The sequence below is a fragment of the Carcharodon carcharias genome, chromosome 19, assembly GCF_017639515.1.
Source record: "Carcharodon carcharias isolate sCarCar2 chromosome 19, sCarCar2.pri, whole genome shotgun sequence".
NCBI lineage: Eukaryota > Metazoa > Chordata > Chondrichthyes > Lamniformes > Lamnidae > Carcharodon > Carcharodon carcharias.
Window position 1 is genome coordinate 35500400 of NC_054485.1, and position 134376 is coordinate 35634775.

The following is a 134376-nucleotide window of genomic DNA, read 5'->3' on the forward strand; positions in this document are numbered from 1 at the left end:
AAATATTCTTAGTTCATTGCAATGTGCCCTTAATGATTCCAGGGATCTAATCTACTACATTTGCACCTTGGAGTCTAGATGCCAAAGTGTCCTCAGCTGTGATCTCTCTGGATTCAGATCCAGCTCCCAATGGACAGTCTTATAATGACAAGGACATTATTTTTTATGTGACTTTCTTCAGTTTAGTTTTAAATGGAAGTCTTCGGATGGATTGTACATGCACCAACCATGCTTAAAGGTGGCAGAACTTTCAAGCAAGCGTGCTATTTGAATAGAAATAGTACATTTGAAATTTGTACATTAAAAACACTTCAAAGAAAATAAAAAATGCTGAAAGATGGATTTCTGCCCATTTATATGTTCAAGTGGATGAACAAAATGTAAAACAATTTCTGTTGAAACTTTGGTTCATTGCATTTCTAAGTGATGTTCTTAGAAATATTTCTTTGTGAAAACCGTCATTTTGATGTAACATTCCTGTTCAAATACAGGCCACTGGGGATTTTCCTATTCAATCCATATTATAGTGGACTCTTTTGTGCTTGAGGGCCAACAGTGTCTCAGTCACCCATATGACAATCCTGTTTTTTTGCCACTGTGAAAGAGAAAACACAAGTCTTTGGTGTATAACAGAAATGTCACAAAATTGGGTGACACGGAAAGGAGAATGCTGCTTTGTTGTTTGCAATCAGGTCTTTTAAGTATTCCCACACCGCAGCCTGTGACTCATACCCGACTTCACGAAACTTTGGAGCCTGCAGTCAAACAGCTGGGAAGATTGTACAGATTCACAGAACGCATTGTTGGTTTCCAGAGCAACGGGGCACTCAGTGTTCATTTTGTTTCCTTGTTTGTTTTCTTTTTAATGTGGAGAGATATTGTCCTGGTACCTTTTATGAATTCAGAGATGACATTTCAAGCCTCTGGCCACAAAACCTGATTTCAGACCAATCTGTCTCTGTCACATTATTGTGGTTACATTGGCTTACGGAGGAATTCCATTTGGAACCCTGCATCTTATAAAGAACATACAAGTTGTTAAATCTTTCCCACGCTGGGTAAATTTTGTAAATCTGTTTACAATTCTAGCTTAAACCAAAGGGAGTGGATGCATTGTGAACACAAAGTAATGCCACAGAACTGTAGTAACATTACTATTTATAGCTCATATGAAAACAAGGGCCATTTGTTTATGCTTTGATGGTTCGAGACTTGAGTGTTTTCAAAGGCTTGGAGTGATATTACATGTGCCAAACCTCTAACTCATCTTTTGTTCTATAGTTATGTATATACATTTAATTTGATAAAACGTTATAATTTTCCCTATTGGAATTATTAAGGGAACATGAATTTCAAAGTGAAAAATGACAAACTCCTTGGAATGTACTGTGCGTAAGTTTTTTGTAATGACAGATTTGAATTGTACTTTATGGTAAGATTTTTTATTGTGTTCCCAAAACAAGGCCCAGTGAGTATCCCATAATTAGAAGCTTGGTAGGATTTGTGGGTAGCTTTTAAAAAACACAACTTTAGTAAAGGAAAGTTTCGTTGTCCTCTCATTTAGACACTGAGGTATGTATGTGCAAAAATGGAACATTGCATCACCTCATAATGTAATTGTTGATTGTCCATAGGGTGTCAATGCCAAGTGAAGGGCTTGGACTTTGGGGTCAGGAGTGAACAAATAGTGCTCTTCATTCATTACATTTAAAATTGTCCATAGATTTTCATGTCCAGAAAGCAGAGGAAAGAGAGGGAAAGGAAGATGGCATTAAGAGAGAGGAAGACAAAAGGGATAGAAAGAAAAAATGAAATCTTAATGTTTCAAAATAGTTTTGTAGCAGGCTGAATGGCCTCCTTCTGTGCTTCAAGATTATATGATGGTATATATACTGACACACACACACACACAGATAAGATGAAACAAAGAGGGACAGAGATAATCAGCTGTAGGCAGTTACAAAAGCAAAGTGGAAGAAAGAAATAAAGACACATATAGACATAAAACCAGGGAATGGGAAGTAGAGAGAATGGTTAATAGTTGTGAAACCACCTCTCTACAAAAAAGCTGAATGTGTCATTCCACCCTAACTGAATGTACACAGCTGTCACTGAATTTATATTTTATTTTATCAGTTGTTTGCTGATACAACTCTATTTAATGCTAAAATTCGATCTTCTTTTGCCCTTCAAAAGCTGTCCTGACTCTATAAAAATTGTGGAGGACTAGGAGATGCCTATCCATGCAAAGGAGCCAGCTAGGTTGGGAGTACAGGGTGTGGGCTCGTGCCCTGCACCAGCCCACAACCTTAACCCACACTGGTGAAAATTGGGAGCACCAGGAATGGGGTCTTGAGTCCCAGAATCGGGTGTTCGTCGCCATTTTTACACCTCCACGGCATCTCCCCAACTGCATGAAAATCCAGCCCTCTGGCTCTGGGGTAGCAGCAAGGTTAGGAGAGACAGAATCTGTGATTGGAGGAGCAGCTCTGCCTTTCCTATGCTTGCTGCTGCCCCAATCACTTCTCTACATTCAGTTCCCACTCTCAGCAGCTCTCAGTCTAACTGACAGTTAACTTTATTTTTAAAAAAAACCTGACAGTTGCTGGGAGCAGGGAAGACCTGACAGCTCCGATTAATTTTAAAGCCAGCCAGAAAACCATGGAGCTGCCGGAAGGTTAGAAACAGTAGTTCCTACTCACAGCAACTGACAATTCTGACCTTTTTTTTAAAAGCTGGTCTTTTCGGTCTGTAGATCGGAAAGGAAGATGCCAATGGCGGATTTCCAAAACACCAATGTCGGAAATCCACTATTTGGCAGCAATTTCCCATCCCTGAGCTTCATGAATAGTTCATTCAGTTTCTTGTTGCGCCCACCCACCCCCCCCTCCACCCCCCCTCCCCCCACCCCCCACCACCCCCATCCCCCCCCCCCCCCCCCAACCCCCGATCACTATCCAGAAATTTCCTGCCCTAGGTGACCATCTAGTTTGCTTAGCGGTTGTACTGGCTCTGTCAAAGTTAATTAGAAATATGTATATATATTATATATGATATATATTTTAAAAATTTGCTTTCAACAACCAAACTGTGCTAAACAAAAATATTGTGATACACTAAATGAATTCTGATAGAAAATGATGAAGTATTGACTTCAGTGGACCAGTGACTGATGATTGCACCAAAATGAAAAAGATTATCTTCAGTTTAAAAGTATTATCTTTTGTAATTTATGTGTGAGATATATCTTGTGTGATAAGAGGTTTATGTATAGGAGGCAGATGGCCTACACATGATTTTCATTAATATGCGGATGTCACAATTGTTAATCCTTCAGTTTGGGCATCCTCTGAAGAAATGGCATTGCACACCTCGGGGCAGGGGTCTAGGGTGGGGGTGGGGGTGGGGGGGTGTAGTTTTATGCCCTCTTTCGTGATGTGTGTGAAGGCGGGGAGGGCATTTAATTGGCCAGGAGGGTGGTGTGCGAGCACCCTGCCGCCTTTCTACCACCAGTAAAATTAAGTCCAGGCAGGAAGGCCTGAGGTCGGACTTCCCACCCAACCACCAATTGAGGTCCTTAATGGCCAATTAATGACAACTTAAGGGCCTCATCCTGTCACGGCAAGTATTAACCCAGCTGTGGGCGGGCCTGTCGCCACACGATGAGCATGACAATTAAAAGTATGTGGGCTGCTTGTGCTCCCTTGGTGAGGGGGGTGGGGAGTGCCCTCATTCAAAAGCAGTCAGTGCCTCTTGTTATCTGAAGTCTTTTGATATAAAGGTGCTATTACTGGTCCCATTCAGTACTAATTCAACTGAGTACTTGTCACACCAGTACCTGTATGTTTTGCAATTATTTTGATAATTTCCTCCTTTGAGAGCACCTTCCAAACCTGCAAGCTCTATCATCTAGAAGGACAAAGGCAGAAGATGCTTGGGAACCCCGCCATTTGCAAGTTCCCCTCCATCCTGACTTGGAACAATATTGTCGGATCTTCACTGTCGCTGGGTCAAAACCCTGGAGCTCCCTTCCTAACAGCACTGTGGGTATACCTGTACTGGATTAGCTGAAATGGTTCAAGAAGGTTGTGATATCGCTCTAAGAGAAAAAATACTAATTAATAAGTAGCCATGGTGTAAACCAATGTGACCAGCTAGCAGCACGTGGTGTGAAGGAGTTGCAACTGTACTTTCCTGTTAACAATAGTTGTTGAATCTTTGCAGTAAATCTGTCTGCTGAGCAATCTTGTACTAAACCTTCAAATAAACCAAACCTACATTTATATTAACAGTCCTGTGTGAGATTGGTAAGTTTGTATTAAGCAAACACAGAAATACAACATGGTTGTATAATATAGCATGCAGTGGTTCCTCTTAAACAAAATGATGAAGGTTTGAAGATCATAGGAAAAGCCACAGACAAGATTTTGTTCTATGCAAAGGCTGTATATACATTGAAGACCCTGGGAGACAGAGTGCCTCTACAGTCAGTGTTTCCCAGACCAGTGAGTACCTGATTTATGGGGGATCCAGATTGGTGGTAAATCAGGAAGTCCATTTTGAGTCGGACAGTACATCTGCAGGCCATTGCGATATCCCTGGGCACCATTCCTGCATGTGAAACAGAAAAACCCCAAGTTCCATCCAAAAAAGAAGAGGGAGAGAAAAAAAGAAAAACATGCAACTGCTGCATTGCTGAATCTCACCATGGAGTAGAGAAGCTACAAATTCCCTACAGATCAACAGCTTCATAAAAGACAGAAAACATTAGGAGGATGACACTGAATTCTTCAGCATGAATTGGAAGACCATAGATATCCTATCCAAATTTAAGCTTTTTGAGCAAAGGATGGAGCTATGCTTTTTAGATTTATCATCACAGAACTGGTTAAACAAGTGGTGAAAATAAAGATAGCCATTGGAAATGAGGGGTTGCGTAGAGTCAGCACTTTGGGCCTGTCTGAGAAGGGTCAGAAGGCTTCTGCCATGCTGTGGAACATGCAGGAAGATCAGCTTTGTGTAAAGGTGGACCTTAGAATAAATTGTTTAGAGCCGATGGCTTACAGACAACAGCCAAAAGAATCAATTGAACTGTTCATCAGCAGGTGCCATGTTAATGGCAAGGACTGTGAATCCTTGGAAGCTGAGCTGTCTGAATGAATAATGCAGTTGGTTACAGCATCAACGCCAACTGAAGCTTTCCAGAAAGATCTTTTAGAGAAGAAGATAAGTCACGCACATTTTGACACATGGCTAAAAGATGGCAGAAAACATGAAGCTGTTATAGTTGGACAACAACACCTGTGAATTGTGTGGGAAGTATGGCCTGCTGCACCCACTGTGAAGCTGTCCTGTGTTCCAAGATCTTTGTAAGTTATGCGATGTCAGAGGACGTCTGTGGCCTTCCAATTCATGCTGAGCAATTCAATGTCATCTTCCTGACGCTTCCTGTCTTTTACGAAGCTGTCGATGTGTAGGGAATTTGTAGCTTCTCTACTCCATGGTGAGATTCAGCAATGCAGCAGCTGCATGTTTTCCTTTTTTTTTCTCCCTCTTCTTTTTTGGATGGAGCTTGGGTTTTTTTCTGCTTCACGTGTGCGAATGGTGCCCAGGGACATTGCGATGGCCTGCAGCTGTACCGTCTTATGTAGGAAATCTGGTTCTGGAGGTGCAACCGGAGGTAAGATTCAATCAAACAAAAGGTGTGTGCAGCATACTAGCAGCAACAACAGGGAGTGCACCAGTGATACACGTAAACACAAGCACATAGATAAGATTAGCAGCCAGGCAGACCAGGGTGAAGATTCAGAGCGGAAAGATCATCAATCGGAGAGTGAACAGGCTTTCCACATTGTCAATGTGACAGAATGAAGTCAAACAGTTTGAAACTCATAGAGTCATAGAGGTCTACAGCACAGATAAAGGCCCTTCAGCCCCATCGAGTCTGCGCCAGTCAGACAAGTACCTAACTATTCTAATCCCATTTTCCAGCACTAGGCCCATAGACTTGTATGCAATGGCATTGCAAATGCACATCCAAATACTTATTAGATGTTATGAGGTTTTCTGCCTCTACAACCCTTTCAGGCAGTGAAATTCCCACCACTCTCTGGGTGAAAAAATTCTTCCTCACATCCCCTCTAAACCTCCTGCCCCTTACCTTAAATCTATGCCATGCCCCCGGTTATTGATCCTTCCACCATGGGGAAAAGTTCCTTTCTGTCTACCCTATCTATGCCCCTCATAATTTTATACACCTCAATCATGTCCCCGCTCAATCTCCTCTGCTCCAGGGAAAATAACCCCAGTCTATCCAATCTCTCCTCACTAACTAAAAGTCTCCAGCCCAGGCAACATCCTGGTAAATCTCCTCTGCACTCTCTCTAGTGCAATCACATCCTTCCTATAATGTGGATTCCAGAACTGCACGCAATACTCTAGTTGTGGCCCCACCAGCATTTTATACAGTTCCAGCGTAAACTCCCTGCTCTTATATTCTATGCCTCGGCTAATAAAGGCAAGTATCCCATATGCCTTCTTAACCTCCTTATCTACCCATCCCGCTACCTTAAGGGACCAGTGGACATGTACACCAAGGTCCCTCTGTTCCTCGGTACTTCCCAGGGTCCTACCATTCATCGTGTATTCCGTTGCCTTGTTTGTCCTGCCCAAGTGCATCACCTCACACTTATCTGGATTAAATTCCATTTGCCACTGATCAGCTCATCTGACTACCCTGACACTATCCTCCTTTAATCTAAGGCTATCCTCCTCACTATTTACCACCCCACCAATTTCGTGCCATTCGCGAACTTACTGATCAACCCTCCTACATTCAAGTTTAAATCGTTTATATATACCACAAACAGCAAGGAACCCAATACCGATCCTGGTGGAACCCCAATGGACACAGGCATCCAGTCACAAAAACATCCCTTGACCATCACCCTCTGCTTCCTGCCACTCAGACAATTCTGGATCCAATTTTCCAAATTGCCTTGGATCCCATGAGCTCTTACCTTCATTATCAGTCTCCCATGTGGGACCTTATCAAAAGCCTTGCTAAAGTCCAAGTAGACTATGTCAAATGCATTTCCCTCATCCACACACTGAGTCACCTTTTTGAAAAATTCAATCAAACTGGTCAGGCATGACCTCCCCTTCACAAAAACATGCTGACTGTCCTTGACTAATGCCTGTCTCTCCAAGTGTATATTAATTCTGTCCTCAGAATTGCTTCCAATAGTTTCTCCACCACTGAGGTTAGACTGATTGGCCTGTAGTTCCCTTGTTTATCCCTTCTTCCCTTCTTGAATAACGGTACCATATTGGCTGTCCTCCAGTCCTCTGGCACCTCTCCTGTGGCCAGAGAGGTATTGAAAATTATTGCCAGCACCCCTGCTATCTCCTCCCTTGCCTCACTCGACAGCTTGGGATACGTTTTAAACGGGCCTGGAAATTTATCTACTTTTAAGCCTGCCAGACCACTTAGAACCTCCTCCCTTTCTATGCTAATTTCTTTAATTATGTCACAGTCCTTCTGCCTGATTTCCATATCCACATCGTCCCTCTCACTTGTGAACACCAACAAAAAGTATTCATTTAGAACCCTACCTATGTCTTCTGGCTCCACACACAAATTACCACTATGGTCCTTAATGGGCCCTACTCTTTCCCTAGTTATCCTCTTCCTCTTAATGTACTTGTGAAATAACTTTGGATTTTCCTTTATTTTACGTGCCAATGTTTTTTCATGCCCCTTTTTGCTCTCCTAATTTCCTTTTTAAGTCCCGCCCCCTACAGATTCTCTACTCCTCTAGGGTTTCTGCTGTTTTGAGCCCTCGGGATCTGCCATAAGCCTCCCTTTTTCTCTTTATCCAATCCTGTATATCCCTCAACATCCAGGGTTCCCTGGATTTGTTGGTCCCATCCTTTGTCTTTACTGGAACAAGTTGGCCCTGTACTCTCCCTATTTCCTTCTTGAATGAATCCCACTGCTCTGATGCAAATTTACCTAAAGGTAGCTGCTCCCAGTCCACTCTGGCCAAATCATATCTGATCTTATTAAAATTGGCCTTCCCCCAATTTAGAACTCTGATTTCTGGCCTACCTTTGTCCTTTTTGCTGGGAAGAGTGTCTTGCATTCAGTATTGCGGTGAAGCAGTCTGGGAAGAGTGTCCTGCAGTCAGCATTGTGGTGAAGCAGTCTGGGAAGAATGTCCTGCAGTCAGTTCTTGTTAAAAATAACAACAGTGACATCACAAGACAGCGTGAGAGAGCGGTGGAGAGATCAGAACCAGCGCCAGTATGGGGAAGCTTCAAAAAGTGACGTCAGCATAAAGGTGAGAGCTGATTGGTGAGTAGTGGGTAAGTGATTTTTCTCCAGTTTTTTTCTCCAGTTTAAGATAGATTAAGCTAAGGGAAGGTAAGAGTTCTAGTTTTTATTTAAAGTACATACATAATTTAATGTTTTTTACTGTATTTAACTTAAAGTGAGGGTTTTCTTTCAAATAGAGGCATGGCAGAGCAGCTCAGTCGCATGTTATGTACCACCTGCAACATGTGGGAATTCCTAAAAGCTCCTTACGCTCTGGCTGACCATGTGTGCAATAAGTACCACCAGCTGCAGCTACTTGAGCTCCGAGTTTTGGAGATTGAGTAGCAGCTGGAGGCACTGAGGTGCATCTGCAAGGTTGAGAGTTTTTGTGGAAAGCATGTTTTTAGACGCGGTCACCCCATAGCTTATGGAAGTGCAGACAGAGAAGGAATAGGTGACCATCAGTCAGAAGAAAGGTGTCAGGCAGGTAGTCAGGAAATCCCCAGGGTGCATCTCGCTAGAGAACTGTTTTTCTGTGTTGGAAAACGGAGAGAGTGGTGGTTCCTCTGGGGAGTGCAGCCATGCTCATGGCACTGTGAGTGGCTCAGCTGCTTGGGGGCGGGAGGAAAAAGAGAGGAAGAGCAATAGTGATAGGAGACTCGATAGTAAGGGGAACAGGCAGGCGTTTCTGCGGCCATAGACGTGACTCCAGGATGGTATGTTGCCTCCCTGGTGCCAGGGTCAAGGACGTCACTGAACGGCTGCAGGGCATTCTAAAGGGGGAGGGCAAACAGACAGGTTTGTGGTACATATTGGTGCCAATGACATAGGTGGAAAGAGGGATGAGGTCCTGCAAGCAGAATTTAGGGAGCCAGGAAGCAGATTAAAAAACAGGACCTCAAAGTAATCTCTGGATTACTTCCAGTGCCATGCGCCAGTGAGTATAGAAATAGGAGGTTAGCCCAGATGAAAGCGTGGCTGGAGAGATGGTGCAGGAGGGAGGGCTTTAGATTTCTGGGACATAGGGACCGTTTCTGGGGGTGGAGGGATCTGTACAAGGTGGCCGGGTTGCACCTGAACTGGAATGGGACCTACATCCTTGTGGGGAGGTTTGCTTGTGCTGTTGGGGAAGGTTTAAGCTAACTTGGCAGGGGAGTGGGATCCTGAGAGGAGGTTCAGCAAGGGGAGATACACAGCCAAAATTAGAAGAGAGAACAAGTGAATCTGGAAAGCATAGAAATTATAGGCCAGATAAGGCACAAAGGAGTTTGGCAAGGTTGGATGGTATTTATTTTAATGCTTGGAGTCTGACGAATAAGGCAGATGAGTTGAGGGCACAAATTAACAAATGGAAGTATGATGTCATTGCTGTCACAGAGACATGGTTGAGAGAGCAGCAGGATTGGCAGCTCAATATTCCAGGATATAGGGTCTTCAGGTGAGACAGGGAAGCAGGTAAAAGAGGAGGGGGCATTGCAATATTGATCAAGGAATTAATTACAGCAGTAAAGAGGGATGACATTTTAGAAGGCTCCTCAAATGAAGCCATATGGGTAGAACTGAAAAACAAAAAAGGAGCAATCACATTGCTGGGCGTGTACTATAGGCCCCCAAACAGTCAGAGAGAAATAGAAGAGCAAATATGTAGGCAAATTTCAGAGAAGTATAAAAATAATAGGGTAGTAATAGTGGGGGATTTCAACTTCCCCAACATTAACTGGGTTACTCATAGTGTGATAGGTTTAGAGGGAGCGAAATTCTTAAAATGCATCCAGGAGAGCTTTTTAAGTCAGTTTGTAGAAGGTCCTACAAAAGAGGGGGCGGTCCTGGACTTAATTTTAGGGAATGAAGCCGGGCAAGTGGTAGAGATTTCAGTGGGGGAGCATTTTGCAGATAGTGATCATAACTCAAACAAGCTTTTGTCACATTCATCATCGCATGTCCAAAGAAAAGTGGCAAAACCACACTCAGCCAGCCAATTGAAATATTGCCCAAGTGCGCGATGACGCCGGAATGCTCACCCACTGAGCGTAATATCCTGCCCAATGAGTTCAATTTTCAGTTTGTTCAGCACATCTGAAAAGATCATATTAGAGAATTGGCCACAATACACTGGCAGACCTTTTAGGGACATGATAGGTTATGGAATAAGAGCTTCTACTTGCACTGAGAATGATGCTGCAGCATGTTCCGAGCTTCTCTGTACTGTACACACTCAGATTGTGGCACCCTGGGAATCACAATTATATGTCTAGTTGGTAAGTCCCTTCAGCTAACTGTGACAGCTGTGGGAAGAATCCTAATTCCATCCACAGGTTTTTGGAAGAGGCTGAGGCTACCCAATAAAAGACATCAAGAACACAAAGGACAGTTTTATAGGTAGGATTAATTAAGATATACAACTTTTCATGTTTTTTGATGTTAAAAACTCATCTTGACACCTAGATAGTTAAATAATATGAAAGATTTTGTCAAAACACTTTTGAGTTATTAATTCAAAACCTCTGCTTCTATAATTGGTGAATCTTTATAATTTGTCAAAGTTGGGACCTATTATTATTGATTATCGTCTAAAGGATTTTGAATTTATGATTGATTTAATTTATTCAGTTTCAGCTTTTTCTAATTGATCCACTTACATCATTGCATCCAGTTAGCGTTCTGATTTATCATGGTTTTATGAAGATATAATTGAGTGTGCCAGCCATTAACATGCTTTACACTATTATCCACCTCTCTCCCACTGCTTTGTCCTTAACAGGTCAGATAATATGCAATTTTATAAGGACAAGAGCAGACATGTTATTCTGCTGGTAAGGTCGAGTTCTGCCCCTTTATCAAAAATTTTTATTAATATGGCATCTTTAATGCAGAAAAACACCCCAAGATGCTTCACCAGAGTATAATAAGACAAAATTGACACCAAGCCCAGGAAGGAGATATTAGGACAGGTGACTGAAAGTTTGGACAAAGAAGTAAGTTCTGAGAAAAGTCTTCAAAGGGAGAAAGAGAGGTGGAGAAGTGGAGAAGCTTATTGGGTGAATTCCAGAGTTTAGAGCCTAGGCAGCTGAAGGCACAACAGCCAATACTGGGGTGAAGGGATTGGGAGTGCACAAGAGCCCAGTTTTGGAGGATTGTAAGGCTGGAGGAGGTTGAAAAGATGCGGAGAGGTGAGACTATAGAAGGATTTGAACATAAGGATGAGAATTTTCAAATTGAAGTTTGGTGAATCAGGAGCCAATATAGATCAACAAGCACAGGAGTAATAGATAAGAGGAAGTCAGTGTGGGTTAGAAAATAGGCAGCAGAGCCTTGAAAGAGTTCAGGTTTATATGGGGTGGAAGAAGGAAAGGTGGCTAAGGAAGCGGTAAAATAGATGAGAATGGAGGTACCAAAAGAACGGAAGAGGGGTTCAGTAGCAGATAAGCTTAGGCAGAGATGGAAATTGGTGATGTTGCAGTGGAAATGGATGGTCTTGGTGATGGAGAGGATTTGTGGTTGGAAGTTCAGCTCAAGAAGTAAAATGCAGAGGTTTGGTTCTGAAATTGGCTCAGGGGGAGGATGGAATTGGAGGCAAAGGAAAGGGATTTGTGGGGGTGCCAAAGTCAATGGCTCAATTTTTCCCATTATTTAATTGGGAGAAGGTGTGGCTTATCCAAGATTGGATGTAGGACAAGCAATCTGGCAACACAGATGCAGTGAGGGGGTTGAGAGAGGTGGTGGTGAAGTAGACGTGGGTGCTGTCAGTGTAAATTTAGAACCAGATGCCATGCTTTCATATTAATGTTACTGAGGGGCAGCATGGAGATGAGAATTAAGAGGGGCCCAAGGATTGATCCTACAGAGAGAAGTGAATTAATTGTTGGAGATTCTCTGGATTTAGCTAAGTAAGATTGCGACCAGGTGAGTGCTGTCCCACTCAACTGGACAATGGAGGAGAGACATTTGAGGAAGATGATGTGGTTAGTCATGTGACAGGCTGCAGAGAGTTTGAGAGGGATAAGGATAGAGTGACTAGAAGTTCCAGTTCCGCTTTTTCACTAAGCATCCTAGTGTTCCAACAGTTTTCTCCAAATTGCTCAAATGTCCAGATTTTCAGCTATACTGAGGCCCCTCCCCTTTACCCCACCTCTCACGTTCCATTTACTTGCACTTGTCAGAATGCTCTGCTTGGCCAATCAGGGATTCCATGGAGGAGCCAAGCAGGGAAGAGCCGGAGGCCAGTGGGAGAGAGAGGGAGGCCAGTGGGGGAGGGCGGGATGCTTAGCAGGAGAGACGGGGAGGCCAGCAGGGGAGAGGGGAAGGCCAGCAAGGTAGAGGTGGGAGGGCAGTGGGAGGGGTGACAGGGGGGAGAGCAGGAGGCCAAAGCGGGGGAGAGAGGGAGGCCAGTGGGCGAGGCACTTATTTACTGATCCTTAAGACAGAAGTTACTGGAGGTAATTTATTGGAGGTCATGGGTGTAATTTACCCCCATGACTTCCTATAAATTAACCCGATGACCACCTGGGAGCCTCTGGGTAATGACAAAAAATTGACAGCGTTGTCCACCAAACAAAAGCTGCACGTGAAGAGGTAGACAGACAGCATCCATCGGTAAACCACCAGTCAACACTGAAGAAGGAGGCAGGCAAGTTTGGTCGGGTTGTAGCATGTTCAACCAAACTTCTCATTGAAAGATTGCTTGCTTTCTTTCTTGCGATTCTGGGTGCAAACAAAATCTCCCACACTCGATGTATGTTTGCTGGTTTAAAGTCGAGCTTCTAGCTGAAAATGTCTATTGTTAGAATCCAGTGTGCAAATGAAAATAAACAAGGCTATTAAATGGAGATTGGTCTTACCATTGTGCATTGCACAGTGAAGTTAGAGTGGAGTAGAGGATTCTGGGCACTTGTCTTGGTTCAGTTTTTTCAGAAAATGAGGCAGAAATGTCATTGAAACAAAGATCTGTGGTTGATAATTACTATCTTCAGTAATTGGGTATCTTAATAATATTGCCAACTCTAGCTGGACACATTCCGGGAGATGTCATCACGTGACCTCCAACTTCAACTGCCTCTCCCCCAGACTCCTGTCATTGATCACCCAACATGTCAATCATCACGGGGCCCCCGCCTTCCTAAGGCTTTTCAATGTGACCTGGTTTTGACTTTTGAAAATCTGGTCACCATAGCAATAGTATACCAAACTTACAGGCCTTAGATAATGACGTCTAATTTTTACGCAAACTGATCCTTGAGACATTGAATTTAATTCTTGTTTAGGTCAGGGAAATTCATGAATGGGGATATATTTGTCAGTGCCATGCTCCACATGAGGAGTACACATTTTAAGATTATTTTGCATCTGTTACGTGAGATCAGCAGTAGGTTGTCTTTGTGTAATGGTTGACTGCTTTTAAATGTTGCAAGCAGATTTGCAGTGGGTCTGCTCATGGTGGGTTGCAGATGAGTATAAGATAGTATGAGAATGAAGGAGATCTTGGGTTTTTTTTAGAACTGTGCGGAGGGAATGTGAGGAGCGAGGGGAAATGTGGAAGGAGAGATCCTGGGGTTTGACAGAATGACAGCAGTTGTAGAGACACCAAGAAGTTATGCAGATTAACACTACTGGGGATGGGAAGGTGTTGGGCATGGATCACAAGAGGGAATTGTGAAATAGCTAATACATAAAACTTTAGCTAAGCCACTGTAAGAATGGTTACTATATTTAATATTTTTTTTGCTCTTAAATTTAGGAGTGCTCAGTCCCCTTAAACTTCTTATCTGTGTGTTGGAAATCATTAGAGCAGCAAAACAAAATAATTTGGTTAGCTTGTGGTGCCTCCTGGTGGCAAATTCAATTTTCAGTAAATTCTTGTACCACTATTAAAAAAGGATCTGCTTCTCTAAAAATGCCTTTTATTTTCAGTCTACAATTAATATTTATCCATTTCATACTCTATTGATGAATTTACAAAATTTAATATGCATATACAAAAGACACTATTAGGTGACCCTCGATCTTTTACAATGTGATTGCTACAAACTACAGCTGGAAAAGCTGAGCAATATTTAAAATGGTAATGTAATTATAAAAATAGAGAGACAAGTGTCATAATTTTATTCACAATTTTAAACTTATATTCCCGTCCCACTTGCAGGTTTCCGCATGTTTTATAATGAACTGATCAGACCACTCCTGGAGGACAGGAGCACGCTGGTCAGATGACTCTCAACACTTTGAGTGAAGAAATTTCTCCTCATCTCAGTCCTAAATGACTAACCCTCTTATTCTGAGACTGTGTCCCCTAATTCTAGACTCCCCATCCAAGACAGTGATGAAGTCAGAGGAGAAGCTCTGGGGAATTCAGGAGTATGTTGAAGTCAGTGAGGGTAAGAAATTGCTTGCTGCAGAGACAGAGATGAGGGAATAGGAACATTTGAGGATTATCCACATGGGGCTTGGGGCAGCGACACATTTGAGTTAGACGTGGAATAAACGGAAGAGTGTGAGATGCTCAAAGGGGAATGAACTACCAGGGTAATAGGGATAAAGACAATAAGAGCTATGTAATCACCACAGCGATGATTGTAGGATGCGTCACAGAATGCATAGCAAAGCAAGGAGGCTTCAGTGATGGCGAAGGATTCCCTATTGCTTCTGATGTTCTCGCTGGCTAACCCCACTCCCTTGCTGGCCAACCCTCTGGCTTGCCGGCCCTCCCACTGCCTGGCTCCCCCACTTGCCGACCCTCCCATTGCTGAACCTCCTGGTGGCTGGGAACCACTCGCTGACCCTCCTTTTGGCTGACCCTCCCGATCACAGCCAACTCACCCGCTCCTGAATTAGCATATTTATTTTATATTTTTTAATTTATTTTATTTTATAAGTTATTTGTTTACTAATATAGTAATTTAACAATGTACATTATTAAACTGACAGGGTATAACATTTTAATCTTTTTTCTGACAAGAAAGAGCCTACAGAATCTAACTAAAGCTTTTACCTTGGTTGTAATGGGAAAACCTGATTCGTTTAATGTTGTCATTTAAAGTTGCACTTTTCAGGAACGTAACTATAATGTTAAGTGAGTAATTCCTGTATCATGGATAGCAATACAAGGCAGATGATGATTGAAGAACTGACAGCAGAAGAAGGAACAGGTGAAAGGGTCAGCAGGATAGGGTGTGGGTCAGGGAAGTTAACTTTTGAGAAGTGCTGAGACAGTCCACTGGAAATACTGAATGAGTATTTGAGGTTGCCATTCTGGGTCAGCCAACGGTGGGTGCCATGGTGAATCCAGCGAAGAATACCAAGGATTGTGCAGAAGGGGAGACCACCAGCTTGTTTTCAAGGGACTGGTGCCTGGGGAAAGAAAAAGGCTGCAGAATAACGTCAAGTGAGATTGAAGCATAGTGCAAGCATGAATTGGGTTGGGGTGGGGGGAGTGCAAGGCTGAATTTCAGTGTGGGGTTGTGGGGGGTGGGAGAAAGGAGTGCCAGTACAAACTGAAACAGTTGGAGAAATAAGGGTGCTTCTGTAAAAGGCTTGGAAATTGGATGGAGTTAATGAACTGAATCTGAAGGGTTTGGAGTGCATGTGTCTCAGCAGGGTATTGGATATGGGAGGGTCACTGTTGAATTAATTTTAAAAGAGGTCATGGTAGGTTACTCTGCTGAAAATCTAAATATTTACTTTGTTATTCATTTTTGGATTAAAAATCTATCAATGGTGAAATTTAAAACCATTTTCACGTTTTTATGAAATGTATGTTCTTTCTTTTCCCCCCCCCCCTAATTAGTGGAAGACTCAGATGTACATACAGCTTAATTTTTTGTTATTCATTCATAGGATGTGGGCATTGCAATATTGCTCACACCTCATTGTCCTTGAGAAGGTGGTGGCAAACTAGCTTTTTGAACCACTGCAGGGTGGTTGGAATTTGTTGGAATTTCCCCCTTGGCATTCTCATGGCAGCCTAATGGCAGGTTGACTTTCTCACTGATCCATGTCAGGAACACTATTGCATGAATTAGCATGTCATGAATATTCATTAAAATCACAAGTCACCGGAAGCATGTTCATCCTCCTAATCATGTGCCATACCAGCCTGATTCATGACTGGATATCAGTGGCGTGCACCTGGCCACCCTAATTTTACTTGTAACTCCGAGGTGAATGCAACATTCAAAGCCTACCTGCAACAATGCTGCTCTGTGTTGTCACCAATGCCTAAGCAGCTGTGTAAGGCGAGAACAGTGGGAGTCGTGGGCAAGGCCACTCGCAATGGGTGCTGCGGGTCTCAGGCAGGTCCACTCACAGTGGGTGCTGGGAATCTCAGGCAGGGCCATTTGCAATGGGTGCTGTGGGTCTCAGGTAAGGCTGCTCACAGTGGGTGCTGTGGGTCTCAGGCAGGTCCACTCACAGTGGGTGCTGGGAATCTCAGGCAGGGCCATTTGCAATGGGTGCTGCAGGTCTCAGGTAAGGCTGTTCACAGTGTGTGCTGTGGGTCTCAGGCAGGGCTGCTCACAGTGGGTGCTGTGGGTCTCAGGCAGGGCTGCTCACAGTGGGCGTTGCGGGTCTCAAACTGCTCACAATGGGTACTGCAGTTCTCTGGCAGGGCCATTCGACAGCTGTGCTTCGCAGGCAGGGCTGAACCCAACAACAGAGACCAGCATGGGGAGTGGGGAGTGGGGAGTGGGGTTGGGGTTGGGGGAGGGGGATTGAAAGAGGCATGAGGGTGAAGGGAACAGGGGAGGATTGGATGGGGGTAGGGGGAAGATGGCAGGCAGAGGAATGATTGGGTGTGAGGGAGCCCAACATGGCAAGGGTGCAGGCAGAATCGTCGGGGTGTTGGCTGGGGGGGTGGTGCTGGTGGGCTTCGTATGGCACGAGAGGGAAAGGATGCACACAGACTCAAGACTAGGGAAAGTGAGGGGTTAGTGTAGCACAGGAGGGAAGGGTTGCATAAAGACTCATGACTGGGAAGTGAAGCTTGCACAAGAGGGAAGGGTTACACAGAGACTCATGTTGGAGGTGGGGGTTGGTGGGGTGTGGAAGGGTGGTGTGTTCAGTCATGCAGGAAACAGGGAGGTTCTGAATGACAGGCATAGTCCTGAGACTGAGGCCAAAAGGTCGGGGTGAGAGATTAAAGGCAGTACTGGAGCTTTGTGCACCGTGCTGCAGGGTTATGCATGGTATACAGGTTTGGACCAGGCAGGAATAAGGCCTGTGTGCTCAATAGAGGTTGCGCACAGCTTGGTGTTCAAGGTGACGTCAGCGTCTCACATACGGTGGTCCTGGAGTGGCTGGCTCAATACTTGGCTACAGATGGAATGGTCATCGTCAGGCAAGGCATCTGCAGCCTGTAAGTAGGGAAAACGTAATGAAATGAGGGGGGTTACTCAAAGCTATCATGAGGGGCGTGGGTGGGCACTGAATTGCACTGAATTGAATTCCTACCCCTAGAGCTTTACAGTCCTGTCAACTGTTAAGTTTAGTGGTTGCTACAAAATCTTTTAGAATGTCCATTGACTAAGCAGTCCCTTTTACTGTCCTTAGACAAGTGCGGTGGTACTTTTAGGCCTTTAACACATTTGTGAATAGATGTTGATAAAATGTTTCCCTACAATTATTTCTTGTAGTGTGACTGTGCACAATGGTGGGGCACTCAAGATGGGGAGTGGTGAGGTCTATGTGGGGCATGGGGTATCCACAGTGATGGGTTCAGGGGGAGGGCAGGAAAGTTCACAACAATTATTATGGGCTCCAGGTTTACTGGGTTAGGTTGGAGAATTAGCGGAGGGAGATCTACCTGCACATCGTGGAGTTCCAGGAAGATCGGAGGAATGTGAACAGTGACAGGAAGGGTCCAAGTTGGTCTGGATGTAGAGGTGCAGCACCACCATCCTGAGACCCCAAATCAATGACAGTTTAAAAATGAAACTGGAACAAAGTCTTCACTGGAGGGGTCTGAGGCAGTGTTGGGGGAGCCCACTGCTGGACTCCAGGGCCCTTTCAGGGGGCTCCCTCATACTTACTATATTCTCAACATAGAGTTGAAGGCTAAGCTGATAGAACTCATGAGCACTTCATTGGGAAGTTAAAGTTGGAACCAGTTGATGGTGTGCTTTTATGTGAGACTGCAATAATCATTGGGGTCACATTAGAGGTGGTCTCATTGAGCATTTAAATATCAGAGGAACGTGAGAAGGGAAGAGGCAGCCAGCCATTAAGGGGGCATAGCTGCAAGATGCTCTATGAAACACTGTAAAGTGCATTGTTCAGTTGACTTGAGTCACGAGCCACAAGGCATCCAGTCATTCCAAAAGTGCAAGTCCAGGTAATCTCTAATACTAATCAGGCAGTATATGAGTGCCTTCACTGAGGGTCAACATTTCGTGGCAGTGCTGAAGCCTTGTCCATCCTCTGTGGGATTGAGACATTCTGCTCACTGACGTTCAGGTTGGGTTTAGCCAGGACCACTCAGATCCTGACCTCATTACAGCGCTGGTTCAAACATGGACAAAAGAGCTGAACTCCAGATGTGAGGTTAGAATGACTGCCCTTGACATCAAGGTAGCATTTGACTGAGTGTGGCACCAAGGAGCCCTAGCAAAACTGGAGTTAATGGGAATCAGGGGGAAAACTCTCTGCTGGTTGGAGTCAAACCCAGCGCAAAGAAAGATGGTTGTGGTTCTTAGAGGTCAATCATCTCAGTTCCATGACCATGACATCACTGCAGGTGTTCCTCAGGGTAGTCTCCTTGGCCCAGTCATCTCCAGCTGCTTCATCAATGATCTTCCTTCTGTCAGTGGGGATGTTCGCTGGTGTTTGCACAATGTTCAGCACCATTCACGAATCCTCAGTTACTGAAACAGTCCATGTCCAAATGCAGCAAGACCTGAATAATATCCAGGCTTGGGCTGACAAGTGGCAAGTAACATTCGTATCACACAAGTACTAGGCAATGACTATCTCCAACAAGAGAGAATCTAACCATCACCCCTTGACATTCAGTGGCATTACCATCTCTGAATCCGCCACTTTCAACATCCTGGAGATTACCATTGAACAGAAACTGAACTGGACTAGCCATATAAATACTGTGTGGCTAAAAGAGCAGGTCAGAGGCTAGGAATCCTGCAGTGAGTAACTCACTTCCTGACTCCCCAAAGCCTGTGCACCATCTACAAGGCACAGATCAAGAGTGTGATTGAATACTCTCCATTAGCCTGTATGAGTACAGCTCCAACAGCACTTAAGAAGCTTGACACCATCCAGGACAAAGCAGCCCACATGAGCAGCACTCCATCCACAAACATTCACTCCTTCTGGCACCAACATACAGTGGCAGCAGTTTGTACCATCTACAAGATGCTCTGCAGGAACTCACCAAGGCTCCTTGGACAGAACCTTCCAAATCCACAACCACTACCATCTAGAAGGACAAGGACAGCAGACATGTGGGAACAGCACCACTTGGAAGTTCCCCTCCAAGGCGCTCACCATCCTGATTGGAAATATATCACCGTTCCTTCACTGTCACTCAGTCAAAACCTTGGAACTCCCTCCTTAACAGCACTGTGGGTCTACCTATACCACATGGACTGCAGCTGTTCAAGAAGGCAGCTCATCACCATCTTCTCAAGGACAATTAGGGATGGGCAATAAATGCTGGCCTGGCCAGTGACGTCCACATCCCGTAATTTAATTTTAAAAAGATGTCACGTTGTTGGGGTAGCTCGTTGGCACCTATGATCTGTGAGGAGCACCTCAGCTACAAGGCCAGAACAGGGAAAGGCAGGTAGCACAAATGCAGCACAAGAGCTTGCCAGTGGCTTTCTAGCTGGGAGCAGGAGGTCTGCAATAGTTGGACAAGCTACCTTCATCTTTTCTATCTATCTGTCCACAGGAAGGAGGAGGATTTCAGAATGAAGGCTGTGCTTAATGCTGCTTTCTTGATGACAGTGTTCAGTTTGAGGAGGAGAAGAAGGGCCCGGCGCCGTCTAGCACAGCTTTGAGAGGAGGCCCAGCCTCAGTTGCATGGTCCAGGGGGGCCCAGGATGAAGAGGAGGTCAGACCCATCCCACAGAGGCAACTGGCACGACCAAGGGTCTACTGAAGACTCCTCTTCTATTTGGAGATGAGTAAGAGACAGTGCTGCATACATCTATGTTTGTCAAGCGGTGTGGTGGCTTATATCTGCCACATTCTGCAGGTGCATCTGATGCCACATGGACTTGGAGGCCATCCTCCACCAGTGTGCCTAAAGATCACTACCGCACTCAATTTTTTTGCAAGCAGCTCCTTCCTGAAATTCACAGGGGACCCATGTGGCATCTCTCAGGCCTCAACAGTAAGGCTCATCATTACAAAAGTTTCACAATAGATGAAACTAGCCAGGCTGCTAGATTTCTGGGATTTTCCACGATCTCCAGCTTCCCGAGAGAGCAGGGTGTGATTGATTGCACACATGTGGCTTTGCGAGCTCCCTGGCAACAGCCCCTGATCTTCATTAACAGGAAACAGTTCCACTCCATCAACGTTCAGCTGGTCTGTGATTATCAGAAGCAGATCATGCACGTTTGTGTCAGTACCCTGGGAATTCTCATGACTCCTACATCCTGAGTCATTCCCAGGTGCCACAGATATTCAAGCGGCCGTGGTGTTTACAGGGTTGGCTGCTGGGTGACAAGGGGTACCCGCTAAAGAGGTGGCTTATGACACCCATGCGTCACCCTTGAAGTGCCTCTGAGGAGAGGTACAACACGAACGCTCTGTGACAAGATCCATCATCGAGCAGACCATTGGCAGCCTGAAGATGCATTTCCAATGTTTGGACAGCTCAGTTGGGGCTCTGCAGTACTCTCCAGAGAGATTATCCCACATCATGAAATAAAAACAGAAAATGCTGGAAAAACTCAGCAGGCCTGACAGCATCTGTGGAGGGAGAAACAGACTCAAGTCCGTATGACCCTTCTTCAGAGCGGACCCTCCTTCATACAAGCTCGAAACATTAACTCTGTTTCTCTCTGCATAGATACCATCAGACCTGCTGAGGTTTACAGCATCTTCTGTTTTTATTTCAGATTTCTATCATCCGCAGTATTTTGCTTTTGTCCCACATCATCGTGGTCTGTTCCCCCTGAACAACCTGGCGCTTCAAAGGGGAGATCAATTGCTACAGGGAGACATGGAGGAAGCTGAGAACTCCTTGGACGATTAAGACTTGGAACGACAAGAACCTGATAACGCAAAAATGGTCAGCTTCCATGTGAGGATGCCCTCGCAGCAGCACGATGTGGAAGATGAGAATGTCCACGCAGCAGCACGATGTGGAAGATGAGAATGTCCATGCAGCAGCACAATGTGGAAGATGAGAATGTCCACACAGCGGCACGATGTGGAAGATGAGAATGTCCACGCAGCGGCACAATGTGGAAGATGAGAATGTCCACGCAGCGGCACGATGTGGAAGATGAGAATGTCCACGCAGCGGCACGATGTGGAAGATGAGAATGTCCACGCAGCGGCACGATGTGGAAGATGAGAATGTCCACGCAGCGGTGCGACATGGAAGATGAGAATGTCCACGCAGCAGCACAATGTGGAAGATGAGAATGTCCACGCAGCGGCACGATGTGGAAGATGAGAATGTCCACGCAGCGACACAATGTGGAAGATGAGAATGTCCACGCAGCGGCACGATGTGGAAGATGAGAATGTCCACGTAGCGGCACGATGTGGAAGATGAGCTGTAACACACTGATAGCCACAAGGTCCCAGGAGGAGTAAGGTCCAGCCAAGGGCACTTGAGCCCATTTCTCCTGTCCCTCAGCGCCATGCCAGTGATTGGAAAGACCTTTACTAGCAGTGACATCTCAAGCAAGGTCAGCATTTAGCCTTGGACCTGCAAGCCTCAATTATCACGAGGCCCTAATTTTTGGAAAGGTCAGCAGCCAAAGCGAAATGCAGCACACCAGCACAAACCCTGGGTCAACTGCACATTGTGCAATTGTTGTCATCTGAAGGAGACACTGCGAGGGAAACAGAAATTTGCACATGGCTGTTGAGACCATGATGGGTGCAGGTCATGTGCTTTCCCACTGTTATCAACACTGAGCTGTCTTTATTGTAACAACATAACTTTTAACCCTCCAAGACACATAAGTACCAATAATTCTATGGGGTGTTGCAAGGCTTAAAGGTTCAAAACTCAACGTACGGTCACTTTCAGGAAAGAGCTTCACACATCTCCCTTACATTACACAAAGGGCAAATGACTAACATCACATGAATGTGAGGCTCATGAAGAGAGACAATCACGTTGTGGGAGCTTGGGTCACCCTCTCAATAAGAGGGCACATGGATGCATATGCACAATGCATACAGTTGATGAGACCATTTTCATGAACAGGAAATATTTTTACAAAGGTGCATGATAACTACAGTGAGTGAACACCCATGTCACCAAAAGTGATCTCAGAATTTCTCAATTTTTCTTATCCTACCACTACATCTAGGTGCATCCCCGGCATCTGCAGCAGAAGTGGAGGCAGCCTGTTGAATACTACACCCTGTTCTCTGTGATGACCTTGGCGGGTGTCCTCTGGAGGCCTGAGGCCTGGAGGTCTCCGGCTTGCTTTGGCTCTCCTGCTGTGAGGCAGATGTACCTTCCTCGGCCTGTGGAGCTGGAGCTGATGGGATCATAGGCAGATGGGATTGGGATCGGCTGAACACTCTCAGAGTCACCTGGGTGGATGGCCTGGGACGTCCGGTTGATCGTCCTCCTCCCTCTGGGTACCTGAGGGCCTCTACCTGACCCCTTGAGGAGAAAAGGCACCTAGAGGAAGGTCAAGCTGCTCCGCCCCTCCCCTCTCGCCTAACCACTGATGGATTCCACCTGTGCTAGATTGACGGAGTGCATGTCTGAGCATAAATCTGGCAGAACCTTCTGGACCAAGGTCTCCAAGGTGGCCGCCACCCTTCCCATGGTGGCTTTGAGCAACTTGCATGTCAGAGCCATGACATCAGAAAGAACGTGGATGGACTCCTCCATCCTTCATTCTAGTCTGTTGACTGCTTCTCACAACACTGCCTGATGTCCTTCTGCCTGTCTTTGCATCCCCAGGATGTTAGCGACAACTGTTTTCAGAGGCTTATCATCCGACTGGGATTCAGTGGGTGCCTGATCTCCAGCAGCCATGAGAGTGCCAGAAACCTGGGTTGTCACTGCCTCCGACTTCTGTGGTGAAGTGTCTGTGAGGTGTTCTTCAGAAAGTGACCTCAAGCCTAATCTAGATCTACGACCCAACAAGTTGTGTGTCTCTGTGCTGGTGGAGGGTGCAGGTGAACACAGTGACGGGTCTTCATCAGAAATTTCCTCAGAATCCTCCTCTGAGGTGGTCTCGGGGCTGGGGCTAATGGTCTGTCGCAGGCCAGTTTGGGCCTGCTGCTGCCTGTAACAGATGGAAGATCAATTTAGTTCATGAGCAGCCAGAATACAACATTGCATGTCACTCATTGTGAATGTCAGGATGTGAACAACTCTTGGAGTGCTCATCCGTACTGGCTTGCTGGGAGAGGCCGATCTCTCCATCACCACAGATTAATTTCTGTCCTCCCCTGTCAACTTGGCGGCATCCTCCTCAAATTAGATGAGCTCCTTGATGTCGGCTGTCTTTCCTCCCACCTGGGATTTCTCTCTCCTGTTGTGGCCTGCATGAGGACAAATCACAGAATCACAGAGCGCAGAAGAGGCCCTTTGGCCCATCGAGTCTGCACTGATACATGAGAAACACCTGACCTACCTACATAATCCCATTTACCAGCACTTGGCCCATAGCCTTGAATGTTATGACATGCCAAATGCCAAAAGTCATCCAGGTACTTTTTAAAGGATGTCAGGCAACCCACCTCCACCACCCTCCCAGGCAGTGTATTCCAGACCGTCAACACTTTCTAGGTAAAAAAGTTTTTCCTCACATCCCCCCTAAACCTCCTGCCCCTCACCTTGAACTTATGTCCCCTTGTGACTGACCCTTCAACTAAGGGGAACAGCTGCTTCCCATCCACCCTGTCCATGCCCCTCATAATCTTGTACACCTCGATCAGGTCGCCCCTCAGTCTTCTCTGTTCCAATGAAAACAACTCAAGTCTATCCAACCTCTCTTCATAATTTAAATGTTTCATCCCAGGCAATGTCCTGATGAATCTCCTCTGCACCCCCTCCAGTGCAATCACATCCTTCCTATAATGTGGCGACCAGAACTGCACACCGTACTCCAGCTGTGGCCTCACCAAGGTTCTATACAACTCCAACATGACCTCCCTACTTTTGTAATCTATGCCTGGATTGGTAAATGCCTCTTTCACCACCCCACTAACATGCCCTTCCGCCTTCAGAGATCTATGGACACACACGCCAAGCTCCCTTTGTTCCTCAGAACTTCCTAGTGTCATGCCGTTCATTGAATACTTCCTTGTCAAATTACTCCTTCCAAAGTATATCGCCTCACACTTTTCAGGGTTAAATTCCATCTGCTGCTTATCTGCCCATTTGAGCATCCGGTCTATATCTACCTATAGCCCAAGACACTCAACCTCACTGTTAACCACCCGGCCAATCTTTGTGTCACCCGCAAACTTACTAAACCTACCCCCAACATAGTCATCTATGTCGTTTATATAAATGATAAATAATAGGGGATCCAGCACAGATCCCTGTGGTACGCCACTGGACACTGGCTTCTAGTCACTAAAGCAGCCTTCTGTCATTCCCTCTGTCTCCTACAACTCAGCCAAATGGATGGAATGTGATGAGAATGGAGGTTGGGAAGTATGCATGTCTGCTGTGTGTGCTGAACCCTCCCCAGTCAGGGCTGAAAATGCTGTTTGTACCTCATGGTAGTTGAGTTGTTGATGATGTTAAAGTGTCCATGAGACAATCAGAGCTGATGTCTTCCCCCCCTAAAATTGTGTGAGAGCCCTGAGTAGTGTAACCCTTTGAGTGCATGTGCCATTATGAGAGAGTGAGCAGAAGGATCACTCACCCTAGTAGAGTGGATGAGATCATTTATCCTCATCCTGCACTATAGGGCATTTTGTTGCTAGTTGCTCATGGCACAGACCTCCTCTGCAACTGCATCCCAGGCCAGCAAGGTGAGGTTGGTGGACCTTCTGTTTCCAATCCTTGGGAAGAGGACACCCTGGTGTTGGCAGATGCCTCAGATAAGAGCCTCAAGAGAGTTGTGGCTGATCCTCAGGTCTACTGTCTTCTTTCTCCTAGGAGCCATCTCAGGAACTAGCGATAACACAGCTGGGCTGCAGAGAGTGAATGTGTGTGCTCGAGTGACGTTTAAATATGGTGCCAGGACCTTTGACCCCATTAGGTCATGGCGAGGCGGACAAATCAGTGCCCACCCCACCACGTGATTCAGAAAGATGTTCACTGATGCATAATTAATGGGCTTCCAAGTGCGAAATTGGGTGCGATAACCCACCACACTGTTCAGAGGGAAACAAGCCACTTATCCTGCTCACCACCACACTTAGGCTGGAATCTTCCAGCCCATCTGTGGCAGGTTTCCCCACAGCGGGCTGACAAGCCACTGTACTCACCGATCGCATCGGCGGAATTGGAAGATCCCGCTGGCATAAGGGGCTGGAAAATTCTTGCCTTAGTCTTTCAAAGTCACTTTTGGAAAGATAATGTGAAAGTTTCTCATCATTTGATGAACAGGATCCATAAAAGAAACCGACTAAAAATAATTATTGGAATTTTGCCAGAGGAAGCTAATGTCAAGGGGAACTTTTTAATCATGTTTTTCTTGGATGTGAGCAAGACTGGCAGGGATACGATTATTGCCCATCTTGGCAACTCGTTATTCAGATAGAGATTCTTAGGGAGAATCTCAACAACCAAAAGACCATAAGACGTAGGAGCAGCAGTAGGCCACTTGGCCATTTGAGTCTGCTCTGCCATTCAACGAGACCATGACTGATCTGATAATCCTCAACTCCACTTTCCTGCCTTTCCCCCATAACCCTTGATTCCCTTACTGATTAAAAATTTGTCTATCTCAGCCTTGAATATATTTAACCACCCAGCCTCTACAGCCCTCTGTGGCAAAGAATTCCACAGATTCACTACCCTCTGAGAGAAGAAATTCCTCCTCATCTCTGATTAAATGGGCGACCCCTTACTCCGAGATTATGCCCTCTGGTCCTAGACTCACCCACAAGGGGAAACAACCTCTCAGCATCTACCCTGTCAAGCCCCTTAGAATCTTATATGTTTCAATAGGGTCACCTCTCATTCTTTTAAACTCCAATGAGTACAGGCCCAACATACTCAACCTCTCCTCATAAGAAAATCCCTCCAGACCAGGGATCAATCTAGTGAACCTTCTCTGGATTGCCTTCAATGTCAGTGTTCCTTTCCTTAGGTAAGGAGACCAAAACTGTTCACAGTATTCTAGGTGTGGTCTAACTAGTGCCTTGTATAGTTTTAGCAAGACCTCCCTATTTTTATACTCCAATCCTTTTGAAATAAAGGCCAACATTCCATTCCAGAATAACCATCATTTCTCTGATGCAGGGACTGCAGCTAGTGCCAATTGAAGCACCAATATGGTTGTAGCAAATCCAGAATTTCGAAAGGAACTGACTGAAGAACAAGACACAAAATAGCTAACGAAGCAAAGAAAAATAAAACAGCAAAGTGGCAGAGAATCAGAGCAAAATACAAGCAGCAACCCACAAATATCTTTACTTTGTGCCTTTCCTAGAAACAGGCTTTGGATTAAAATACCTTAACAGGTTGACTGGGAAAATTAAAAAGCTTTTTGGACATTACAATACTGGTTCATTACATATTACCTAAGAGCTTATATAATTGTCCAATTGGGCAGGCGAATCCATTCATACTCCTATATCTCCTGAATCATTAGTATCATTCCAACTTGAGGACCACAAATGAACACGACAATGGTTTGAGGCAGGGTGAGGGCAAGTAGGAAGCAAGGAATGAGTGTGAGTCATTCAGCCTGCTTATTGAATTGGACATTTCATTTTCGAAGTGGAACAGAAAGTCTACTCTGTGTTTTGGACAATATTACTCCCTGAACCAACAACACTATACAGATCAACTGTCATTCATTTCACTGCTGATTGGGGTCCTCACTGTGTTCAAATTGGTTGTCATGTTTCCCTACTAAAGAGGAATGACAATGCTTCAAAATAGCTTGCAAAATAACGTGGGGCATCCTAGGGGGACGGAAAGCACTGCATTTGTAAGATTTTTTGCATACATATTTCAGCTTGATTTTCTTAAAAACTCTAAAGTATCATTTGACTTAGTAGATCAGTCAGGGAAATCAATTGTGATTGATTGAATTCAGGCATCGATGCTGGAGCTTATGTTTCCTGCATCCTGGTTTACAGAACAACCCCACTGTGTGAAACCACTGATGTGATATATTCTCATGCTCAGTTCCAACCAGGGTACTTGATCTTGGCATAAGTAAGGGCAACTTTCACAAATCATGGAAGAATAAACAGGTATGACTTATATCTATGCAAGAAGGTAAAACATCAAACAAAAATAAAACAATGACAGACTGAAAAAAAACGTACAACTTGAACCAGGGCTGCTTTATATTTTTTTTCACACCATCTGCACTGTCTGAACATTTTGTATGTCAACACCTTTATTGCAACCTTGTAAGGCCGCTGAAGTTATAAAATCACAGAAGGAGGCTGTTCAGCCCATCTTATCTATGCTGGCTCTCTGCAAGTGCAGCTCTGCTAGTTCCACAACCCTTCCCTTTCCCCATTGCCTTGCAAATACTTTTCTCTTCAGATTCATTTCCAATTCCTTTTGATAGCTATGACTGAATCTGCCTCCATAACACACTCTCAGTGCATTCCAGATCCTAACCTGGAGTCAGCAGGATGGAGTGAGGGTCAGGGATGTTAACTGCTGAGAAGTGCAAAGACATTTGACTGGAAATACTAAATGAGGTAGTTGAGCTTTCCACTCCAGTTCTCACAGCAATGGGTGCCATGCTGAATCCAGTGAAGAATACCAAGTATTGCGGCAGAAGGAAAGGTCATTGGCTTGTTTGAAAGGGACCAGCGGCTGGGAAAAAATTTGTCTGAGGATTAATGTCAAGTGAGGCTGAAGCAAAACACAAGCATGAACTGGGTTGAGGCGGGGGTGGGGGGAGAAAGTGCCAGGTGGAATTTGAGTGGGGGGCATGGGGGTGGGAGAAAGAAGGAATGCCAGAGCAAATTGTAAAGGTTGGAGAAATAAGGGTGCTTCTGTAACAGGCTTGGCAATTGGATGGAGTTTATGAAGTGGATCTGAAGAGTGCCTGTGTCTCAGCAGGGGTTTTGGATATGAGAGAGTGACTGTTGAGTTAATTTTTGGAGAAGTGATGGTGAAAATCTAAATATTTACTTTATTATTTATTTTTAGATTAAAAATCTATCCATAGTGAAATATAAAACTGCTTTCACGTTTCTACGAGATGTCTTTTCTTTTCCCCTCATTAGTGAAGGATTGTCGGATATACGTACAACTTAATTTTTTGTTATTCATTCACAGCATGTGAGCATTGCAGTATTGCCCATCCTTAAGTGTCCTTGAGAAGGTGATGGTGAACCACATTTTTGAACCACTGAAGTTCACATACTGTTCGGGAGGGAGTTTGAGGATTTTGAAGGAACGACAATATCTTTCCAAGTTAGGATGGTGCGTGACTTGGAGAGAAACTTTTTTTTTATTCATTCACAGGATGTGGGCATCGCTGGCTTGGCCAGCATTTATTACGCACCCCTAGTTGTCCTTGAGAAGGTGGCGGTGAGCTGCCTTCTTGGACCGCTGCAGTCCATGTGGTGTAGGTATACACACAGTGCTGTTAGGAATGGAGATCCAGGATGCTATGTGAAAAAGATTTTCATGAAGTCACCATTAGTTCTTTTGCTCTTCACCTTATATCTTCTGCCTCAGTTTCCCTCCTTCTACTCTGTCTAGATCCCTCATGATTTTGAACACTACTATCAAATCTCCTCTCAGCCTTTTCTTCTATAAGGAGAAAAGCCCCAGATTCTCCAATGTAACTGAAGTCCCTCATCCCTGGAACCATTCTCGTAAATCTTTTCTGCACCCTGTCTATAACCTTCACATCTTCCTAAAGCGTGTTGCCCAGAATTGTGCACAATACTCCAATTGAGGCTGAACCAATGTTTTACAAAAGTTCATCCTAACTTTCTTGCTTTTGTACTCTATGTCTATTTATAAAGCCCAGGATCCCATGTTCCTAGTTAACTGCTTTCTCAAGCTGCCTTGCCATGTTTAATGATTTATGCGCATATACCCCAGTTCTTTTTGTTCCTGCACCTTCTTTAGAATTACACCCTTTGTTTTATATTGCCTCTCCTCATTCTTCCTCCCAAAATATATCACTTCATATGTCCCTGCGTTAAATTTTACCTCCCATCTGTCGCCCATTCTACCGGCCTTACTATGACCTCTTGAATATTATGCCCATAATCTCTGATCAGAGTTGGAACTCCTTTGTCTAATGCTGATCAGGCAGAAACTACCCACTTACTTGGAAGTGTTGGATGGGCTCTGACTTCCAATCCACGGTGCAGAAGAACTCCCTCAATGCAGAAATCCTCACAGATATCAGTAAAGAGAATCTGCGCAGGAGCCATGCCCCCTTTTTATAGCACTGGCTGCCATATTCTGGTAAGTATTTAAAGGTCCCCAAGCATCTCAGTGCATTAGTGAATGAATGGGTGAAATGTGTAGGTATGTAAGTAAGTATGTGGGTGAGGTAAGTGGCTGGGGTGGTAGCTGGGTTGGATAGCAGGTGGGTAGGGTGGCAGCTATATAGAGTGGCATCTGGGTTGGATGGCAGATTGGCTGGTGGGGAGGGTAGGTGAGGTGGCTGAGTGGGTAGATGGCTTGGGAGTAGTCAGGTCAGGTCAAGAGGGCTGGTCAGGTCAGGGTAGTAAGGTTGGGTTGGGAAGAAAATAAAAGCTCATGGTATGAGGGGGTAACATTGGCATGGATAGAAGATTGGCTAGCTAACAGAAAGCAGAGAGTTGGCATAAATGCGTCTTTTTCTGGTTGGCAGAATGTGATGTGCGGTGTGCCACAGGGATCAGTGCTGGGGACTCAACTTTTTACAGTTTATATAAGGTATAGTTGCTAAATTTGCTGATGACACAAAAATAGATAGGAAAGTAAATGGCAAGCAGGCTATGAAGTGACATAGATAGGTTAAGTGAGTGGGCAAAGATCTGGCAAATGGAGTACAACGCGGGCAAATGTGAAATCATTCATTTTGGCAGGAAGAATAAAAAAGATGCTTATTATCTAAATGATGAGAGATTGCAGAACTCTGGAATTCAGGGAGATCTTGGTGTCTTAGTGCATGAATCACAAAAGGTCTAGTAAGTAATTAGGAAAGTAAATAGAATGTTATCATTTATTGTGAGGGGAATTGATTACAAAAGTATGGAGGTTATGCTTCAGTTGTACAGGAAACTGGTGACACCACATCTGGAGTATTGTGTACAGTATTGGTCTCCTTACTTAAAGAAAGATGTAAATGCATTAGAAGCAGTTCCGAGAAGGTTTACTGGACTAATACCAGGAATGAGCAGGTTATCTTCTGAGGAAAGCTGGACAAGTTAGGCTCGTATCCACTGGAGTTTAGAAGAGTAAGAGGCAGCTTAATTGAAACTTTTCAGATCCCGAGAGGTCTTGACAGGTTGGTGTGGAGAGGATGTTTCCTCTTGAAAGAATATAGAACTAGGGGACACGGTTTGAAAATAAGATTTAAGATAGAAATGAGGACATTTTTCTCTGAGGGTTGTGAGTCTTGGGAACTTCCTTCCTCTAAAGGCGGTGGAAGCAGAGTAAATATTTTTAAGACAGAGCTAGATAGATTCTTGATCAACAAGGGGGTGAAAGGTTATCAGGGGTAGGCAGGAATGTGGGGTTGAGGTTACATTCAGATCAGCCATGATATTATTGAATGGTGCAGCAGGCTCGAGTAGCCTACTCCTGCTCCTAATTCATATGTACGTATGTGGGGAGACAAGTGTCAGAGGGGTGAGATGGGGAGGTCACAGGGTTAGTCAGGTGGTGGGGGAAATCATGTCAAGTTGACGGTGGGGGGGTACTGTTGGGTTGGGGTAGTTGGTGGTCGAGCCCAATTGATGGGTTGGGGGGATCAAGGGGGAAATTTGGGGGGGGGGGGGGCGAGGTGTGGGGGTGGTAGTGTCGGGGGGGAGTTGGGAGTGGGGGTGGGGGTGGGGGGTCAGTTGTATAGCTACCCAGGAGTTAGACTAGGATTTTTCTGTCTGGGTAACTACCCAGGTAAGTACGTCGGAACTGTCTGAAGTCTCCAACTTTAACCTAGAGTTGGAGGCTTTTTAGGAGGGGAATTGCCCTTGGGAAATTCAGACTTTGCGGGCAATTCCCATGGAACCAGTACATTGGTACATCCGTGGGGGTCTTGAACCACTTCTTGGGGAGTAAGTCTGGTCTCCTATGATCCGGAGACAGGGAGCTCTGGGCCTATAACTATCCTGTTTATATTTCACATTATTGACAAGTTTTGTGTCATCTGCAAATTTTGAAATTGTGTCCTATACACCCAAATCTAGGTCATTAATAGATATCAAGAAAAGCAATGATCCTCATTACCAATCCCTGTGGAATCCCACTGTTTACCTTTCTCCTGAAAAATACCCATTCACCATCAATCTGCTTCATGACACTCGGCAAACTTCATATCTATGCTACCATTGTCCTGCTTATTCCTTGGGCTTCAACTTTTTTAAAAATTCATTCACGGGATGTGGGCTTTGCTGGCTGGGCCGGCATTTATTGCCCATCCCTAGTTGCCCTTGAGAAGGTGGTGGTGAGTTGCCTTCTTGAACCGCTGCAGTCCATGAAGTGTAGGTACACCCACATTGCTGTTAGGAAGGGAATTCCAGTATTTTGACCCAGCGACAGTGAAGGAACGGCGATATATTTCCAAGTCAGTGTGGTGAGTGACTTGGAGGGGAACTTCCAGGTGGTGGTGTTCCCACCTGTCTGCTGGCCTTGTCCTTCTGGATGGTAGTGGTCATGGGTTTGAAAGGTGCTGTCTAAGGAGCCTTGGTGAATTCCTGCAGTGCAACTTGAAGATGGTACACACTGCTGCTACTGTGTGTCAGTGGTGGAGCTGACATGCTTATTATGTGGCATTTTACTAAATGTCTTTGGGAAGTCGATGTACACCAAATCAACTGCATTACTCTTGTCAACCCTTTGTTACTTCATCAAAAATAACTCAGTCAGCTCAGTTAAATGCGATATACCTTTAACAAATCTGTACTGGCTTTCCTTAATTACCCATACTTGTCCAAATGACTGTTAGTTTTGACATGGGTTATCGTTTCGAAAAGCTTTCCTACTACTGAGGTTAAACTGACTTGTTGCTGAGTTCCTTACACCCTTTTTTGAGCAAGGGTGTAAACATTTGCAATTCTCAAGTTGTCTGGCACCACCCCTGTATCTCAGGAGAATTGGAAGATTATGGCCTGTGCTTCCACAATTTCCTTCCCGACTTCCCTCAGTATCCTTGGATGCATCCCATCCAGATCAGTAACTTATCAACTTTAAGTAGAAACAACCTCTTTATTAATTTGTAGCGTTTTTACAATCTTAGCCCCTTATTTTGGAGCTAATGAAATCAGATGTACATCCCGATTAATTTCCCTCACCTTTGGCCAGAGGAAGCTAGGCTCACAAACACATTCTCGGGTCCAGTGAATCTAACCTGCCAGTTAGCCAAAGGAAGAAAATCATCCAAGAGTTTGACATTTCTCCCAATACTCTAAATTTCAATAATATTGTAGCTAGATTGTAATTTTCCCAAATATTAACAGGGTGTGGGTTAACTCCTCAGTAAACATTCACCCACCATTAAGGGAAAAGGAAAACAAAAACAGAATTACCTGGAAAAACTCAGCAGGTCTGGCAGCATCGGCGGAGAAGAAAAGAGTTGACGTTTCGAGTCCTCATGACCCTTCGACAGAACTTGAGTTCGAATCCAAGAAAGAGCTGAAATATAAGATGGTTTAAGGTGTGTGTGTGGGGGGTGGAGAGATAGAGAGACAGAGAGGTGGAGGGGGGGGGTGTGGTTGTAGGGACAAACAAGCAGTGATAGAAGCAGATCATCAAAAGATGTCAACGACAATAGTACAATAGAACACATAGGTGTTAAAGTTAAAGTTGGTGCTATTATCTAAACGAATGTGCTAATTAAGAATGGATGGTAGGGCACTCAAGGTATAGCTCTAGTGTGGTTTTTTTTATCATGGAAATAGGTGGGAAAAGGAAAATCTTTATAATTTATTGGAAAAAAAAGGGAAGGGGGAAACAAAAAGGGGGTGGGGATGGGGGAGGGAGCTCACGACCTAAAGTTGTTGAATTCAATATTCAGTCTGGAAGGCTGTAAAGTCCCTAGTCGGAAGATGAGGTGTTGTTCCTCCAGTTTGCGTTGGGCTTCACTGGAACAATGCAGCAAGCCAAGGACAGACATGTGGGCAAGAGAGCAGGGTGGAGTGTTAAAATGGCAAGCGACAGGGAGGTTTGGGTCATTCTTGCGGACAGACCGCAGGTGTTCTGCAAAGCGGTCGCCCAGTTTACGTTTGGTCTCTCCAATGTAGAGGAGAGCACATTGGGAGCAACGAATGCAGTAGACTATGTTGGGGGAAATGCAAGTGAAATGCTGCTTCACTTGAAAGGAGTGTTTGGGTCCTTGGACGGTGAGGAGAGAGGAAGTGAAGGGGCAGGTGTTGTATCTTTTGCGTGGGCATGGGGTTGTGCCATAGGAGGGGGTTGAGGAGTAGGGGGTGATGGAGGAGTGGACCAGGGTGTCCCGGAGGGAGCGATCCCTACGGAATGCCGATAAGGGGGGTGAAGGGAAGATGTGTTTGGTGGTGGCATTATGCTGGAGTTGGCGGAAATGGCGGAGGATGATCCTTTGAATGCGGAGGCTGGTGGGGTGATAAGTGAGGACAAGGGGGACCCTATCATGTTTCTGGGAGGGAGGAGCAGGGGTGAGGGCGGATGCGCGGGAGATGGGCCGGACACGGTTGAGGGCCCTGTCAACCACCGTGGGTGGAAAACCTCGGTTAAGGAAGAAGGAGGACATGTCAGAGGAACTGTTTTTGAATGTAGCATCATCGGAACAGATGCGACGGAGGCGAAGGAACTGAGAGAATGGGATGGAGTCCTTACAGGAAGCGGGGTGTGAGGAGCTGTAGTCGAGATAGCTGTGGGAGTCGGTGGGTTTGTAATGGATATTGGGGGACAGTCTATCACCAGAGATTGAGACAGAGAGGTCAAGGAAGGGAAGGGAAGTGTCAGAGATGGACCACGTGAAAATGATGGAGGGGTGGAGATTGGATGCAAAATTAATAAATTTTTCCAAGTCCTGACGAGAGCATGAAGCGGCACCGAAGTAATCATCGATGTACCGGAGAAAGAGTTGTGGAAGGGGGCCGGAGTAGGACTGCAACAAGGAATGTTCCACATACCCCATAAAGAGACAGGCGTAGCTGGGGCCCATGCGGGTACCCATAGCCACACCTTTTATTTGGAGGAAGTGAGAGGAGTTGAAGGAGAAATTGTTCAGCGTGAGAACAAGTTCAGCCAGACGGAGGAGAGTAGCGGTGGATGGGGATTGTTTGGGCCTCTGTTCGAGGAAGAAGCTAAGGGCCCTCAGACCGTCCTGGTGGAGGATGGAGGTGTAGAGGGATTGGACGTCCATGGTGAAGAGGAAGCGGTAGGGGCCAGGGAACTGGAAATTGTTGATGTGACGTAAGGTGTCAGAGGAATCACGGATGTAGGTGGGAAGGGACTGGACAAGGGGAGAGAGAAGAGAGTCAAGATAACGAGAAATGAGTTCTGTGGGGCAGGAGCAAGCTGAGACGATCAGTCTACCGGGGCAGTTCTGTTTGTGGATTTTGGGTAGGAGATAGAAGCGGGCCGTCCGAGGTTGGGCGACTATCAGGTTGGAAGCTGTGGGAGGGAGATCCCCAGAGGAGATGAGGTCAGTGACAGTCCTGGAAACAGTGGCTTGATGTTCAGTGGTGGGGTCATGGTCCAGGGAGAGGTAGGAGGAAGTGTCTGCGAGTTGACGCTCAGCCTCCGCGAGGTAGAGGTCAGTGCGCCAGACAACAACAGCACCACCCTTGTCAGCGGGTTTGATGACAATGTCAGGGTTGGACCTGAGAGAATGGAGTGCAGTAAGTTCAGAGAGAGACAGGTTAGAATGGGTGAGAGGAGCAGAGAAATTGAGACGACTAATGTCGCGCCGACAGTTCTCAATGAAAAGATCGAGAGAAGGTAAGAATCCAGAGGGAGGGGTCCAGGTGGAGGGAGAATATTGGAGATGGGTAAAAGGATCCGTTGAACTGGGAGAGGACTCCTGCCCAAAGAAGTGAGCCCGGAGACGAAGACGGCGGAAGAAGAGTTCAGTATCATGCCGAGCCCGAAATTCATTGAGGTGAGGGCGTAAGGGTATGAAACTAAGTCCTTTGCTGTGCACTGAACGTTCAGCATCGGAGAGGGGAAGGTCAGGGGGTATAGTGAATACACGGCTGGGGTTGGGATTGGAAGAAAGGGTGGGGACGGAGGGACAGGCAGGGGTGGAGGGTCCTAGATGGGTGTTGGTGTCGCTGAGTTGTTGGAGCTTGCGTTCCTTAGCACTTGAGAGAAAGAGAAAAAGTTTCTTGTTGAGGCGTCGGATGAGCCGAAGGTTAAAATGAAACTGGGGGCACGCGCAGCTTTGAAAAAGGGTACGGCGGAGCTGCTGGAGGGAGAGGTCGAGTGTGTTCATATGGCGGCGCATGGCACTGAGTGTGGATTTCAGAATGTGACGGGAACAGCAGTCCGAGAAACGTTTTATGTCCCGGAGATACCTGTAATCCTGGGTGGGTTCGAAACATGAGGGGTGGAATTTCAGTTGAAATCCACGTAGGGTAAGTCGGAGACGGAGACTGTCTCCGTCTCCGACTTACCCCACGTGGATTTCAACTGAAATTCCACCCCTCATGTTTCGAACCCACCCAGGATTACAGGTATCTCCGGGACATAAAACGTTTCTCGGACTGCTGTTCCCGTCACATTCTGAAATCCACACTCAGTGCCATGCGCCGCCATATGAACACACTCGACCTCTCCCTCCAGCAGCTCCGCCGTACCCTTTTTCAAAGCTGCGCGTGCCCCCAGTTTCATTTTATCCTTCGGCTCATCTGACGCCTCAACAAGAAACTGTTTCTCTTTCTCTCAAGTGCTAAGGAACGCAAGCTCCAACAACTCAGCGACACCAACACCCATCTAGGACCCTCCACCCCTGCCTGTCCCTCCGTCCCCACCCTTTCTTCCAATCCCAACCCCAGCCGTGTATTCACTATACCCCCTGACCTTCCCCTCTCCGATGCTGAACGTTCAGTGCTCAGCAAAGGACTTAGTTTCATACCCTTACGCCCTCACCTCAATGAATTTTGGGCTCGGCACGATACTGAACTCTTCTTCCGCCGTCTTCGTCTCCGGGCTCACTTCTTTGGGCAGGAGTCCTCTCCCAGTTCCACGGATCCTTTTACCCATCTCCAATATTCTCCCTTCACCTGGACCCCTCCCTCTGGATTCTTACCTTCTCTTGATCTTTTCATTGAGAACTGTCGGCGCGACATTAGTCGTCTCAATTTCTCTGCTCCGCTCACCCATTCTAACCTGTCTCTCTCTGAACTTACTGCACTCCATTCTCTCAGGTCCAACCCTGACATTGTCATCAAACCCGCTGACAAGGGTGGTGCTGTTGTTGTCTGGCGCACTGACCTCTACCTCGCGGAGGCTGAGCGTCAACTCGCAGACACTTCCTCCTACCTCTCCCTGGACCATGACCCCTCCACTGAACATCAAGCCACTGTTTCCAGGACTGTCACTGACCTCATCTCCTCTGGGGATCTCCCTCCCACAGCTTCCAACCTGATAGTCGCCCAACCTCGGACGGCCCGCTTCTATCTCCTACCCAAAATCCACAAACAGAACTGCCCCGGTAGACCGATCGTCTCAGCTTGCTCCTGCCCCACAGAACTCATTTCTCGTTATCTTGACTCTCTTCTCTCTCCCCTTGTCCAGTCCCTTCCCACCTACATCCATGATTCCTCTGACACCTTACGTCACATCAACAATTTCCAGTTCCCTGGCCCCTACCGCTTCCTCTTCACCATGGACGTCCAATCCCTCTACACCTCCATCCCCCACCAGGATGGTCTGAGGGCCCTTAGCTTCTTCCTCGAACAGAGGCCCGAACAATCCCCATCCACCACTACTCTCCTCCGTCTGGCTGAACTTGTTCTCACGCTGAACAATTTCTCCTTCAACTCCTCTCACTTCCTCCAAATAAAAGGTGTGGCTATGGGTACCCGCATGGGCCCCAGCTATGCCTGTCTCTTTATGGGGTATGTGGAACATTCCTTGTTGCAGTCCTACTCCGGCCCCCTTCCACAACTCTTTCTCCGGTACATCGATGATTACTTCGGTGCCGCTTCATGCTCTCGTCAGGACTTGGAAAAATTTATTAATTTTGCATCCAATCTCCACCCCTCCATCATTTTCACGTGGTCCATCTCTGACACTTCCCTTCCCTTCCTTGACCTCTCTGTCTCAATCTCTGGTGATAGACTGTCCACCAATATCCATTACAAACCCACCGACTCCCACAGCTATCTCGACTACAGCTCCTCACACCCCACTTCCTGTAAGGACTCCATCCCATTCTCTCAGATCCTTCGCCTCCGTCGCATCTGTTCCGATGATGCTACATTCAAAAACAGTTCCTCTGACATGTCCTCCTTCTTCCTTAACCGAGGTTTTCCACCCACAGTGGTTGACAGGGCCCTCAACCGTGTCCGGCCCATCTCTCGCGCATCTGCCCTCACGCTTTCTCCTCCCTCCCAGAAACATGATAGGGTCCCCCTTGTCCTCACTTATCACCCCACCAGCCTCCGCATTCAAAGGATCATCCTCCGCCATTTCCGCCAACTCCAGCATGATGCCACCACCAAACACATCCTCCCTTCACCCCCCTTATCGGCATTCCGTAGGGATCGCTCCCTCCGGGACACCCTGGTCCACTCCTCCATCACCCCCTACTCCTCAACCCCCTCCTATGGCACAACCCCATGCCCACGCAAAAGATGCAACACCTGCCCCTTCACTTCCTCTCTCCTCACCGTCCAAGGACCCAAACACTCCTTTCAAGTGAAGCAGCATTTCACTTGCATTTCCCCCAACTTAGTCTACTGCATTCGTTGCTCCCAATGTGTTCTCCTCTACATTGGAGAGACCAAACGTAAACTGGGCGACCGCTTTGCAGAACATCTGCGGTCTGTCCGCAAGAATGACCCAAACCTCCCTGTCGCTTGCCATTTTAACACTCCACCCTGCTCTCTTGCCCACATGTCTGTCCTTGGCTTGCTGCATTGTTGCAGTGAAGCCCAACGCAAACTGGAGGAACAACACCTCATCTTCCGACTAGGGACTTTACAGCCTTCCGGACTGAATATTGAATTCAACAACTTTAGGTCGTGAGCTCCCTCCCCCATCCCCACCCCCTTTCTGTTTCCCCCTTCCCTTTTTTTTCCAATAAATTATAAAGATTTTCCTTTTCCCACCTATTTCCATTATAAAAAAAAACCCACTAGAGCTATACCTTGAGTGCCCTACCATCCATTCTTAATTAGCACATTCGTTTAGATAATATCACCAACTTTAACTTTAACACCTATGTGTTCTATTGTACTATTGTAGTTGACATCTTTTGATGATCTGCTTCTATCACTGCTTGTTTGTCCCTACAACCAAACCCCCCCCTCCACCTCTCTGTCTCTCTATCTCTCCGCCCCCCACACACACACCTTAAACCAGCTTATATTTCAGCTCTTTCTTGGACTCGAACTCAAGTTCTGTCGAAGCGTCGTGAGGACTCGAAACGTCAACTCTTTTCTTCTCCGCCGATGCTGCCAGACCTGCTGAGTTTTTCCAGGTAATTCTGTTTTTGTTTTGGATTTCCAGCATCCGCAGTTTTTTTGTTTTTATAATTAAGGGAAAAGGAGTTGGGTTCACTGAGTGTTTGATACAGAAGATTAGGTGAGGCAATTTAAGTTTTAAGAATACACAAAAATTAATTTTAATAAGAAAGCATGTAAGGTAGTGGTTATACGAAGAGTACAATTCGCAAAGCAAAATAAATCCTGAAAACAATAGCTAACAGTTTCTTATTTCTATAAGAGAATCCAACTTCACTTGTTACACTCCCAAGTGAGGTTTGCTAGGCTCAGAACAGGTCTGAAGTTAATCTAACAGGCCTCTCCAATGAGTCTGAAGATTCAAACTTGGGGTTGACATATTTATAGTGAATTTTGGTTATGTGGAAGATCTTTATTTGATCAATAATAGACCGCTCAATTTCTAGGAAATGTTCTTTTGAATTTATCTCTGAAAACTGGACTTTACATTAACAATGATGTTGGTCAATGTTGCTTAGTCAAGGTATTGCATCCATTAAGGTGATAAAACTTGGGCTTAGTGATTGTTTACCTGTTTTGCAGTTTTATTTATCAGAGCTAGTATTGTAGCTTATTGCTACTGTCATAGCAAGAACAATTGAATACATTTATTAGGTATGTGTATTTCTTATCAGTAAGTCGACCATGTCGTGCATGCAAGCTAGCATAATTCTTTGGTTAAAAATGCAGCTTGCTGTAAGTTTTCCTGAAGAGTAGTTTTTAACCTAATATTCCTGTATTAATCCCATATTATTTGACCATTATTCCTTCAAAAATCAACAACATCTTTATCAATTATAAGTTGATCCAGTGTCTCAACTACTTCCTCTTTTACTATGACTTGGGCAACATGTTCTTTCATAAAGACAGATGCAAATTTATTACCCCTCTCTGCCTCCATGCGTAGATCTGTTTTTTGGTCCATAATCAGTTCATCTCTCCTCTTTCTCCCCTTTTACTATTTATATGCCTGTAGACTTTGGAATTTGCATTTAATTTAGCTGCCAATCTTTTTTCCTGCTCTCTCTTTGCCTCTTATTTCCTTTCTCACTTCTCTTTTGAACATTCTATTTTCTGCCCGTGGAAAGAAGTTCTCACTTGTACTATCAACCTGACATCTGTCATATGTACGCCTTTTCTGGTTCATCTTACTCTCTATCTTTCTTGTCATCTAGGAAGCTCTGGCTTTAGTTGCCCTTCCTTTACCCCTCTTGGGAATGTATCTGGACTGTATCCAAGTCATTTCCTTTTAAAAGCAACCCATTGTTCTGTTACACTTTGACCCACTAATCTTTGATTTCAATTTACCCAGCCAGATTTGTTCCCACCCTATTAAAATTGACCCTCCTCCAAATAAGTATTTTTTCTTCAGATTGCTCATTAAAACCTTAACTCTTTCTCTCTCCACAGAGGCCAGCCCAACAGAGCATTTCCAACATTTTCTGTTTTTACTGCATGTTTAACTAACTTGATTGAGCTTTTTAATGAGGTGACAGAGTGTTGATGAGCGTAATATGGTTGACGTGGTGTACATGGACTTGTAAGGGTATTTGATAAAATGTCACATAATGGGCTTGCCAGCAAAGTTGAAGTCCATGGACTAGATACAAAATTGGCTGAGTGGCAGCAAGTAGTGAGTAGTGGTGAACAGTTGTAGTTTTGGACTGGAGGAATGTATATAGTGGGGTTCCCTAGGGATCAGTGTTAGGACCACTGCTTTGCTTGATCTATACAATTACCTAGACCTGTGTGTGGATGATACAAAAATTGCAAGTATAGTGAACTGTGAGGAGGATAGAGATAGACTTCAAGAGGTCATAGACAAGTTGGTGGAATAGGCAGACATGAGGCAGAACTTTAATTCAGGGAGGTGTGGAGTGAAGAATTTTGGGAGGAAGAACGAAAAGAGTCAATATAAAATAAAGAATACAATTCTAAAGGGGATGCAGGTGTATTGGAACCTGGGTTATCTGTGCACAAATCATTGAAGTTGGCAGGTCAGGTTGAGAAAGCAGGTGAAAAGGTTCCTGGGCTTTATCATTAGAATTATAGAAAAGCAAGGAGGATACAACGAACCTTCAGTAAAACACTGGTTCAGCCTCAGCTGGAATATTGAATCCAATTTGGGCACCACAGCTTAAGAAGGGTGTGAATGCATTAGATAGGGTGCAAAAAAGATTTATGAGAATGGTTCCGGGGTAAGAAGCTTTCGTTAAGTAGTTAGATTGGAGAAGCTGGGGCTATTCTTTTTGTAGAAGCAAAGGCTGAGAAGAAAGTTGTTAGCGTGCAAAATCATGAAGGATCTGGACAGATAGAGAACTGTTCTCATTGGCAGAATGGTTGAGAACCAGATGAAGGTGAATGGCAAAAGAACCAAAGATGACAAGAGGAAAATCTTTTATATGAAGGGAGTGATTAGGGTCTGGAACGCACAATCTAAAATGTGGGTGGAGGCAGATTCAATCTTGGCTTTCAAGATTGCAGCATTATGGGGAAAAGGCCTGGGAGAGGCACGAGGTGATTTGCTCTTGCAGAATGTCAGCGTTATCACGATAGACCCAATTGCTTCCTTCTGTGCTGTGACCATTCGATGTTTCTATGTTTGTCAGCAGTGAAATGAATAATTTCATTTTAGTGGGAAAAATTATATAAAAATATAATGCACGACATCACATCTAAGCATAACATAGGGCACAGTTCAGGGACAATCAGGCGATTTGGAGCAATTGCTGTGGGAGTGTGAGAAGCAGCCTGCAGACAGTGTTAATAATAACAATCTTGGCCTGAGCACCAGGGTCAATTGAGGCTTTCAGAAGGGAATTGGATCATTATCTGAAAGGAAAAATTTGCAAGGCTACAGGGGGAAGACAGGGGAGTGGCACTAGGCGAATTGCTCCTTCAGAGGGCCAGCAGAGACACGGCGGGCCGAACGACCTCCTTCTGTGCTGTGAGCATTCTATGGGTCAATATCCTGGCCAGCCCCCTTTCAACATCCAGCACATTAGCCGGCGGTTTCTATGTGAGAATTGGGTCCATTCTTCAAAGGTTCCATTGGATTGTCACTGAATTAAGCGGAAACCATCACTGGACCGGGGCCACTCACCGTCACTGACGTGGACCAGATGTGCCCCCTGCGCGCTGCACGCTGGGAGTTGTAGTTCCTTCCGGCCAAGCTGCCGCAGCGACCAACGAAGTAGAAAACTATAACTCCCGACAGCAAACCGATGCGCATGCGCACTAGCCCACCAGACCCTGTAACCGAACCTGCTAGCCAAATAGGCCCGCCCGTTAACCTCCTCCTCCCATTGGCTGAAATGCTCATCCTTTCGCCAGTTGGCTTTTTCTATTGGTGTGCACTGTTGTCAATAAATGAGCGCCGCAGCGAGTTCCGGTGTGAGGCCAGGTTAGGTTGGTGAGGCGTGTGGGTGAGGGGGGCATCGGTGAGATATTTTCCTCTGGCCAAAGGCAAGAAAAGGTAAATATGGAGTCAGTGGGTGATTGTGGCCTTAAACAAGTCGATGAGCTATCAATTGAAGTGAGAAGGATGTTTGTTGAAGGGAATGAAAGTGTGTAATCCTAAACTCTGACCTATTGTAATCTTCATTAGCAACTGTTAAGTGCTGTATTGCAGCTGAATAGTTGGACGGCTGACATGGTCTAATCTTTCATCCTTAGCTTCAGAATTGAATTTGTTGGGCCTGTTATTTGGTAGGGAGTTTATTTCCTAAAGATTTCTTGTTACGGGTCAAATAAAGTCCCTGTGACGTCATAAAGAGTGTCAAGAACCAAATATTTTTTAAAAATTAGCCCATTAGAACAGGTCAAAGAATAGCAGAATTGATCTTCCCTAAGTACAGGTTTGTTTCTGTTAATTAACAAATATTCAGAATTTAGAAATTTGGATGCCAAAGTTATCCTACTATTTGCTACTCGATATCCAGTTTTCATAAACAAGTTTAGTACTTTAAACTGTTCAAAAGTGAGTCAGAGGAGTTTTATTTTAAAATTTATTAAGGACAGCAAAATGAAATTGAACCTAATGGTTGTATGAAAAACTGGCACTTCCCTCAAAGCAGTGTGCAGCATTTTGGGAAATTTTGTGCTTTAATGAATGCAAGTACTTTTCATGCAGTTGTGTTATCTAATGATAAGAGTGAGTTTCTTTACTTTTGTCATATATTACTATTGTTCTGTTATAATGGACATTTATTCCTTACTGAATTTACTGTTAACATTGAGTACTAGGCTAGCCCCTTGTACTTAAAATACTTTGGACCTCTGATTGATTTGTCATGTTGTTTTGCTCCTATCTACCTATGTGGTTCAAAACATTTTTAAATCATCAGCGAACATCCAGTTTATCTGACATTATATGTTCATTTGTGTCTTCCTTGTTCTGAATCAAAATTTAATTGTTGAAAGGCCTATTGGAAACACTGATGAGATTAACAATGCTCAGTCAAATGGTATTTGTACCATCACAGGCAACCTTTGCATTCATGAATGCTGATCTGGAGGTGCCTTTCTTTCTTTAACCTAGTACCAACCAAGCATTTCATTTTTAGATGGCATGATTGTCCAGCAAAAAATGTTCATAAGCCATCTCAAATGAACAATACATAGGTGGTCTGGATGGAGGGGCATTAAGGAAAGCTGATGTGGGAAGTGGAAATTTGACTGGTGTATAAGGGAATGGGTGCCCTCATTGGGGTTAAAAGTGCAGAGTAAATGGAGCTTTGCCTCTTGGGTATTGTGATATGAGGACTATTCCATAACCCTGCTATCTTTATTTACTGGAGCCTTATTCTATTTGCTTGATGCTGACACTGAGTGCCAAAGTGAGAGAATTCTACCTGTAGCGCTAATATCCTTGTCTTTGAACACATTATTTAAAAAATAATGCCTTTTCTGATCTTCTAAAGTTATTTTACAGACAGCAAAACATCTTTTGACAAAGTCTTGCTCTCGAAAGATGGAGATCACATCATATTACACTAAACTTCTGGGAGAACTAAATGAACAGCGGAAGCAGGACTTCTTCTGTGACTGCAGCATTATTGTGGAGGGGAGAATCTTCAAAGCTCACCGGAATATTCTATTTGCTAACAGTGGCTATTTCAGAGCCTTGCTGATTCACTATATCCATGATAGTGGGCGTCCTAGCACTGCCTCCCTGGACATTGTCACATCTGAGGCCTTTTCCATAATACTGGACTTTCTTTATTCTGGAAAGCTGAACCTTTGCAGTAAGAATGTTATTGAAGTTATGTCAGCAGCTAGTTACCTGCAGATGACTGATGTAGTTAGCTTCTGTAAACTGTACATTAGATCTTCTCTTGACATCTGCGTGAAAGATGAAAAGGACGATAACTGCAATCATGTGGAGAATGGGAATAATGTAGCAGCCTTTGGGGATGCTGTATCTTTTTGTAGGAATCAATGTCCAAACCCCGTTACATCAATTCAACAGCAGGAATCAAGCCCTGATAATAATCAAGGCATAACCTGGAATGAGTGCAATTCTTATCATCCTATAGATCTCGCACAGAAAGATCAGGACAATCTTTCTCCAGAGAAACTTCACCCTCCATCTTTACCTAAACTTCCAGAACCTAAAGTTGAGTTTGATGAGGATGAAGTAGAATCGGTTGACAGATTCCGGCAGTTTACATCATCTGCCACAGACCAGGCTGAGGAGAGGCTGCAATCTGCACCAGCTATGGAAATAGCCTATGAAAATTATCAGATGAAGCAGTTCTTAGAAGTTTTATTGAGGACAGGGAACGTCCAACGGAAGGAGGATCTGATACAGCACTTTTCCAGAGGAGGGCGTCCAGAGGATGGAGGGGGCTCCTTCTCCAATATGATGGATGTACAGAGTGATTGGTATGGGGAGGATGCAGGTGAGATCCATATTACTAACCAATTCCGAAATGGATCACTTTAACAGTGCTATGGGGAGATGCATTTATCGTAGGAATTTGTGTTCTGATAACGTAGTATATTCACTTATACTGTTGGTGACTATTCCAATAACTGAAGTGCTGTGAAATTCAGGCAGCCAAAATGCTTCCTATATATGAACAGGGGAACAACTAACTTCACTTGCACACCATGTGATCCTTAGTGAAGTAATACCAAGGAAAAGGTTGATTGAATCTACCAAAGGGTTTGGAAAAGTAAACCTTCTCAATTTTAGATAGCCATAAGGTGACAGTGAGGCTTTTTGTTGTATAAAACCCTCACAAATTGAGATCAGGTTTAGCTTAACAATGGTCCAATAGATGAAGGTTAGTATGGTTAGCAGTGCGCCAGGAATGGCATGTGAGGCTAGGACAGTGGGCCAGCCAGCATGTTCCAACATGAAAATGTTTGGGCAAATCTTGGGCACCACCCTATAAACTGGGTGGTTTTAGTAAAATTCCTCCTAGCAGCATATGGCTGTGTATATTAGATGCAGTAAGTAAATTAGTTTTTAGTCTGTTGATCAGTGTGTGTTAATCTGTCATTGGCTGGCAATTCTTGTCAATTGTTGCTCTGTTCTTTTTTTTGAGCTGCAAGTTTGTTCGCACATTGCATGTCTTTTTGATCAAGGCATATATCAGCACTAAATTACAACAGAATACTTACTGAGGAATATTCTCAGGGAACACAGTTGCTTAAAAACCAGGATGAGCTGTAGGAATTACTGTGAACAGGATCCTATTTGTTGTAGAGACTTCAGAACAAATCAAAAGTTTTATCACTGTCCCTCTACTGACTGCAGGTTAACTGGGTTAGGAGTTACTATTTCTTAAAGTACTTGAAATCTTTTTATCATGGCTGTACTGCTAAATAATTTAACATCCCTCTTCTGCTTCAAGAGGCACTTTCTCCTTTTGAGTCAGCTCCTTTTATTTAAAAAAAAACACTTCCTAACAGTGAGGAGTTGCTTGGAGTCTTGGAACTGAGAGGAATTCACTTACTTTGTACTGTTGTTGTTGTAGCACTTTATTTCTGTCTCAGTACCACTAGTTGACTGTTAGGAACATAGGAACCAGGAGTAAGCCATTTAGCCCTTTGAGCCTGTTCTATGATATATGGCTGATCTGTATCTTAACTGTTATCTACCTTGGTTCCATAATTTTTAATAACCATGCATAACAATCTATCAATTTCATGTCTGAAATTTTCAATTGATCCCCAGCCTCAATGACTTTTTGGGGAATGAGCTCCAGATTTTCACTACCCTTTGTGTCAAGATATGCTTTCTAACATCACCTCTCCCACCAGAGGAAATAGCTTCAGTCTTATATACATTGTTAACTCCTTTAATCATATTAAGCAGCTCATTCAGATCACCACTTAATCTTCAATATTGAAAGGAATAAAGGCTAGTTTATGCAAATTGTTGCCATTATTTAGCCTTGCTGAATCTGTATTGTGCCCCCTAAAAGCCAATATCACCTTCCTAGGTGTGGTGACCAGAATTGAAAGCAGATGAGACCTAACCATAGCTCTATACCACCGTCAAAAAACTTCCACCCCTTTGTATTCCATATCTCTCAAGATCAAGGCTAACATCCCATTAACTTAGTAATTTTTTTTTTGAACGTCTTTTCGTGACTTCGGTACTTGTAGCCCTAAATCTCTCTTCTTGTCTCCTAGCCAATACTCTGATCTGTCTTTCTTGTATCCAAATGACCTCCCTTTTCTTCATATTGAACTCCATCTATCACATTGTTGCTCACTTAATCTATCTATGTAAATTACAACTTTCTGCTCCTATCTAATTATTTACTATTAAACCTAATTTTGGGTCATCAGCAAACTAAGATACCTGGATTTCCCTTATCCAAATCATTTATAAACATAGTGAAAAGCTGTGGTCCTAGGATCAATTCCTATGGGACACGAGTAGTTACACCCTTCCAATTTGAGTACATACCCAGTGGCCCTGCACTGTTTATCTCCTAACCAATTCCCTATTGAAGCCAGTGGAGCCATTTGTTCCTTTTTCCTAAATAGCCCCTTGCTTAGAACCTTGTTGAATGACTTCTGGAAGTGGATAACCTGTTTTTGTAGGGTAATGAATGAACTAGCTCTACAGCTGGGCCAAGCTTTTAAAAAAAAATCTGAATACTTGACTTAGTAGTGACCAGGAAGATTAAAACGTGGGGTCAGTAGATGTATGTTTGTAGAATCAAGTTGTGAGCTTTGAGTCTGGCAGTCAATATACTCAAACAGCGACTCGAACTGCTAGCATGCTTTCTTAAGGTCCTGGTATCTGATTAGTCCTGGCTAAGCATATGTCTGTTGTTAGCATGGACCAATCCAAAAACAAGCAGGAAACTAACTCATCATCATTGACTCATTTGTACTATATAAGATGTAAGATCTGTAGGACATACGAAAGGAAAGAATTGCTTTTTATTAAATATAATTCACCTAAGATTACCTTGATAGCTAGCAAAACTCCCATGTTTGACCTGTAGTCCATGATGAGTTTATCTGAAGTGATTGTAATATAGCTATAATTGATCTTGTGTCAGCCATGGCTCAGTCAGTAACACACTTGCCTCCATGTCATAAGGTTCCTTGTTCAAGTCCCACTCTAAGACTTGAGCACTGAAATCAAGGCAGATGCTCTGGTACTGAGGAGTTACCATCTTTCGTGTGAGATGTTAAACCAAAGCCCCACCTGCCCTCTGGATGTAAAATATTCCCTGGCACTATTTTGAAGAAGAGAATGAGAATTATTCCCAGTGTCCTGGCCAATATTTATCCTTCAATCAACAATACAAAAAGATTTTTCTGGTCATTATCACGTTGCTGTTTCTGGGAGCTTGCTGTGTGCAAATTGGCTGCTGCATTCCTGATAATACAGCAGTGACTACACTTCAAAAGTGTGTTATTGACTGTATAGTTCTTTGAAGTGTCCAATGGTTGTGAAAGGCTTTTAACTATATAAATGCAAGGCTTTTTTTTCTGGAACCCCTGATGCTCTGCATCAGTCTTGCTGTAAAATGATGAATGTTTGCCTGAGGACAGCAGTAATCCTCAGTTGTGCTTTTGTGATTAAATAGACTGCCAATGCTCTTTTGTTGAGGCTTGCAAATAAGTAATGAACACTTGGGTGAGGTGGTGGAAGATAGGTTTTACCTTTAGAATCATACCCCAAGAAATAGGCTTCACACTACTGCTATAGCACAGATAAATACGGGAGAGATTTTCCAATTCTTGACCATAAATTGATACCAAATCTTGCCTTATGTATAAGTCCCTTCTTAAAGAGCATCACCATGCATATCATTTTAAACATCAAAACATTTAGATCAATGCATTATAAACAGCTGGTGCCAATGACACAGAAACCACATGTACCATAAGGCTGATTGTATCTCTGCCAGTCAGCCCCATTCAGAAATCTAGTCGTCCCAACTGAGTTACTTCAGCATTTTCTCTTGTACTCTGTTGGCTTTAAGTATCTGATCTAATCCAGGTTTTCATAATCTCAAAAGAACTTGGCAATTCATTTCTGTTATGCTGCTGATGCAGGGACTTAAATGGTCCAGAAAGCTGGTATCCACACCCTGTCATCAAAGTGCTAATAAAGGCATCAAATAAACCACTATAATTATTACATTGAAATTATAACAGACACAAAACATTTGGGTCAACCAGTGCATGCTGGTTTTATCCTCCAAGCAAGGAGTAGTCCTAATCCATCTGCCCACCCTGTTTCCACATCCCTTTCCTTCAACCACCTATCTAATCTATTCTTAAATGTTAACATGGCCTTGCTCTAATCACTAACTCTGGTATCATATTCCACATCCTCACAACCAGCTGTGTGTTTTTTTTTAAGTTTCTCCTGCCCGCTGCCATAAATCTCTTACATTTAATCCAATATCTCTGTCCTCAGTCTGGATCCCACAATCGTTGGAAACAGTCTGGTGTCTCAACTCTTCATGATTTTAAGCAGTCCATCAAAGCAGTTCGTATTGTCCTCCTACATCAAAAAGAGCCCCTAGTTACGTAGAATTTTACAGAATAAAAACAGCCCATTTGCCCAACTGGCACTTATGCTCCACATGAGTCTTCTCCACCATACTTCATCCCAACGTTTGAACATTTTTCTTCTAAGTCTTTCTCCATAAGGTACTTATCTAGCTTCCGCTTAAACATTTCTACATTGTTTGTCTCAATGACTACATGTGGCACTGAATCCATATTATCACCACTCAGTTTTTCACACCTTCATATTTGTATGTCCTTATACTAGACTGCATCTGATGAATCTGCACTGTACGCTCTCATGCTTCAACATCCTTCCTCTCTTGTGGAACCAAAAACTGCACAGTACTGCACCTGTGGTCTTAATGGGGTTTTATATAGATTCACCTTTTAAATTTTGGACTTTTGTATTCAATACCTCTTGCCATAAAACATAGTTTTCCATTAGTTTTTATTTTAACTGCCTTATCCACTTGAAGTGCTGCTTTCTGCTTTTTAATGCCGAATGACTCTGAACCCCTTAAAGCCTCTGCCCTTACACTAGGGTAGGCTGGGTTGTGGGGTATGATTAAAAGAGTTTTCCTCTCTCTTACTGTTAATGAATTTGATCTAACACTTTGCCCATTCCACCATCATATCTATATTCCCTTACAGCTTCCTTTGCTCCTCAGAATTCTTTACTTTGCAGTTTGGCTACCTCTTACATGTAGGCCTGTATCTAACTCATTGGTCTGCATCAGGAATTAAATTGATGTTAGAATAGAACCCTGTGGGACACTACTACCTGGTCCATCCACTGAAAAGCTGCCCTTAAGTTCTGCTCTTGTCCTCCTTTCTCACCAGTTTTTAACCAAGTTTGCCACCCTTCCCTTAATTTCATATCCCTTAATGTTCTTCATGAGTGTCCTATGTGGGACCATGTCAAAGGCTTCTTGAAAGTATGTATATACCACTTACTTCCGCTGTGTTTTCCCATCTGTCATTTAGTCTCCTTTCTAAAATCTGTGTTGGCTGGTTCTAATTATTTTAATCTAGAAATTTCGTAAATTCACCTTTAATTAAAGATTCCAGAATGTTCCCTGCCACAGATGTTAAATTATATGGCCTGTAATTACACTGGCTCTCTATCTGATATTGCATTGACCATTCTTCAGTTGTCTGGCAAAAATCCACACTTGATGGAAATATAATTTCTAAGCTGTCTGCTGTTTCTTTCCCTAGTTCTCTGAGGATCCTTGGATGACCACCTGTAACTTAATTTATTTCCCTAATATCATATGATTAGTGATATAAAACCAGAAAATGCTGGGAATACTCAGAAGGTCTGGCAGCATTTGTGGAGAGAAGAACAAAGTTAACATTTCAGTCCCGTGAACCTTCCTCAGATTCTAAAGGAGAAAACTACCATGTGTTCTGTGTTTCATGCCTGAAACGTTAACTCTGTCTCTTTTTCCACAGATGTTGCCAAACCTCCTGAGTATTTCCAGCATTTTTAGATTTTATTTCAAATTTCCAGCATCTGCAGTGATTAGCTTTTGCTATCACGTGATTCATCAATGATCTGGACTTGAGTATGGGGCATGGTTTCAAAGTGTAGAGAATGTGAAGCTTGTAAATGTAATAAACAGTGAGGAAGATATGAGCAAATTTCAGACAGACTGGTGAAATGGGCATTCACGTGGCAGATGAGGTTTAATGCAGAGAAATGTGCATGGTGGGGTGAATGGCCTTCTCCTGTGTGGTATCATTCTCTGATTAGAAATTTGAAGTGATACATTTTGGAAGAAAGAATCAGGAGAGACAATATAAACTAAATGGTACAATTTGAAAGGGGTGCAAGAACGGAGAGACCTGGCTGTTCACATACACAATTTTTTTGAAAGTGGCAGAATGAGTTGCTGTTTTTAAATAAAATCCAGGACCTTGGGTTTTATAAATAGAATACAAATAAAGAATCTTATAGTAAACCTTTATAAATCATTGGTTAGGCGTCAGCTGGAATATTATGTCCAACTATGGGCATCACAATTTAGGAATGATGTCAAAGCCTTGGAAATGATGCAGAAGAGATTTGCCAGATGGTACTGAGGTGAGGTTATTGCAGTTATATGGGGAGAAGAGGATTGCTTTGCTTTCGAGCAGAGAAAGTTAATGGGAGATTTAACAGTGGTGTTTAAAATCCTAAGGGATTACACAGAGAGGAACAATTTCAATTGACAGGAGGGTCAGCAATTAGAGGAGACAGATTTAAGGTAATTGGCGAAATGTCAAAGAGAAGGATAATGGGAATTGTTTTTTACATTGTGAGTTAGAATGCACTACCTGAAAGGATCGTGAAAGTATATTAAATCATTACTTCAAAAGGGAATTGGATATATCCTCAAAGGAAAAATTTGCAGGGGAAAGAGCATGGGAGTGCGACTAATTGGATAGCTCTTTGAGAGAGCCAGCACAGACATGAGCTGAATGGTCTCGTATTGTGCTGCACCCTAACCCCTTGTAGTATTGTTATTATGATGATCATCATCATCATCACTCCTACTGGCCCCATTTACCCTCATCAATTGGTTTCTAACATTTTTTATCCATTGAATTGAGAAACTTGAGGTAGTCTCCTTTTTGTAATGCCGTATGTTTACTCTGCATCTCTGCAGTTCTTAAGATACATGCCATTGTTCATCTACAGTACTGTGATAATTTCACTTTCCACCTCACCCCTCTAGCTTATTCCTTCTTATTTTTGTGCTAATGTTTTCTATTGGGACCTGAAACCCAATTACATTATGCTCAGTACATTTAATTAAAACTTCTGATTTGTCACTCATACCTAGATTTAGCAATGTTCCTTCCATTGTAGGCACACATTTTAGGAATTCATTTTTTTTCTGTTTAAATAAATCAGGGAGATGGGCAAAGAGTACAGATTTCCTTTATTTTTCTCACACATTCAGTGATCTTTTACCTAGTCCTTTTGATATTTAGAAGAACTTTTGATGGTGAGATTCATTCCTCAAAAATTGTGCAGAAATCCTTGTAAAGCCATTTCAGACCTTTCTTCTTATTGATCCTGGTTTTGAAGTGATTGCAGTAAGCAAATTCCAGGTTACAGATCTGTGATTCCCAGTATGTATTTTGGATCATAGACATTTAACATGGGATTATGCAGGTGCACTGCAAAGAAATGACTGTTGTCATTGAATCTTTGCTTGGTACACTGAAGGGTAAGATAAAATGTTTGATCCATAGCGAAATACAGTGTGTGAGAGCATGTGAGTGTTCCATTCCTTAATCCGTAAAGCTGCACCACTGGTGATTCTATATCTGCTGTATGTTATTTTAACTTTAATTAGTCACAATTCATTCCGTCCCTCCCACTTACTCACTCCAATTAGTAGCCCTCCAGCAACTTTCAGTTCTTCAAATGTGAGCAGTTGAATGTGAATATTCCCAGCAATGAGACTGCGGTGGAATGGTAGGGGGCTGTATTTTCCTGCAGGAGGCACCGGATAATATCCAGAAGCTGGAACCCTAACCTTTTTTCCCCCTGCTTTCCTATCAGGAGGGCTGTTGCTGGTTGTTACCCTTGGCTTCTGCCCTGGGGTAGGTTAACTAACTTGGCAGAAACTAGGAATAAAATCTGTAATATGGTCTGTATAGTCTAGTCCTTGTACACAATGTGGTAACCTACAACATTTTCCAATGTGGATTTCGTATTTTTATTTCATTTCACAACAAAATAATGTGCTTCTCACGATTCAGCAAGTTTATTCAGTGAGTAATGTAACCATGCGGATCAGGAGGTTCCCAGGTTTGATCTGTAGCCTGTGTTGAGTTAGGCAAACCCCATAGGGGTAGCTATAAGCCATTATAGTTGCACTACAGGGTAGGAAGAGTGGTAGAAAATGGCCATGCTTTTTAACAGTCATCACTGTTCAGTGACCTGCTGGAAGACTGTGTAGTTGTGGATGATAACCTGTTTGACCTTGAATAATGATACTCTAGTCTCTGAATGGTCTATTGTTCTTTAGTCATGTGAGACCTTCAAGGTAATGCCCATTTGGCTAGTTACTGGCATCTGTGGAATTGTGTTTCAGCAAACAAACCAATACTTCCAGGAGAGGAAATGGGTGAGCAAGAAATTTAGCTGGCAGGAAGTAAACTAAAGTAACACATTTTGCGGCATCAAGTGCAGTTGCCAACATGCTGATGTAATTGTGTCCTGTTGGCTAATCCCATGACATCATTAAAATGTGTAGCAAAAAGTTTTTGTAAAAAAAAAAAGCACAAATGAAATACTCTGAAATTCAAATTACCATCATTGTCTCCAGTTTTCTGTAGTACTTCATTAAGTTTCTTGTGCAGAGAGTTAAATGAGATTCAAAACTTGGATTTTGGGGTTATTACTATCATTTTGGAAAATGTTCTTGACTGAACTGCATATTGCATTGTCCCACATGGAGATTTTATTCCTATGGATGATTTCTAAATAATATCTTGTCGAAGTTATTTCTTTGTATTTTCCACGTTGCCATCGCACCCACACCTCCCAACCATCCCCCATTTGCCAAATGATTCACCTGAGCCATTTCATGTTTTAATGCTGACTGTTTCTGTTTCTAGGGAATGGAATAATTGTGCCAAAAAAGATCTACAAGTGCCCGTTTTGCACCTACACAGCTAAACAGAAAGGAATCCTAAAACGACACATGCGCTCACACACTGGAGAGCGCCCATACCCTTGCGAGACCTGTGGAAAAAGATTCACCAGACTTGAGCATCTTCGAAGTCATGCTTTAAGTGTGAGTAAAGTTTGTATTTTCTTGCTTTTAATGATCAAATGATCATTAGGTAAATGCTCCATGATGGATAGCTATACTGTGATCACATCACCTTGACATCCTAATTTCTACAGTCAGTTCTTGACCCATTTAAACTCTGTAAATTATAAAGCTTTGGGTTCAAAGCTCACTCCAAGGGCTTGAGCACACAGTCTAGACTGTAATTTGTTATGACATGGCAGATGACGTGTGTCAGGTGGACCAAATCCACGAGGGAAACTTGGTCGCGCTATCACAATGGTTTTGCAATTTGTATTTATTACAAGATGTATGCACTGAATTCAGAAGCAATAAGTCCACCAAGACCTTTAGAGATTTTAACAATTAAATTGAAATATCTATTAATAAAATATATTTCAAGCACATACATAAGACTAAAAATACTTACTACTATAATAACTCCTAAAATTCCTAATTAACCCGACCTCTAGTTACACCCCTTTTAAGACCACGGTCCAAAATAGATTTTGGATTTAAAACAGAACCAACAGGTTTAACGCAATACCTACTTGACAGTGGAATTCTAAATGGCTTTTCTCCAACTTCAGTTTTGTTACAAAGCAGTCTCATGCACACATTGCTGGAGGCTTCATTAAGGCTATTTCATACACTCTTGTTAATTCTTACATGGCCGCCTTCCACAAAGCCTTTCATTCTCCTTTTTATATATGTTTCTCTCTTATGTAATAAGAGTATGTAAATTCTATTGTCCCATATGTCTTTGAGACTGTATCTTCCTCCATAATATAAAAACTTCCATGTTGCCAATATTGTCAGTAACTTTTGGGAAAAATAAACACACTCCTTAGCCTTGCTTATCTGGCTAGTTGTAAACAGTTTGAAATCCAAAAATCTTTTCATTTATCTAAAAATACAAATTCCCTTCACATTTATATGCTAATCCAGCATACATGTCAAGCACTTAGCTTCTTTTGATGAGTTAAAGCTTGCAGTTTACTTGACTCCAAATGTAATCAAATCATGTAGACAGACACAACGATACTTTTCCCCCATAAACCTACTTCACAAGAAACCAGAAAAATATTTCAAAAATGTATTTTACTTTCATCACAAGTTCGACTGCTGAAGTGTCGAAGGTGCGGTCCTTTTGAATATATTAAACTGAGACCCTGTCTGCCCTCTGAAGTGAATGTAAAAGTTCCAATGGCACTATATCAAGGAAGCGCCCGGGAGTTCTCCTTTATCAATATTTTTCTTTTACCTCACAAGTAAAAACAGATGATCTTATTATCACATTGCTATTTGTGGGACCTTGCAGTATGCAAATTGACTCTCATTTGTGACATTGCAACAGTCACTCCATTTTAAAAGTACCTAATTGGCTGTAAAGTGCTTTGGGATGTCCTAAAATCATTGAAGACACTTAATAAAGTTATTTTAAGTTAATGTTGAAGTGACTGTTAATTGTGTTTTGAGAAAATGCTGGTGTTTGTTATCTTGAACATATCAGCAAATATCTTCACAGGACAAAACTTACCTGTGCCTTGTCTATATGGTGTTTTCCTGTTTTTATTTCTTTCTACCTTCAATATGCTCCCTCCTCTGCTGAAGGCATTGACTAATTCTGGGTAGGGTGCCGCTGGTATTTCATTATCTTGTGGTGATCTTCAAAGCTTAGAATGTAAAGGACTATTTGACTCAAGTCTTTGCTTCAGTGCTGCTGTTTTTTCCAATCTAGTCTTGTCCCACTCTTGTGCTTGCTCCCTATACAATTTAATACTCTCTCTTTAACAAATTCCTCTTCAAAATTATTTGTGGACTTGCTTCAGCAATGACATCTGGCAGAGGACTGCTTTGTAATCACCTTTTGGTTTTCAACTTTGTTTCCCCCTAACTTCTGCTTTCATTTTCTTTGATTATTTTAAGTTTGGCAAAATACTACCAAGGTGCTACAATCTGTAAAACAATCTATTTCTATTTATCCAATCACCTTTTCACCTTAATGCTCCTAAAATAAGCCTTAACTTCTCAAGTCTCTATTTGTAACTACAACTGCTCATCCCTCGTGAATAATTGTAACATTTTTTTCATTGCCCTCATATACTTCAGATAACAGGATGCCCAAAACTAAACACAATACTGTAACTTGAACTTACAGTCATGCACAGTGAATGAACTCACATGACCCCATACTGGAATTTCACTCTGGCCAGGATTTTCCATGCCCACTGGTGTTGGATGTATTTGGTGGCATGAACAGACAATATGGCGCTAAAGTCAAAAATTGATTTTGCGACGTCGTAAAACCAGTTTGCGATCATTTGCTCTCGAGTATGGGGGAGGAGGGTTAATGGGGGAGAAGATGGAAACTGGGGAGGTAGGTGTAAGGGAAAGAGTCTGGAGAGGGGAGGAAGGAGGAATAAGGGTGGTGGAAGGAATTCGGGAGGGGGGAAGAAGTAAGGATGGCATAAGAAGTAAGATTGTTTGAGTGAGTCGTGAAGGGGGAGGGACTAAGCGGGGGAGGGGTTTCTGGGGGGTTGTGGGGGTGGTGGGGGGGGGGGGAATGTCCAGGTGAATGTGCGAGGAAGGGTCCATGACTGCCTCCTGGGGAGTGAACTGAGGGTGGGCATGCTTTGAGGAAATGGTGAGGATGACCGAGTGCAGAATGAGGTGGGAGGGTGGTACGGTAGAAGTGATGGCAAGGGTGGTGGGGACTCTGAGTCAGACAGAGACCCTGAGGCTGGGGAGGTGGTGGTCTAGGAGCTGAATGTGGATGGAGGTGGGATTTTCAGAGTGGAAGGGAATGTGCACATACACCTGGACATCACCGAAGGAGAAGAGTTGTGGCTGGTAGGTCACAGAGGGGAGGTAGAAGGTGATGCCGGCGTGGGTGGTCAGCTACGATAGGGGAAAGGGAATGGGTGACTGGGGGAGGGGAGGAAAAACTGAATCCAAACCATGCGGTCTAATTCAAAAATGAAACGACAATCGTGGTGGGCGAGATCAAGTGCTGCATGGGAGTATGATCATTGGGTGGGCAGAGATGCTGGTCAGCTGAAATGAAGAATTGAAAGTGAACCCCAGCTGGGAGCATTCAAAATGCTCAGGACATTGAGGTGAATATGATACGTGAAGGATCAGTGTTTGTGCCTGAGGCTCCGAAAGACTCTGCCACGCATGCACTTCTCACTGCAGAATCATTCGTTGGCCAGCTGCTCCCTCTGCGGTGACGGAGGACGAGGCTGGGGGGCTCAAAGGAAAAGGAGACTTGGAGGGAGAGGACAGCTTCTCAGATTCCTGAGTGGATGACCCAGGGGTGTCCAGCTGCCGCTTGTCCTCCCTTCGGGTACCTTGGGGTCCCAACCTGACTCTTTAAGGGGAAGGAGCACCTGGCAAGATGTCGAGCTGCTCCATTTCCCTTTTGCATTGCCACTGCAGGAACTCATCTGTGGCTCCTGCGATGGAGAGCAGGTCTGCACACACCTCCACGTTCTGCTGGACCAGGGTATCTGTGACATCCGCCATCCTCCTGATGGACACCTCCACATATGCACAAATGGGCACCACTTCATAAGCGAGCAGGCGGACTCACTCCTCCGACTCACGTGCCACTCTGCTGAGGGCTTCCAACAGCTCTGCATGATATTTTCACGCCTACTGCTGACTCTCCAGGATGAGTTGGAAGGCCAAATCTAGAGGCTCATCATCTGACTCGGACCTTACAGATGCCTGATTCCCAGCAGCCCTCCGAGTGTCAGAGATCTCGCAAGAACCTGCCTCCTGCTGCTGTGGGCATGTGTCTGTGCGGTGACCACCAGATTGTGAACCCGAGCCTGCTCTAGATCTAGGTTCCAGAGGTGTCTCTGTGCTGGTACAGGGTATGGGTTAGTGCTGTGACGGTCTTCCAGGCTGCTTATTTGCAGCTCTTCAGTGGAGGAGGTGTCCTCTTGGCTGGAGGTGAGGGCGTGGATGGAGCTGAGGGACTGACTGGCTTAGGGTGTTGGTTGCTTGGCAGTGCTCCCTGTAAACCAAAGTAGAGATAAGTAGTGCATGGCAGCAGAGTCAAAAGCAGGAGAGAGAGCACTCATATTTGCATTGAGAGATGGATGATGTGGTGCAGGATCCTCATGAGGATGTTCGCTGCTGACCTCACCGTCACGGTCCATGTCCTCACCAGTCAGCACGATGGCACACTGCTCAAAGTTAGTGAGGGCCTAATGTGGGCCACTCCACTCCCAGCCTGGGACCTCTCCCTGCTGATGTGAGCAGGCTTCTCCTGCATGAAAACAGTTGGAGAGTGTTTGAGCAGGACCCATGGCATTGCATGGAATGTTTGTGTGGTGAGTGGAGCCATGGATAGGATGAGGACGTGAGCTCAAGAGGGTATGAGCCTGATAGAGATGTGAGGGTGTGTGTGTGGGAGTTAAGTGGTGTTTTCTGTTGGTGTCAGGTCCCTGGATGTGTGATGGGTTTGTGAGTGAGTTGAGATTGATGAGAAGAATGAATTATCTTAGTGGAACGGATGAGATCATTCAACCTTTTTCGGCACTGGGTGGTTGTCCTCTTTTGCAGGGCATTGGCACTGACCAGCACTGCCACCACCTCCCAAGCCAGATTAGTGAGGTTGCTGCCCATCCTGCATCCAGAATGGGGAAAGAGCCTCCACTGTGTCCAAAAGGCGCTGGAGGGACACGTCATCGATCCTGGAGCTTGCAGTTTTTTAGCCTTTCGGGGCCATCCTGTCATCTTTGCAGCAATCGTGGGTGGGAAGCACTGATGTGTGTTGTGGCTGGACTTTAAATATGGCACCCAGTGTGATGAAGCAGCGAGGCGATCGCGTGGTGGGCGAATGAGGCCCCGCCTTCATGGAAATGGTGTGTTTCCCAGGAATGCATCGTTAATGCGGCAGGTTTGGGAAGATACGGTGTGAAAAGCTGCTATTGCGTCCGGCAGGTAAAACATCGCTACCACATTTAGTGCAAATCTGGGACGATTCCACCCCTGTCTGTGTCCCTTTTGTAACTTCCTCTCATTCTACTGTAGCTCCTGAATTAGTGGCATCTGCAAACTTGGTTGTACAACTTTCTATTCTTTCACTTAAGTCATTAATGCCCTGAATTTTGTGTGGTAATGACCGCCAAACTGTCAATGCTCATGCCATTGCTCTACTAAAACTGACAGCAACTTTTGGAGTCTGCACACACATGTACATTTAGAAAACAGCCCTATCGACCGAGCTAATGTCATGTCCTAAGTGATTGAACTAGATTACTCAGACATGACCTATCCTTGACAAATTCATGCTGACCTCTTTTGGTCAGCTGACACTCGTCCCAGGTGCTTAGTCAATCTGTCTCTGGTGATGGATTTCAGCATTAGTTAACTACCTGACGGTAAGGGAGTATCTTGCAAATAGTGACCATAATGTGGTTGAATTTGATATTGCATTTGAGAGGGATGAGAGAGTCAGAAACCAAAGCTTTGAGTTAAGTAAGACAGGGATGAGAAATTAATTGACACCAGTAAATTGGGCTGAACTTTTAATAGGTACTCCTATAGACAAATAATCAGAAACATTCAAACAAATATTTAGTATAATACCAAACCAGCACATGCCCCTAAAAGGGCACAGACTCCACTTGTGTGGACATGGTTAACAAATAAGAGAAGAGTCAGTAGTATTAAGTAAAAGAAAAGACAAGGCCAGTATGGCCTTTGCAAATGTGAAGGAATTCTTCACCGTGTATGTGGTAAACTTGCTCAAAACTGGTTCTAACAATTCATGCAACCATTTGGTCAATTCATGTTGTGCAGAACTGGACATAGGTAAGATAGGGCATACCGGGCCATCACTTTTGTGTGTCTTGGGCAGCCCATACATACGCAGACGCAGTGAGCCGTGAGGACAGACCCTGTCATATATATCATGCGGCAGCTCATCGCTTGCAGCATTTGTGTAAAAGCATTTTTTTAGCTTACTTTCAAGCAAGGCTGTCCGGTCATGTTGAACGGCAGGTCCAATGGATATGAATTTGGACTCGTCATTAAGAATGGCATGCATTTCGTTGATGTAGTCACGCTTGTTAAGGATAACTATTCCTGTCCCTTTCAGAGTCCACTTGCCAACCAATAAGCACACTCTTCACATACAGTATAAATGGTTGTTTTCCCCTTGTCCTGATGAGCTCTTTGGTCAGTTATTACAAAAAGGTTGAAAGAGATGAAGCAGAACAAGTAAACTAATGCACGTTCTACACGTGACTCACCACAATGAATGTTGCTAGGTTATTTGACAGTCTCAAGCTTCAAAAATGATCGTGACCCTTCTCACAGATGCCCACATGAACTTTCTAGCAAGAATCACTGGATAGTGACCAGGTGTAGGTACCTTGGCCATTATTTTTATACACTTAATTTAGATGGATGCTGATGCCAATTGTGGTGTCACATTTTGTGATTTGTGACTGCACTGCAGCTCCCTTTAGAAACAACTTGGGAATTAATGATGTTTAAGTGTTATATTTTAAAACAAAACTTTTTTTTATTAAAAAGCCACAAACTTTAGGGATTGAAATTTTGAGACTAGATGATCTAGATTGTGGAATGTTATGGCTCACTTTCTTCAAACTGAAACCTTGAGGATCAGTTGTCTCATCCCAGATGTATTAAGCCTGTGTTATGGATGGTGGGGGTGTTAATTTAAACAGCACTAATTTCTCCTCTCACCACCCGTCCATAAACAGGTGTTTTGATTTGTTTCCTTCTTTATAAGCGGTGGTGTAATTCCCAACTCCTCGATTTTGTGCGATCCAATTTTCTATTAATAACTGTCATGATTCATTGGGGATCCTGTGCTGCAATATCAAACATCACTGCTCCCCGAGCCACGACAAATGTGAAAAAGTTTGATCAGCCCACCTAATTGTTTAATTTAAGTTAACAGAAAACAAGCAGCAGGTTTGTAAACTTAATGAGTAAATAACTGTTTATTGAATAATTTGTCTTTAACCAGTGGTGGAAGAAAGAAATGTGAATTGCTAATTTCTAACTCTATATAACTTAAACTCTAACCCTTCTTAAATCCCTATATATATACACACACACACACACATACAAGACACACACAAACATGGATTTTAAAGGTGGGATAAAACATTTCAATAGTACCGATTCCAGAGTACAGGATTCAATGGGTTGATTTTGATCAATATCTTTCAAATTCCTTTCAGTTCTTCGCTGATGACATGAGGTGGCCCTTTCGGTCTTTAATTCACTGGTTGAGCACTTGCCTTTCAATGTCTCTAACAATGATTTTCCCTTTAACCCCTGTCAAGAGGAATTCAGAGAAAGAGCAGGTTATAGTGATGTGAGGAGAAAAAGCCAGCTAACTATTATTGTAGAATTACTGGAATCTTATACACACAGGAGAGAGAGGTTTTAGGTCTTTTTCCTTTCAGGCTAGCTCTCTCAACACTCCCTTGGTCACCTGGTCAGGAGCCAATTAAAACATTTTTGTCAGGCAGTTCCCCATTAGACTAGACTACTCCTTGACACCATCCTGTCTTTCATGACACATCTGTTCCAGGACAGCAACATTGTATATATCCCTTGCACTGTTCTAGTAGACATGCCCTTCAAACTGCAGCCATTTTAATTTTAATCCACAGTCCAACAGAAATAAAAAGATATGTTCTTTACATAACCCCACAGCAAACTCTAGATAGGATGATAAAAGGTTAGTTTATTTGCGCGCACACAGTGAGAAAGAGGGTTTGCAACGTACCTGTCGAATTCAGATAGTACAGAGGGAGATAGAGAAAATAAAGATTTACAGTACAGAGACCACAGAGAAAAATAAATATTGTTTATGTGGGTTTCAGAGGCCAGAATCAAGGTCCAATGAGGTATTCCTTCATGGAGGTCAGGTTGAAAACTGATGCTGGATAATTCACTTTTCCAGTGGTGTTGAATTCACATGATGAGATAGGCATGTAGAGATCCATCTGTCTTATAGGCAATGGTACAGACTTCCAGCAGAAGCAAGGTAGATGGGGCTAGGTGTCCAACCTGGGCCAGAGATTCTTCGGTGTGGCCTGCTAGTCAGATGCTAAACAGCAGACTGACTGCAAACCAGAAGCCCATTTCAAATGACGACCTACCTCTCCACCCAGCCTCTGACAAAGAATGATTATCCAGTATTCAAAAATTGGCTGTGTTCCAGGCTGCTGATGCCTTAGCCATTTATAGGTTAAAAGGAATGTTTTTGAGAGGCCATTGTCTTAGTAGATGCTCCATATCTGCTGGCCAGCTTGAGTTATCAAATACAAAAGGCCTTCAATGTAGCTCCCTTTGAAGTTGGGCTGTGCAGTCTGCTGGTGATTGTTAATAGCTCCTCGGAGATAACGAGGTGTGAGATTTCCGAAACTGCAAAGTGGCATGTTTTGTTCTGGGTCACAGACAAAATCTCTCAGACAGAGGGTCAGCCATCTTAATGGTTTTTGATCAGCCAAGGTCCAGTTTTAAATTAAGGAATTAGCATGAGGATATATCTTTTATAAAAATAGACAGTGAGTGTGTCTGTTCCATCACACCTGGGTAGCCCATATTGATTTTGAGAATAGTGCAAGATGTTTTTCTTAAACCTGCAGCCCAAGAGAGGAGTAGAGGTATCCAATGTTAATGACAAACGTACTGGTGAATCACAGAACATGGAAGAAGTTAGAGATTGCCTTCTGATTGGAAACAGTGAGAAGAGGACAAAGGGGTACTTTGGATAGTCATTCAGCTAGTTAGTTAGGGCTGGGGAGTAAACCTGGCATCTGAAACACAGATTTAGATAGGTTCAGAAGACTCACCAGAAAAAGGATGCCAAGCATGCCTATGGCAATAGTGGGGTTTATTTTTATTCTTCAGAGGTTTGTGTTTAGTTGGATCAAGGTCAGATTCGACTACGTGTGTTACTCTGTACATTTGCTCGCTGCATGCACAGCAAAACTCCTTGACCAATAATATCTGCTTCTCACTTGCAAGTTTCAGTCTGCCTTCAGCAGATTAGAGGAGTGCATGTGAAAGATATGTATTCAGTTCAAATCACAAGAAGCTCCTATTGCTACAGCGATGGGTTATGCTATCTTACAGCTGGGTGTTGGGCAGTATGGGCACACAGCTGAATGTGAGACACTTGGAACTGCCATGAGAGTGACCAATGTCACTCTACCTGAGAGAATTTCTAGGCAGGCCCTTAACAATGTCTGCTTTGCCGTACCAACCATCCCAACGTAGACCAAGAATCAATCATGTGTCCTTCTATTCTTTTCAAGACTCAGCTGTACACTGCCTTTACTATCAGAGGCATTGGGACACCTTGTACTTCCCTCTAAAACAAAGCTACAAGTCTAGTCAGTGAGTACCTATGTGGACAGAACTGAGATATGTATTCCTCTATTCATGTAGCAAGGCAGATGAATCTGTCGTCTTTACTAAAGCTATTCTGAAATTAAATTATATACATTATCTTGTTTTATATCTACAATATTCTTGTAAGTAATTTGAATTTTGTACAGCTAGCTTGTGCCTAAAAAACTTGTGCTGGCAAACCAACATGGCACTGTTGCTTTCAGCAATTCTGCATTTGTTGTTTGGACCAGTTTCCTATGGTGTAGTTATTTATGCTTCCAGCCCTGCAGCTTTTCGAATGCAATAGGGTAATGTCTCGAGTGATTGTGTTAGTGTTATATCACCAATGAAAAACATTTTTACCTGACGTAAAAGCTATCAAACAGCAAGACCAACAGAAGATTGAAGTGAATTACCCTTCAGTTTAAACATTGGTTGTCAGCATCACATAAACTTGCTGTGTTCTTTAGACAAATGTAGGAGTCTGTTGGTGGCTGGTGTTACTTTTTCAGTAGTCTGTAGGCCACACCTGGACCAATTACACCACACAGACCCTGGGTTACTACTAAATGTATTGGTTGCTATCCAGTTCTTCCTTTAGGTTCGGTGTGATTCATAGTTAGTCTCTGACAGAAATGTAACTTCTACTTCATAATTGTCAAGCAATATCTACTTAACCATTTGTTAAAATAAATATTGTGGCCTAGCGGTTAATTTTATTTTGTTCTAGCTTTGAAGTGCTGTTGTGTTCCATTTGATTAAGACATTTATGCATGGTCAAAAATTGAACAATGTGTTGAATTCCATCTCGCAGGTACATCGTTCAAACAGACCAATTGTCTGCAAAGGATGCAGGAGAACATTTACCAGCAACCTGCAGCATGGTGCAAGGCGGTTTGGCCTCTGTGATAGTTGCACATGTGTGATGACCACCAACGAGGAGACATCACCGGTCAACCTGAGCCAGACTGAGCAGGTTCTGGAGAACCAGGAGAAGGACGACAAAGATACCAACTGGCCTGTGTACATAGAGTCAAGTGAGGAGAATGAGTCTGCTGGAGACAATGTGGATGACAAGCAGCAGATTCAGAGAAGCTTGACAGATGGTGAAGGATTTATTTAGTGCTATCCTTAACTATTTCCTCTTCAGGCGAATTGCAAATACTCCCTTAGCATCATGTTGAACAGGTGCAGTTATGTACCACTGTATATAGTAGGAAAGTTCAAGGCCAAAGAAACTCCAGCCACTACAGATCCCTCATTGATTTCTGAGTGGGATATGAGCAGTTTAAAAGAGCCCCTATCCAAGGGGTTCATTAGGAGGTCAGTAAACTGGAGAGAAGAATGCTACAGAATGCCTGTCGATTTGAATGGGGGAAGCTGAGAAGCCTCTTTCTGTGACAACTTCTCAACTGGAAAGAGCCAAATATCTGCTGGTAAAACCAAAGTGAAATCTTCTGCATTAGCAGAAAATCTAGAGCCAATTCCTTTTCAGCTTTTGCTGAGTATTTCTGTTTGTGAGAAATACTTATTTTCTTCCCAAACAATATCCTACACAAATACAACAGAGCTGGAATAATTCTACTGTAAGTGACTTTTTCTGGGAAAGTAAACTATAGTGGTTGACTGGGCTGTGCCACTGGCAAATCACTTAGAATTTCAAGATCAAACAGCTTGAAATGCTGTGCATTCAATAACTATGTACATAAAGTTCTTTTTTTAGAATGGCACTAAAATACGGTAGTCTTGGTGTATTGAAGTATTCACTGTTGGTTAATATGTGAATGTTTTATAGCTTGTATATAGTGGATATTGTGTTGGTATTCCTACGGTTGAGTAAAATCTGTTCTCTTAAGAGTTATTTTTAGGGGCCAAAAGCCAGAACCACTGGATTTCCCCAGCCCACTGTGGGACACTGAACATTATTTAACCAGGATATGGCACAGGTGGAAGGAGGTAGAGTGGATTCCAAACAACTGAGGAAGGCTCTCCAGCACTTGACTATTTATGATAATTGTATCCATTCTCATTATTGTCTCTTTTTATTTTTTTATTGTATGTGATTAAATTTATTCCCCATTCCTGGCAGCCTACAGGTTTGGCTAAACAGAGGTGGAAAATGAACAGCTGGAATGATAAAGATTTTGATGAACCCTATTCTTCACTTTTGGAAAGTGAAATTCAAGGGCTAGAAAATAGTATTTAAAGAGAACTTGTCCTACAGGAAATGAAGCCGAAACTTGTCCGTTATAAATGTGTACATGTTCTGATGGATGTATCAGAACTGCTTTAAACTGCAATAATTTTTTAAATTTACATTTGGCCTTTCTAAGGGGTCAAGTAGCAGACAAGACTGCTCATCTATAAAGGAATCCTCAACTTTGTCTAATAGGTTATATTGCTGTTTGCTAGCCCTGGCTCAATAAACTGTCATTGTTTTGTGTTGTATAATGGGGTGCTGTATAATGGGGTGGAAACAGTGTCCCTATGTCTCGTTGACGCATTGTTCCTTTTGGTGTTTGATCACTTCTGTTGGTTTGGACACTGTGTTTTAAAGTTTTATCTTAATAATTACTGAGTAGATGTGATTTAATGAACATGTGCATGTCGTAAAGTTTGTTCTCAATCATACTGAGGCTAACATTGTCCCCTCTGACTGGGAACAGAGAATCTCATTAAAGCTTAGAGCAGAAGGCCCAGAAATTATACAGCCATGGGCAGTTATCTCAAAATATGAAAACTATTGATTAATAACCAATATTGATTCACCTTTCTCTCCTACACCTCATTCTTAGTGGTTTCAAGTATATCCCTCCCTGCGTAAAATCCCTGCATCATTTATCTGTGACCGATCAAACTAACTTCCAAATTTAACCAGTGGCACTTTGGAAGGGGTTATACAAACTCTCCGTGTAGAATTTATTTTTTTACTTGTCAGCTGTCCAAATTATACAAATAATTTGTTGGCCTAATCAGTGCCACTTTCTGATCCCTCCTAAAAGAGACGAGGTGTTGAAATGAGTTAGCACTCTGATCTTTTAATTCAGGGATCTGAATATTAAATCCAGCCCAGAGTAGAGATAAGTCTATTCTACCTTCCAACTGCAACTGTTCTAGTTACCTGTAGGTTTGAATACATTGCATAAATAATTCATAATTTATTGGCAGTCTTATTTAGGCCAAGGAGATGGGTGGTATGACATAAGTCACACTATTGCATTAGGTACAGCCAAGGTTGGGATTAAGAGTAGTCTGGTGGAGTACAAATTAAATTACCTATGCAGCTGTTCAGTAGAGCCAAGTCAAAGCTAAAATATGGGAAGTTAAAGGAAATATCTGGTGAACTCCTGTGCTGTCTAGCAATATTGTCAGTACTGGAAGCAGATTATCAACAGTTAGTCCATGGGCAAAAGAGGCTGACTCTGGAGAGAAATTAGATCTCACATTGTTGGTGCAAAAGAAAGGAAGCTTTACCAGTAACCCATATCCAACTTGGAGTGTCTGCTGCCAGTGCAGAATGCCCAAAGTATGAGTGTTCCATTCCAAAGCATTAAGATCCCATATGACTTCAAACTCATCAAAAAAAACCTAAAGTTTTCATTCAAAAATTGTGATTGTGTTTTTAATTGCCCTTACAAATTATCCAGATAGTCTTTGTTTCCAGAACCATATTGGTTGAGGCACCATATTTGGCATTGCAGAGTTATTAACACAAGTGTGGCAGTTGCATTGTTTGACAGTCACCTGGTAGGAAGGGGAAGATGGGGAGAAAGGGTTTGAGGGAAAAGCAGCATTGCTGAAATATACCTTTTTTGTTCTCGGTGAACTTCTCTAACAATTGAGATCCATTAAAAACTGAACATGATGTTTTTGATTCATGACCACCGTAACATTCATCTCGGATGTGGACAGTAGCAATTACAAATAAATAACTTCTCGCTTTATCCACACGTGCTGAGAATAAGGCAGAACTGAACTATGCTGTCTGAACCTAATATGGCATTTCAATTGTAACAGTATTGTGTCAGAACATAACCCCAGGTTCTCTAATTAAAGCACTTTCCACCCCATTGGATAACACCATAATATTCAAAGATGTAAAATGTACTGTTTGAATGTTTGATTAATTTTTAAGATATAACTTAAAAATCTCTCCGAAAAGCAGGTTCTGTCTCAAAAATAATCTAATTACAAAAATGCATGAATTAGAATCTTGTACAATTTAAAAAACAACTTCTATATGCTGAATTAATGTTAAAAGGAGTGTTCCTTTATAGTAGAGATGCTAGTGGTATTGAGTGTTAATGTAGCAATATCACTGCTGATGAGTAGAAATATTAATACAAAGAAAGGGATTTTCTTTTTGTCTTCCTTAGCCCTCCCATTTTACAATCTTTTTTCTGGAGAATAAATGGAATTTATAGTTGTATGATTACTGTGTTCTGAAGCCTGCCAGCTGAATTAATTAAGTCAGTTACAGTAAACTCCCTGTTTCTGTAACTGATGCTGGGTGACCTCTAATTGGTGAAAGAACTGTGGGAATTCAGGGTGTATAGCTTTCTCTCAATATAATTAATTTGATTTTTTTTCCTCCTGGTTCAGTTTTAAAAATGTTTTCTCTTTTGGGCCCTTATATCCTACCTCTGGATCACATGTTACAGTGCATTATTTCCTGTCCAAAATGGCTCAACACACAACCTCCCAGGTTCTTTCCACTGTTGCTACTCCTGAGGTGGCCACTGGGATGTCTGCATGTGTAGCTTGTGGTGTCACAGATTAAAAGGCCACTTTCTGTGGTGTAGTTGTTTGCTGCATCAAACTGCTGTACCACTACACTGTCTCTGAAAGATTTTTCAAAAGAAAGGTGTGGTTAAACAGGATTGCATCTTTTAAGTGCACAATTTGAAATTTTCTTTGATTGCTACTGGCAAAAGTGCTATGGCAAAGATGCTGATCCTGGGTTATTTTATTTAATTTGGTGTTAATGTGCACTTGGAGCCTCAATAAGATGTCTGATCCTGATTAAATTCACCATTGTCATACCAGTAAATCAATTCTTAGATGATGCAGGGCAAATTGCAGAGTTGCTGACATTGTCAATGTTTAGGACCCCATGTGCTATTGTGACTTGGACACTTTTGGTGTGAACTTGTTGCTTCTGAGCATCCGTTACCCTTTGAAGAACATTTGATTTTTCCTTCTATGTTTTACCAAACCATGTCTATTTTGGTGCTTCACGTTGAATTTCACAGACCCTGTGGACGCTGTCGATGTGAACTTTCCAGTAGATGCAACAAAATTATAAAATCAAGTATTTTATGGCCAACCAACAAAATGGCAGTTTTTTGGACTACATTTTAAGTGATAATTTAATAATTGTGTATGTTAACTGTGTTGCAGATCCCAGACAAAAGTAAATGCTGTGGCTTATGACATCTTTAACTGTTAGCCCAGAATGTTAATTGTCCCATCAGCACAACAAATGTGACCTAGTGCTTAAAAGGTGAACTACACTGCAGCTATGTATCTCTACAGTATTACTGTTATTAAAATGCATTTTCATATTGTATGTCTTTAAGGTATTTTCTATTATTTGGACATGTGCAGCCAATTTTGGAGCATGGGAAATTGAAGTAGATAAAGTCGATGGAGGAGGTAAAATTACATTTCCTTAACAATACTGTTACAAATTTTGGGTCTGCCTTAGATATTCTTTTAGATACAGTGATGCTGATCACACTCTCCAGTGAGCTGAAAGCCTTGCAGTCAGATGTGTGCCCCTACGGCTATTTATCTAATTTATATAACGATGTAACCTGAAAGTTTAACAATAGGATCCTTGGTTATGGTGTGTTTTACATTTGAACTTCTCTCGTCCATATCTTTGCAGACTGAGAAACACTTTAGTGAGATGAGCCCTGATTTGAACTGTTAAGCTGTTTTATTTTATAGACAGCTAGTGAATATAATTCATTGAATATAACCTTTGTAAGTAAATCTCACTTTCATCATTCAGTTTTGCTTCTCTTGAAAATGAGGAAAAAATAAAGGTAATCCACATGCTCTGTCCATCTTGTGAGATGATTTTACTTTGGCAGTAGCTTTCTCTCTCAACAACTGATTAACTGCAAGAACTAACCTCCTGCATCTAAGCTCCCAGGCCTTCAATTTGTAATTCTATTTTAAAAATGGTTGATTGCCCATGTCTCTCTTTCCCCTCCTTTTCCCACCCTGCATTCATAGGAAAGGAAAGAGCAATATCTCTGACACATTTCCCCCATTGGGCATTTTCTAGTATGTCTGGCAGCCAAACTGACTGTCCCCCTCCTAGGAGATATGATCACAAGACACCACGTGCTGGGTTCAATAATTAAACCAGCCCCATCTTAGTAGGTTCTGGATGTTCTGTTAGTCCATGCGAGAAAAAAAAATTAAATGCTTAATATCCCCTGTTGTTATGGACACTTCAAAGCTCTTCTCTGAGGTTGCAGCCTATAGCTTTATAAGTGTGTGCAAATTAACTTTGCTTTAAAGTTTAATTATGCTGTATCATAATTCATTTTTAAATCTTTTTTGTGAAAAAGATCAAAAATCCCAAAATGTGACAATTACTATTTGCTGGAGACCAGTACATATGTCTTGTCGATTTGTCTAGGATGGGTAGTATGATTGTGCTGTTTAGCTGCTAATCCATCCTGTCCTTTTAAAATCACTTAGTATTCTCGGTGAGTAATCCAGGTAACTATCTTGGCTGTGGTCACAATCTCCATAGTGACAACTTTTTAAAAAGAGTTTTGAACTCCCAGTTATTTGTTGAAAGAAGAATGATATCACAAGATTTTACAACCGAAAGCATTATTGACTAAACATTATTTCCTTTTTGTAGTTAACTTATACTTTAAACTATAGAGAGGTACATTCCCCTTTTATACATATCACACATTACACTCTCCATGTAACTACAGTCTTTGTAGCAAACAATTCACAGTTGCTCCCATCTTCCAATGGGTTCCCAAAGCCCTGTTTCGCTAAGTAGTAGCTTCAAGTAACCATCTCCAAGTGCTTTCCTCAGTTTTTTGGAGAATTTCTTAAATCTATCACCAACAATAAAGCTTGTCCAATGACCCTTCTTCCTCTGGGCATGCCAGGACAACACTCTCAGAATCCTTGGAGAGCTGCAGGATGTCCCTCTTTGACTAGAGACCAACTCCTACATCTGGCTGTGGTAGTTTGCAAAGCCAAGCACCCTCGTCTCTCTGCTGATCACAAAAATTGCTGTCTGTGATTTCATTGGTTTTTTTTTAGGGAAGCCTGTAACCTGATCTCAAAAATGGTTCCTCTGCCCTCTTTCCCCATGGCAATGTGAAACATATTAGCCTTGCATCTAGGAATAAATGATGATGAGCTATTCTTGACCCCAATTCTCTTTCACCTTAGAAGTAAATGGACAGTTTACAGCACAACTGTTTACAACCCCTATACTTTCAATACCTTTCTGGGACTTTGGGAGACTCAGAGTTTACTCGTTGTACACTCAGAATGCTGCCATTGTGTCCGAGTGTAAAAACCCTTGCAGCTTCACAGTAAAACAATCTAAGCCTCCCTTTGATCACTAACAATCAAACCAACCACGTCTGCTGTCAGGCAGACTGCAGCAGGGCCCGAGAGAATGTTACTTGCCAATTATGAGCCCAAGCCTGAATTTTATCCAGATCTTGCTGCATATGGGCATGGACTGTTTCAGTATCTGAGGAGTTGGGAATGGTGCTGGACATTGTGCAATCATCAGTGAACATCCCCACTTCTGATCTTATGATGGAAGAAAGGTCATTAATGAAAGTAGCTGAAGATGGTTGGGCCAAGGACTCTACCCTGAGGAACTCCTGCAGTGAGTCCTGGGACTGTGACAATTGACCTGCAACAAACACAACCATCGTTCTTTGTGATAGGTATGATTCCAACAGTGGAGAGTTTTCCCCCCAATTTCCATGGACTCCAATTTTGCTAGAGCTCCTTGGATACCATAGTCAGTCAAATGCTGCCTAGATGTCAAGAACAATCATTCTCGCCTCACCTCTGGAGTTCAGCTCTTTTGTCCGTGTTAGGACTAAGGCTGTAATGAAGTCAGGAGCTGAGTGGCCCTGTCGGAACCCAAATTGCATCATTGAGCAGGTTATTTCTGATTACATGCCACTTGACAGCACTGTTGACAACCCTTTCCATCATTTTACTGATGATTGAGAGTAGACTGGAGTACTAATTGGCAGGTTGGATTTGTCCTGTTTTTTTGTGGACAGGGCATAACCTGGGTAGTTTTCCACATGCTGGGTAGATGCCAGTGTTGTAGCTGTACCAGAACAGCTTGGCTAAAGGCACAACTAATTCTGCACTAGAAGTCTTCAGCACTATTGCTGGAATGTTGTCAGAGCCCATAGCCTTTGCAGTAATCGCTGCCTTCAGCCATTTCTTGATATCACATGGAGTGAATTGAGTTGGCTGAAGACTGGCATTAGTGATGTTGGGGGACCTAAGGAGGGGGCCAAGATGGATCATCTGCTCACTATTTATGGCTAATGATTGTTGCAAATGCTTCAACTTTGTCTTTTGCATTACAAAAACAAATACCTGGAAAAACTCAGCAGGTCTGGCAGCATTGGCGGAGAAGAGCAAAGTTGACGTTTCGAGTCCTCATGACCCTTCAACAGAACAGAAATGTCTTGCATTAATGTGCTGGGCTCCTCCATTGTTGAGGATGGGATATTTGTGGAGCTTTCTCCTCCAGTTAGTTGTTTAATTGGCCACCACCATTCATGACTGGGTGTGGCAGAACTTAGACCTGATCCATTGGTTGTGGGAATGCTTAGCTTTGTCTATCGCATGCTGCTTTCCTGTTTGGCATGCAAGTAGTTCAGTGCTGTAGCTTTACCAGGTTGGCACCTCATTTTTAGGTATGCCCGGTGCTGCTCCTGTCATGCCCTCCTGTACTCTTCCTTGAACCAGGGTTGATCCCTCAGTTTGATGGTAATGGTAGAGTGGGGAATATGCAGGGCAATGAGGTTACAGGTTGTGATTGTATACAATTCTGCTGCTGATGGCCCACAGTGCCTCATGGATGCCTTGTTTTGAGTTGCTAGATGTGTTTGAAAGCTATCCCATTTAGCATGGTGGTAGTGTCACACAACACGATGGAGGGTACCCTCAGTGTGAAGATGGGACTTCGTCTCCACAAGGACTGTGCAGTGGTTACTCCTACCAACACTGTGATGAACAAATGCACCTGTGACTGGTGAGGACGAGGTCAATTAGGTTTTTCCTTCTTATTGGCTCCCTCACTATGTGCCACAAACCCAGTCTAGCAGCTATATCTTTTAGGACTCAGCCTGCTCAGTCAGTAGTGGTGCTACCAAGCCACTCTTGGTGATGGACATTGAAGTTCCCCACCCAGAGCAAACTTTGTACCCTAGCCACTCTCAGTGCTTCCACCAAGTGCTGTTCAACATGGAGGAGTACTGATTCATCAGCTGAGGGTATGGGTGGCAGGTGGTAACCAGCAGAAGGTTTCCTTACCCATGTTTGACCTGATTGCATGAGACTCCATGGGGTCTGGAGTCAATGTTGAGAACTCCTAATGCAACTCCCTCCTGACTTTATACTATTATGCTGCCACCTCTGGTGATGTCTGGGATATTGTCTGTAGGTATGATTATGTCAGGCTAGCTGACTAGTCTGTGGGACAACTCTTCCAATATTTGCACAAACCCCCAGATGTTAACAAGGAGAACCTTGCAGGGTCAACAGGGCTTGGTTTGCCTAGGTTGATATCTTGTGATCTGTCCGGTTTCATTCCTTTTTATAGAGGTTTGATACAAATGAGTGGCTTGGCAGGCCAGAGGACTTTTAAGAGTCAATAACATTGCTGTGGGTGTGGATTGTAGGCCAGACCAAGTGAAGATTTACTTTTTTTTTAAAAAAAGGGACATTATTGAACCAGATGGATTTTTTTTTAATGGTCGCTATTAAATTTCAGCTTTATTAACTGAATTTAAATTCTACAGCTGGATTCAAACTCGTATCCCCAGAGCAATAGCCTGGGCCTCTGGATTACTAGTTAGGTGACATTATCACTGTGCCACCGCCTTCCTTACTCAGGTACTCTTTGTGGGGATGTAGTCTAAATGGCTCCTGAGGTCAGTTAGATGCTAGTTACTGTTCAAAGTTCATCTAGATTGGTAGCTGCTTGCCTTCTCTACTTATTACCTCAGTTTTTTTAAAAATAAAAACTAACTAACTGGGTTTCTTTCTCTTTTTTGGAAGATTGTTCAACTGTGATTTTTCATTTGTCCATTGTGGAGTTAGAAGTGTTGATGGATTCTTACAGCAACAACAATTTGTATTTATAGTTATCCAAGAGGAGAAAGTAACAAGCTTGTTATTTGCTAGGTATGTAAGAGAGAGAGAGAGAGACAGGAAAGCTGCCCAAAACATGGGAGCAAAATTAAACTTTTTAAGCTTTTACTCAGTTGAGTATTGTTGAAGTGGCAGGGAGCATTATTGTGTGAAAGGGGAAAACCAAACTTCTTCAGATATATATAGAATTTCCATTTGAGGTCAAAAGCTAAAATAGTTCAGAAATAAAGTTTGAAAATGAAGCCATCAAATATACCAGTGGCAGCTGTTTAGACGTTTCAGACACAAAAAGTGTCTTTTGAAGAATTAAAATAAGATGGTCATTGCCTTGCTGGATGCTTTTCAGGTTAAGATACAAAATTGCAGACATCACATGAAATACATCTGGAGATAAATTCTGGTTTTAGAGAACCTGATAAATGTAAAATAGAACCAACAGCAAGAGTGGAATCATAGAAGCTTATGGCACAAAAGGAATGTATTTAGGCCGTTGTGTCTGTCAACTGAAAAATAACTATCGTTCCTAACTCCACTTTCATCCGCAGTATTTTGCTTTTATCTCACTTTCTAGCTCTTGGTTCACAGCTTGATCGATTACTGCCGTAGTTCTCAAACTGACCCTGAAATCTGCAGAGACCTATGGGGGGTCCACGATGCAGGACAAGCCTTACAAGGGGGTGACTGCTCAGGGCACTCTGGATAAATAAGCAATTGAGTGGTGTTTGCAGATGTGATCTTGCCTCCCTTGTGTCTGGGTCTCTTCATGATCTACTGTCCCCGGGCTCCTGCCAAGGAAAGACAGGCAAAGGCACATGGGATACAGGGTAATTTGATAAGGTTTAGTTGTAGGAGGCAGAGGGTGATGACAGAAGGATGTTTTAGTGACTGGAAGCCAGTGTCCAATGGTGAACCACAGGGATCTGTGCTCGCTCCCCTATTATTCGTCATTTATATAAACGATATAGATGACTATGGGGGGTAGGATTAGTAAGTTTGCGGATGACCCAAAGATTGGCCGGGTGGTTAACAGTGAGGTTGAGTGTCTTGGGCTACAGGAAGTTATAGACAGGATGGTCAAATGGGCAGATAAGTGGCAGATGGAATTTAACCCTGAAAAGTGTGAGGTGATACACTTTGGAAGGAGTAATTTGCCAAGGAAGTATTCAATGAATGCCATGGCACAAGGAAGTTCTGAGGAACAAAGGGACCTTGGCATGTGTGTCCATAGATCTCTGAAGGTGGAGAGGCATGTTAGTGGGGTGGTGAAAAAGGCATATGGGACACTTGCCTTTATCAATCGAGGCATAGATTACAAAAGTAGGGAGGTCATGTTGGAGTTGTATAGAACCTTGGTGAGGCCACAGCTGGAGTACTGTGTGCAGTTCTGGTCGCCACATTATAGGAAGGATGTGATTGCACTAGAGGGGGTGCAGAGGAGATTCACCAGGATGTTGCCTGGGATGAAACATTTATGAAGAGAAGTTGGATAGACTTGGATTGTTTTCATTGGAGCAGAGAAGACTGAGGGGTGACCTGATCGAGGTGTACAAGATTGAGGGGCATGGATAGGGAGCAGCTGTTCCCCTTAGTTGAAGGGTCAATCACAAGGGGGCATAAGTTCAAGGTGAGGGGCAGGAGGTTTAGGGGGGATGTGAGGCAAAACTTTTTTACCCAGAGGGTGGTGACAGTCTGGAATGCACAGCCTGGGAGGGTGGTGGAGGCGGAGGTTGCCTGTCATCCTTTAAAAAGTACCTGGATGAGCACTTGGCATGCCATAACATTTAAGGCTATGGGCCAAGTGCTGGTAAATGAGATTAGGTAGGTCAGGTATTTCTCACATGGTGCAGACTCGATGGGCCGAAGGGCCTCTTCTGCACTGTGATTCTGTGATAAGGAATGGCACACCGTCTCACTGATATGTCATCTTAAAATGGTTATTGAAACAATCGTTACATGGCAGCACTTTTATATTCTCAGCATTATAAAGTATAATTTAGGTGGGGATCCTTGTTTACTAATCCCTTTGAAAAGGGGTTCTTCAGTGAACTTTTGAGAACCGCTGGGTTATCCAAATACTTTTTTAAATGTAATGATGTTTTCTGCCTCTACCACCCTTTCAGACAGTGAACTCCAGGCCCCCATTAACTTCTGAAGAAAAAGATTATCCTCAAATTTCCCTAATTCTTCTACCAGTTACTTTTCAATCAATATCCCCCAGTTATTGACCTCTCTGCTAAAGGAAATACATCCTTCCTATCCACTCTACTTAGGCCCCTTATAATTTTATACACCTCAATTAAATTTCTTCTCTGCCTCCTCTGTTGTCACTTTCCTCGTAGCTAAAATTCTCCAGTCATGGCAACATCCTCGTAAATCTCAACTATATTCTACCTAATGTGATCACATCTTTCCTGCGATTATTGATCAGAATTGTATGCAGTAATCTAGCTGTGGCCTACATAGTGTTTTATGCAGTTCTAGCATAACCTCCCTGCTCTTGTGTTCTGTGCCTCCGCTAATAAAGTAAAATATCCTGTGCGTCATCTTATTCAACTTATCTAGCTCTCCTGCTACCTTTGGGGTTCTGTGGACATGCACTCTAAGGTTCCTCTGTTCCTCTACACCTCTCAGTAACTTTACGTTTATTGTGTATTCCCTTGTCTTATTTCTACTCTCCAAATGCAGTACCTCACACTTGATTGAATTTCCATTTGCCACTTTTCTGACCACTTGACCAGTCCATTAACATCTTTCTGCAATTTACAGCTTTCTTCCTCACTCAATCACATGGCCATTTTGTGCATCATTTGCAAACTTCTTGATCTTTCCCCCTGCATTTAACTCTAAATCATTCATATATACCACAAAAGGCAAGGGACATTATGGTTCTATGGAACCCTACTGGAATCAGCCCTTCAGCTACAAAACACCTGTCGACTGTTGTCCTTTGCTTCCTGCCACTGAGATAATTTTAGATCCAATTTACCACTTTTCCTTGAAATCCCATGGACTTTACTGACCAGTCTGTCATGTTGGACAAATCCAAAATGCTTGCTAAAATCCATGTAGAATGCAGCAAATGACCTTCTCAAAAAATTCAATCAAGATGGCCGAACACTACTTTACTTAAACAAGTATTAATACTTTCCCTCGAGTTTTTTCCAATAACTTCTTTACATAGAGATATAAAAGTAAATCTGCAGGGAAATCAGATGTGCAAGAAGTATAGTGTGGTGAAACTGGGGAATGTTAATTATCCAAATATTGATTGGGATAGTTCTAAAGGGTAAGGAGGAAGAGGAATCTAAAATGTATTCAGGAGAACTTTCTTGATCATTATATTCTGTGTCTAACTAAGAAGGAGGCATTGTGGATCTGTTGCTGTGGAATGAGGTCGACCAAGTGTTTGTGAGGGTATACTTGGCTAAGAATGATCATTGTACATAAGGTTTAAATTCGGAATTGATAAGAGCAAAGAAAAATCTAGAGTAGAACTTCTAAATTGGAAAATGGCTAATTTCAATGGGATGAGAGGGTATCTAGCCAAGGTAAAATGGAACCAAAGACTGGCAGGAACAGAACAATGGATGATCTTTTATATGAAATGTTTCAGGTACAGATTAGGTACGTTCCAACAAGGGTGAAAAGTCGGGGAACCAGGGCTCCTTGGATATTGAGATAGAGAATATGATGAAACAAAAAAAGAGAGGGTATACGATGCATGTCAGTTGAATTCAAGTGAGAAGCTGGCCAAATACAATATGTTGAGGGATGGTGGAGAGGAAAATAAGACTGGCAAAGAGAGAATATGAGAATAGAATGTTAGTTAACATCAAAGGGAAGCTAAAAGTCTTCTACCAGCATGTAAATAGTAAGCAGATAGTGATAGGCAAAGAGGGTAATGTGTGCATAGAGGCATAGGGCAGGGCTAGAATACTTAAACAAGTATTTTGTATTGATATTTACTAAAGATGCTGACAAAATATTTGTAGAATTGGAAATGGTAGAGATAATGAAACCAATAAGAAAAGCAAGGAGAGAGCATGAAAAAAAAGGCTGGCAGCTAACATAGAAGACCTTGGAATTCCCTTTTATAAGCATGTAAATAATAAAGGGTAATAAAAGAAAAATTAGGACTGATTAAGGACAAAAAAGGGGATTTGCATGTGGAGGATGGAGAAACAGCGGAGGTGTTGAACAAATACTTTGCATCTGTCTTTACAAAGGAAGTAGATGTCTACCCAGGCTGAGGTGAGAGAGGAGGTAACTGGTACACTGGAAGAATTTACAATTGAGGAGGTTTTAGAAAGGCTATCTTTACCTAAAATACCAGGACCGGATGAGATGCATCCAAGGGTACTGAGGGAAGTGAGTGTGGAAATTGCGGAGGCACTAGTGATAATCTTTGTGTTTTTTAGACACGGGAGGTGCCTGAGGACTGGAAAATTGTGAATTGTGTAACAATTTAGGAGGAGGAGTTGCTAAAAGGGATGCAAGGATAAAGCTGGCAACTACAGACCAATCAGTTTGACCTCAGTGGCAGGGAAACTTCTGGAAACTATAGCCACTTTGACAAGTGCAGGATAATTAAGGAAAGCCAGCAGGGATTCATTAAGGGGGAAATCATGTTTAACTAACTTGCTAGAGTTTTTTAAGGAGGTTAACAGAGAATGTTGATAAGGGAAGCACTGTTGATGTGGTGTATATGGATTTTCAAAAGGCATTTGATACAGTGCCACACAACAGAGTTGTGAGCAAAATTCTAGTTCATGGAATTAAAAAGTAGGTACTTGGATAAGAAATTGTCTGAGTGACAGGAAACAGAGTAGTGATAAATGTTTGTTTTTCAGATTGGACGAAGGTTTGTAGTGGAGTTCCCCAGGGGTCAGTTTTGGGACCCTTGCTGTTCCTGTTGTATATTAATGGCCTAGACTGTGGTGTTCAGGGCATGATTTCAAAATTTGCAGATGATACGAAGATTGGAAATGTCAATTGGACATAGACATGTTGGTGGATTGGGCAGACAAGTGGCAGATGAAGAGAAGTGTGAGGTGATCCATTTTGGCAGGAAGAATATGGTGACAGTATAAAATAAAAAGACTCTAAAGGAGGTGCAGGAACAGAGGGACCATGGTATATATGGACATAGATCATTGAAGATGGCAGGGCATATTGAGAGAGCAGTTAATAAAGCCTATAATATCTTAGGCTTTATTAATAGGGACATTGAGTACAAGAGTAAGGAGGTCATGTTGAACTAGTACAAGACACTAGTTAGGCCTCATCTGAAGTACTGTGTCCAGTTCTGTGTGCCATAATTGAGGATCGATGTGAAGGCATTGGAGAATACAGAGGAGATTCACAAGAATAATTCTAGGGATAAAGAGCTGTAGCTATGAGGATAGGGAGAATTTAGGACTGTTTCCTGCGGAGAAAGGATGGCTGACAGGAGACTTGATAGAGGTATTCAAGATCCTGAGGTGTATGGATGGGGTAAATAGTAAGAAACTGTTCCCACTCGAGTGCATCAGGAACTAGAGGGCACAGATTCAAAATAATTGGCAAAAGGAGTAAATGTGATGAGGAAAAATTTTTTTCACCCAGAGGGTGGTTAGAGTCTGGAACGAACTTCCTAAAAGGGTGGTGGAGGCAGGTTTGAAGTAGGTATTCAAAAGTGAATTGGATTTCTACCTGAAAAGAAGTAATGTGCAAGGATATGGGGATAAGGCAGGGGAGTGGGACTAGGTGGAATGCTTTCAGAGCCAGTGTAGATTAGATGGGCTGAATGGCCTCCTTCTGCACTGTAAATATTCTGTTATGGATAAAATGAAAATGGTAATGTGGGTAAGTTACCTGGTCTGAATGGCTTGCACCCCAGATTGCAAAGGAAAGTGGAGATAGAGAAAGCAGAAGGACTGGTTATAATCTTCCCTAGATACGGGGGCAGTGCTAGAGGCTTGAGACGTGGTAAGCACGTTCTTAGTAACTACAGGTTGTTCAGTTTAACGTCCATGATGGGTAAGGTTTTAGAAACAATAATTGGGGAATAAAGTCTACAGGCACTCGGGTTTGAAATAATTAAAGAATTGATTTGTTAAAGGCTGATCTAATTGAAGTTTTTGAAGTAACGGAGAAGGTTGTTGAAAGCAATGTGATGAATGTTGTCTATATGGATTTTAAAGCTTGCAGGATTTTAGCTACAAGGTTAGGTTGTTCAATGTGTTTAATTTACTTTGCTTTGACGATTATTCACTACCATTCTGGTCCTGTGTTTTTGAGGGTTGAAACCTAACACAGCATTATACAAATGGTCCACAATTTACGAATGTCTTCTTGTAATATGCACTCCTGGATTACCTTCATTGGGTGTTACAGTATGGAGTTTAAGACTCCTAAGTCACTTTCATTTTCTGGTCTTTTAATTGTTAATAGCCCCACTGCGTAAAGGATATGTCTTCCGTGAACTAGTTGTACAATGCCAACTATGTAACTCTCAGTCGTTCCTGCAATGTAAAACCATTTTGGAGAGGGTCTTCAGACCAATGGAAAATAGGAGCTGGCTGCTGTTTCAAGATCAACCCTTTTAAAAAATAAAATTATAGCATCGAAACTGATGGGAAACTCAAAAGCAGCCAAAACAACTTCAATCACTGCAATTGGACTGACAATTGCGCTTGAATGGTTCATGTTGTATTTCGCCTTTAAGTGCCTCCGGGTGTAAATCCGGGCGTTAAAAAGCACGTCCGGGTCGGACCGGGCGGAGTACAGCGTCGGTCGTGGGTAAGAAAAAGGTTCAGGGTTTTCTACTGGGATTCATTCAGGGAAACACCCGGGGCTGCTGAGTGGAGAGTCCGTCGGTTACCCCAGGGAGGGAGTATCGGCTGGGGGTCCGTAGAGCGGGTGGTACACTGGCCTCTCCGTGGCCGGGATTGTGAAGAGGGTGATAGCGTCCGGTGTGCAGCAGTGACTCGGGGGGCCGGGGGAAAGCGGGTGTTTCAGTCAGTATTCAGCGATCCGGGAAGCTGTTCCGGTAAGGGGGTGGGGGTGGGGGGGGTTGGGGGTTCCCTGGGCTCTACAAGGGTGCCTCAAGTGGGCGGGCGGTGGCGGCGGGCAGCGCGTAGTGAGCGGGCGGTGGCGGCGGGCAGCGCGTGGTGACCGGGCGGTCGGTCGGTGGTGGGAAGCGCGGGGCGAGCGGTCGGTCGGTTGGTGGCGGGCAGCGCGCGACGAACCCACGGTTTGTACTAAGCACGGGCGGTTGTTCCCGGGCTGCCTGCGCGCGCTGCTCGCTCTGAGCGGGCGGATTGGATCCGGGCGTTCCTCGCTATTGTTATCCATTGTCTCGCTTCTATTTGATTGGCACTTGAACCGACCAATTACAATCGGGTACAGAAGATGGGCGGGTTCTATGAGCGATATTGCGCGCGCAGTGAGTTTGGTCCAATTTGAGTCCCTCGCACGTTTGTAACCTGAGCTGTGCATTTTTATTTCATTTGGAGAAAATTATATTTTAAGACAAGGGGAAAAAAAACAATGCATTCCCTTCATTGTCCAATTCTGATTTTTAGGGCACCACTTACTCCAAGTACTCCTCAAGTGATTGTTGTTAATATGTGAGTATCAGCAGGCTATTTGAGTGTGAGGGGCATCACAGCAAAGGCAGTCCTGTTCCTCAGCTGGTATCATTAGATTAAGATGGGATTTGGGAACCTGAGCTGAGTTGACATGAATCGGGAAATATGCTGATTTACCTAACAGTTGATTGATTTACCATTTTTAAAGTGTTGTATGCTTTGTTCTTTTTAAATATAAATTAAATTTATCTTGGTAAACTTTTTTTTAAGTTAATCTCCTGTGATGTTGAATATAAGGATTTAAGATCAAATAAAGTGGGTTTGGAGGGCAGAAGATAGACAACCAGATAAAAGCAGATGCTGGAAATCTGAAACAAAAGCAAAAATAGCTTGAAAAACTCAGGTCTGACAGCATCTGCGGAGAGGAACACAGTTAACGTTTCGAGTCCGAATGACTCTTCATCAGATAGACAACCAGATTGTGTAATTCTGAATTAAAGTCATACATTGTCTTTTTTTATAAAATTTTCATTTTTTTACATATTAATTAGTAAACCTTATATGGTAGTTTGGTAAGCAGAGAAGTAAAAGTTGATGGAGATTTGCTGTTTCTCTATTGTGTCTAAACCGAGGCACTTTAGCACTATAAGTGGCAAGAGTGTAATTGCAGTGTGATACATGAATCAGTTCCCCCGTAAATGTGGATTGAAATTTATAATGAAAAATTATGATGAAAGAAAGTTGTATTTTTCAGACAGAGCATAGAATTTTTTTTTTTTTAAACTCGGTCACTATACTATCCTACATCCTCAAGAATGGGGATGCAACCAGATAGAAATATGGAATCTTAGGCCTTTGTCATTGCTGCAAGGTTCTATCTTCCCATTGTGCCTGTATCAGTTTGTTGAAAGAACTAACCAATTAAATCCCACACCCCAGCCTTTTCCCCATAACCCTGCTAATTAGTCCTCTTAGAGTACATGTCCCAGTTTCCATTTCAAGGTTCCTGTGAAATCTGCTTCCCCATACTTCAAAGTAGGGTGTTCCAGATTTTAACAGCCCTCCCTGTGGGGTAAAAATATGTTGCTTATTTCCCTTCTAGTTTTGATAATTATTTTAAATCTATAACCTCTGGTTAATGGTGCCCAGTGCAGAGGGAACTATTTCTCCTTATCTGCTCCATCAAAAGGCCACATAATTTTAAATACCTTTGTTAAATCTCCCCTTATCCTTCTCCGCTCTGGGAAGAACAATCCCAACTTGTCCAATCTTGCCATATAACTGAGCTCCCTCATCCTTGGTACCACTCTGGTAAATCAGCTCTGGATCCTATCCAAGAACTTGACCTTCTTCCTCAAGTGTCGTGCCCAGAGAGTAAACAATACCCTAGCTGAGGCCTAACCAGTATTTTGTAATGGTTTTGCATGGTTGCCTTGTTTTTATATTGAATGCCCCAATTTACAAAGCCAAGTATCCCATAGGCTTTCCTAACTGCCCTATCAATTTGCCTGGCCAGCTTCTAACTTTGTGATTATGTACTCCCAGGTCGCTCTCATCTTGCAGTTCCTACAAAATAGCATTATTTCAGTTGTACTGGTTTGTCCAAGTTGTTCCTCCCAAAGTGCATCACTTCGCACTTAATCCACATTAAATTCCACCTGCCAAATTTGCCAGCCTTTCTAGGTGCACCGGAAGTCTGTTATCCCTGCTCTATTTACTACATTGTCAGGTTTTGTATCCCCCACAAAGTTCAAAATTGTATTCCCTATAGCGAAGTCCAGGTAATTTATATGTAACAAGGAGAGCAATGGTTTTAATACACTCCCCGGGGATCCCCACTGCATTCTGCTCTCCAGTCAGAAAAACAGCCGCTTGTCGTAATTTGCTGTCTTCTATGCCTTAATTACATAATTAAGATGCTGTATTCTTCTCACTCACAATAACAAAGCCTTAATGAGATAAAACTAATAGTATTCTCCACATAATAAAAACACAAGTTCCTTTAGCAGTTAGTTGGTGGGATCATGGTATTAATCACACTTCTATAGCATTCACTACCAAATTAAGAGACAGAGCTCCTTGAAGAAAGAACTTGCATTTATATAGTATATGTCATGATCTCGGGGCTTCCTAAAGTGTTTTACAACTAACCAAGTACTTTTAATGTGTCGTCACTGTTGCAGGAAAGGGGGCAGCCAATTTGTGTACATCAAAGTCCTGCAATCAGTGAGATAAATGATCAGCTAAACTGTTTAGTATTGTTGGTTTGGACAATTCTTTGTGGCATGGTTGAACTGAAATCTCAGCCCATGGTGATCTTGATTCCCAGCAAAGCTCTTGGGATTTCAGAGCGAAATTCTAATTTCTACAAGCAAAACTTCAAAGTGCATAACTAAAAAAAAAATTCAAATATAAATTTCATATTCCTATCTGTAAATATAGAAAGTTATTGCATGTATATGAGTAAAGACACTTTAGAAAGGATGTGAGTGTCCTTCATATAGATATAGAGATTTATCAGAATGGTTTCAGAGGTGAGGGGCTTAGCTACAAGGTTAGGTTGGAAAAGCTGGGATTGTTCTTGTAGCAAAAGAGATTAAGGGGAGATTTGACAGAGGTGCACAAGATTATGACAGATTTAGATAAGGTAGGCAAAGAAAAGTTGCTCCCATTAGCTGATGGTAGAAGTCTAGGGCACACAGATTTTAAGGTTTTTGGCAAGAGACACAGGTGAGAGGAAGAACTTTTTACAAAACAAGTGATAATGACCTGGAACACTCTGCCTATGAGGGTGGTGATGCGAAGCAAAGCTGATAAATAATTTCAAAAGGAAATTGGATGGGTACTTGAGGGAAATAAACTTGCAGGGTTAGGGAGATGGTACAGGACTGATTGGATTGCTCGAGGGACTTCAAGGGCCGAATGGTCTTCTTGTAATGACTCTGACTCTATGACTCTGAGTGAATAGGATGCTTGTGAAGGGACCAGATTCAGAATGTTCAGACAGAGTGTAATAGTTGAAGTTGTTTAAAAGCTCTTGCCACCTCACAATGCATTTACACAATTAATAGATTCTCCCAATTTTTTTAACCTTCTGACTAAGGTGAAGAAATACAAGTACTTCCAACAAGAGGAAACTGAAACTTCTGCTTGCCCTACAAAAGCAACCAAGCAGTAAAAGTAATAATATTTCACTTTAGCATTATTGAACTTTCCAACCCTTGATCATATTGGGGTTTCTTTATATTTCTTGAGGTTTTTTTTTTGGAATCTGAACATGTTGTCGTTAGCTGTCACCATTCTGATAGCAGAATTTTTCTTGCATGGTTTTTGCATTAAGGAAGAGGAAGCTGGTGTAATATGAGGCTAGATCTTCTGGTACATTGAATTATATAGTATCTACAGCACAGAAACAAGCCGATCTATGCTGCCGCTTATGCTGCATCCTGGCCTCCTCCCTTGCCTCTTCATCCAATCCTATCTGCATATCTTTCACGTTTTCTCCCTCCTCTGTATATCCATCTTCCCTTTGAATCCATCTTTACTATTTGCTTCAACTCCTCCCTGTGGTGGTGAGTTCCACATTGTTACCACACTCTGGGTATAAAGAAGTTTCTTCTGAATTCCCTGTTGAATTTACTAGTGACAATCTTACTGATGTCCTTTAAGGAAGCAATCTGCCATCCTTGCCTGGTCTGGCCTACATGTGACTCCAGACCCATAGCAAAGTGGTTGACTCTTAAATGCCCCCTGAACAAGAGCAATTAGGGATGGGCAATAAATGCTGGCCTAGCCAGAGACGTCCACATCCCATGAACGAATATGAAAAAAAAAAATTATAGCCCCTAGTTTTGGTATAATGGGGTCAAGCTGGAAAAAGGTGCTTCATTGTGACATGTGGGCTGTAACTTCTGAACTCCGGGGCATTGTATTAGGGGGCGGTATCCCAAAGATGCACTAGGGAAACCCCCCTCACCCGGATGTTCCTAGGTAAGGTTTGCACAGTGATTTCCCAGGAGCGCAAACTTCTGATGGGCAATTGCCCTGCACTGGGAACCATCCGAAAACGTGATTTAAATCACAAACTTCGGATGGTTCCACTGTTACATCAATACTTACCCGGGGAGGTGATGGTGTAGTGGTATTGTCACTGGGCTTGTACTCTAAGGACCCAGGTTCGAATCCCACCATGGTAGATGGTGAAAATTGAATTCAGTAAAGAATCTGGAATTAAAAATCTAATGATGACCATGAATGTCATGAAAACCCATCTGGTTCACTCATCTCCTTTAGAGAAGGAAATCTGCTGTCCTTACCTTACATGTGACTTGCCACACTGAAGAGCAATTAGGGCCAGTGGCGCCCACATCCCATGAGCAATTAAAAGAAAAGAAACAGGAAAATTTAAATATTTTCTAACTTCTGGGTAACAGTTGTACAGATCCACAGGATGCCCCCCCACCATTGGATTCTCCCCACCCCCAAGGGACATCATCCCGCAACGGCAACTCCCCAGACCTTGGGATTCACTCTGCCCCTTCATCAGGCCTGACTCTCCCCCACCCCCACCCCTCTCAAAGCGGGACCCGACCTAACACCCTGCCCCCAGCCCAAGGTTCTAACCTGACCTGAGCCGCCCAATCTTATCCAATTACCTTATCAAAGGCCTTTTAAATCTGGCTGGACCTTTAAACTGACCTGGTTTATGGCAGCTAGTGCTGTAAAAAAAAAGTGGGGGGGGCAAGGTTTACTTACCTTCAACTCTACAGCCCTTTGATGCTGGGTCCTGGGGGCGCACTGCCCTGCCCAGATCTCACCCGGCCTGAGCCGGAAGGTTGGGTGAGATAGGATTGCCTGTGTTTCATTTTACAGACGTATTTGCATCTGTATGTATGTCAAACATAGCACTTGATTGGAGATGAGAAAGAACAATAATTTAATCTTTTGGTTTGAATTCAGCAAATAAAATAGTTGCCTTGCTGCTGACTCTCAAATGTATGAAATTCTACATTTACATGCCTTGCAGGATTGAATTTATGTTTTTGGAAAAGCAACTTAGTTTGTGTCACCCCATAGCATCAGTATCCAAAAACACTCCTCAAAGAACTTGTTGGTTCTGTTACATTGAAATGATTTAGGTGCACGGCCCACAATCCTGTGTGTTATTGTGTTATTTGTGATGTTAATGGAGCACTTTCTACGTAAAATGTTTGCTTACAGGTTGGTTTTAAGCAACAATCTTAAAAGTATAGAAAATAGACAGGAACAGGATTCAACTGAGAATTGTTTCTCATGTATAGATTTATTACAAAGCAATGCAGATGGGCACTCTAAGAACCTGGTATTAAATATATTTGGTTTAATAAAGTGGACCTTTTACATTACTCTTCCTTATCGCCTAATACAGATTTTTTTTTAAATGTACTTGGAATGGATTGAGACTTAATTCTGTCATTAGTAAAGTGATGTCCTTCATACCCACAGCAGACGAAGGTCACAGTAGATTGTTTTCAAAATGGAGATCTCCTCTCACCAAGCCCGCTTGCTTCAACAGTTAAATGAACAGCGCAAACAAGAAATGTTTTGTGACTGCAGCATCATCGTGGAAGGAAGAGTCTTCAAGGGCCATCGTAATGTTTTGTTTGCCAGCAGTGGCTACTTTCGGATGCTCCTCCTGCATAATGCACAAGATGTGGGACAGCCCACGGTTGCCACTTTTGACGTATTTTCCGCTGATGCATTTACAATTATTTTGGACTTCATTTATTCAGGGAGGTTGTCCCTCACAAGCCAAAATGTGATTGATGTGATGTCAGCTGCCAGCTACTTGCAAATGACTGATGTGATCAGTGTCTGCAAAAGCTTCATCAAATCTTCTCTGGACATCAGTGAGAAAGAGAGATACTTCAACCATTCCAGTAATGGTGAGAATAAGTGTGGGGATATGTCATCTCTGTATACCAGTAACCGTGGTCTGGAAGCTAGCTCTGTTCATGTTCAGAAAAACACAGATCTGGGGGCTATTGTTGGGCACTCCTGGAGAAACTTCAACTTTCATCAGCCAGTCGCAAACCTTCAGCATTCTCCCAGAGATCAGCTGCCAAACTCTTTTGTCAATAATCGAGCACATCAGGAAATACCTGAACTCTCTGTTTTCAAAGTCAGTAGTCTGTGTGGTTCTAGTGTGACTTCGAGAACATCTGAAAGCATAAACACTGTTTCCCAAGCTGAGGAGAAAAGAACACCAGATTCTGAGCTGAGTGCCCCTCATGTGAGTTATCAATTCAGGCATGAGCCAGATGTTTTGCCCAGAGACTGGCCATTGCCACGCAGAAACGGTGACTCAATACGGCAACCTTCTCGAGGTAGAGGTCGAAAGGCTGAAGACTGGTATCCTCCAATGCCTACAATTCTGGAAGTTGTGGGTGACTGGAGTGGAGAAGGTGCAGGTAAAAGTGGTGCATGTCTCATGTCAGATTGGGGTGAAGGGTACAGTTCTAGGGTGTTTCAATGTCTGGGTATCTTTGTCTCCTTATGTAAAGCTGCTTTATCTAGTTTGTTTATTTGAAGACAGTAAACCCCACATATATGAGATCAAATCTGTGTAAGTTCTAGCTGCATGTAGGTATTTCAGTGGTTAGTAATTTGAAAGATACTGTTGCTCATTTTAATTCATGTCTAATAGCAAATTTCAAATGTGCAGGAGAAAAAAAGTTAAGATGATGTATATTGTCCCTTTTGAGTATGAATTGAAAAAGTGCAAAAGATTGTGATGAGCGTACAAGCTTTGAATGCAGCATCAGTATATTTTCCTTATTCCAAGATTATCCACAATTTAAATGCCACTGACCAGCCTTTTTTCTTTATAACTTTTATGTTTGTGTTCTCTCATCTGGTTATATGCGGATTTAGAACACTGTAAATATTTTAGTGTCTGTATAATTGTATTGAACATTTGCATCTTTTCTAAGGAGACTGCAATATGTTACCAAAAATGAGATTCAAGTGCCCATTCTGTACGCATACAGTGAAACGGAAATCTGACTTGAAGCGACATCTTCGATCACATACGGGGGAGCGACCATATCCCTGCGACTCCTGTGGGAAGAGATTCACTCGACTTGAGCATCTCCGTAGCCATGTTCTAACCGTGAGTGTAAAATCTTTCATTTTGAGATTGCAAATTATTTTACTTTGCAATATTAGTTACAGTATAAGCAGCACCTTGAATTATTGTAACTTCTATAGGGCCAATATCTGTTGTACTATATCATAAGCAGTAAGCTGGAATGGGGAGAAGTAATACAGATCAGTACAAGAATGACGACTTGGGTGAAATCAGGCACTGACTTGTGGAACTTCTTATCTCCTTTCATCTTCCTCCTCTCTCTTACAGGTTTTTAAAATCCAAATTTGGTGTGATCAAACTCTACCACATGACTTAATCTTGTTTTTCTCTCCTGCTATTTTTACTTTGATTTCCCCACAAAAAAGCCCTACTTAACATTGTTCATTCATTCTTGTCTGTTCTGCCCTTGGACCGTTGTCTGCTGATATTTCATCTTCAGCCATGGCAGCAGATAGGTGGGAATACCACCACCTGGAAGTTCCCCCCACCATCCTGACTTGGAAATATATTGCCATTCCTTCACTGTCGCTGGGTCAATATCCTGGAACTCCCTTCCTAACAGCACTGTGGGGGTACCTAATCACATGGATTACAGCGGTTCACGAAGGCAGCTCACCAACATATTCTCAAGGACAACTAGGGATGGGCAATAAATGCTGGTCCAGTCAGCGAAGCCCACATCCCATGAATGAATTTTTAAAAAGCAAGCCGTTTTCTTGGCTGATTTTGTGAGTGGTGGTTTGCCATTGCCTTCCACTTTTGGGGGCAGGGAGAGAAAGCAGGTCTCAAAACTACCCCAACCAGAATCAAAAACATACAAACATACGAATCAGGAGTAGGAGTGGGCCACTCGGCCCTTTGAGCCTGCTCTGCCATTCAGTAAGATCTGATTGTAACCTCTACCCCACATTCCTGCCTACCCCCGATAACCTTTTACCCCCTTGTTAATCAAGAATCTATCTAGCTCTGTCTTAAAAATATTCAAAGACTCTGCTTCCACCTCCTTTTGAGGAAGAGAGTTCCAAAGACTCACCACCACTCAGAGAAAAAAATCATCCTCATCTCTGTCTTAAGAACCTCCCTATTTTTGTAATTAATTTCCCACCACAATAAACGATAATATTCTATTCACTTTCCTAATTACCAGCTGTACCTGCATACTAGCCTTTTATGATTCGTACACTAGGACCCTTAGATCCTTCTGAACCTCAAAACTCTGCGATCTCTCACCATTTAGATAATAAGCTTCTTTCTTGCTCTTCCTGCCAAAATAGACAATTTCACATTTTCACACATTATGCTCCATTTGTCAGATCTTTGCCCGCTCGCTTAACCCATCTATGCCCCTTTGTAACCTCCTTATGCCATCTTCACAATCTACTTTCCTACCTATCTTTGTGTCACCAGCAAATCTAGCAACCATATCTTTGGACCCTTCATTTATATAAATTGGAAGAAGCTGAGGCCCCAGCACTGATCCCTGTGGCACATCACATTCTGCCAACCAGAAAACGACCCATTTATGCTAACTCTCTGCTTCCTTTAGCTAGCCAATCTTCTATCCATGCCAATATGCTACCCGCTACACCATGAGCTTTTATTTTCAACAATAACATTTATATAGAACATTATCAAATGCCTTCTGGAAATCTGACCTCCACTGGGTCCCCTTTATCCACATGTGACTCCTTCAAAGAACTCTTTCCCTTTCACAAAACGATGTTGACTCTGCCTGATTACCTTGTGCCCTGCTATAACTTATTGTTTTTTATTTGTTCATGGGATGTCACTGTATAGGTCAACATCTATTGCCTATCCCTAATTGTTCAGAGGGCATTTAAGAGTCAACCACATTGCTGTGATTCTGGAGTCACATGTAGGCTAGACCAGGTAAAGACAGCAGATTTCACCCCCGAAAGGACATCAGTGAATCAAATGGGTTTTATATTCATCATCAGACTTTTAATTCCTGTTTTTTTTATTGGATTCAGAATTCACCATCTGTCATGGTGGGATTCGAATCCGGGTCCGCAGAGCATTAACCTGGGTCTCTGGAATACTAGTCCAGTGAAAATATCACCTCCCCAATAATAATAGCTTCTAACATTTTCCCTGTGACAGATGTTGGACTAACTGGCCTGTAGTTTCCTACTTTCTGTCTCCCTCCCTTTTTTGAATAAAGGAGTTACATTTGCTATTTTCCAGTCATGGGGAACCTTCCCCAATTTTAGGGAATTTTGGAAAATTAAAACCAGTGCTGACCACTTCTTTCAAGATCTTAGGGTGAAGTCTATCTGGACCCAGGGATTTGTCAGCCCACAGCTGCAACAATTTGCTCAATGCCGCTTCCCTGGTGATTATAGTTTTCCTGAGTTCCTCCCTCCCTTCCATTTCCTGACTTAGAGCTAATTTTGGGGTGTTACTTGTGCCCCCTATTAGTGAAGACCAATGCAAAATACCTGTTTAATTCGTCCACCATCTCCCTACTTTCCATTATTAATTCTCCAGATGTACTTTCTATAGGACCAACGCTCACTTGGTTAACCCTTTTCTTATTTAAATATCTATAGAAACTCTTACTATCTGTCTTTTAAATTACTAGCTAGCTTTCTCTTGTATTCTAATTTTTCTCTCATTAATCTTTTCGTCACTCTTTGCTATTCTTTATATTCTTTCCAGTCTTCTGACCTGTCACCCATTTTTGTGCAATTATATGCATTTTCTATTGTCTTTAACTTTTTTAGTTAATCATGGATGATGGGCCCTGTTTAATAGGTGGATATCTATTTACTGAAGCAGGCAGCAGAAGACATTCTGTGAATCATAACTATTTTATTGTTAAATTATAGTTCAGTAGAAATCCTAGTTTCCATTCTTCCCTTCTGGATTGTTTCCCTGTTCAGAAGCAAAACCCTCCAACTGGTGAAAAACCCACTTCTTAAGTACAGGCTTCAATGAGCATCACCTGCTCTCAATTCACCCTTAATGGACCTGCATTTCTAACATTGTCAGGCCCTCCCCTTGGAATTTTTCTTTCCCTTTAGAACGTATCTATTCTGTGTATTCTGAAATATCCCTTTAAATGTCTGCCACTGAATCTCTATTGACCTATCCCTTAACCTCATTTGCCAGTTCATTTTAGCTAGCTCCACTTTCATGCCCTCATAATTGCCCTTATTTAAGTTTAAAATACTAGTTTGGATGCACTTGTCTATTTATTTCTATTTGCGCTAGCAGTTCATCTGTTTTGTTTTGAATGCTACATGTGTTTAGATACAGAGACTTTAATTTTGTCCTTTTATTATTTTTGTAGCGTCGAGCCTTATCTACTGATTTACTCTTAGATTTGTACACTCTGGCTCTTCCTGTCACGGTCTGTTTATCATTTCCCATATTAGTACCTTTCTCTCTTGCCTTGTCTTTGCACTTTGGTCTACCACATCTTCCCAAATTTGATCTCTTGTCCCCACTATTCAGTTTAAAATCCTCTCTACTTCCCTAGTTGTGCAGCCCCAGCACAGTTCAAGTGTAGACCATCCAACAGTATAGATCCCACTTTCCCCAATACTGGTGTCAGTGTCCTGTGAACCAGAACCCACTTCTCCCACATCAATCTTTGAGCTACGCATTCATTTCTCTAATCTTATTTGTCCTATGCCAAGTTGCACATGGCTCAGGTAATAATCCAGAAATTATTACATTTTGAGTTTCTGTTTCTTAATTTGGTACCTAGCTCCTCATACTGGCTATGCAGAACATCCTTCCTCATTCTGCCTATGTTGTTAGTACCTACATGGGCCACGACCACTGGATCCTCCCCCTCCCACTGCAAGTTCCTCTCCAGCTCTGAGCAAATGCCCCTAACCCTGGCACTGGGCAGGCAACATAGCTGTCTGGACTCTCGCTCCTTGCTTCAGAGAAAAATGTCAATCCCCTTTACTATATTGTCCCCTACTAGCACTACATTCCTTTGTGCTCCCCCCACTTGAATGACTCCTGGTACCACAGTGCTACGGTGTGTCAGCCCATCCACCCTGCAGCCCCCACTCTCATCCAAATAAGTTGAAAGAACCTCAGACCTGTTGGACAATTGCAGAAGCTGATACTCCTGCCCTCTGGGTCCCCTTACCTGTTTTAACTACAGTCACACCCTCCTGTCACTGACCACCTTCCAATTCAAAAGACCCTATCCTCACAGGTGTGACTGACTCCTGGTACAAAGTGTCCAAGTAACTTTTCCCCCTCCCTGATGTGTTGCAGTGTTTGCAGCTCAGCCTGACTCTGAGCCAAAGCTTCTCAAGCCACAGATGCTGCAGATGAGCTTGCCCTGGATAACATTGGTATCCAGGAGCTCCCACATGTTGCAGCCATGACACATCACCTGTCATGCCATACTTATATGCTTTAATCAATTATTTAATTATTTTCCATTATTTATTTTCTTTTATATATTTAATCTTATCACAAATTCTTGTACTATTTTAAACCTTAGGAATAGAATAGATCTTGCCCACCTACCAGATACTCACCAAACAGCTAGCTTCTTCCCCTTTAGTAGAGCAAGAAGCGGTTCCTACGGGGTGAAAAAGTTAGAAAAAGCAAAGGAGCACCTCCCTTCCCTCCTCACCGAATTCCCTCAGCTCACCAAACTCTCTCACTCCATTGAAGTCACGCACTCAGTGAACCGCATGCTAGCCATCTAGCCAACTGAGTTGACCAGACCCCTGCTTAACATTACTATAATCTGTTATTTTGTATGCATATATAAATTCAGTTTATGTCCATTAGATTAGATGATTTATGATTAACTAAGAACTTCTGAAACTGGTAGAATTCTGCTTTTATTCAACCTTTTGCATTGTGTTTCAAAGTTGTGGTTCTATATGGTAGAGCTAGTCCCATTTAGCAGGGATGGAATTGAACTTGAAAGCTAGCTTATTGATTACAAAAAAGAGAGATCCTACTGTTGCATTACTGATGAGTTTGAGTGCTTAACATGGTCAGTGAGTGTTATTTACATTCATTACACGTTTTCTTGGAAACATGTCACTTTGCGCCCCCACCCCCTAAAATATTACAATTTGTATAATGGAGCTGAAGTTAATGTGAACAATGAGCCTATAGAATGGTAACAGCACAGATGTGGCCATTCAATCCATTGTGCCTGTGCTGGCTCTTTAGTAGAGCTATTGAATAGTCCCACTTTCCTGCTTTTTATGCACATCTCAAGTTTTATTCCCTTTAAGTATTTGTCTTGTTCCTTTTGGAAAGTTAATTTTGAATGTGCTTCCACCATCCTTCTAGATCACAACAATTTGCTGCATAAAAAATGCTTCCTCATGTCGCCTCTGGTTCTTTTGCCAATTACCTTAAGTCAGTGTCCTCCAGTTACCGAACATTCTGCTACTAGATAGGGGTCTTGACCAATCACTGATATTATGTATAGCTTTAGTTTCACTCGTGTTTATATTTTGTTTGAACTTTTCCCAGATCCACAAATCTGGGAAGCTTGTTATCTGCAAAGTCTGCAGGAAGCCATTCACTGGAATTGCAGCTAAAATTGTGCAACATGATGGCAAGTGCTTTGGGCTGTGCAATAACTGTGCATGTCTGATGAACTCTGGTCATGATGATGAGCCTATTGATCTGGATGCGCAGCCAGACCAGGATTTGGAATTTCAGGAAAGTGACAAAGAATCTGGATGGATGTCCACGGAACCAGATGGGGAGACTGAGATCCTGAGCTCAGGAGGAGAAGGTCCAGGAAGTAACGAAGTTCATGTAGTTCAAGAAATCCTAGACGATGCAGATGAAAAAGCCCAAATTTATGAGAAAATTGAGAACAGTGACTGAGTAAACAAATTCTATGCCAGTTCTTTTTTTTAAAAGAAGGAAGAGGGGTTCCTGAGACCTGTTCCAGCAATCTCTACATTTCCTTGCCTCTTAAAATTTTGAAGGCAACAATTGTGATAGTTTATCATTCCTGTTCAAGAGGATGTGAGGTTAATTGTTATACAAAATGTCCAGTTACAGTTTTAAAACTTAATTATTTTAGTGTTACACGATGAACATATGCTTTTTAAAAAAAAAAAATGACAAGGCATTCAGTCCTACAGCGGAGAACCTCTTGGCCAGTTTTTGTTTGTTAAAGAGAAAGTTGTTCTTAGGGATTTGATCTGAAGAAATCTCTCTTTGGGTTTCTTTCATGCTGTAATATTTTAAAAAATCATTTGCCAAATGTGCAGTCCACTTTGTAAACTGTTCTGTATCGTATTGTACACAGGCTGAAGGTATTCAGCAGCAACATTTTATACTCCCAAGTGGTCCTGGAATTGTATTTTTTCTATTTATTCATGGAATGTGAGCATCACTGACAAGGCCAGCATTTATTGTTGTTGAGCTGTGGTAATAGTCAGACATGAATAAATATTAAGCCCATATTTTGGCTTGTTTTAGAAATGCAAGAATCTGTAGAAATCAGAAGGAACATATTACTATCAAGTTAATTCCAACTAGTGTAATGGTGCTGCAGGCAGCCCCAGTTTGTTTGTCCATCAAAATCTCTGTCTGACTGATCATTCAGACTTCAGGTATAAACTCTCAATAGCAGGAGTTAGAATAAACCACATTTTGATTTGCTTATTGTTGTTGCCAAATTAAACTTTTTTCAGCATACTCTTTCCAAAGGTTCACTTCGCTTGAAACCACATTATTTGCTTTTTGGTTATTTGGAGTCTAGGGAATTAGCACCCCATGTCATTATCTATTTTTATTCCTCAGTTTGTTGAAGTACATAATCTTCATTCTCTTAGGCTCGTTGATCTTTAGTTAAAAGATCATCTTTGTCATTCTCAGATTAAGATATACGGAAGATTATAAAATGTCCTCAGTGTTTGGACTTCTTGGAATTCAGAATTGTCGTATTCACACACAATAATACAGCACCTTTAACAAGGTAAAACCAATATGCTGTTTACCCTAGTAATCAGTAACTCATTTCAAAGATTACCACTGCCCTCAACCCTAGATCATGAAGAGAAATTATTAACCACTATCTCCAGCTCCAGATGTAGAAGATTGCTGGAAATGGCCTATCTGACTTCATGCCTAAGCTTCAAATTATTATGTACATTCAAACACTTTGAGCACCAGTATACAGTGTCAACCCACTCACTGGATGCCTTCCATGACCAGTAGAGGATATATGTTTTGTATTATTTATTAAATAGCCTTGGTGCCAAGAGGACCCAATTCATAAAGCTGTGTGGAAAGGAAGACACAGAAAATTTGCTTTCAAATGATCATGGATTAAAATGTCACGGTCCACATTTTTAAATAAGACTGACCCAGAATAGTTATGTGTTATTGAAATAAATGGATTTTTAAAAAGTGTATTTTAAAAATGTTTGCTTGGATTTGTTCTGAAAAGAGCTGATAAGCTTGCTCACTACAATTTAGTTTACTACTCTGTATGACTGTTTTGCCCTGAATTGAAATATTCAAAATTAAAAGGAAGGTTCTGCTGTGGGACTAATTATTTAATTTAGGTACGGATCGAGTGGATGATGTTTTAAGTGGTTACGTACATATGAGTTTAATAGCTGAGACTCGTAATGCATTATATTAGCTTTAGAACAGCAGTGTTTTTAAATCATGTTGAAGTTGTAAGTCCAGAGTGATTTTCTTTGTACTTTGGGGACCAGGAAAAAAATCTGTTTATTCAACCAGAGTGTAAATAACTGAGAAATGAAAATAAAATGGAACACTTTTCACAAACTGTCTCAGTCACTAGAAATTTTGTGTGCTTTGGAGATCAATCTATCTCTGCCTTAAAATTATTCAATAATCCTGCCTCTACCATTCTATTGGGAAGAGACTTCCAAAGACCCATGACCCTCAGAGAGAAAAAAAAATCTCATCTCCATCTTAAATGGGAGACCATTTATTTTGAAATTGTGTCCCCTAGTTCTGATCACTCCCACAAGCGGAAACATTCTTTCAGCATCCAGTGTCAAGTCCCCTCAGGATCTTATATGTTTCAATAAGGTCACCTCTCATTCTTCTATGTTCCAATGGATATAGGCCCAACCCTGACCAAACTTTCCTCATAAGATAACCACCTCATCCAGTAATCAGTCGAGTGAACCTTCTCTGAATTGCTTATAATGTAATTATGTCCTTTCTTAAATAAGTAGACAAAAACCGTACACAGTACTCTAGATGTGGTTTCACTAATGCCCTGTAAAACTGTACCCAAACATCCCTACTTCTTTATTTCATCCCTCTTGCAATAAACAACAACGTTCCATTTGCCTTTCTAATCAATTGCTGTACGTGTATACTAACGTTTTCTGATTATGATTGGGGAGATGGTGGCTTAGTGGTATTGTCACTGGACTAGTAATCCAGAGACCCAGGGTAATGAGCTGTGGACATGGGTTTGAATCCCACCCAGCAGATGGTGAAATTTTAATTCAATAAAAAATCTAGAATTAAAAGTTTAATGATGACCATGAAACCGTTGTGGTTAAAAACCCATCTGGTCCTCTAATGTCCTTTAGGGAAGGAAATCTGCTGTCCTTACATGTGACTCCAGACCCCAGCAATGTGGTTGACTCTTAAATGCCCTCTGAAATGGCCTAGCAAGCAACTCAGTTCTCAAAGGCAATTAAGAATGAGCAATAAATGCTGGCCTAGCCAGCAGCGCCCACATCCCATGAACGATTTAAAAAAAAAAAGTCAGGAGAATCTGGAATTAAAAGTCTAATGATGACTATGAAACCATTGTCATAAAAACACATCTGGTTCACTAACGTCCTTTAGGGAAGGAATTCTGCCATCCTTACCTGGTCTGGCCTACATGTGACTCCAGACCCACAGCAATATGGTTGACTCTTAAATGCCCTCTGAATAGACCTAGCAAGCCACTCAGTTCTCAAAGGCAATTAAGAATGGGCAATAAATGCTGGCCTAGCTGGTGATGTCCCCCCCCAATCCCAGGTGAATAAAAAAAATGTACCAGGACACCCAGATCCCTCTCTACTGCAGAGTTCTACAATTTTCACTATTTAGATAATATGCTGCTTTTTTACTCTTCTGTAACTTTCCATTCCTTCCCCTTGGGGAACTCTGTTCTTTTGACTGAGGCCTCTTGTGCATCCCCTTTTCCGTTTTCCCCTCCACCTGCATCTTCATTAACAGACAGCCCCGCACTCTGGAATTCATTCCCTAAATCTCTGCCTCTCCATCACCCTCCTCCTTTAAGATCCTTCTTAAACACAACACTTTGTCCAAGCATTTGATTACCCTTTCTAATATTTCTTCCTCTGGCTTATACGCAATTATCAAGTGAACCATCAATCAAATCAATTAATTTGTACCCACTATTTGGTTCCATGGTGGTTCTGTGACAGTTCCTCTCCTTTTGGCCCAAATAGATGTAGCCATTTACTGGGACTTATCAACAAACTTACATGATCATCAAGATGAAATGGTAAAAATGAACTAATGTAGCTGGACTACGTTAGATTGTATCGGTCCCTCCACAGCCAGAAATCATGTGATAGTGCTAATGGGGATGGGATGGAGACAGGGAGGCTGAAGAAATATGTCAACTTGACTGTAGCATTCTTTGTCAGAACGTTGTACATTTAAAATCCCCTCAAAGACTTGATATAATCTAGGCTGGCACTTACAGCGCTGAGGGAATGTGGCATTGTTGGAGTTGCCATTTTTCAGATGAAATGTTGAACTGAAGCCTGTCTGCTTATTCAGATCCCGTGTTATGTTTTTGAGGAAGAGCAAAGTGTTCTCCAAGTTCTGGCCATCATCTATCTTTCTACCACCCAGATTAAATAGTGATTCATCTCATTGCCATTTATGGAATCTCGCTGTGTGTAAGTCAGCTGCTACATTTGTGCTACTAAACAAGTGATTACGTTTCAAATGTAATTCATTGATTGTGAGTGCTTTTGGACCATTCTGCAACCTGAAAAGGGCTCTATACATTCATTACCATTACTAAATAAAATTGACAACATAGTTGTTTTTCCATCTATTTCTAAACATCTCAATAAGATCCTGACATTTGAAAAAAAATCTGATTCCTGTTTAAAAGGGTCACATTATTGACGGGTGGAATTTGGATGTATGTGCGGTTTAAGATTTATGCTTCAGATTTATGCAGTGCAGAATAGGCCACGTACTGCGGAATATCATTTATAATGTTTGAGCAGAGGTCAGTGAGAAATTTCTACTTTGCAAATGGTGCATTTAATAAAGACTGCTCAATCGCAGCTTTTAAAGATACATCATTTCAATCGCCTGAATGCTGCATGTTGGGAATTGACAAAGGGCAATCAGTAGGTGATTGAATGGCTAGACCTGTGAATTCATCCTTCAGATTAACCACAGCATTCTCAATTCACCATTACAGTATGATTTAAATATATTATTCCTATCATTGAACAATGCGTGTCCCTGAAACATACTTAAAGCCAGATGTGGAGTACCAACACAACTTGTCTTTAATACAGTAAAACATCCCAAGGCATTACACCCACAGGAGTGTTATCAAGCAAACTTTGACACCGGGACATATTGGCAATATTAGGTCAGATGACCAAGAGAACACAACAAATAGGAGCAGGAATAGACCATGTGGCCTGTGGGGCCTGCTCTGCCATTCAATATAATCGTGGCTAATCTTGAGCTTCAACTACAGGACAGAGCTTTTGAGTCAATTTCAGAGCTTAGGGCTTAGGCAGCTGAAGGCATAGCCACCGGTGATGAAGAAAATTGTGGATGTGCAAAAGGCCAGTATTGGAGGAGCACAGTGATCTTGGAGGCTTGTGGGGCTACAGGGGTTTACAGAGGTAGGAAGGAGTGATGGCACAGAGGGATTTGAAAACAGGGTTGAGAATTTTAAAATCATGTCATTACCAGACCGGAAGCCAGCGAGCATGGGTGGCTTGTGAACAGAACCTAGTGCAGGTTAGAAAACAGGCAATAGAGTTCTCAATGAGCTCAAGTTTATGGACAGTGCAAGGTGGGAGGCTGGCCAAGAAAGCATTGGAATATTTAAGTCGGAAGGTAATAAAGGCATGAATGAGGGTTTCAGCAGCAGATGAGTTGAGCAAGGATGTAAACAGGTGATGGAGTAAATGGAGTTGGAAGCTCAACTCAGAGTCAAATAAGGTAACAAGTTTTCAGATTCATCCTTAGCTTTGCGCCTCTCTATCTCTGCAATTTCCTGCAGCAATTAGTTTGGTCAACTTCTGATAGTGGACAGGGAGAAGAGCGTAGTTGGTGACTAGGGAACAGAGTTTGTGGGAGGGACTGCAGACGATGGTTTCAGTTTTCTGAATAATGTAGAAAATTTCTGCTTATCCAATACTGGAGGTCAGATACACAGAATGACAAATCAAAGACTGTGGATTCCAGCACTGCCCAATGCAATATTTATTTGTCAAATAAACCTTTATCTTACAATGTTCAATACAGAAAAAGAAAATTCAACTTTCATGGTGATGAGAAATAACAGTTGATAAAGGATAGAATTGGTTAAAGGGGCATGTTTGGGGGTGGGAGCGTGTTTTCAGTGTCAGATTCTCTCCATATCATTTATTTTTTAGAAGTTATTTCTCCAAAAGAAAATATACACAAAGCTTTTGTAGATATTTAACTTTTAAGGTGTGTCACATATAGTGTTCATTATGCGGGATCATAAACAGGTATTATAAAGAACAGATTTTTGTTTTTTGGACTGTGGCTTTAAGATTGGACTGTGGCTTTAAAAACTACCACAGCTGCAGCTTGAAAGACATGTTCAATGGAGCAGGAAGAAGAAAATCTACAATGTTGCTATCCTGGAACAGTGTGTGCCAGGTTGGACAGAATGGTGCTGGAAAGGAGGCCTGGTTTAAGAGGGGACTGCCTAGAGATGGCGCTTTGATTGGCTCCTGACCAAGTGGCCAGGTTTTGTGTGAGGACAGTGCATTAGATCATCTCCTAGCCTGAAAAGAGGAAAGACCTGAAACCTTTCTCTCCTGTGTTTTGTAAGACTCCAGTAATCCTGCCACAGTAGCTAGCTGGCTATTCCTCACATCGCTGCATCCTGCTTTCTTTGAGAGACCCTTGTCAGGAGGAAAAGGGGAAAAATCAGCAGCAGAGACATTAAAAGCAAATTTCAACCAGAGCGCCACAGACTGCAAGTGCTGGGAGACCACCCTGTGTGCAGCCACAACAACCTGCACACCACAGCAAGGAATTTGGAAGAAAGCAATTAAAGTCAACCCATGTAATCCTGAGCCCCAGATTGGCGCTATTGAATTGTTTTATCTCACCCTTAAAATCCATGTTTTGTGTGTCTTATGTGTGTGTGTGTGTGTTTGGGTATAGGAGTTAAGAAGGGGTAGAGTTTAAATTATAGAGTGAAAAGTTAACAGTTCATATTTCGTTCTTTTGCCACTGGTTAAAGTCAATTTGTTCACTAAACATTTATTTACTTGTCAAGTTTACAAACCTGATGTTCGTATTCATTTAACCTAAATTAAGCAGTAAGGTAGAATTGGGGCAGTTGGTGGTCTGATTAAACTTCTCACATTTGTCCCGGCCCTGACAGCAGTGGGGCTTGATACTACAGTGCACTATCCCCAGTAAGTTGTGACAAAGTTTGGGGGCTCGAGTCTGGGACCTTTTGGAACAAAAGACAGTGACAATTTGGGTGTAGATTTAGTAAATAATAAAATCTAAAAGGAAACATCGGGTTTGTACCATCAAAAATAAGATTGCACTGGAAACTGCTAAAACCTTCCTGCAAGTGGAAGAGATGTCCCTGACAATTTTACAAGGGATCCCAAAAGCCAGGTTAATAGAATTGGCAAGTAAATTATGAGTAGGATTGCCTGCCAGAGCTAGAAGGACAGAGATAATCGAAGGTATAGCACAGCATTTAAAGTTGGAAGTGATACCTGACACAGCGAGTCACAGCTGGAGGTAGTGAGACTTCAGTTAGAAATGAAGAAGCTTGAACATGAACAAGCAAAGAAAATTAAAAAAATTGAGTTAGAGGCAGCAGAAAAAGAAAGAGAAAGGGCATTTCAAAGGGAGTTAGAAATGGTGAGGTTAGAAAAGGAGGAAAGAGAAAAAGAGAGACACAGAATTCCAGCTTAGAATGCTGGCAGTTAAAAAAGAGACACCACTTATGTCCAAATCAAAATCCAGTGAGAAGATGTTTAAATTTGAACAAGCTCCTCCAAAATTTTAAGAGATGTTGAAGCATTCTTTATTTCATTTGAGAAGATAGCTAAACAGATGAATTGGCCAGAGGAAACCTGGACATTGCCCATGCAAAGCAAATTGAAAGGTAGAGCACAGGAAATGTATGCCTCACTGTCAGAGAAGGTTTCTGGGGATTATGATGTGGTGAAAAAGACCATTTTGAGTGCATATGAATTGGTCCCTTAAGCATACAGGCAAAAGTTTCAAAATTTAAGGAAACAGCCTGGACAAACTTACATTGAATTTGAAAGACTTAAAGTAGTTTTGATTGCAGATAGGAGCATTAGGAGTTGAAACTACCTATGAAGCTCTCAGGGAGATCATTCTCTTGGACGAGTTTAAAAACTCCCTACCTCTGTAATAAGAGCCCATGTGGAAGACCAAAGGGTTGCAACTCCCAGACAGGCAGCAATAATGGTTGATGATTATGAGAAGATCCATAAAACTAAACCTTTTATCAATCACTCCCATAAATTTGAAAAGTGAGAGAGTGAAAGGAAGGTGAGTAGCCAAGGTATAAAATGGATAGCTGGGAATACATTGAGATTTCCTCCCCAGATCAGGGAGGAAGGTACTGAGGATAGAGGTGAAATTCGAAGGCTGAATTGTTACCGCTGTAATAAAGTGGGACACATTCGTTCACATTGCTGGAAGTTGCGGGGGAAGCTAATGGGACGTATCGGAGTTCGTAAGAGTAAGTCCGAACACGGAACTCACAAAGAAAATGCCACAGATCAAATTGTAGCTTTAACTACAAATAAAGGTCTGGAGGTAAACACTGCTGTGAATGCAGGTGCAGTGAATAGATGAAATATATAAAGCATTTTTGTCTAAAGGGAAGATAATCCCTTTTTCATCAAATGATGCAGCTAAACCCATAACTCTATTAAGGGACACAGGAGCTACCCAAACTGTTTTGCTGGAGAAGGACCTAGTTTTCCCTTCAGAGAGTTCAATGGAAGCTAAAGTATTGTTAAATGGAATAAGTGGAGAGTATATCCCGGTTCCTTTGTACAAAGTGCAATTGGAATGTGATTTGTTGTCTGGATCAGTGGTTGTAGGAGCAGTTAAGAAACTACCTAAGGATGAAGTGGATCTACTGTTGGGGAATGATTTGGCAGGAGTGATCGTTATAGCTCTGGTCATAATCACAGAAAGTCCGAAAGGGGCTGAAGAGACAGAACAGTTACAAGAGCAGGTTCCTGGCATTTTTCCATTTTGTGTGGTGGCCAGAGCAATGGCTAAACAAAGTCCATCACCAGAGGTTGAGGTAATACCACGAGCAGATGTTAGAGTAGCCGAAACTTTATTTAGGGATGAGGATAATTCAAAGGAAGTGTTTGGCATGTCTTCCTTAATTAAGGCTCAGAAAGCAGATCCAGAGTTAAACAAGCTAGCGTAGTCAGCTCACACTGAAGTTGAGGCCGAAGGAGTTCTGGATTGCTATTACATTAAAAATGGAGTTCTGATGAGGAAGTGGAGACACCCTCACAGACGTGCGGCTGCGGAATGGACGGTTGCTCATCAGATAATGGTACCGCCCAAATATCATAAGGAGATATTGCAAGTAGCGCACGAGATTCCCATGGCAGGACATGTAGGAATGCAGAAAACCCAAGCATCAATAAACAGGCACTTTGCCTGGCCAAGACTTCATACAGATGAAGTGCAATTTCATAGAACATGTTATACATGTCAGGTAGTAGGTAAACCTCAGGATGTAATCAAACCAGCAACTTTGATACCCATACTGGTTTTTGAAGAATCATTTAGTTGGGTATTAGTAGATTGTGTGGGACCATTACCCAAAATGAAAACAGAAGCATGTAAAGTAGATTGAGACCAGACTAATGGAAAAGAGTTGGAGAAACAAGTCAAGTCAAAATCTAGCACACGTGATCCAGAGCAGAGTAATGGTAAAGAGGCAAAACCCAGAAGTAGATATTGTAAACAGAGTAAAAGCAGAGAGCGAGAAAAAAGGACCAAATCAAAATCTAGAAACTGAGATAGAGAACAGAGTAAAGACAAAGATAGAGGGAAAAGGGACAAATCTAGAAGTAAAGATAGGGGAAAAGAAAAAGTAAAGAAAGGGAAAAACCTGCAAATTCAAGAAGCAGAGGCAGGGAACAAAAACACAAAGTAATCTGGGTTAAATCCAGTAGTAATGATGTGGATCAGGGCAAGAGTAAAGATTAAGAAAAGAAAAAGCAAAATCCAAAAACAAGGAAAAGGATAGAAGTAGGAGTAAAGAAAGTCAAAGGGACAGAGATAAAGAACAGAAAAAAGAGGACAATAAAAAGAAACACTAATCTACACTGACCATAATCCGCTGGCACTCATTGAGAAGTTTAAAACTCGAAATGCAAGGCTATTTAGATGGAGTCTATTGTTCCAACCATTCAACATAAAGATTGTTCACATTGTCAGTAAAAATAATGTGATTGTGGATGCATTGTCCCAGGTGTAAATTACTGAAATCAGTTAATACTTAAGATTGTATAAGGGGGAAGGATGGGTGAATAAGTGTAAGACTCGTGTTTGTTGTCTATGTGTCACATACCCTGTGATGATATGCTTTTTTAAAAATTACTTTTCATCTTTTTAAGGGTGGAGGCATGTAAAGAACATATTTTTTTATTTTTTGGACTGTGGCTTTAAAATTGGACTGTGGCTTTAAAAACTACCATGGTTGCAGTTTAAAAGACATGTTCAATGGAGCAGGAAGAAGAAAATCTACAACATTGCTATCCTGGAGCAGAATAGTGCTAGAAAGGAGGCCTGGTTTAAGAGGGGACTGCCTAGCGACAGCATTTTGATTGGCTCCTGACCAAGTGGCCAGGTTTTGTGTGAGGTTAGTGCTCCTAGCTGAAAAGAGGAAAGACCTGAAACCTCTGTTTTGTAAGACTCCAGTAATCTTGCCATAGTAGCTAGCTGGCTATTTCTCACATCATTGTACCCTGCTTTCTTTGAGGGACCCCTATTAGGAGGAAGAGGGGAAAAAATCAGCAGTAGAGAGACATTAAAAGCAAGTTTCAACCAAAGAACCACAGACTGCAAGTGCTGGGAGACCACCTCATGTCAGCCACAACAATCTGCAAGGAATTTGGAAGAAAGCAATTAAAGTCAACCCATGTAATCCTGAAGCCCAGATTGGCGCTATGGAACTGTTTTATCTCACCCTTAAAATCCATGTTTTGTGTTTGTTTGTGTATAGGAGTTAACAAGGGGTAGAATTTAAGTTACAGAGCTAAAAGTTAGTAGTGCATATTTCTTTTTTTGCCACTGGTTAAAGTCAATTTGTTTAAAAAAAGTTATTTACTTGTTAAGTTTATAAACCTGGTACTCGTATTCTTTTAGCTAAATTAAACAGTTCGTTGAATTGGGGCAATTTGTCTCACATTTGTCTCGGCTTGGGGAGTAGTGAGGCTTGATGCTACAGCGCACTGTCCCCAGTGAGTTGTTGACAGTATAGTGACTTTATTGGCAAAGTAACATTTATTTCTATGTCATTGTGCACTGAGGAATTAGTGTGCAACAGAACATAGGAATAGGAGTAGGTCATTCAGTCCCTTGAGCCTGCTCCACCTAACAATTCGTTCATGGTTCACAGGAGAACTGTATTCATCTACATTGCTGTAAATCCAGCGTCATAAAGGAAAGTCTGCATAATAACCATCATTCATTCCTGACATAGCAGGTTCCTTCACTCCTAAAGACCTGCACTGAACTTCTGTTTCTTTGAACATATTTTTGTAGCATCAGCGGAAATCACAACTTGAAAAGCTCCACGTGATGGGACTAATATGCATGAATGATAGATAGCAACAGAGGGATCTGGTCGTCCTCAAGGGGGCCAGGGAAGTGTCTGAGAAAACCTATTTTGTGGGGTATATGAAAGACACAACGCAATTATTTACATCACGCTGAACACAGGGCGCTGTTACTAATAAAGCGTCATCATTTGGTATGAAAATGATACCTCAAAGATTTCCCCCACACCCAGGGAGGCATTTCCACTTTAAGGCTAATTTGTGTCTGACGATCATAATTTGTTTCGAATATTCAACAGCGATAAGAATCGCTGTCAAAATAATTGCGAATCTGGAGATGGGTGCTTTATAGATACACTGGGAGTTTGGAAATAAACAAGGGGATTCCACTTATAAAATCGGAACATTTGTTGCGCCACCGCAAGAGTAGCCTTTAAGAAGGAAATAACGCAAGAGACAATTTCCGCCCAAGCTATTACAGTCGGGCTGGTTGCTGATCATGGGCTGGAAGAGTTTTGTCAATTGTATTTGTATTTCTGGCATTTTATGGCCAGGGGTTGCTCCCGATCGCCGCTACCAGCCGGACTGGAAGAGTCTGGACAGCAGACCCTTGCCCTCCTGGTACGACGAGAGTAAATTTGGAATTTTCATTCACTGGGGTGTCTTTTCTGTGCCCAGTTTCGGGAGCGAGTGGTTCTGGTGGAACTGGAAAGCTTTGCAGCAACTGGAATATGTAGACTTTATGAAAAAGAACTACCCAGCGGGGTTCACGTACCCCCAGTTCGCCACAGAGTTTACCGCGGAATTCTTCGATCCGGATCAGTGGGCAGAGGTGATTCGGAGATCCGGAGCCAGGTACAAGATTAAACTTCTAAAACCCAGAAAATGTTATGAATTGGCGGAAGTTAATATTTACTGCGTGCTGCTTATGGAGATGACAGACAACAAAACTAGTCACAATTTAAAACCAAAAAGAGTGTTTGCCACTCAAATAATCATGGCGCTCGACACTGCGGCAGCAATTTCTTTTCATTGTCCTAGGTATGGTCAATACTAGCAAAGCCATATTTAATGCCTATTTCAGCAGGTCTGCTGAACTTTGGCAGCCGGCATCTCTTTGAGGTTTGATCATGTGAGACTCGCACCACATGACATTTTGCCATGGGACACATAATCACTTGATACTGCTAGGGCTGGCCCTCAGGGAGGTCCCCCCAGTTTGTTATGATCCCTGACGAGGTATGCCAAAGTGTTATGCTTCTGCGTGCGGAGGGATGAACTGACAGCCTTTCTCTATTCAACCACCTCGGTTGGTCGCAACAAGGTTAATTTCAAAAGGGCCCTTTCCCTCGTGGATACCTTTTCCCAGTCCAAATGTGTTTATGTTTCAAAAGGAGCCAAAATAACCAGGCTATCTTGAATCAAAGGAAGAGTGAGTTTATTAGTTACTTAACGTGAAAAAAAAATGCAACACATACACACAGGTTAGAAATGAGAATTTGAGTCCGAAAATAAAAGTTAAAAAGATACATGAATCAGCCCTTTGGCTTGTCCGTGAGGAGTAGATTGTGAAACGTAGCAGCCATTAAGTTGGGGTGATTTCAGTAGCACTGACGTTGGCAGTTGAGCAGTTGGTTTGGAGATTCTTGGTTCTGCAGGTTAGCTGAAAGAAGGGTCATACGGACTCCAAGTGTTAACTCTGTTTTTCTCTCTGCAGATGCTGCTAGACCTGCTTGAGTTTTTCCAGCATTTTCTGTTTTTGTTTCAGATTACTAGCATCCACAGTATTTTACTTTTTGCTGAAAGGAGTTGTTGTTTCCTTTTTGACCGTGGCTTTGATGATCTGTAACTTGCTTCCAGCAATCAGAGAGAAAGGACTTTTTACCTGCAAGCACAGGGATGCCCAGTTGGTGATTCTCAGCTGTGACCTTCACAGCACACATATCAGAACAGGTCACCAGACTATCACATGGAACTAGGGTTGCAGTTGGCTTTTTAAACCCCTTTCCTTGTGTATTCCTGGTAGGGAAAAACAAACATGTCTTTCGCCCAGACCTGTTTTCTTTTCAACTCAGTTCATGTTCATAGTCTGGGATATAACTCAATAAGAGGTGGTTTGGGCTGAGATACTAATGATTTTCCATTATCTCCGCAACCACAGGATATTACAGTTCAGTTTGCATTGTATCTTTACCTTTGAAATGCCTCTGTCTGAACTAGGCCATGCTACACTTTTTGGTGCAACATTCCATTCTCTTTGAACTAATTGGTCAAGTAATCCACATAGAAATTTTCCAGCAAGCGGTTACCTTAAAGTCTCAGCCAGCTTTTGCTTGTATGTCCTTTTTTAGAATACATATGTCTTACTTAAAAGTTCAATATGTCCATGAGCCATTCGGGGTAGTATCCGTGGTCACGACAATAGATATCTGCAAATGTTATTGCGCTAGCTACCTGGGTGCAGTTCCCTGTGGATGATTATCTTCGCTCATTCTGTACCAGCTTCCCTTCTCTGGTATTGTATCCTCCTTCTGCAGTGTGACAACTGAAGCAAATTCCTTGTATTATTTCTTCAGTAAATTAGTCAGAGTTGTGTCACAGTAGTGACAGAAGTTAAAAACTGGAAATTTGAATTAAAACCAGAAAATGTTGAAACCACAGCAGGTCCACCAGTTTCTGAGATCAGAGAAGCTGTTCTGGCAGAGATCTGTTTGCACTTTTGATCCCTCATCCCCAAAAAATTATGTCTTTGACCTCCACTGAGCCCCTCTGTTTGGGGCTCATAATTATTAGATGTTGGAGTAAAACCTATTGATGATGGTGGGTGTGTGAGGCACAGGAAAGTATTTCCAAATGGGTTCCGATGTTATAAATATCATTACCGCATCTCAACTATTTTCAGGTTAAGCATAGTTTCTTTATGATCCATTGCTTTTATTCATTATTTTTATAAGAACATAAGAAATAGGAGCAGGAGTAGGCCATTCAGCCCTTCAAGCCTGCTTTGCCATTGAATAAGATCATGGCTGATCTGCTACTTCAACACTATTTTCCTGCACTTTCTCTGTATCCATTGATGTTTGTAATATGTATAAATCTGTCGATCTCAGTCCTGAACATACTCAATGACTGAACATCCACGACCTTCTAAGGCATAGAATTTTAAAGGTTCATCACCCTCTTAGTGAAGAAATTATTCCTCATTGTAGGGGGTGGTGGTGTGTGTCAGCTTCACCTCTGACGTCTGAGCGGTTCAAATCGCTCCCACTCCCTGGGTTCTAGACCTTGGACTTATATGGGGGTTGTGACAAAGTGCAGCAGACATCTGGTTTTGGTGCAAGAAAAAAACTGAGTTTATTGAAGTCACAAATGAACTTATAACATTAGGATTACACTGATATTAGACAGACTTACAAAGTACACTTAGTTAAGAATGGGGAACACACGGCATAATGAGGGAAAATCACGATACTAATCCCCTTACCCTTGTCCCACCCCCAAAACCTAACTAAGTTGAACTAGGAGAGGTCAGGGATCATGCTCACCAACCAGGGTTCCCTGACAGTTCAAAATCCAGACAGGTAAGCTGGTTGCAGTTTCGGGTAAGCTGTTTGTGTCCTCTGGGGCTTGCCATCCCCACGTGGTCCTGGTCTGTGGAATCTGCGAACGTTCTTCAGTTGAGTGGAGGGCGCGGTTGTGGGTGGTCGATCTTCATGGAGGGCTGCAGTTGCGGCCTTATTGTATTCGGTTGAACCTGCCACCCCATGCCCCTTGCCATGATGTTGCCTGTGGGCCTGCAAATCTCCAGATCTCCTTTCTCTGCTTGGCTCAGCTCCCTGCGTAAACTCGGCTTCAACCGCTTCCAACTGCTCACTGCCCTGTGTCAGCTTTCAAAACTGCTCACCCTTCTGTGTCACTGCCCAAAAACTTTTTTTAAATTTCTTTTCTCAATCCAAATCAAGGTTAGTTCTTTGTTTGATTTTGGTGGGCTTCCCCAGGTGATTGTTGTCTCGTTTTTAATGGGCTTGCATGATGTTTATCATTGTCTTCCTGCCCTCGTAACCAGTCTTGAACTGAAAGCCATTGTATGTGTGAAGTATTGATGGGTTTGCATAATTGCGTTGATTGTGCTCTTCCTGCCCCCATTGTTAGTAGCGATTATTTAAGCAAGATTTTGATGGGCTTTAGTTTTACAGGGAAGAATGCGTATTCTGTCTCCTCTCATTGTCTGGTTTCAGGTAAAAGTCCAAAAGTCATATTCTTGTTGATGATATGAAAAATCTGGGAATTTTGAGAACCCTTCACATCTCAGTCCTAAATGACTTGCCCCTTATTCTGAGACTCTGTCCCCCAGTTCTAGACCCCCACCCCCGGCCAAGGGAAACATCCTTCCTGCATCTACGCTGCCAGGCCCTGTAAGAATTTTGTATATTTGAATAAGATCACCTCTCATTCTTCTGAACTCCAGACAATAAAGGCCCAGTCTATTTAATCTTTCCTCTTAGGACAATCCCTCCATCCCAGAGATCAGTCTGGTGAACCTTTATTGGACTCCCTCTATGGTAAATACATCTTTCCCTTGGTAAGGAGACCAAAACTGCATACACTACTCCAGGTGTGGTCTCACCAAGGTTCTAAATAATTACAGTAATACATCTTGACTCTTATACTCAAATCCTCTTGTCATAAAGGCCACTGTTAAAACATATTGTTAAAACTGAAATAAAAGCAAAAAACTGCGGATGCTGGAAATCCAAAACAAAATTAAAAATACCTGGAAAAACTCACCAGGTCTGACAGCATTTGCGGAGAAGAATACAGTTAACGTTTCGAGTCCGTATGACTCTTCAACAGAACTAAGGAAAAATAGATAAAAGGTGAAATGTAAGCTGGTTTAAGGGGGGGGGTGTGGTGGGACAGGTAGAGCTGGATAGAGGGCCAGTGATAGCTGGAGATAGCCAAAAGATGTCATAGACAAAAGGACAAAGAGGTGTTGAAGATGGTGATATTATCTAAGGAATGTGCTAATAGGTGACATTAAGGATAGAAAGCAGGACGAGCAAGGTTCAGATAGCCCGAGTTGGGGTGGGGTGGGGGGAAGGGATCGAAATAGGCTAAAAGGTAGAGATAAAACAATGGATGGAAATACATTTAAAAATAATGGAAATAGGTGGGAAAAGAAAAATCTATATAAATTACTGGAAAAAAGGGGGATCAGAAAGGTGGTGGGGATGGAGGAGAGTGTTCATGATCTAAAATTGTTGAACTCAATATTCAGTCCGGAAGGCTGTAAAGTGCCTAGTTGGAAGATGAGGTGTTGTTGCTCCAGTTTGCATTGAGCTTCACTGGAACAATGCAGCAGGCCAAGGATGGACATGTGGGCATGAGAGTAGGGTGGAGTGTTAAAATGGCAAGCGACAGGGAGGTCTGGGTCATCATGCTTGCAGACAGACCAAAGGTGTTCTGCAAAGCGGTCACCCAGTCTGTTAAAACTGAAGTCTGTCCTACTGATGTGTAGAGGATCACCTCTCTTCATGCCTCACTGTGATAGCTAGAATGTTCTGTTTATTTAATGTGTCTGTAATGTTTTGACAGAAACATTATACTTGTGACACAGTCACTGCAAGATTGATTTTATTCTGCATAGGCTTTGGCATTGCAGTCTTTCAGGTAAGAATTGACTGTTTTTACATCCTAGTAATAGACTGATGAACATAGTCCCCACATTGCAGTTATTTGCAAATGTACATTCAGTTACCAAAATAGCCTCTAAAATCACATTAAATCCAATCATTTGCTGCACACTTCCTGCAGATTTGTTGCTGTGCATTGAAAATACTCCTAACACCACCATGGATTTCAATGTATTAATCTCATTTATAACACCAGGTCCCCTTTGGAAGAATTCCAGTATATATTTGTTAATGTCACTTGTGTGGCCCGAGGAAGAGTATTGGCAGAAAGAAAATCTTTCCAATACTTGCCAAAAGCAAACTACAAAATCTGAATTGAAGATCAAACATCAATATGTGCAACGTAGTTTTTGTTTGATCCCTTTGCTTCTCATAGACTGACCTTAGTTTGCAATTATCTATAATATACAGAAGTGTTAGGGATCGATTCTCAACAGTTTGTGGTTTGTGATTTCAGGTATGTGGTTCTGACAGCCAAACACCATGAAGGATTCACAAACTGGGGATCACCTGTGTCCTGGAACTGGAACTCAATTGATACAGGTCCACATCGAGATTTGGTGGGTGACCTTGCAGCCGCAGTTCGAAAAAGGTTTGTGTTTAATGTTATGCATTTGGGGAGATTGCAATGTATTTATAATCACATTGATGCATATTGACAGTGAAAACCCGTGCTAAACCCACACCATATGGCAGACTGCATCCAACATGTACCATCCTGATACAGGTCAGGGTTTGTTCAATAATACCTTCACAAATGTTTAATACAAAGCTGGAAGCTCTCTGGGAATTAGTATCTTGGTATAGTTAAGGGACAGTGGGGAGCGGTGTGTTAAGAGAAACCATTAATGTTTAGCTGAGTTTCCTATTCTCAATGAATGAGGATTACTTGCAAGTCTGAGCCATTGAAATGCACTGCTGGGGATAATGGTCAGGGTAAATTTGGAAAGTCCCACAAGCACTCTTAAAAGCCCACTCTCTGACTACTTCATGTACACCTATCCTTCTCAATAGTTGCCTCCTCCCTCCACACAGTCTCAGCCAATGCATTTGAGGCATTCATTTCCTCGTTGCTGAATCTTTTGTTGTTCCGCACCTCTACTAGTTACAATCTTGTGGATTCTCAAATGCTCTGTGAACTCCAGGTTTTCTTCATCTAGTGCCTTACCGGTCTTGTAAAAAGAATAAGATTGCTCCCGAGGTTATTTGTACCCACTATGGTTGTTTCACTATTAATCTTACACAGTTTTTTTTTATGATGTGTGAATTTTGAAAAAAAAAGGATTGGCCCATTTTGAAATTCAATATATCAAACATGTTCTTCTGTTGCAACAGGAATTTACATTATGGAGTGTATCATTCTCTTTTTGAGTGGTTTCATCCTTTCTACTTGTATGATAAAAAGAACCACTTCAAGACCCAGAAATTTGTTGTGGAAAAATCGTTACCAGAGCTGTACGAATTGGTCATGAGGTAATGGAATATGGCAGTTCTGCAGTATTGTCTGTGAGCTCACCTCATTACTGAAACACAGAGTTTATGCACAGGTGATGGCATTAACTTCAGACTCAATTCAGTTCTCTGCGTTTACCATGTAGACCTGAAAGTATTTCAAATCCTAAAGGTGGCTGGGATCATCAGTTTAAATGGGGTTGCTGGTGGGTGGGAGGGAGAGAGAGAGAGACATGTCAGGTGTGGGAGAATTTTTCAGCAGAATTCATTCTAAAATGGACAAGAATTATCTGCTCCACCATCTCAATTGAAAGGTCCCCGTGCTGCCCCCAAGTCAGTCAACGTGCCTGGAAATTATACAGTGTGGTATTAGTATGGGAAAGCAACAAATTCCTTTCTTTCCAAATGGTTAAATAGCCCTGCTAAGATAACAGCAGAATCATTTCAGGCACGTGATGTGGTGTTTGCACAATAATATTGCACAGTGTAATTTCCAGGCTTATAGCTAAGGTGGTATAATTTTTTGATACTCCTTCTTGTTAGTTTTTAACACCATTCAGAATAGACCCCAAACAGTACACCAATTTCTCCAGTGTTATTAGGAACATCTTGTGTTTCAGGAAAAAAAAGCTGCATTTAAAGTTGGTTAAATTACCACCACAATCAATGATCAGAATTTTGCTTCTTATCCCTTGACAGGTACAAACCAGATGTAATCTGGTCAGACGGAGACTGGGAAGCACCGGATTCCTACTGGAATTCCACTGAATTTCTGGCCTGGCTTTATAATGATAGCCCTGTCAAGGTACTCATTGTCAATATTTTTACAAGATCATTACTGAGGATTATAATTATTTAACTTTTAAAAAAATCTATTTGGTTCAGGCTTGTTAAACGGAGTTTATTCTTTTTTACCGTGTGTATTCATCTTCTAAAGATGTTCCATTTCCCTTGTTGAACAACTCCCCTCCCTTCCACCATCCAATTGCTTTAGTTGTTCCCTCATTGCATTGAATATAGCTGTTTTAAAATTACATATTTGGCTTCTGATCCTGGGCGTTCCTGGTTGCAGCTCAAGTTAAACTTGGCCATTTTGTGGCCTGTGTCTCCCTCCCCACTCTCAGGGATGGTATAATCTCCACCTTGCATATGTGTTATAGAGTCATTGTAGCACATAAGTATAAGTAGCATATAAGCCTATCAAATCGATGCTGAAATTCTGTGTCATTGACAGATACCAGCCTGAGGTGAGCATTATCCCTTGTGGCTGTCTTAGGGAATTGGGTTATGAACTGCTTGAGTTTCCAGAGTTTGAATGAATTTGCTGAAAATGTCTCATTAAAATAGCATTCTAGCTCTCAGTGTCCTTCCTATTTCTTTGGATTGCCTTTATAACTATGTTAACCTGTCAATTACAGCACCCTTTGTGTTAGCTTTAAGTTTTCTCCAAGTTAGAGGTGTTCACTTTGTAGCTTCCTACCTCTAGCAGGATCCATTGCTTTTCCTTTCCAAGTGTCCCTCACATATAGAGACATAAAGTCGCCTCCTTTTTGTCCACTCCATTCTTCCTTTGTGTGCTCTGTAATCTCTGAATGGTCTCTATTTCCCCAGGAAGCTACTTTTCATCACATCCCATGGTGTGCATACAGACTGAAATGATTGCCACCACCCTCCTCCTCCGACTTCCAAATCATATATATTTGTCAAATTCTGTGGCGAGAGAAACCAAGTGAATGTTTCAGACTGATAATCCTTTGTCAAAACTGGGAGTACTGAGAGAGGTAATGTAGGGAATGCAATGTAGGGAAAAGGGGGTAGTGAGGGGAGGCAGGACGGAACAAAAGGGAAGACCTGTGATTGGGTAGAAAGCAGGAGAGATTAAATGACAAAAGGGATGATGGTAGAAGGCCAAGGAGTTGGTAATGGGAGAAGTTAAGAAACAAAAAATGTGTCTGGAAGAGGCGTAAGTGGGGGTAGCAGGATGATCACCAAATGCTGCGATCCAGACAATAAAGATGGGGAGGTCATGATCTGAAATTGTTGGGCTCAATCTCTCGACCAAGATCATGTAAGTAAGAAATACAGAGTATCTACTCATTGTCTTATTTCTGTTTTTGGAATCTTGCTGTGTACAAATTAGTTCCAATGTTTCCTACATTTCAGCAGTAATTACACTTTAGAAGTACTACACTGAAGGTAAAGTGCTTAGTAATGTCTTATGGTTTTGAAAGGCACTATATAAATATCTGTTTCTTTATCTCTGTTGCTAGGATACTGTGGTAACTAATGACCGCTGGGGAGCTGGCTGTTACTGTAAACATGGCGGCTTCTTCAACTGTGCAGACAAATACACCCCGAGCACGTTGCCAAACCACAAATGGGAGAAGTGCACCACGGTTGACAAAACTTCATGGGGATATCGTAGAAACATGCATTTGAGTGAAGTGATGGATTTGCCATCCATTATCACTGTACGTGCTCCTGATTAATCAATGTTGAACATTACTAAAATGGTAATAAATTCAGGTTAAGGTACAATGGAGCTCTGTTATCAAATGAGCAGCTGAACCATTCAGATTAGGAAGGTTCCCAGGTTGTTATCCAGTCAGTGCCGAGATGTTACAATTGGCCTGAATCTTCCTGAATTTGGGAATGGTGCTTTTGATTGCCAATAAGCATCCTATCTTGAAAGTGCATTGGATATTGGGTACAGTAGTGATGCCTCTGCGATAACCAGTCTGTTGGTGCTCCATGTAATAACCATACGTTTAGGGTTTGCAAATGAAAGGAAAAATGTCTGCCACATTTTTTTGTCAATGTTAATCATGTGAAATTAGGGCTATTTATTCAGCAGGAAATGAAATGATGTCAACAATGGCAACACAGTAAATTCTCTGAACGTGTTGGGTGCTGTGGAACTGTCAAAAAAATATATGTCCCATTACTGTTATGAGGCCAAGAATTAAAACAGGAACCGCGGATAATGTGGACAATAGCTCTATCTTGCTGACTTTTCTTTCTCTGACAGACTTTGCTGGACACAGTGTCTTATGGAGGCAACTTGCTGCTTAATATTGGTCCGACCAAAGAAGGCACTATCCCTGTCATTTTCCAAGAGAGGCTGGAGGCTGTGGGACAATGGCTAAGTGTTAATGGTGAAGCAATATATGCATCGAAACCATGGCGAGTTCAGAAGGAGAACTCTACAAACATATGGTAAAGTCTATCAGGGTTAAATATAGCACAGCTGTTTCTCTTTCCTTCACTTCATTGTCCCATTCTTCATAGTTACCTTTACTTGCACTTTATGCTTAAGAACAAACAAGAAACATTTCTTTGATGGTGCTGACATGCATAGAGGGCTATAGACAAAGAGTAGATATTAAACAGAAGGTAGGAAAGGGTAAAAGAGTGGCTGGGAGAGGAAAGGAGATGACAGGTCAGGGGAACAGGAGCTGTAGAGGGCAGATGCTTAGTGATTGAAGGAGCAGTCATCAATTGTGGAGTGGAGAGACGGGGAACAAGGAAATTTCAGAAGGGAGGAGGGATGCAGGGTGCAGGGATGTAGCTGGCAGTGATTTTTTTTTTTTAATTCATTTATGGGATGTGGGCATTGTTGGCTAGGCCAGCATTTATTGGCTATCCCTAATAGTCCTTGAGAAGATGGTGCTGAGTTGCCGCCTTGAACCATCACTGTCCATGTGCTGTAGGGAGGGATTTTGACCCAGTAACAATGAAGGAACAGCGATATATTTCCAAGTCAGGATGGTGAGTGGCTTGGAGGGGAAATTCCAGGTGGTGGTGTTCCCATGTGTCTGCTGCCCTTGTCCTTCTAGATGGTAGTGGTTGTGGGTTTGGAAGGTGCTGTTGAATTAGGCTGGTGAATTCCTGCAGTGCATCTTGTACATGGTACACAAAGCTGCTACTGTTCGTCGTGGTGGAGGGAGTGAATGTTTGTGGATGGAGTCCCATATGTTGAGGCAGGTTGAGATGTGGCGATGGAGGGGTTTGAACAAAGAACAAGAATCGTGGTTAATAAAAGTATAAAACAGTGAATGTTGAAAATAAAACACTTTCACAAAGTAATCTTTGTGGATTGACATTTGTGTTTCTACAGCAGCTGATCTGTTGTGATTGAGTATATTCCCTCAAAATTCAGTTGTAATACTGGGGTTAGTATAGCATTTGAATATCATTCTTAGGTCTTTGCTGGTCTTGTAGTCTTTCACATCAGGCAGTGTAGTTACCAACAGCCATCAAGAGAGCTCACGCGCAGCTTTTCATACAAGTGCTGGCTGTGTAGCAGCAGATTCTGTAATGCTGCTTCTTTCCCAATGATCATTACTTTTGAAGGAAATTTTTCAATACTCATTCCCGCCATGGGTCTACAAAACTAAAGCTGAAGATCTATGGCCTATGATCTGAGTGTTGATAATGTCCCGAGGACAGTGTCAAATTCTGTAGTTACTGCACCTGTGTGTGATTGATGAACATCAGTTTTGTGGAAGTGATGCCACATCTGTGGGTTTCCTAGGACCCGCTTGGAACTGTGGTATCGAATTTCAGATGTACCTTTGCACAATTTCAACACTCATGTTCCCTGTGAGACTTAATATCTGAAAATATCTGAAAAACAGAACTTTTGAGTTCGGTAATGCCTGGTGCTTGGAGATAGAAATGTTCAGTGTTGACATATGATGTGTATGTAAAGCCTGAATCCAGTTGAAGCTAAACAATGAACTTATTGAAGTGGAGAAAACAAAGACAACGTTATGAAATAAGAGGGTTGAATTTTCTGGTTGGTGGGGGGAGGGGGAGCGGGCACGGGCGCGGACCCGATTGCTGCCCGCGCTCGGGTCGTTGTCGCAATTTTACGCAGGTGGGCCAGTTAAGGCCCGGCCAGCTTAATGCGCGATTCCCGAGGATAGCGGGAGTGGGCGGTGGCAGCGGCAGGAGTGCACTGTCCACCAGGTCCAATGGCAACCCAGTGGCCTGTTTATATGAAGCGCTGGCAGCTTTTACAAGGCTGCTCACAATGGCAAGTAGAAGGGCTCACCAGAGGGCTTCTGATAAGCAGGCCAGTCCGGAGGGTAGGGTGGGGGGCCAGTGTGCCCCTCGTTTTTCGGATGACTGCTTGCTGCCCTTGAGGAGGTGGCAGCACGGCAGGAGATACTGGGTCCCTAGGATGGGAGGAGGAGGCCACATGATGAAATGTGCCTGGGAGGAGGTGGTGAGCTCCCGCGATGTGGTGCAGTGCACCTGGATCCGTGTTGGAAGTGCTTCAATGATGCGCTCAGGAGGGTGAGTACCATGTTGGCATTGGGCATTTAACCCAGCAGGTCGGCTTACCCCACCGCTGTCCCCCTCCCTCCCCACCACCAAGTCTGACTGCATTGAATCATTGACGGCATGTGTCCTTTGCTGGGTGGGCCAGCAGATATTGCCCATGCTGAGGTCAGCCTGACAGGTTGATGAAGAGATGTGTTTTGCCCCCGCAGTATGTGTTACACTGAGTCCCACTTGACTGGTTTGGGGGCAACCTGGAGGAGCTGCACCTAGGTGCTGTGATTGAACTGCAGGACATGTCCAAGTCAGGGTGATGACCAGCTGGGAGGGGAGCTTCAAAGTGGCAACGAACCATCTGCTGCTCTCTGCGCTACATGTACTTGCGCCTCCTTGCTATGGAAGGATATACCAAATGGTGCCTAATATGATTTAGGCAGCATGTGACCAAGGGGACGGTGGGGGGGGGGGGGGGTTGGGGGGAACGGGCCTAGCATCTTTGTGTGAGTGTCCGGCAGCAGCGGGGTGAGGAGGCACTGGAGCCCTGATATGTCACACTCTGGCTGGGGTGGGCCGTGCGTGAAGCGAGTCCATGTGCAATTTGCACAAATCAATGCTCATCTCTCATTTTCAGGAGAAGAATGCTCATAACACGGCAGAGCGTGCGAAGAGTGGTGGCGGCCAGGTGCAGTATGCCTTCTTAGCCGCTAGGAGGCCCTGGATCTGAAGAGGTGCCATGGACCCAGGTCCACTGGTGTCGGCGAGGCTGGAGTGCCAAGGCCCAACAGTGAGGTCAGCATTGTTCTCCCAACAGCCATAGCACTGCTGAATGTTAATCGATTTAATTTTGCAACATGGTTTGACCATTGCTTATGGAAGGATGAGTGCATAATGATCCGGGGGACAGGGATGCACTTTGACATTGTCTCCATGTTAACTGATCCACTGTCCTTGTTCTTCCTTTCAGCATCATCGGAGCAGGGCCAGGAGGAGGAGCAGCAGAGGCCCCCTCTCACATCTGAGGGGCCTGAAGCCTCACCAGCATCACACCATTTCTGCCAGGCAGACACCAGCGTAGATACTAGCACCTTGATGGGAATTCGAACATCGGCTAGTGTCCTGGGGCACAACGGTGAGGGCACTTCACAGTCGCTGGAGGAGCTGGCAGAGACAGAGTGCCCATGACACCAGCGGTTGGAGGACTGCAGGGAACCAGACACATGCTCAGTCGGTGCCTGATGATGTGCCTCTGGCGTCGTCCGCGACACAGCAGGTGCAGGAAATGCGGCCGGGTGTGTGGCTGGGGGAGATACATGAGGCTATACTTGGCCTGGTCTCCATGGTGGAGGAGTCTACGTGGACGATCGCCGAAACAACGAGCCACATGTCCGAGCGCCAAGCATCTTCCATGGAGACAGTGGCAACTCTCGTGGAGAGCTGACTCCAGGAAACCAATCAGAGCTTCCTGGGGATGCGCTCTGACCAGCAAGCCCTCACATCGGCATTGACCTCAGCTGGTCAGTGCCAGTGTGGGAGATGGTCTGGGCATCAAGTTTCCCAGCTCGGTGCCCATCCATCCACGGTGAGCTGGGAGGTCTGAAGCGACCTCACGTCGGCGCAGCAACTGCCTGGCGTCTCTGTGGGCACCTCTCAGGGCGCTCCGGATGAGAACGGCAGCTCCTCTGCCCCTCTCCCAGTGACTGTAGCATCCGGCGAGGCTGTGACGACTAGGGAGATGCCAGCTGTGGAACTGGCAGCTCCCTCCCAGGTGGGGCCAGCGCAGGCTTCACGGGCCAGAGGACGACCGCCAAGGTCATCGAGGCCAACAGGACAGCAGAGTCAGCAGGCTGTCTCAGATGCCACTCCCAGGGATGGGGCAGTATCAAGATGTAGCACCTCAAAATGAAAACAAAAGGCACCTTAGGCACACCATGGGATTTTCACTGGTGCTTTTGTGTTGGCCCGAGATGAGGTTTTTATGATTTGTTTTGATTTGTAACACTATTGTCTGTTTTTTTGGAATATGTTGGTTTGCTTGACATGTTAAATTCAGGTATGTCACCATGGCTGAGGCTGCCTCTTTTCTTCTGCATGTGTATGGTTTCCAAAACTGAAATGAGTACTTTGTTGGACATTCAGCTTTATTACCAAGGCTCTTTGTGACTGTTCCTAACCTGGCAGATTTTGCACTTAGGTGTCGAGTATCGAGCCTACAGCCCAGGCTTGTCTTGGTGGTCCATCTGTGGTGTGCTAGCTGAAGGTTCATTGGACTAAAGCCTCCTGGGTGTCCCTGCCTCCCTGCAGTATGCCTGGGTCAGCGTCTACCCCCTCAGCATTTCCCTGAGCATGCTCATCCTCGGACTCGCTGCTGGACTTATCATGCGCATCTGCAGCCAATGTGTCAACGCCTTCATTGTCCACACCATCCCCCCTTTCCAGCGCACAATAGTGGAGAGTGCAGCATGCAACCACTATCACCGAGATACGACCTGGGTGGTACTGGAGTATGCCCCTGAGTGGTCCAGGCATCGGAAGTGCATCTTGAGAAGACCAATGGCCCTTGTGGTGCCGTGGCTCCTATTGTACCGCTGCTCAGCTTCTGTTCTTGGATGGCGGAGAGGCATCATGCGCCACTTTCTGAGGAGATAGCCCTTGTCACCCAGCAGCCATCCATCAAGCCGGGCTGGTGCACTGAAGAGCCCCGGCACCTGGGAGTGTCTGAGGATGTAGGCATCATGAGCGCTGCCTGGGTAACTTGCACAGACTTGTAGAATCAGCATCCTGTGGTCACACACTATCTGCATGTTCATGGAGTGGAAGCCCTTCCTGTTGACAAAGGCACCGGGCTCACCTGCTGGCGCCTTGATGGCCACATGTGTGCAGTCTATTGCACCCTGGACGGGGGTCGCTTGGTCACAATGGTAGTGGATGAAGGTAAATGCACGCCTGAACAGAGCATCTGTAACCTGCTTGACACAAGTGTGGACAGCTGATTGGGAGATACCACAAAGGTCACCCGCCAATCCCTGGAAGGGGCCAGAGGCATAGAAGTTGAGGGAAGCTGTGACCTTCAGAGCCACTGGCATGGGGTGTCTACCCAAACAGTTAGCAGAGATCTCAGGCCCTATCATCTGACAGATATAGTTGACTGTCTCCCTTGGGAGACGGAGCCTCCTTCGGCACTGCACCTCAGACATATTGGGGTAGCTGCTTCGCCGCCTGTATACCCTGGCAGCAGGATAGTGGAGAAGTAACCCCTTCCGCCTTGGACTACCTCTTGGCCCTGTGCCCCTTTTGCCTGCTCCTGTCCTCCCAAAGGTGGCTTCCCTGGAAGCTGAATGTGCACTCTTGGCCTCCTTCCCCTTCCGGCCCCCCCTCCTCATCAGAGGAGCTGCCTCCAGTGGACAGTTCAGCTCCCATTCCCAGGCCAAGGGAAGGCTTCCTGAAACCTGCAGGCCCAGAAAAGAATGCTGCAGAGTGCTGACCTGAGGGTTAAGAGATCAGAAAAAGCAGCTGGTATGTGTTTTGAAGTACTGCAGCTCACGCAGGCAAGTTTAAAAAATTTTCAAAAATAAATACTTGACTGTGCAGACTCGCGACCCCTGTGAGCCCTCTTATTCCACCCGTGTGGATGAGATTAATACAAATGTGTCTGACCCGCCTGCCTGTTGCGCCTGTGCGCTGACCTGAAGATCGCCCTGGCACTGAAAAATCGGCATCAATTGGTGAGTCAAGGGCTTTAAGTGGCCCATTAATTAATGGCGGGTGCGTGTTGGACATCATTGGGTGCCAGCCCAGCGAAATACCATGATGGCGCGTGGTGACGTCAGAACGCTTGCCCGACAACACCGCACATCATTTTACACGAAGATGTGAGGAGCCCGCCCCCACACACCAAAGGGAAAATTCTGCCCAGAGAGTTCACTAGTCTTCTTGATTTCTTTGTGTATATTTTCTTGTGGACTGTGTAATCAAATAATCAACCAGACAGCAGGTCACGATTATTGCTGAAATATTAATGTGTTGCAACTTTGCAGTTTCTTTTTTAAGTCACATTTCCCACAAGCGTCTGCTTTGAATTCAGTGCTTACCTTTGTGATGTGTCTTTGCCCCCAGGTACACTAGTAAGGGATCCTCAGTTTATGCCGTGTTCACAAAGTGGCCCACTGATAATGTCCTGAAACTGGAATCTCCAAAGAGCTCATCGAGCACCAACGTAAGTGTTTAGGATTTGTTCCCTTTGGTGACTGTGTTTCTTAGCCTTTATCTGACCTGTTCACAGTTGTCTCCTCTTGAAATGTAGGAGGAGCTGGACAACAGGTTTATCCGTGATTGTGATACTAAGGATATTCCAGCCTGAAATCTCCCTTGTACTCCTTTTCCACTGTCTTTTCCTTCTGTGCACCATCCCCACCAACCCCGCTTCATCCCCAACACCCCCCGGCCCCCGCACATCCCATCTTTGACCCCTTGTTGTCCTAAGTGACTAAATACCCTGAACTGCCTGCTCTGTTGACTGATCCAATATCACTTTTTGACCTTCTCTTACTCTTGATATACTTAAAGAACACTTTGCTATTGCCTATTATATTTTCTTCTTTATTCATTTAATGTTTCCTGCTTTACATCTTTCAACAGTTTCTCAGCCTTCATTAACTTGAATTTTCTAGTTCTTTTGCCTTGTTACTTCCCATTCCTTCCCAGGATATTTCAGAATTATATATGCCCTTTCTATCTCCTGATGCCTTCCATGACTTCCCTTTTCATTCATGTTGGTTTTGATTTCTTGTTGCTATGTATTTAAAAAAAAAACATATTATGTTCATTGGGATCTAAATGGTCTTCCACTTAAACTTGGCTTATTGGCATATCCTTATTAGCCAGGAGCAAATTCAGTACTGCTGTCCCTTTTCCGTAAGATTGGTGAAGTAAATTACCTCGTACATACTGATTGCTCCCAAGTCCTAGAATATGTCAGGAAGATTAAAATCTGCTATGATTACAACTGAGGCCATGTTACTAATCTTTATAAACTCTCTTGGCTGTACATCCATCTCCATGTTATCGTGTGGTGCCCTCTTTCATTATTCCTGTCACTGACTTTGTTTCCCCTTTCTACCTTCCACATCCATCCAAGAAGATTGTATGCCAATTGCCAATTCCCAGTTCTTTTCTCTCCTTCCTTGATAAACTGTACCAGCCTGTAGACCTTCCTTCTTTAATCTTCCTAAAGCGAGCATAAGTCTGCCTTTGTGTCAGCTGTGGCTCAGTTGGTAGCACACTTACCTCTGAGTCATAAGGTTACAGGTTCCTGTCTTACTCCAGGTCTTGAGCATGAAAAAAAAGACTGATGCTCCAGTCCACTGATGAAGGAGCATTACACCATCAGAAGTGCCAACTCTCAGATGAGACATTAAACTGAGGCCCCATCTGCCTGTTTGCAGGTCTAAGCGGTCTGGGGAAGAAACAAGCTTGATATGTTGATTGTCCTTTTGCTTCATATCCTTGTGTTCTCTCTCTAGGTGACAATGCTGGGAATCCCCGAGCCTCTGAAATGGAAGAGTTCTCCTGGGCAAGGCATCCTCGTCTTCCTGTCCTCTATTTCTCTGTTTACTCTCCCATCGGAAAATGGTTGGACATTGAAGCTCGAAGGAGTTTCATAATCAGAAGCAGCTCTTGGCTTAAAAAGGATTTTAAGTGACTTGGCACTTATTTGACAAAGCAATTGCTTTTAAATTTTTAACGTAAATCAATATGATTCATTTTTTTCTATTCTGATTATAGATCATTGTGATTTTTCTTTTACTTTTTTGATAACTTGCTCATAAATTTGATTTACTGTTTCCTTTAGAAATGCCAGCCTTAAGATTTGGCAGTGCCAAGAGGATGGATAAAAACTATGGTAATAGGGTTATTGTGCAGATCACAGCTTATGTCACCCAACTAAACATTTGTGAGGCTTAGTGGTGGAATTTGACTCATAGGGCAGAATTTTACCCGTCGGGGAGATGTTTAGGAGCCGGCACTTGGAGGTGCACTTCTGGTTGGGGGCGTGCTGCCATTTTACGTGGGTGGTCCAATTAAGGCCTGTCCAATTAAGGTGTGATGTCCCCAAGGAAGCGCTATGCGCTCCCTGTGGAGGTGGGGGAGGGATTCCCTGAGCCGAGAGTGCACTCTTTCGCACATGCGCATGAAAGAGCGCACTCATCTCCCTGAGGCTAAGTGCTACTGTCTGAAAAAATTTTAAAAACAGAAGAAAAAAATTTCCCTGACATGTTCCCTCATGTGACACTGTCACATGACTTGGGACAAGTCCATCACTTTCATTGACAATTTTATTAAAAATTTTAAAACCTACATGAAACTCATCCTGCCCGTGGATGAGGTTTCATTCTTTTTCTGAAGCCTGCCAGGGCTCCCGACCTGCCCGCCAACCTTAAGGTTGGACGGGCAGGTCCATTAAAAACTTTAACTACTTTGTCAATGGCCTGAATTGGCCATTGACAGGTCGGCGGACGCACAGCTGATTCTGCTGAGCCCCCGCCGACCTGAAAATCGAAATGAGGAGGGGTGATGTCGGGAGTTCCACCCAACGTCATCCCACGTCATTTTATGCTTCGGCGTGCGGGCCCCGCCCCCGCTCGTCGACCAGGAAATCCTGGCCATAGTTTTGGAGATACTTTTTGTTTTTCCGGAGCTCCTTTTTCATTCTCACTAACTCCTACATTAAGTGATAACATAAAAACATTGGCTGAGATTTGCTGGCCCTGTCGCAGGCAAGGTGGTGTCCCAGTCAGAAGTCCATTGACCATTGGTCTGGAAGTACCCAGTGAGGGGGGGTGTGGAAAATCCCACCCATTACCTTCTGTATTTGTATCAATTTTTTAAAAGATTTCCTTTCTTACATAGATAAGATAGCACAAATACCAAGACCTATTTATAGATTCCAAATTAAAAGTTTTAATAACATGTTATTTTTAATAATGTTATTAAAACTTTTAACTTGGAATCCATAAATAAGATGTTTTGTTAATTTATCATAAAGAAATCTTCAATGTTCCATTTCCAAAATGAAAATTCTAACTATTTGGCATAAGGTAATTATTAGAAATAAATCTCACATCTGTGGCCCCTTTTAAAAATTAATTGTAAGCATTTAGCGCATTGCAGCATTTTTTGGTTTTGTTCTGCTAATTTCAAGTTTCTTTCCTCTGAATATTTCTGTTTAAAGTGACTGCTGATGAACATATCTGGATACTGACTTCCAAAAGGTCCAACTATACAACAAGGGGAATATATACAAATTAATCCTGCAGCACTGAGCTAGGCATCAGCTAACAAATCAGCTAACACATTTCAGTGATTTTGTTTCCCAAGGTAATGCACCTTCTCATATGATCATCTGTGCTTTAATGACACGTAGTTTGGAACCCCTTAGCACTGAAGCACCCTGGTTGCATTAAACATATATACCACTTCATAGAGATGGTTAACTCAATAACTATAAACCTATACTGCCCCACCCTCCCCAAAACCCTACCACCATGCCATACATTTTACAATGGGCATTGAATGTCTGCACACAAATATAGAAACAGACGAAGTTATGCTGGCTGTCTGAAATATCTTCAATAAATTTCTCCAGCCTGACAAGACCAGATGAAGCTATAATTCGGTTACTACTCTTACGTTTATCAAAAAATGACTTTGAATTCAATAATGAATTTTATCTGCAATCCAAAGGCACATCTATGGGTAAGAAATTTACCCCAGCTGATGCAAACATACACGTGGAAGCGTGAGAAGAGAGCATGTTTAAAAAGTGTCCCCGGCTTCCTATGTGTTATTACAGATATTTAGATTGGCAATATTTGAACTCTTACAGAAGCGAAATTCGAACAATTCATCAATATCCTCAATAATCATCACCCCTTCATTGAACTTAAAACCACACACAGGAAAGCGCTTAATTTCCTAGACATACAGTATTTAAGCTGGCACAAGAAAACCACTGGCATAAGCTAGTGACAAAAGTTTTTTTTTCAAAATAATAGACACGCACTTCTACATACAAAGAGCGATCACCCTAAGTATATCTTCTGCTGACTGATGAGGTCACAGCGACTGTGTTTCATCACGTGCACAAAACCAAAAGGTTTCAACCAAGTAGTTACTGCCCTTTTTACTGCAGTAAGATAAAGAGGATACACAAAAAGATTCCTCGGACATATCAAATCTGATTTTTTGAGAGAGCTGGTCAACCCACTGTTGCAAAACATGTTAACGCCAAGGCCATGTTAATTACAACATACTACACAATGACCCAACAAATAAATAAAGTGGTTAGAATCATTTTGAAAAGTTAAAAATGGATGTCGATTCACTGAGCCAATATACCATAACATCTAATTTTAAAAGAGGCAAAAACCTACAAGATTTATTAGTCTGGAGCAGAACGAGGACACAAGCTACCACACTTCCCAACCCTCCTTCCACCCCACTTCCACAATCGCCATATCAGGTCATTTATTTCATTGGCATTTCTGGCAGCTTGCTGTGTGATTGCTTGTCCTACATGTCAGGAAAATAAAATAATTTTCATAATGTTATTGGAATTTAATGTAATGATAGGAATGTTGTGTGGTGTGTGTGTGGATGGGACTCAATTGAATTAAAGACAGTTGGTCTGAAGGCTTTGATGTATCAGAAGACAAGCTAGGTTTGAAATGTTAAACAGGTAAGTATGGTTGAAGTTGCATAATGTGAGGTGTAAAATGAAAATTTGCATTTTTAGATAGACCCCGAGTAGTGAATTTCAAAGAAGTGGTAAAGTGTTATACCTAGCCAACAGAAGCTAATCCAAACTGTGTTTATTTTTCCCAAAGCTTACTAATAAAATTGGTACTATGAAAGATTTTTGTTAGAAAAGTAGAGTTGAAAAGACATATTGGGACAATGGGATTTACATTGAAAATGGAGAAATCTGTATAAAGGAATTGAGGTTATGTGTAGGAAGGAAGGAATTCTAAGATCTAACAAGTGTGAAAAGTCTCCAACATCTAAGCCTCAAGCTGCTGTCCACAAGGAACCAAAGCTGAGAAAAACTCACTTTGAATTCGACTGTCCAGGGTGTGTTCTTTGCCTGAGTCTGTTTAAATCTATGTGGTTTTACTGTTGCCTTAATGGAGGTGTAACTGGAAGTTATCAAAGTAGTAATTTGTAAACCTATGTATGTGCTTAAAATCTTTTTTTATTAATAAAGTTTTAATTTAGTTTTGTAAAGAACTTAAGACTCGGTCTTATTACTCCTGAATTCAAGGCACGCAACTTGAAATAAATACAAATTGTAAAATAGTTGTGGCAGTTGTTTCAAGTTTCCCTCTGGGATTTGAACAACTCCTCATTTACCACCCGCTGCGCCATTACATAGATTACAAAAATGACTACATTTCGAATGTACTTAATTGTATTGGAACATCTTGGAGGTATTATATAAATGACAGTCTTTCTTTCTTTCTTTCTTTCTTTCTTGATGTAATTCAGTTTGCCTTTTATTAGGTTCCGTAACAGATGTGTTTTTTTAACCATCTTTTCCACATCTGTTCTGAAGATGTTGACTTATGCTTTGGCATGCCATTGAATTGGCTATTATGTGTGTAAGACCAGATGGATGTTTCTTATTATCTGCAACGTGGCTAAATCCCATCCTGTTCTTACGCAGCATCCCTCACATTTACTGCCTGGCTGGTGAGTGGGAGCAGGAATTTTGTGGCAGGAGGGCACAGCCGTGGGCTTGTGGGAATGGTTTCTGGCAGTCAGTAGGTGTGGGGAGGACAGTTCTGAAGGTGATCAGATTGTGGCTGGAGCTGGGGAGGCCCAAGGATTCCTTGAAGAGACTGGGGGAAGCACACCTGTTCCATCTGACCCACAAAAGGTACTAAAAAAAGATTATTAAAACTCACTGTGACACCTTCCAGCCAGTTGGTGCTTCTCTTCACAGTTCTGCAGCTGGGATTCAAGACTCATTTTGACGCAAAGTCAACATTGTGTCATGGCACCAAAAATGTCATTCGGGGTGAATATTGAATATTATGTCAGCCCCAACCTGTCTTTAGCAGAATTCTCACTGTTGGCAAATTTTGTAATGTAAAAAGTGTGGCCATGAATGTAACAGGTTTGTGCTGCTGCCGCCCATGTACTCAGGCTGATGTGCCACCATTCACTTTCCCACTGCTCCAATCACAAACTGTTTCTCTCCTGCTTTTGCTCCTGACAGGTTCACTGGTGAGTTGTAGTTGAGCCTATCAGCAGCAAGCATGGGAGCGAAACAGCCTGTGAATGGAAGAGAAGCTCCTCACAGTTTCTGTAAAAGAGTAGATACTGCACTTATCTTACAGATCAGCAAAGAAGAGGAAAGATGTGGATCCTGACACTCTTGTTTCACCTGACCTTGGCAGTCGTCTATATTAAAGAAAATGGAACTCAAGTATTTAAAGAACCATTCATAAATCAGCCACTTGATTGCAGTCCAAAAGGTACTTACTTAGATTGGACAAAACCAGCGGGTGGTCGTGATATAACAGAATTTGGTCAATGGGACAAAAAAATAGATGAAGATATGTTGGCACAGTTTGGAGACCCTTGAAATACACATATCAATGCAACAAAGTGTGAAGAAGTTGATCCCTTTCATTTTGTAACATTATGTTGGCTGAAGTTGTGGAATGAAAGTCATTCCGGTAATTATATGTATATCCGTGGAGATGATGTCAGTCCAGAAAGGGACACAAGTTTTAGATAGCATACACAATCATGAGCAATTGAACATCAGAGTCAAAGATGATTTAAAGGATCAACTAGATCAATATCTTAGTAAATTTGGATATGATATCCCCGCTGTACCTGAATATCTGACAGATTTAATGGAAATGATTGAAACTTCTAATTGACACTTTTAAGTTCTATAACAACAAAACAACTCCGACAGCCGTTATCTCTTCTTTAAGAGACACTGGTATAATTTTGGATGAACTATTAGGATATCATTATAGGATAAGATAATTATCACGTGTGTTTCATGTAATCCTGTTAATTGTTTTAATCATAGGAACTATAAACTTGATCAGTGTAAAAGGTTAACAATTTGGAACAACGTCTATTTGTCATTACATGCAAAATTAAGTGGAGGTTTGAAAGGGTGGTGAGGGATCAATATATTGCTGATGTATTTCACCCTCACTCCAGTTGGATGGTGATTTTTAGTAAAAGTCAATCATTCTCAGACTAAACTTATTGAATAAACTAACAGGACCAAAGGAAGCCATCTTAAATGTAACATGTGATTCCTTGACAGTAATCACTTTAAATATTGTCATACTGACAACGAATTAGACAAGCCAGCAACAGATGATTTTAAGAAAGTGAACCTCAGTTTTGTACTCTACAATAATACAATGTGCCAGTAAAAATTACAAGCAGTTTATCTTTTAATAACAATCAAAGATTTACCCTGGATCATTAAGAGAACTGGCATTATTAGTTCATTTTTTATAGGTATGTAACTTTAGCTATGTTATGTTACTTTCGTTTAAGTCTTTACACTTAAATTAAGATTAATTCTCTAGAATTACGTTTTGTTGTTTTAAACGAACAAGGCAGATCTGTATCATTAGAATGTACACAGCTATGGAAACAAGAGATAAGGACACTGAGACCTTGATGCATCAATTCCTATGAATGGTTGGATCCCAGCCCAGAAACTAAGATTGAATCTGAGTTATAATTAAATAATTATTAATTAATGAGGAGTTTTATCACAAAATTGGTCCTTAAACTTACACGGGTTAATACTAAGTATGTTCCCAAAGAGATTTTATGGTCAATGTAAAGTCTTACGAAGCTTAAATTAAAATATAGATACAAATTGGCTACAAAAGAATGTATTTAAATCAGATTAGAAGAAAGCTCAGAAACCAAATTTATAGAAAATACAAAGTCGCATGTCTGAAATAAGATTAAAAGAAAACATTTGTTCTATTATCAAAATTAATTACGACAAAGGATAGAATCAATTAAGCTAAATTAAAAGATATGTCAGCCAGTCAATGGGTGATGAGATCCCACTAACAGATGGAGAGGGAGGGTCTTGAACCTTCTCTTAGGCCAGAAATTTCCCCCCATCAGGGGGGGTTGTGCATGGGCGGGCATAAACCTGATCGGCGTCCCCGATTGGGGATGCGCTGCCATTTTACGTGGGCAGGACAATTAAGGCCCGCCCAGCGTGATGCTCGCCCGGAAGCGCTGAGCGTTCCCTGTGCAGGTGGTGGGGGGTTATTCCTTGAGGTTTTCTGTGCTCTTTCACATGCGCAGAGATCTCCACGAGGCATAGAGGTGCCTCAGGGAGATTTATTTCAGTGAAAGAGTTTTAAATAAAGGTTTTTAACATTTTTAAAACCTGTCCCCTCATGTGACACTATCACATGAGCTGGGACATGTCAAAGAATAAATGTATAAATTTTTATTAGCTTTTAAAACACTTCATGAAACCTCATCTTGCCCATGGATGAGGTTTCATGAAAAATGCGAAGGCTGCCTGGGCTCTTTGCTTGCCTACCAACCTTAAGGTTGGACTGGCAGTTCATTGAATTAATTAGGTTTTAAATGGCCTAAATATGGCCTTTGACAGTTTGGCGAAAACGCAGCCGACTTGGCTCTGCTCCCGCCGAACTGAAAATCTAAATGATGCGAAGTGACATCGGGACGCCTGCCTGATGTCACCGCAAGTCATTTTACATCTTGGTGAGCAGGCCCCGCCCCTGCTCGCCAATGGGAAAATTCTTCCCTAAGGGTTAAAAATCCCACTCTAGAGACATTGTTAGCTAGCTGTTTTTGGAGATGTTAGTGAGATGTTAGTGACATTCTGACTGATAATACTTACCCAGAAGAAGGAATAAGATGCATACTTTCGTAGAATCGATCACTCATCGAAAGTCGTAGAGGTCTTTTGGATGATGTACTTGAAATTTAGTTTAGTGTGAAAAGAAGACAAAGAATGATATTTATGAGAAGATTTAATTGTAATGAATATATGACTTTTATATTTTGACTTAATTAATTTTATATTACAACTCTACTGATTTATATTTTTGTGGAAATTTTGAATTCACTACACATTACCTTGTGGGTTTAAAGTCTCTTTCAGAACACAAGAGTTAAAATTAATTACTGGTGAATTGGGTTGATTCCAATTGGAATCCATCCAAAAAATCCAACAACTGACAACCGCTTTACAGGGATGAGATAAAAAGGCTTGATTTTAAGGTAAGTGAATTTTAAAGGTTATGAAAGAAGAATAGATATTTTATTTTGTTAGAGCAATTGCTTTATTCTAGTAAGAAAAAGAAAGAAAGAATGGAATCAGAGATCTGACCTTGGTGGATCAGCAACTTGAGTTGAGCGAACACAATAGTTCAGCAACTATCAATGTTTCTATGTCAACTGACGTGTCACTGGTGCAGAGAAATCCAAAGCAATTTCTGTTACTTTTGGCATACCTCAAGAAACCCCCTTGTTTCGTCTCATGTTTAGAGTTCTCTCAGTAAAAGTTGTTAACTCTTCGCTGCCTGTCTTTTAATGCTGCATGGTAAGTTTACTGAGTTTATTTTAAGTTGGTTTAAGAGAAAGAAAATGTACTGTTAGAACAAACAGAAACCATGAGAATGGTTAGACTAAGCTGTAAAAAAAACTTATGTATCACTATTAGAATATCCAGACAAACAGAACTTTGTTAGAATGAAACCTCTTTCAGCCCAGTACTAAGAAAAGTTAGAGCAAATATGTGTTCCAGAATTTGAAACACTCTATTTGAAGTGTCAGCCAAATACATTAGGGATGGGCAATAAATGCAGGCCTAGACAGCGACGCCCACATCCCTAAGTGAATAAAAAAAACCATGAACTCGAAGTTGCAGACCATGAATTTCTTGCTCCTTTTGTTTTAGTTAGATGTGGATTGTTGCATCATCAGAGCTACACTAGTGTTGAGGCACATGAGCTGAGACAAGAGCTAGCAGATTATAAACAAGAGAACAAAGTTCTTAACCAAGAACTAAGGGATGCATGGGTTCTTTCAGAGAACCTCTTAAAGAGACAGTTAGAGGAAGATCATACTCGTTGTCAACTGAAAACATATAAGTTAGAAGGGAGGTTAGAAAAACAGCAGGCAGTTATCTCTGCCCTTCCTCAGGAAAATTCAGTCCCAGTCTCTGCCAGATTCAATTCCAGAATCAGTCCCTAACTTACAGTCAGATTTGGATACATGTGTATTGGAATGGGAATGGGCAAATCCATCAACTCTTGCTGAAGAAATTGAAACCTGAGATACTCCTTTTGCACCATTGTGCACTGCTATTTTTACCCCTCTAGTCATAACTCCCCTACTCCCATCCGAAAACAAACCAGCTCCGGTTGCAGTGGTAACAAGAACAAGTATCAAATCAAAAATCATTTCATAAGGGAAGAGGGAAAAGTCTGTTCCTCTTCCCCTCAGAGATACAAGTTTGTGTCCATGAACTGGGAATGATTAAGGATGGAAATAACCCCTTGGAAGTGGACTGATGATGAGAAAACTTTAGGAGACATCACAGAACTAAAAGGCAGTGATTTGAAACAAATTCTTGAAATTGCTTGTACAAGGGAACCAAAGGAAGACACGGATCCAGGAATCTTTAGAGATATCTGCAGAAATAATAGATTCACTTTTACGTGCCTTGGGTTTAGCTGATGTAAACGTATATGGGAAAATGAATTAGACTAAACAACGTCCTGATGAATGACTACATGCCTTTGCTAATCGGTTATATGATCTATATGTGTGTACCCAGCATGTAGCCCCAAGAACTGCTGCAGCAGGAAAGAATCAAATGAATTTTAAAATCACATTTATAAGGAATTTACATCTAAAGCTAAGAGTGCTTTGTGAGTTTTGGTTAGAGTAGTTGACCACTGGCACCATATTGAGATAAAAATTATGGAGGCATGGACATCAGTTAGCGATTCGATAAAAGAACAAACAAAAGTGTCCCCTTCTGTCAGAAAGAACATTACAGCAGGAGAAGGACAAAACCACCAGATCCTTTCTAGAGATAATCTACGAGCCCCAAGAATGTCCAGCTATTCCTGTTACAATTATGGTAAAACAGGTCACTTCACATGGGATTGTAAGGAAAAATCGCCCACCTATAGTCCTGCCCAGAAAGAACAGAGCACCAAGCAAAAATCACTCTGATTTGATCTCATCTAAAATGGAGAATGAAATGAAACAAGTGAAAAAGGAAATGAGTGAGACGTTTACCTTTATTTAAGATCAGTTTGCTGACTCAAGAGCAGCGAGCAATACCCAACTGAATGTCTTGCCAAATGACATCCCAATGAAGGGATTGGCCCCTTTTGAATGGTCAGTAATGGGGTTCCACCGTGATTGTGATTCAAGACCAGTCATTCCTGTTGTTTTTGATGGGGGCTGGCAACAGAGTATGTTAATTGACACAGGCTGTGTAGTCACAATTATTCATACCTCATACCCTGAATACCACATGGCAGCAGGCAAGGGTTGTACAGAATTAAGAGGATACGATGGTATTGAACAATCTGCGTTTATAGGAGAGGCTACCGAACTCCAGTTGGGAAGTCTCACCTGTGTAGTTGATGAACCAATGTATATGAATATACCAATAGAAATGGAGGTATTGGCTTCAGGTGTGTTAGATTGATACGGTGCGATTATTGGTTATAATCATAACTGTATGTGGCTTGGATCAGAAAACGAAAAGACTGTAGTAATCTCAGAAGTTCATTCTGTGTTTGCAATTAAAAAGGCTTGTTTGTATGACCCTCCTAAACATGAAAGTGACTGACTGGAACAGTTAATTTAGAAACATATTGTTGTCTTTGCTATAGGTAAATATGATTGTGGGCTAATGAAAGGAGAGACTATTAACGGAAACCTCCATGCGTTTGTTAAACAGTATCCAATCCCAAAAGAAAGTCACCCATACAGTAGAGAAACAATTCAGTCCCTCATCAAATTGGGTGTTGTAAGGCAAGGCACATTCACAACTAACTCAGCTATTTGGTCTGTAAAGAAACCTGA

General features: G+C 42.6%; 3 protein-coding genes across 12 annotated transcripts; all 3 read left to right on the forward strand.

Moving 5' to 3' along the window:
• Window positions 1-42826: 42826 nt before the first annotated feature.
• LOC121291449 (zinc finger and BTB domain-containing protein 8B-like) lies at window positions 42827-69710 on the forward strand. 2 transcript variants are annotated; one of them, XM_041212638.1, is made up of 4 exons: window positions 42827-42925; window positions 44384-45353; window positions 54067-54245; window positions 64456-69710. In XM_041212638.1, exons 2-4 carry the CDS (start codon window positions 44423-44425, stop codon window positions 64762-64764), a joined length of 1419 nt encoding a protein of 472 aa, XP_041068572.1. In that variant the 5' UTR covers window positions 42827-42925; window positions 44384-44422; the 3' UTR covers window positions 64765-69710. The 2 variants fall into 2 exon arrangements, with proteins under 2 accessions (XP_041068572.1, XP_041068571.1); XM_041212637.1 differs by having other exon boundaries at window positions 42842-42925; window positions 44373-45353.
• On the forward strand, window positions 64941-96524 carry LOC121291448 (zinc finger and BTB domain-containing protein 8A-like). 8 transcript variants are annotated; one of them, XM_041212632.1, is made up of 5 exons: window positions 64941-65077; window positions 69221-69296; window positions 87104-88068; window positions 88591-88769; window positions 94239-96524. In XM_041212632.1, the coding sequence occupies exons 3-5, from the start codon at window positions 87135-87137 to the stop codon at window positions 94599-94601; spliced, it is 1476 nt and encodes a 491-aa protein (XP_041068566.1). In that variant the 5' UTR covers window positions 64941-65077; window positions 69221-69296; window positions 87104-87134; the 3' UTR covers window positions 94602-96524. The 8 variants fall into 8 exon arrangements, with proteins under 8 accessions (XP_041068566.1, XP_041068565.1, XP_041068562.1 ...); XM_041212631.1 differs by lacking the exon at window positions 64941-65077 and adding an exon at window positions 65143-65227; XM_041212628.1 differs by lacking the exon at window positions 64941-65077 and having other exon boundaries at window positions 69171-69296.
• A 9750-nt stretch (window positions 96525-106274) lies between these two features.
• On the forward strand, window positions 106275-124005 carry LOC121291070 (tissue alpha-L-fucosidase-like). Of its 2 annotated transcripts, XM_041212100.1 has the most exons (8): window positions 106275-106654; window positions 111950-112084; window positions 112828-112965; window positions 113644-113749; window positions 115215-115415; window positions 115973-116160; window positions 122344-122443; window positions 123750-124005. In XM_041212100.1, exons 1-8 carry the CDS (start codon window positions 106299-106301, stop codon window positions 123888-123890), a joined length of 1365 nt encoding a protein of 454 aa, XP_041068034.1. In that variant the 5' UTR covers window positions 106275-106298; the 3' UTR covers window positions 123891-124005. The 2 variants fall into 2 exon arrangements, with proteins under 2 accessions (XP_041068034.1, XP_041068035.1); XM_041212101.1 differs by lacking the exon at window positions 112828-112965.
• Window positions 124006-134376: the final 10371 nt, after the last annotated feature.

Coding starts and splice junctions, on each gene's coding strand:
- LOC121291448 (XM_041212632.1), top strand. CDS start 87,135: ATGGAGATCTCCTCTCACCAAGCCCGCTTGCTTCAACAGTTAAATGAA. Junction 88,069..88,590: donor CTGGAGTGGAGAAGGTGCAG/GTAAAAGTGGTG, acceptor ATCTTTTCTAAG/GAGACTGCAATATGTTACCA. Junction 88,770..94,238: donor TCCGTAGCCATGTTCTAACC/GTGAGTGTAAAA, acceptor AACTTTTCCCAG/ATCCACAAATCTGGGAAGCT.
- LOC121291449 (XM_041212638.1), top strand. CDS start 44,423: ATGGAGATCACATCATATTACACTAAACTTCTGGGAGAACTAAATGAA. Junction 45,354..54,066: donor TTGGTATGGGGAGGATGCAG/GTGAGATCCATA, acceptor TTCTGTTTCTAG/GGAATGGAATAATTGTGCCA. Junction 54,246..64,455: donor TTCGAAGTCATGCTTTAAGT/GTGAGTAAAGTT, acceptor TCCATCTCGCAG/GTACATCGTTCAAACAGACC.
- LOC121291070 (XM_041212100.1), top strand. CDS start 106,299: ATGGGCTGGAAGAGTTTTGTCAATTGTATTTGTATTTCTGGCATTTTA. Junction 113,750..115,214: donor ATAATGATAGCCCTGTCAAG/GTACTCATTGTC, acceptor CTCTGTTGCTAG/GATACTGTGGTAACTAATGA. Junction 115,416..115,972: donor ATTTGCCATCCATTATCACT/GTACGTGCTCCT, acceptor TTTCTCTGACAG/ACTTTGCTGGACACAGTGTC.